Raw genomic sequence first — 144,179 nt, 5'->3', positions numbered from 1 at the left:
GAAAGGAAGGCCCAGAAGTCAAAATGTGACACTCGTGCACACAACCACCTGACAGAAGTCCACCAGCAGCACAAAACATAGGGCCCATTGACACAATCCATGACTGCCAAAAACCAGGAGGAATGTACACACAAACACCCCCCCCCCTCACACCTGGACCACACAACACCAGTGACAAACACACTGAAGGCTGGCAACACTTGCCAGTCCATACACCCACAAACAAACACACACCCTGGGAGTACCCACCAACATCACACACAGGTATGCCAGAATAAAATCTGCATAATAACTACAGACAAACACAGAACCAAACATAAACACACACAGAACCACAAAAGAAACACACATGCTCTGTGCAGCCAAACCGTGGCAAGGCAATGGGAGCACACACACAACAGGAGTACACTACCTAACCACTCAGGAACAATGCAAAAACAACATACCACAACACACACAAGAAGTGCACCATCACAGAACAACACAGCCACATCAAACAAACAACAGATGCACAGGCAAAAGAACAGAGCAAACACTGCAGGACATCAGGGGATACACACCAGGCAATGACAAGGCAACACACACAGAGCACTGCACGCACAACAATCAGTGTGTGCATACCAAGCATAACAGTCACACACAGACATCAGTGACACAACATCAACCCGCACTACACAAATCAGACCAGCAGGAACACAACAGCACACCCAGGAAGTGAAGCAATACCACAGCCAACACACAAACATCCAACACAACAACAACTGATGTACAAATCTGGGATACAAAGGCAGAATCATCTTGACCAGAGGACTTGGCAGCACACACAGCTGAACAGCAGATGAGCAACCATGCCTGCCAAACAGCACAGGGACATCACAAATAAACAATTGTGCAAATATCCTGAGTGGCACATAGCTCCTGGCCAAAGAACTGCATCACGAAGCACACTGCCACAAATGAAGTGATGAGAAGGCACACACACACATAAAAAGCAAGGGGACAGCTGACATCTAAGTGAAGGGTACTTCACGTCAGTGGTGAATGCACCATACACAAACAGAAGGAGTTCAGACCCACAATGGGTAGGCATTTTAAGCACAGATGGGGGGTGGCTTCGCACCACACACAACATGCCATACTGGAGGCAAAAAGGCCCCATGTGAAAGCAATGCATGAGAAAACACAACCACAATGGCAGTGTGGAGCAGCAGGCCTGCACAGTCTACACAAACAGAAACCAGACACATGGATGAACAATCAAACATCACACTGATGTGGCAGTCACACACTCTGCATACTAGTGGAGAAGTGTGGCTCAATGGTTAGAGCGGCAGACCCTGATGCAGAAGTCTGGCCCGGGACCAGGGTTCAATTCCTGCCTCGGCGGGTCTTGGGCTCAATTTCCTCTGACCTGTTAATTCTCGCCTGGGTGCCTATTCTAATCATGGGTCCTGCTCTGCAGCTCTGGGCAATAGCTTGCTTAATCTCCACAATGGCCCAAACAACGCTAAGATGCCTGGCTTCCTCTTGGGGGTGCCCAGGAGTGGGCACTTCACAGGGAAAGGCCAGGAATGGTTCCTCAGCGGTATTCGTACAAGCGCCAAGATGCCTCCGGGTAGTTGTGTGCTATACAAGTACCTCTACATTTACATTTACATTTACATACTCACAAGTGACAATAACAACAAGAAAAGAGCCAGACAGAACTGCATGGCCACACCAACAAACTGCACAGTGCACAACACACAACCCACACATGTGCATACAACTACATCCACAGGGCTGAACAATCCAAACAACAGGCACCCAAATCTTGGTGGACACATGTGTGTTGTTGACAATACAGAGGCACACACACATCAACACTCCCTACAAAGTCACACCCTTCACACTGCACACTTCTTGACTACTCAAGAGCATACATATAAGGCAATCCATGGGACCAAGATGACTGGCCATCACAATATGAACACACACATACACTGCTGGGCACAAATAAAGGTACAACACACATACATCATGACATTGCCAAGCCTGCCTGCAAATTTGTGGATAGAATCACACTCTGTGCTGGCAGTGTCCCCCAAACTGACATTTGAAGATAATATCCATAACACTGTAAATGCATGAAAATGACTACTGCAGCGCAGGACCAAATTGTCATTGTAAACATCCCAAGTATCAGTGTGAGGAAGAACTGAAGTCCCTGTCACCCCTATGAAAAAAAGAGTAGGCGATCAAAGACATTGGCAATGTTGAAGTGGCACATAGAGCATGGGGCATAGTCAACCATATGCACATACCAAAATTACTTTATTCAGTAAGGACACTGACAAAACAGACGACAAGAGTAACTGTCTTTTTTTTTTTTGACGCCTCATATCATTTTTATTATCCATTCTCATATCTTGTTCTTCATTTTTTGAATTTTGTAAGTTCACTATTATGACATTGTTTTAGCTCTAGCAGTTGGAGCACTGGATGCTTAAATTGCTTTTTTTTTAAAATTATTAATTGTTTTGCAAACAAATCAGATATTTTCATTATACATCATAGCTTGCAAGATGTTACATCACGTACTTTATCAGTTCGTTTTCCCTTGGATCCATTGTTGGATCGGTTCCCAAATTTTCTTCCCTAGTTGTTTTTTTTCCCGTCCTTTTGTTGCATAAATAGCAAGTTCAAAATTGAATTTGGCTAGTAGCCGAGCCCCCCACATGGAAAAAGAAGGTGGTTCAGGGGTAATCCATTCCTGGGTGATACATGCACGAAATTCAGACATCATAATAAAAATCAAAGACCGTTGTTCTTTCTCTAAGGAGTCTGATGATAGTCCAAATAAGATCAACTCAGGGCTGAGAATTACTGTTCTCCCTAATATAATCTGAATGAATTTCTGAATTTCAGATAGTATAACAGTTAGCTTATTACAAGAAAAAAAACATGTGTATTACATCTGCTCCAATCGGAGTGCAACGGTTACAACATATACCAGCAGTAGCCCCCCATTTCATAATTTTAGCTGGTGTGTAATAAAGATCAAACATAACCATATAATGTTGAGTTTGTGATCGCCCAGAAAATAAAATAGAATCAGCTAAATCAATTGATTCATTGAGCAGGGCGTCATTTACTCCTAATTTCGTGAACCATTTCTGTTGAGTCACAGATAAGTCATCTGGGAGGTAAGTCCTAAGTAAATTATAGAAATAACCTATTTTTCTTTTAGAGTAGAGACTGTCTATCGATACGATCTTTTGGAGGCCTTGGCGGTCATTAGAAGATAATGAATTTTAAAAACGAAAGAGTTGTAAATATTTAAAATAATCATGGCTTGTGAGTTTGAATTTAGATTGAAGTTCAGAGAAAGTGGTTATGCGATTATCTAACCATAGATCATCCAGATAGTTTATACCATTATTCCTCCATCTATTCATCACAGGATCTCTAAATATAGAGGGGAAACAATGTGGTGAATTTAGAGGAGTATACCACAACAGTTTCGGAATCCCAACCAGTTTGCTAATGATTTTCCACACTTTATATGCAGCAGTTATTATCTTAAATTTGTTTTTTTTGTAGTAACTCGGTTCTATTATTTTAAAAAAATATCCTCGAGGTTCAATGCCTAGTGCAAATTCATATATTGATGGAGTATGTGCTGGTGAAGTCGGGGCTTTATTGCCTACAATTAGAGGGGATATAAATTGTAATACTGCTGCTGGAAAATAAAATAAGAAATGTGGGATCGCCCATCCTCCTCTAGACTTTGATAAAATAATTTTCTTATAAGCTCTCCGATTAGCCTTGTATCCCCATAAGAATCTCCCTGACATTTTTTCTAGTTGTTTGAAGAAGTCTAGTGGAAATTCGAGTGGCACTAAATAAGTATAAAAATGTTGGTAGGATTAACATTTTTAAGACATTATTCCTCCCGTGTAATGATAAATGTAGGTGATCGATTCGTTCAAGAGTGGAGTTAGCTTTTTTCAAAATTGGAATATAGTTAAGTTTAGGAATTTCGGAAATTGGGGTAGTTAATTTGATTCCCAGATAGGTTGCTTTGGATACTACATTAATTCGGGAGTGGGGATTTTGGCCAACAAAAAGTATTTGTGTTTTGGATAAGCTTAGTTTGTAACCTGAAAATGACCCAAAGATTGCTGCCAGTTCTTCAATTTTATAGAGAGCTTTTTCAATTTCTTTGGGTACCACTACCACGTCGTCTGCATATGCCAGGACCCTATAACTTACACCTGCGACCTCTACTGGGATTATATCCTCTTCTTGATTTAATTGATTAAGAAAAATATCAATGTATATAGCAAAGAGAAGTGGAGAGGATGGGCACCCTTGACGCGTTCCTCGTTGGATAGGAAATGAAGCAGATTTATTAGCCCCCACTTTAACACAGGATGTCGGATTTTGATAGAGAGCCTTCAAAGCTGTTATTATACCTGAACCAAATCCCTTCATGTCAAATAAATCCCAAATATAAGGCCAGGCCACCCTATCGAATGCCTTTTCGGCATCCAATAGGGTGATCCCAATTGACGTATTAGTGCCTTCTGCCCAATCCATCAAGGCAATGATTCTCCGGATATGGTCAGCTGTATCTCTATTTGGAATAAACCCATGCTGCCATCGGGACACAATTGTAGATATGATTTTTGATAATCGAGAGGCGAGTATAAATCTCTAAATTCACACAACGGTTGCTATGCATCAAATTATACTGTTTACTGAAAAAACAAAAAAAGAGGAAAATAGTCAAAATAGTCGTGCTAGTACATTTTCTGATTTTGTTTGCACCCCTCCTTCCCAACCCAGCCCACCCCAAGCTCAGCCTGAGCCAACCCACCCCCCCCCCTTAACCCCACCCAAACAGGGCAAAGGGACTTTCCAGTCCCTAAGGATGATGACATGATAAGCACTGAGTGGCTCACGTCACATAGCTCTGTCCACACTACAGTTGCTTGTTATTTATCTAATTCCAGTACTCAATTAAAGAAGATGACAGTACCCATCAATCAAATAATAGTACTGGTATATAAAAAAAAAAAAAAAAGAGCTTGATAAAGAAACAAAAAACTTTTTCTAATTATACTAAGACATCTTTGCTCTTAAAAATAGGAACCATAGAACGATTGGACACCATCGAACCGCTACAAGAATCACCTGGAGAGTAATCAAATCAAAACGAGGCTAATAACTCCTTGGATGCCCCCTCAGTAGTTAGAAAATAGGTGCGCTCCTTATGAATTATTTTAAGCTTAGCAGGATTCAAAAGAAAAGCTTGAGCACCCTTAGCTCGGAATAAAGGTATAAACTGGCGAAGCTGCCAGCGCAACTGAACAGTGGCGGGGCAGTAATCTGGGCGTACAAAAAATTCCAAGCCTTTTCCCTTGCGCTTCCTATTAGGCCTTGCTAAATCATAGAGGGCCTCCCTAGCCAAGAAATTATTTAAGGAAATCAGGATCGCTCGCGGTTTAAGAGTTAAGTCTTGTCTTGCATTTTTTTTGGAATGGGAATCTATGGGCCCTCTGTACTTAAGTTTCCCATTTCCAGTGGTTTAGTTCTGGGAAGGCCTCTGTAAATAATTCCGTCACAAATTGTCGGATATTTGAACCCTCATTTCCTTCTGGAACACCTAAAATTCGGAGATTGTTCCGACGTGACCTATTTTCCAAATCCACGAGCTTCCAATTAATCTCTTCCTTTAATCCTTCCATTGCCAATATTTGAGTCTTTTGCTGAGCCATAGAGTCTTCAATTACTGAAATCCTACATAACTGTCTGTATTCACAGATTGCACAGATAGGCACCAACAGTAGAGAACAGCAAGGCACAAGATGCAGAGCATATCCATGAGAATCTGCACAGGCAAGCTCAATAAAGGAAGGCAGTGGCCAGTTCAGGGAGCACAGCATATCCATGCGAATCTGCACAGTGAAGAGTCCAACACAGCAAAGAGCAACAAGGCCAGTGTCCAGGGCAATGTGCATGGCGAGTACATGAGAGGCTGCACAGGGAAGAGTCCAAACCAGCAAAGATCAACAAGGCCAGTGTCCAGGGCAATGTGCATGGCGAGTACATGAGAGGCTGCACAGTGAAGAGTCCAAACCAGCAAAGAGCAACAAGGCCAGTGTCCAGGGCAATGTGCATGGCGAGTACATGAGAGGCTGCACAGTGAAGAGTCCAAACCAGCAAAGAGCAACAAGGCCAGTGTCCAGGGCAATGTGCATGGCGAGTACATGAGAGGCTGCACAGGCAAGCTCAATAAAGGAAGGCAGTGGCCAGTTCAGGGAGCACAGCATACCCATGAGAATCTGCACAGGCAATCTCAAAACAGGAAGGCCAGTAACTAGTTCAGGGTGCAGAGTGAGTACATGAGAGGCTGCACAGGGAAGAGTCCAACACAGCAGAGCAACAGGGCCAGTGTCCATGGCAAAGTGCAGAGCGAGTACATGAGAATCTGCACAGGCTAGGTAAATACAGGAAGGCCAGTGGGCAGTACAGGGTGCACAGCACATCCATGAGAGGCTGCACAGGGAAGAGTTCAACCCAGCAAAGAGCAACAAGGCCAGTGTTCAGGGCAAAGTGCATGGTGAGTACATGAGAATCTTCACAGGCAAGGGCAAAACGGGAAGCCCAGTGGACATGGCAAAGTGCAGAGCGAGTACATGAGAATCTGCACAGGGAGGGTGTGCGACTGTACCCTTCCATGGGCAGCAACACAGTCAGGGGGCTAACAATGGGCAGTACAGGCCCACCTGTGTGAGAGACAGGTGTGTGAGGGGGACTACCACTCAGACTTGGCTGTCAGGCGGACTGGGAGCTGGGTGTGTGTCGGGGACAGCAGGAGCACTTGACTGGGGAGAGAGCGGCCCAGGTGAGGTAGAGCTATCAGTGGCTTGGCAAGCCAGGGGGCTGCTTGGACCAGGTGGTGTAGTGGCACGTAGAGGTGGAGTCATGCAGACCTGAGACACAGTGTGGGTGGGAGATGTTTGAGAGGTGCCTTTCCACTTCTTGGGGATTCAAAATGGCTTCCCTGTACTGGGAATAATGGGAACTTGTGTGGACACAACAGGCACACACACAAACAAAGCTGCATCAGGTGCAGACACTGGCACTCCAGTGGAATGCTTTGTCTGGCTTCACCTCTGACCCACCTGCCCCTGTTTGCCAGGTATACACCCTACAGTGCCCTCCTTCCCCTGCTTCACTGGGCTTGGAATGGGAGTCAAAGTGGTGGCTGAATCTACCTTGGAGCCCTTCTTAGGTGTACCCTTGCCATGCACCACCTCCTCAGTGAGCACAGAAACTATATGCCTCGCTTTGCAAGATGCTTTAGGGACACGAGAGTCCTTAGCTGGGGATGCTGGGGATGCCTCTGAGGCATGTGAGCCTGAGGTCTGCTTCTTAGCTTTTTCGGGCCTTGGTTTTGCCTGACGGGCTTTTGTCTTTGCATTCTGGGGAGGCTTTGCTCTTCTGTGAGGATGGTTTCTGCGGGCGGGGATGCTTGGGTTGTTGCTACTGTGTGCTGCGTGTGCTGTATTGGGACGTTGAGGTCTGTGGACCATGGTCCCTTTCGTCAGACGTGGTCACAACCTGGGGGGTGGACAAAGGCTCCGGAGCTGGACTGGTAGTATGGGCCTGTTGAAAGGCAGACATCAATGTGGAGGACAAGGACTTGACAGTACGGTGATGCCCACCCATGACGGAATGTATGCCCTCCATGTAAGCAACCACCTGTGCTAATTTTTTGTCATGGTCAATGAAGGCATTGAGCAGAGCTGTCTGGCCCATGCAAAGCTGGAGCAAAAGCTGAACAGACTCAGCACTGAGGGCAGCAGGGGAGACAGGAGCAGCGGTGCCAGGTGTGAAGGAAACTCTGCCCCTTTTACTAACCCGGAAATGGGCAGCACCAGAGGTAGTGGCTGGGAGGGTGGGCACTGGCCGCTGTGTGGTTGATGAAGATGTAGAGTTTCCATTCCCTGTGCCCGGCAACATGGATGCATCACCGCTGGCATCAGATGATGTGGTACTTTGCGTCTCAAGCTGGGATTCCTCCTGCAGACTCCGGTCCCCCTCTGAGGCGCTAGTGACATCTGTGTTACTGGGCCCCTGTGCAGCTGTAGTGGTAGAATCACCCCCACTGGTGTCTGGCTCCTGTTCCTCCGTGACCACTGGTGAATCTGTATGAGAGAGAGATGCAGGGTCAGGTTGGTGGCAGCAACAGAACGAACCAATGCAATCAATGCAGTTCAAAAGAGTACCAAATCGACATGTTGCACACCACAACCTGCAATCACAATGCGGCATGTCACTACATAGACCCCAACAGTGCATGTAACTCTGATCATCTGTCATGACTGAGCCATGTTAATGCCGCACAGAACAACACCTTGCCTGTGGCTGTAGTCTACCAGACACACAACTAGCTCTGCACATACATAGGGACATGATGGGGGCACACCACTTGTTGCCACTGACAGACCTCGATGGAACAGAAGGGGACAACAGAGACACCGGTTACAACATGACAGTCCACAATGGCAAAGAGCCCATGCCAACTACCATGTTGTACTCTGGAGCCCAAAGACTGGTGCACATTGTTGTCAGATGTATAGGCCTCAAAATTCTGGCTGCATGCAATGGACTCATTGATGAAGTCACACTCAGATTGTGAACACTGCTGTTCCCTCCCAATGTGAAACCCCAGACTACCCCAATGCTGAAGAAACCTGAAGAGCACAACCCAGACTGCAATGGTAATGCACAGCATGGAGAATTACCTTTGTAGGAACAATTTTGGCAAATGCATGACACTGGCACTCAGCCCAGCAGCCACTTACATGACACTTCATCCCTACACCAACATCACATAGTCCAGCGCTGGCACAAGCCCTGTACACATGCAGCCACTCCCAGACAAAGTCACCCTCCCCAAATACTCACCCCTGCCTTGCTGCTGACGATCCTTCAGACGTACATGCAGCTCAGGGTGAGTCACCGCCAAGATGCGGCCCACCAGTGGTGTCATGCTGCACCGTACCAAACTCCCAGTGCGAGGAAGCAGCCCCAAGGTAATCTCTGCCACGTTCTTTGCCAGCCGGCTGATGTCGTCCCACCTCTTGTGGCAGTGGGTGCGCCGTCGGTTAGATACCCCCAGAGCTCGAACCTTTGCTGCAACGGCCCTCCACATGGCCTTACGCTGGTGTACCTTGAGCTGCAGGCATGGGAGACAAGAAGGGGACACAGTGTCATGTACCAACATCTATCAGTATAGTAGCAAGACACAAACTCGTCACAGATTCTACGATATATCCATCAGAGACTAGGGTACATATCACATGGGTACTCTGCATGGGATAAGCTGATGTGATTGCAGGCAGTTGTGAGGGGGAACCTAGTCCCTGCACATCTCACACACATATGCAGGATGCCAACACTGAAACCCCTTTGTGGCCTGCACACATCTCCAGTCTTCAGCATGGTTGAGCAACACATACATCACATATCAATCTGTGTCTGGGGGTAGACTCACTGTGTGCAAGACTGTGCAGCACTCAATGTCCCCACCATGTGATCCGATAGTATGTCATGTGTGTGACACTGAAGGACATGGCCTCACAAATAGCAATACCTCAACACAAGTCTGGTCGTGTGCAAACTAATGGGCTGAGATGGTGCATAGCTGGAGTGCAATGCAAATAAACTTAGGAATAACACAGTAAGTGAAGTGATGTGTCCCTGTCTTGGTGGGCGGGCACTGTGCAGACCATCTGGGCTCATGCTGAGGTGGACAACAGGGGCACACACAGCCATTTTGCCAAACAATAACTGTCCTGGCTCCTGCATGACCAACATACTGTTTCACTGTATAGCTGACATCGCAAATCATTACACTTATACCCACTACAGCAGGCAGGCCAACCTGTCACATTGGGACACTTACGTTTCACCTGGAGACTGTATTTTATGCAGTGCATGACACAACCCCAAACCCACAGGCATATACTGCATCAGTACAACTACATGTGTTTATGTTTATGTGTGTTTATGTGTTTATTTTTATATAGCGCATATGTCACCGTTCGGTCTCAGAGCGCTTGCTGAAACTAAAGATAGAGAGACAGGGGGCAATTAATGGATTTAAAAGAGCCAAGTTTTAAGATTCTTGCGGAAAGTTTTGTGGTTAGGGTCAGTTCTGATAAACAGTGGTAAGGTGTTCCAAGTGGTGGGGCCTATGTTGGAGAAACTTCTATCCCCATTTCTGACAGTCCTAACCTTTGGGACTTTTAGAAGGTGTTTATTTGATGAACGTAGAGTCCTTCCCGGAAAGTAGCCCTGGAGCTTTCTCTGAAGGTACTTTGGTCCCTGTCCATTTATGGACTTATGCACCAGGCAGCATATTTTAAATTTGATGCATTTTCTTATTGGAAGCCAGTGGAGAGTCCTGAGGCACGGAGCTGATGGGGTGCGGGGTGGGAGGTCGAGAATCAACCTCGCAGCAGAGTTTTGCAGGGTCTGAAGTTTAGTTAAAGAGCCTTCGTTCACATCAGCCAATAGTGCGTTTCTATAATCAAGGCGACTGATTATGAGGCCCTGAATGAGGGGTTTCCGAGATGCAAGTGGAATCCACTTAAAGATTTTTCTGAGGCTTCTCATTAGCCCAATGCTGGTGTGAACCACTTTATTTATGTGTTGGGACAAGGCCAGTTTGTCATCGATGATGTGTGCACACCCTGCCCTACAGCTCCGCTATTCATGACTTACCATGACATTTGGGGCACCATACAGCCTTGGGTACTGTGTGAGCACCTCGTCCACGAGCATCTCCAGCTCCTCGCTTGTGAGTGGACTGGCAAGGATCTTCTAAGTCCCTGCCATCACTGTGAGCATGGAACAACTGTGGTGGGATTGGGTGGTCTGGGGTCTCAGGCAGCAGTACCTGGAGGCAGCAGCAGATGAGGGGTCCCAGGCAGCAGTCCCTGGAGGCAGCAGCAGATGAGGGGTCTCAGGCAGCAGTCCCTGGAGGCAGAAGCAGATGAAGGGTCTCAGGCAGCAGCTCCTGGATACAGCATCAGATGAGGGGTCTCAGGCAGCAGTCCCTGAAGGCAGCAGCAGATGAGGGGTCTCAGGCAGCAGCCCCTGGAGGCAGCAGCAGATGAGGGGTCTCAGGCAGCAGTCCCTGGAGGCGGCAGCAGCAGCAGGTCAGAGGTCTTTGGCAGCAGGCTCTGTGAGATGTGGAAATGTGAGGCTCCCTGCCACACATATATAGCCCCCTAGGGTTGTTTCAAAGGTGCCAAGCTGCAGCAATTGGTGGTCCAGTCCTGCTTCATTCAAAAGCATCCAATGACCGCCTCCGCGATGGAGGAGCACGCCTACCGCAATTTTCAAAATTGAATTATGCCACCTCAATCGTCGTTCCCATTGGCTCTAGGGCATGCTCCATGGCGGTGGCACACAGCTGGGGCCTGGAGTACACTACCACAATGGTGCATCTTTCAAAAGCATCCAATGACCGTCTTCCCGGTAGCGGAGCACACCTACCACGATTTTCACAATTGCATCATGCTACCTCAATCGTCGTTCCCATTGGCTCTAGGGCATGCTCCATGGTGGTGACACACCGCCGGGGCCCGGACTGTGCTACCACAATGGTGCATCTTTCGAAAGCATCCACTGACTGCCTCAGCGCTGGCGGAGCACGCCAACCCCGATTTCCAAAATTGCATCATGCCACCCCAATCGTCGTTCCCATTGACTCTAGGGCATGCTCCATGGCGGTGACACACCGCCGGGGACAGGCGGTAGCTACAGCGTTTTGGGTGCCATACAATGAAATGAGGCACCACGATATGTGTGGCGGAGCATGACAACCACCATTTGGGCATGTCTCCATGCCAATGACTACCGCACCTGTGTGATTGGGGGGTGCTGGTAAGGCCTGGGCAGTAAATTCCGTTCCGTTCACGGAATTTGCGGAATTTGGGTAATTTTGGGTTCTGCGGAGAACGCAAAATTGGCCAAAATTCTGAGTTCCGCGCCTTCGCAATATTTTTTGCTTGTTCGCGTTCTCAAATGCGTGTTCGCAAGCTATTTCGCCCCGAGCACGCACACAGTGATTGCGCACAGTAAAAAAGCATCGCGAACAAGCAATTCCACGTGTTTGCTGAATTGCTTGCATGTTCGTGGAGATTTTTTACCGTTTTGCGGAGATTTGCGTAACGAGATTACGCAAATTCTGCCCACCCCTAGTGCCGGTGACACACCGCCGAGGAACAGGTGGTAGCTACCACGATTTGGGTGCCATACAATGACACGAGTCACCGTGATATGTTGTGCGGCGGAGCATGCCAACCGCCATTTGGGCATGTCTCCATGCCAATGAATACCGCACCTGTGTGATTGGGGGGTGCCAGTGACATAACGCCGGGGACAGGCGGTAGCTACCGCGATTTGGGGGCCAAACAATGACATGAGGCACCGCGATATGTGTGGCAGAGCATGCCAACCGCCATTTGGGCATGTCTCCATGCCAATGACTACCGCACCTGTGTGATTGCGGGGTGCCGGTGACACACCGCTGGGGACAGGCGGTAGCTACCGTGATTTAGGTGACATACAGTGACATGAGGCACCACGGTATGTGTGGCGGAGCATGCCAACCGCCATTTGGGCATGTCTCCATGCCAATGACTACCGCACCTGTGTGATTGGGGGTTGCCATTGACACACCACCGGGGACAGGTGGTAGCTGCCGCAATTTGGGGGCCATACAATGGCAATAGCCATCTGGCACACTTCTAGTAAACAGTAGCCACATGGTCAAGGGCACATCATTGTGCACACAATGCCAATGTCCCATTGACTCCACTGGTGGCTACACATGCCATGTTTGTGTATGTGTGTCATAGATTGGCCTGTACTCCCTCACATGTCACTTATGAATTAGATGGTCGAGGAGGCAGGACAGTGTTGTAGTGGACTCTACGATGTGTACACATCTCAATGTGTTGAGGTGCAGTGATTTCACGGCAATGCTCGTCTCACTGTATGATGTAATTACTAGCATGGCTTCGTCTGTCTGCTCATAGACACAATTGTCAGTTCAGTGCCAACTGTGGTCATTGTGTTGTGAATGTGTGCCAGGTTTAAATGATGCATTGAGGTGTGACGGGTACAGCAGCTAAGTTTGAGCCAGTGTTGTTTCGTTGTTACACATTGCCTGGATGCCATGCTCCCAGGCGTGTACATGTGAAATGTGGCCATATCACAATGTGCATTCACATTGACCTATGTGGTGTTTGAGGTACTTGTGTACTGTAATTAGAGAGGTGTGCTCTTTGTGTAGCTCAAACGTACACACATGTAAGGTGGTGTGTCACTCAAGTGTTGAGTTGCTCTTTATTTCCGCTGTGTCACCCTGACCCTGATATGCTGTGCACATCTCTTGATGCATTGCATTGACATGTGTCCACTTTCATCTCAACTAGGAGGAGGCCAAATCTGCTTCGTCATTTGACAGTGCTGGAGGACATGGAGGATCCTTCTTGATAGAGCCACCATGAAACCCTTTGTGATATGTTGGAGACCCACCTGCAGCCTCGCCCGACATATCCAACAGCTTTCACCCCAACTTTTAAAGGGATGGTAGCCCTGCATTTTTTCACCACAGGATTGTTCCAGGAGACAGTGGCCAGCGCTACTGGGATGTCTCAACCGATGTTCAGCATGGTGCTGCGTGATGTTCTGTCCGCCATGATGATATACAAGGACAGATATATCTATTTCGCCATGGGTTCTGAATTGCCAGCTGTGAAGGGAGTCTTGTATCCCCTAGGGCAAATCCCCAATGCTGTTGGTGTCATTGATTACACACATGTCTCTCGTGTGCCACCACAGGCAAGTGAGCACATATTCAGGAATCACAAACATTACCACTCCATTAATGGGCAAGTGGTGTGCCTGGCAGATATGATCATCTTGCATGTGTGTGCCAGATTCCCTGGCTCTGCACATGACTCCTAAAACCTGCAGAACAGCATTGTGCCCCGGCTGATGGCTAATCTGCTTCCCGAGCGTGTATGGATTGTGGGTGAGAATGGCTAGTCGTATGGCGTGCTGGGTGTGTAAGCTGCTGCCCTCTGCCTCTGCAACATTGCAATGTGTATTTGTCATTCCTAGGTGACTCTGCATATCTCACCCGTCCATGGCTGCTGAGCCCCCTGTGAAATCCCAGGACCCCGGCTGAAGTCCACTAGAATGAGGCCCATGGGAGGACCCATCATGTGGTGGAGCGTACTGTTGGTCTGCTGAAGTCACGTTTCCGCTGCGTGTACAAACCCGGAGATACACTGGCATACCCGCCCAGGAAGGTGTGTCAGATCGTAGCGGCATGCTGCATGCTCCACAACCTGGCCATTCGAAAGGAGATTCCCCTGCTCCTGGATGATGATGAGGACCCAAGGCCCCCGCCTGCACACCAACTAGAGTCCAGTGATGAGGACAGTGGAGAGGAGGAGGGTGGTGACATGCGTGAACAGCTCACCACCCGCTACTTCACTTGAAGGTGGGTGACAATGTACAACATACCCATTGTCTGGTGATATTGCTTTTATTGTGAAGGGGTACGTGCAAATTATAACAACAGTCAATTGTAAACTCAGCATGGGGTGGCTATGTTACTGGGACATGTCATTTGTGACCGTATACGGGACGTGTATGTTGACACTTTGTGACGTCTGCATGTTGGCTTATGTAGATGGTAGGTGTTATGTTATGTCACACTCAGACCAGTGACTGTTGTGTTTCCCTAGGTGCCTTAAACTTGTCCTTGCCTACATACAGTACATACTCCTGATACATTATGGACATGTTGGAGACTGTACGTCCTGCACTAAAGACAGAGCTGATACGAAAAAATGTGTGTGAGGTATTTTATTTACAAGCTTGACATGTGAGGAGAGTGCACATTTACATTGAGGTGGTGTTGGAGCAGTCACTTGACAGTCATGCTAATTAAGTTGAAAGAGTAGTTACCACATTGATATGGTGACCCAGCCCAACAGACAGATGCCATTCACAAGGCAGTGTTGTGAAGGACAGTCCAAACAGTCAATGCAGTGGTGAAGAGGGTTGCCATCAGTGTTGGCTCGTGACTGGTGTTTGGCAGGTGTTTTGACTCCAGATACTCCAAGACTCTTCATAGGATGGCCCCTTGGTCTCTTCGCAGGAGTGGGCCCTGCTGTGGTGCCAGTGGCATCTGAGGACTCACCCTTCTCTGTGGCCACAGGGGAGAATGGTGAACTGTCATCCTGCGGCCCACCAGAGGGAGGTAGAAGTGTTGGTTGTTGCGCAGGCCTGTCCCTCAGTAACGCCACTTGCTGGCCCATGAGGTCCACCATTTGTCCAATGCGGGTGTTGATGGACCTCATCAGCAGGATGAGCTCGCGTATGAGATCGTCCGACCGGCCACTTTGTTCCTGGGCCTGTCCGTATGCCCCAAGGACTCTGGTGATGTGTTCCAGGGATGGGGTCCCAGCCGCCTGGTGTCCTTCCACCTACCCTGCTGCCACAGACCTGTTGCCTCGCCACTGTGGGTCCCCGCACACTCTCTCTGCCATCCTCAGTTGGTGGTGTTGGGTGGTCATTCCCTGGGACAGGGAGGGTATTGCAGGTGGAAATGGTGGTGGTGATGGCGGTGGTGGTGATGGGTGCATAGGCTGTAACTGAGGGGGTCTGCTGTGCAATTGGTGTTGCAGCAGATGTGGTAGCGGGGAGGATGGGGTCCTGGGACCTGTTGCTCCCTGGCAGACCAGATGGGCTAGCCTCAAGCTCATCGTCCAGAGAATCCTGGGCTGGGAGTGTACATCCGAGAGTTTTTTGGGCCCACTGGCAATGCACTGATCAGTGAGTGCTGAGCATGATTGTGCCCAGTCTTTTTTGTACATGTGCATTGTTGTGTCACACTTTGGTAGTCATGACAGTTCCCTTTGCTTACCTGTGTGCACACTGTGCATGGCAAGTGGGGTCGGTGTGCATATTTGTGCAATGAGAGGGCTGTTGTTGCCATATAGCACAATTTCTTGTTTGACATATGTGTGGCTGCACGTACTGGCTACTTACCTGTTACATGCTCACATTTGGCTTTGTAACGTGGCACATCTGTGTGTGCCTGGAGGAGGATTACATTCTGCTCAGTGGTGTCATGAAGCAGAATGATATGTCTTCCTACCTAGTAATTTGCTTGAGATGGTCCATAATATGCAACATGCATCTGTGTGGTCTGGAGTGCTGCATCTTGCTGTACTTGCGGGACAAGTGTACATGGTGGGAGTAGTAGTGCCGGCCTCACTCCCACAGACACCCTACCCGGTAAGATTGTTAAAGATTGCAGGGATTTGTTAGCATGAGCTGAAAGCCATTTTGTATTTTGGCAGCCATTTTAGGTAGCCATGTGCTCGCCATGTGCTGTTTCCCTCTTCAGAGCCTTGCACTTGCTCAGAAGGGCCTAGCTAGTAGAATGCACCTGCTCCTCTTATACAACTGTCAGGCTATTTTTGCTGCTGTATGGAGAAGTAACTCTACTCCCACTTTAATGAGCAAGCAGATCTTGCATGCCCATTTTAGGCATTTTGCATGCTGACATGTGCCAGGACTGCCCCTTGGTCTTATGCTGACTATGTAACCCTAAGCATATATAAGGCCCCTGTTTTCTGTACTCCTTAGACTGCCTCATTCAGTTGCTAAGGCTTCTGTGTGACGTAGTCTCCCTCAATTGAGTTTATTAAAGATGTTACTTTTATATTACAGCTTCTGTGACAATTTCTTCTTTATTGGTTTAAAAGGACCAAGTATCAATGAGACCCCTGAGAAGGTTTCTATTTTCTTCAAATGGTGCTCCAACATTGGGCTCATCAGAGAAGTGGCTATTCAAGGGAGTGATCTTGACAGGAGACAGGAATCTACTGAGGAGGGCAAGACAGGATTCTACTAAGGAGGTACTCTGTGCATGGAGATTCTGGGGATTCTCTGTCTCTGCAACCCAGTATATTTCTGTTCTTCCTGATTTTGATCCTCCACATGATGTTTATTGCTCCTGACTGAGAACCTTTTTGGCGTGAGTATTCTAAAAAAACGATTGTTAGGTCATTCAGAACTTGGCAGTCAGAATTTGGACACCAAGTGATTGGTAAGGGTTGTTTTGATGCAACACTTGCTGTTGGTTTGATGCCTGGGATTGGTAAGGTAGTTTAGTAGTGCTTACTGTGGCTTTGGAATTTGGGAATTTGTGTTGGCCAACTTGGATTTGTATGGGATGAATATATGAATTGCAATTTGTGTAGGCAGGTAATGAGGAGACTTTTCACAGTTTTGAATTGATTTGAACGGCACACAGTACAAGAGAACCTTAAGTGCTACTTTGGTCATAATATTTGTATATGTTGCAATATTTTTGGCATGCCGGTTTCAAGCACACATCAAAGAATGTGTTGCTTTTTGGGGGTACCGTAGTGAGATGTGAAGTGAATTAGTCAGCTCCCCAGGAGGGAATACCTAAATAGGTTTAGGTATAAAAACATATTTCTTCCTTATTGAGTCTGTACTCCCATGGAATTCAAATATGAACATACAACAAACAAGGATCCTAATCTGCAAACTTTTAAAAATGGAGATATGCAGAGTGATGTTTTGGTGTTCTGCCAGCCAAAGCTAGTGAATTGAGTGTATTTTGGCTACTTTAAAATAGAACCGTCTGTTGGGCTGCTTTTTGCAGTCTTTTGGAATACTATTGAGAAGCTCTTCTTGCAAATATGACTTACAACTAGTATTTACCAATGGTTTGGTTTAAGTACAGTCTGTAGGTTGTCCTTTGTTTCTGTCCTAAGTGTTGATCTGTGGGTTAATCATGTGTTTAAATGTCTGTGTGGTTCGTGGTTTCACATTAGTGGTACTTCTGTGAGTAAATAGCGATTGTGCTCTTTGTGTAAGGATTGCTAGCCTTAAGTGCGCTGTATTATGTGTTCTGAGTGTATGACCCGTTCTGTATATGTCTGGAATGAGCCCAATTTGTTTGTTTGTGTTTACTTGCTGTCATCAGTCTGTTATGCAAAATATCATTTAATTAATATTAAATAAAAATTCAATAAAAATCCAGAAATGAACCATATGATATGCTAAATACCTACATGTTACTATTAAATTGATAAGAGTAAGCAACTATGCACATGTACAAACTGCCAATCCTTAAAAAATAAAATTAGAATTCACATTGAATAGGAATAACATAGGCCTCAAAAACGAAATTGTGTGTTTTGCAATAATTGCTGTTTTAAAAAGTTACAAAAATCAGGTTCATTATTTTGGATAACAGGAAAACATTTAAAGTAGGGATTTCCTTTCTTAATGCCTTTTTACGTAAGCACATTTGTGGTTTTGATGTTCAATAATGACTGTCTTTTTTTAAAAGTGTCGCAAAATTTTTCATGTTTCAAGTTAGGCTTCTGTTCTTAGGCTTATGAATGAATGCGTCTAAATATGATATGCAAGGAATGATCCCTGAGAAGGTTTCTATTTTCTTCAAGATGGCTACCTACCTGTTAGTTTGTTGAGGGTAGTGTAACAGCTGACACATGCTTTGAGTTAGGGTGGGGGCTCCATCCTGCTTGGCTGTGGGCCAGGGGGCATGGTGGGAGCAGATGTAAAGGCCTCACAACCCCAAACAGCCCTCCCAGGGAAGATGGCTACCTACCTGTTATGTCATTTGGTGTACTGCAATGGCTTCCAGCTGCTTCTGGGTGGGGTGGCGGAGTGCTCCATCCTGCTGGAGTGTGGGCCAGGTGGCATGGTGGGAGTAGTAGTGCAGGCCTCACTCCCACATACAGCCCTCCATGGCAAGATGGCTACCTACTGTTAGGTGAAGGTGAACAATGCAATGGCTTCCAAGTGCTTCTGGGATGGGTGGTGGAGGGCTTCATCCTGCTGATGCTGTGGGCCAGGGGGCATTGTGGGAGTAGTGGTACAGGCCTCCCAGCCCCAAACAGCCCTCCATGGAAGATGGCTACATACCTGTTATATCATTTGGGGTGCTGCAATGGCGTCCAAGTGCTTCTGGGTGGTGTGGGTGAGTGCTCCATCCTGCTGGAGTGTGGGCCAGGGTCCCTAGTGTGAGTTGTGGTACAGGCTTCCCAGACCCTAACAGACCTCCCAGGGAAGATGGCTACCTACCTGCTATGTCGTTTGGTGTACTGCAATGGCTTCCAGCTGATTCTGGGTGGGGTGGGGGAGTGTTCCATCCTGCTGGGGTGTGGGCGAGGGGCCATGGTGGGAGTAGTAGTGCAGGCCTCACTCCCACCTACAGCCCTCCATAGCACGATGGCTACCTACCTGTTAGGTGAAGGGGAACAATGCAAAGGCTTCTAAGTGCTTCTGGGTGGGTTGGGGGAGGGCTCCATCCTGCTAATGCTGTGGGTCAAAGGGCATGGTGGGAGTAGTGGTACCGGCCTCCCAGCCCCAAACAGCCCTCCCAGGAAAGATGGCTATCTACCTGTTATGTCGTTTGGTGTACTGCAATGGCTTGCAGCTGCTTCTGGGTGGGGTATTGCTCAAACCTGCAGGGGTGTGGGCCAGGGGGCATAGTGGGAGTAGTAGTGCAGGCCTCACTCCCACATACAGCCCTCCATGGCAAGATGGCTACCTACCTGTTAGGTGAAGGTGAACAATGCAATGGCTTCCAGGTGCTTCTGGGTGGGGTGGGGGAGGTCTCCATTCTGCTCATGCTGTGGGCCGGGGGCATGGTGGGAGTAGTAGTGCAGGCCTCCCACCCACAACCACTCTCCCGTGGAAGATGGCTACCTACCTGTTATTTTGTTGAGGGTAGTGTAATGGCTGACACATGCATCAAGGTGGGGTGGGGGAGTGCTCCATCCTTCTAGGCTGTGGGCCAGGGGGCATGGTAGGAGTAATAGTGCAGGCCTCCCACCCCCAAACAGCCCTCCCAGGGAAGATGACTACCTACCTGTAGATTTGTTTGGTGTACTGCAATAGCTTCCAAGTGCTTCTGGGTGGGGTGGGTGGGGTGCTCCATCCTGCTAGGCTGTGGGCCAGGAGGCATGGTAGGAGTAATAGTGCAGGCCTCCCACGCATGAACAGCCCTCCCAGGGCAGATGTCTACCACCTGTGAAATTGCTGTGGGTAATGTAATAGGCTGACACATGTTTCTGAGTGGGATGGGTGAGTGCTCCATCCTGGGCTGTGGGACAGGGTGCATGGTGGGAGTCATGGGACAGGCTTCCCACACACAGACACCCTCCCAGGTAAAATGGCTACCTACCTGTTAGTATGTTGAGGGTTGGGGTAGTGTAATGGCTGACACATGCTTCGAGATGGGGTTGGAGGATGGCTCCATCCTGCTAGGCTGCTAGGCTGCGGGCCCGGGGGCATGGTGGGAATAGAAGTACAGGCCTCCCACCCACAGACACCCTCCCAGGGAAGATGGCTACCTACCTGTTATGTCGTTTGGAGTACTACAATGGCTTCCAAGGGATTTTGAATGGGGTAGGTGGAGTGCTCCATCCTTCTAGCCTGTGGGACAAGGGAGCCTGGTGGGAGTTGTAGTGCTGGCTGCCTGTACACCTGCCAACATGGTGATGTTGGTGGCTAAGTTTGGGGTGAATGGGAGTGGGTGAATGTTGGATCTGTGAGACATGTTTTTGTGAGTGTGTGGTGCAGATGAATGTTATTTGTCCTAGGTGGTGTAGCTTTGTAGTTGTGCAAGACAGTACATATCAGTGGGGTGGTAGTCATTTGTTTGTACTTGATGCAATGTTTGGCCTTATTGTGGGGTTTTTTCATCGTCCGCCATGTTTTCCGCGGATCATCCGCAGCGGTGGCTATGTTGCAGATCTTCTGCTGGTTCTACCATTCAGTCCAGTGTGCGACCGCGGCGGTCGGAAACACCGGAATGTACGGAGGGACCATCGGGGATGTCCTAATATCCCGTGCGGTGTCTCCGCTATGCTTGCAGCGGGTTGTTGTTTTTCCGCTGCGTTTCTGAACACCGCGGTCTGATTTTGGACATCTTGGACCAGTTCTGCGGCGGTCGGTCTCTTTTGGCGGATGATTCTAATTTGACAGCCGTTTTTTTCATGGTCCCGGCGGGCGGGTGTTTTCTGCTTCCATGGGGGTCGGGGTGAGCCCCTTAGTGTTGAACTAAAGAAATATTGAAACTTAGTATGAAAAAACTGTAATTTGGGACAACGTTTTCATTTATAACTTCTTGTCACGATCGCCAATTTACAAAAGCAACACATCATTACATCTCTTACATTACTATGGTTGCGGGTATATATATAGGGTTTTTAGACTTTCCAAGAACTCGAGGTACACAGAGCCAATAACTGAGCTGAACCTTGCAATAGTTTTCCATTGTCCACAGTGTAAAGAGCAATTCATATGGTAAAATCTAAGAGTGAAAAATAGGTATCAAGAAAGCCTATATATTTCTGAAATTGGCAGAAGATATGGAGTTTGGGGGAAGTGGTTATTTGCACATCTCCGAATTTCTGGGTTCCCAATGCTATACTAGCATGTGAATTAATTGGAGGGCATTTCTCAAAATGTCTTCTTTCTTACACACTAGCTTACATTCGGAAGGCAGAAACACAGAGAAATAGAATAAGTAATACACCTGTTCTACTATTGTGTGTTTCCGGAAGTCTCTTGATAAAAATATTACCTCGCTTGTGGATAGAGCTAATACTTGCATCGAGAAAGGCACCAAAATGCAACATGGACATATCACATTTTGTCACTGAAAACTTTTTATTTTAATTATTTTTTTTAATTGAATTTTCCAAATTACATGAACAAAGAAAATAAAACATGAAAATCACAGTGTTACAGAGTTGCAATACAGAAAAAAACATATGACAACATTGTGCCTGACAGTGTGTCTGAATATCAACAAGTCTAAAAAACCCATACAACACCAGGTATAGAACTGCTCTCTACCATTTCCCACAGGGGAGCCAGTCATTTAAATACACTGAATTTGAGTAAAACACATACCATTTATACCTTTACTCAGTTGCAGGTCCAGTGGGGTCAGGTAGTTCCTGTGTGGGGGGGGGTCATCACTATCCTGCACTGCCAGTATGTATGTTTGAAATGTCTGCCAGATCTTCAGGCCAAGAAGCCGGTGGTTGTAGCTGCGCATATGTTTTGCTAGTAGTAGTGCAGTATGTCATACTATCGAGCCATACAGCGAGTGTGGGAGGCCGTGAGCAGGCACACTTGACAGCTATTTCACGCTTAGCGAGAAGAAGCGCTATGGCAACAAAACAGCGCTTGGATCTGGAGAGGTCAAGAACATATCCCAGCAGGGCTTGCAAAGGCGATGGTGTAACTTCAACCTCCACCATCCGAGATAGTTCACCAAAAATTGTCCTCCAATAGTCCTCTATTCTAACACAGGTACACATCATATGCGCAAAGTCAGCCTCTGGGGAGTGACACCGCGGGCAAGCGAGTGGACAGTAGAGGTCCATATGTTATGTTATGTTGTTTGGTATTTATAAAGGGTGCAGCTACTCCCAAGAGTGTCCAGGTGCTGGGGAAAGAGAACACATAACAGCATACAGAACGGCACCCCACAACAGAAATCGGACAGGTCCAAATGTTGGAAAAGTCATGTTTTCAGATTCCTCCTGAAGGTAAGGAGGTCCGGTACCTGTTTAAGAGAGAGAGGTAGGCCATTCCATAGCGGAGAGGCCACCACTTGAAAGTATCTTCCCCCTACACAGGAGAGCAGGACCTTCGGAGTCGAGATCAAGAGCTGAGCAGAGGACCTCAAGGTACGCTGCGGTATATAGGGTTGAAATCTTTCCCTAAGGTAGGGGGCTCCAAATTTATGAAAAGCTTTGAAAACCAGGACTTTAAAATTGATTATTTTCTGCACCGGAAGCCAATGTAGGGAAGACAGAAGATGGGTTGTGTGAGTCCTAGGACTTGTCAAAAAGATGGCGCTGGCTGCCACATTCTGGATCACCTGCAATCAGCCAAGTAAGTACTCCGGGAGGCCCAAATACAGGGAGTTAACATAGTCCAGTCTCTACACCACTAGGGCCTGGACAACTGTTTTCCTGTAAGAGAGTGGGAGCAGGGAGAGCAAGTTCTTCAACATTCTTACCACCCAAAACAGGCTCCCACCACCGTTTGAACTTGAGCCTTCATAGAAAGAGCAGCATCCAATTTGACCCAAATATTTTTTACGATGGTAACTGAAGGTGAGGGGGGGGGGCGTGTCCTGCGGCCACCAGGTGTGCCATGCTTCATACAGGTGTGAGCCAAAGAACATAGGGGCATATTACCAACAACTAGCAATAATTATCTCTATGTTGGTTTAGCGGCGATATTTTTATCGCCGAGCTGCAGCGATTTATATCGCGTAGGAACCTTGCTATTATCAAGGTTTATCTCCTAAGCGATAAAAATCGGCCGAAATGCATGAATATCGCTGAAAAGTCAGCAATATTCATGCATTACTGAGCTAATGCTCTTAGCCATGTTATCCACCTACCATTGGATAACATGGCTAAGAACTGCTCAGGGGCAGGTGTTAGCTTTTGGAGATATTCGCGCTTAGCTCCAAAAGTTGGTAATAGGAGATAGCAATGTTAGCGACTGTTTCCAGTCGCTAACATATTGGCACGCCCACTTTGCATGTCATTAGTGATAAATATCACTGACATGCAAAGCGGGGCCCAAGAAGGTCGCTATCTCCTACTAGCTGTCGCTAACTGGTGGTAGCGACAGCTAGGTAATAGGGAGATAATTTTATCTCCGCTTTCTTGGCTTTTAAAGCCAAAAAAGCGGAGATAAACCCCCTTGATAATATGCCCCTCAATCTCTAACTTTTCAGAGTTACACTTCAATTGGTTTTGTTAAGCCAAGAGAATACCTCAGCGAGGCAGGTGTTAATCATATTGCCATTGAAATCTGTCCCCTTCTCGCACGTGAACAACAGTTGAGTGTCATCCGCATACGACACTATTTTAGCGCCGTATTTCTTGGCGAGAAGGGCAAGGGGGGCCACACACAAGTTGAACATTGTTGGGCTCAAAATTAAGCCATGTGGAACCCCAATATCCATGGGAGAGATTTCCACGGCGAAAGGGGGCGACCAGATTGTTTGGGAATGGTTATTTAAGAAGGAAATAAACCATCTCATCACCGTGCCTCCGATACCGCCCTCCTTAAGTCATTGCAGTAGTCTATTGTGAGGCACAGTATCGAAGGCCACAGAGAGGTTCAGCAACACCAAGACCCCGGTTCCTCCTCTATCCAGCGTGGCTTTTATTGTTTCAGCAACTTCTAACAGGGCAGTTTCCGTGCTTAAATTGGCTCTGAAAGATGACTGGGTCTGGTGCAGAAGATGATTGTCCTCCACGTCATTTGTGGTGACCTAATTGACATATTTCTCCAAGACCTTGGAGAAGAAATGCAGGAGGGACATAGGCTTGCAGTTACTGGCAACCTCAGAGTCTGCCATAGGTTTCTTAAGAGCAGGAGAATTTTGGTGTGTTTCCAGGTTTGTGGCATGAGCCCCTCCCACATGGTGGTGTTGAGAATCAGGTTTACTACATGGTTAATCGCTTCTGCAATCGAAGACAGTACTTTTGTTGGACATGGATCTGATGGTGAGCCAACTTAAGAGTTTTCATGATTGCCAGGGATAGCTCCAAAGTAATCCCGGGAAACTTCATAAGGGAGAAATCGGTGTTACGACAGACGTCAAGGGGCAGACCGATAGCTGCCTCTAGCACTGGCAGCTGTTCTTCGGAAGAGTCCTGGATGTTTTTAATTTTATCGTGGAAAAAAAAGGCCATACGACTGGTCCAGTTCCTCATGGGAACAAACGGTAACTAATTGTTGTGAGAGAGGAGAAACGTGTTACAATATTAAAAAGTTCTCTCCTTTTATTGCCCGCCTGATCGATTTTTGTAAAGAAGAAGAATTTCTTTCCCTCGTGGACCTTCCTATAAGGATCTTTCAATGCCTGTTTATAGATGGATTTGTCAGTGGATCTGTAATGCCTCCGCCACACCCTTTCAAGGTGTTTACACGCACTTTTACTTTTCCTTAGTGCTTCCTTAAACCAAGGGGCATTAACTCGGATAAATTAAGCTGCCCTCGAGGTGGGGAGGGCAAGTTCAAGGGCTCGGAGTTGTAGCCAATGCTCTAGGGAATGCACATCCCTCTCAAGATTGCCACTGAGGCAAAAAGGGAGGGCGCACTGTATTGCCTCTGGCGAGATCAAATGGAAGGGCCTAAAACTGCTGCTGGCGTGGGTTTTACCCGGTAATTGGGGCCTGTTTGGCTCCCTACATACTTTAAAAACCTATCAAACAGTGGTCTGACTAGGTTATACTGAGGGGGGCATCTATTTCAATCCGGTTCGATGAGAAAATCTGGTCCAGTGTGTGGCCTTTTTCATGGGTGGGTGGACAAACATACAGGGTTAAGTTAAGAATGTGAAGGGATTCACTCAACCTCATGGATATTATATCACCGATGGATATTAAAATCACTGAGGACCAGACAATGGCTGTATTTGGCAGCTATGGGAGAAATAGCATAGCTAATAGACTCCAAAGATTTCCAAGCAGGTCCAGGAGGGCGGTAGATTACTACTCCCGTGATGGACTGATAGTCCGAAACATTCAGAAGGAAGCTCAACCTTTCGGCCCCCTCTATCTCCATGATCGGCACAGGGACACAGATGAGGTAGCTCCTAATGATTAAGGCTACACCACCACATCTCCCCGTGGGACGATCCTTCCTTAGGATCTGATAGCCGGAGGGAATTGTGCTAGCAATGGAGGGGTTGGATCGTAAAGCTGGAGATCATGTTTTTTTACAGAACGAATAGCTATTTTTAGATCAGATAATTGTGGGCTTTTAGATCAAATTTGTTTTAGGAGGTTTTATGTGTGTTAATGAAATGTTTTGCTTAACTTGTTGGACGATTTTTTTAGCGACATGTATTGTTTGTGGACCAACAGTCCGAATAAACGTGAAATAAACTTGAACTACAGAACGTGTATTGAATAGGAAAGCCTTCAGGTAGTAACCTGCACCACCCTGCTGAATTCTATGTGTACCGGTGTCCGGTTTTACATAACGCTCTCCAAGATTGGGGGAAGCTACCCAATTGCGGTATTTGCACACAGGAGTAGTATTACTCCACTGCATGTGGAGGTGCAGTCTGTAATTCATACTTCTACCCATGTCTAAAAGGCAATCTCTATCATACCTGATCATATTGGGCTGCTCTGGAGGTAAACCGGCAGCATTTCCGGCCCGACCGTCTCCGGGACACTGATGGGTGCAGATGGGCTTGCCTTAGCCACGCCTTCGGCAATTTACTAGGAGTCATGTATGCCCTCCACAGAAATTTGAAGTGTAGCAGTGTATGCCAGTGGTTGGAAGACACGTGATTTGTTTGAATGCATTTCTGGACCCCACTGCACATCTGTCAAAGGGTAACCAAGATCAAGCTCCCACGCCGCCAGCACACTTGCATCACGACACGGGAGCAGCGCCACTGCCGCCTTGTACATCAGGGCCACCAAATGGCTCCCATCCCCACCCTTGTTAGCCCCAGTTAAAACAGTGAAGTCAGGGGTCTCAAAAGGTAACTATCCATACACGCGCACAACGCCCTCTGCACTCTCAGTAGCACAAAATAATCCATTGTAGTCGCATTCCGAAGAAAGGGGTCTTCAGTGCAAAAAAACATATGCCCTGCTGGAAACAAATCGCCGAGCGTGGTCATCTGGAATTTGGCCAATGTATGTTTCACTAGGGTCTCCTGCAGGATAGGAACCCATTCATTTCCCTCAAGCGGCAGCGCAGAGGAGAATAACATTCGAGCCTCTGTCACACGCTGTAACTTATGCCTTGCCCAGATGGTTGAGGGAAACCCTGCGGCAGCAGGGAGTTGAGCATAGAAGGAAGCACCAAATCAGCGTTGAACTTATAGTACGGAATCCTGCCTGTGCCACCAGATAGTAGATCTGCAGATTTGGCACATCAAAAGCTCCCCTCTCATATGGGAGTATTAAATTGTCCCAGCCAATACAGGCCAATTTACCACCCCATACCAATTGCGATAAAAGTGTGTGTATGTTAGAAAAGAAGCTATTATTATAGAGTGGCATGGGAATGTTTAAAAAGAGATTCAAAAATTGTGGGAGCATCACCATCTTAATTATAGCTATCCTTCGGGTCATCGACAGGGGCAGTTGCAACCAGCGTTCAATGTTTTGTTCCAGTTTCTCAATACCGGGCCATAAGTCAGCTGTAGGATATGATCCTTGTCCCTATGGATGTGGACTCCCAGGTATTTCACGGAGTCATCACACCAGGTCAGTGGATTATCTACTGTTCTAGTGTAGAATGCCTCCATCAGTTGAAGCACCTCTGATTTATCCCAATTTATACGAAGACCCGACTTGGTGCCATATCATGTCACTTCCTGGAGCAACCCCGTTAGGTTATCATCCGTGTGCCGCACATAAAGATTAATATCATTGTCGTAGAGCGTGAGTAGGACGGGCCCGGTGTTAAACTGCAACCCTCTATGACTATGCTTTTCTAGCAACTGGCGCACCAGTGGGCCTAGCGCAATTACAAACAGTAAGGGGGATAGAGGGTAACCCTGTTGTGTTCCCCGTGTAAGCGGAAACGCATCAGTCAATGTACCATTTAAACTGATATGTGCCGTAGGCAATGTGTAAAATAGCTGAACCATCACCAAGAACCGCTCCGGCATCCACAGTCTCTCCATGGTAGCATATAAAGGGCTACTTGAGCGCATCAAATGCTTTCTCAGCGTTGAGAAGGGCGACGGCCACAGGTACTGTCGGCGAGATCCTATTTAGCGTGGCAAACAGTGTGCGATTGTTGAGGGCTGTGGATTTATGAGGCATAAACCCCGAATGTTCTGGTGAGATCAGCTTCTTCACAATCAAAGCAAGTCTAGTTGTAAGCATTTTGGCAAAGATTTTATTATCAAAGTTCTGGAGCGACAGAGGACGATATGGGCTACATTTTAATACGTCCTTCCTGGGTTTGGGTAACACAATTATAACAGCTTCTCTCAAAGTGGGGGAGCATACCAAGTTCGATGGCCTCCTGATACATATAAATAAGATGGGGCACAATTAGGCTCTTATAGTTTTTTATGAAAACAACACGTGAATCCATCCAGCCTGGGCGCTTTCGAGCCCTCCAACGTATTAGTGGCTTTTGTTAAGCCATCTAGGCAAGGAAGACCTCATTGAGGTATTCGCTATAGGCCAAAGGGAGGGCGGCAGTTATGGCGGTATATAAGGTTATATAATACTTAAGTACCTCTCTTGATACCCCTACATAACCTGTGATCCGCTCACCATCTAACCCACTCAATTCCACTATGTATGTAGGCCTACAGGTTTATTGCATCAGTCTGGCTAGCGTCCTACCAGGCCAATCACCCTCCCCATACCGCCGAGCGACTGCGTATTTACCTGGAAAATGTGTCTCCCATTCTGCAGATTTGCAGAATTCTGCCAAGAGAGCTGCATGACTTTTCAAGTCGGGGGATTGGCATTTACTGCACCACGATCCAGCTCCACAAGCTGTGCCTCTATCTGCGCCAGCGAGTGAGTGGTGCAGGTCCCTAAGTAATCTCAGCATATTTTGAGATACACACCCCCCTTGTATAGGCCTTGAAGGCCTCCCACAGGGTAGCCTTTGAGTTCACCGACCCCACATTAATCGTAAATTATTCAACTATCGCTTCCCCAGTTCCGTGGCTAAGACAATATCCCTCAAGGCCATATCCGGGAATCGCCCCGCTCTAGGAATATGCAAGTTTACCATCACAGGAGAGTGATCTGATAAAGTACGCTGGAAATGAGTAACCGCGTCAACCCATACTACCACCCCAGCAGACAAGCACCAATAGTCCAACAGCATCCATGTATTATGGGGTGTGGAGTAATGAGTATACCCCTCTCGGTCCGAGCAGTGCCATCACTTCCCGGGTCGAAGCCACAAGTTGAAATGCCCTCCCATATAAATACAATCTGCCCCCATGGATCTATATTACTGTGGATAGCCTAAAAAAACTCGGGGTCATCAAGATTTGGGGCATATGTTTTAATATGTAGCACAGAGTGTTCAAGCATGAAACCTTTAACCAATAAATAACTACCCCCCTGCATCCTGATAGGCCTCCTCCTTCTGAAATGGCACCCGTTTGTGTATCAACACAGCAACCCCTCTGGCATAATTTCACTGAAAACGTAGCCGTTTTTTTTCAAAGTGCCTAGCTGTGGATTTTGGGTCCTAGCTCAGCCGGCACGTAGGGAAACTTAGCAAACTTGTAGATATTTGAAAACTAGACACCAGGGCCAATCCAGTTAGGGGTGACTTCCGTGGTTTTCACCAGGTTGTTTTACCCATAACATATTTCTCTCAGATTTCTGTGATGGAAAGTTCTGGAATCTGCGGGTAGCCACAAACTACCTAAACACACAGCAGTGCCCTAAGTCTTCAGATAAAAATAGTACCTCACTTGCATTTTACTCATATTTCTGTAATGGAAGTTCTGGAATCTGTGGGGAGCCACAGACTACCTTCCACCCAGCAGACCCCTAAGTCTTCGGATGCAAATAGTACTTCACTAGTGTGGGGAGACCTAGAGCACACAACAGGAAATGTCCCAAAACGCAACATGGATACGGTTAATAAAACAAATGGTTCTGTCAGGTGAAAACCAAAAGTGATTTTTTGAATATTCTTGACTCTATTGAAGGAGCCCCCTCTTATGACAACACAATTCAAAACCTCACAATTAATGACTCGAGGTCTTATTCATTGCATTTCCATATTTATATGAATTAAAGTCATTCAGTTATTTCATGAGTACAAACAAAAAGACTGTCAAATTGAATTCATGTGCAAAAAAGTGACAATAGTGAATAGTAGTAGTAAATAGCTTTATTCGATAAAAACATATCATAAAAGCATTTCATACATCTTTAAAAACAATTTTATCAACAATCATCAACGTTAAAACATTTTATATACAAAGCAGCACATTGGGCAGGGGGGCTCATTCACTGTATTAGTAGTTTTTTTGCAGTTCTTAAGCGCCAGGCCCAGCCCAAGAATTTTGCCATGCAAGTGGAAAAGAGGGGTCTAGCATCTGTACGTAGAATACGTAGGGCTTCTAGATGAGAACGAGTTCCCAAGCACCTGCAAAGGGGCTTCAACCACCTACGTCTCGGGGCTGCATAGACACTGCACTCAAACAGCACGTGGGGCACGGACTCTACCCTTAGATCACAGAAGGGGCAGTAAGGTACGGTTTGAGCGGGCGGTTTCCAGGTGGAAGTGAACTCACACAATGGAAGCACCCCCACCCTAAACTTGATGTACAATGATCTATCCCATGAGCTCTGGATGATGTCTAAATAAGGTTCCCTATACGGAGTCTCTTTGACTAACAGAAACAGGGCTACGGATTTGCAATGATTTGTACTTCGAACCCTCTCATTGTCTACCCATGCCCAATAAGCCTTCTTTAGCTGTTGTTTTGGAGGTGCAGATTTGTTAGCTCAAGCCTCTCCTAGTCCTAATTTATGGAGCAGCTTTTTGACCTCTCTAAGCCAGATGATCTTATGTGATCCCGGTAGGGACACAATGTCGTTTAAGGCTTCTGCGTAACTGCTGAGTTCTTGCACATTCCAGATTCTGGACCATAGGAGAAGTGGGAGTAATTTCGCTTGATCGCATATTGCCCGGGTACCTGCGTCTAGCAGCAGTGGGATTGTTGGTGTGCAGTGGGGCAAACCCATAAGGTCTTTGTGAAAGTTGTTCTCAAGATGAGCCAGAGTATCAACTCTATGAGTGCCCCACAGTTCGGCACCGTATAGTGCAGCGCTCACAACCCTTGCCCTATAAATATCTAGAGGGGCCCCAATTGGTTTTAGTGATGAGGCTCGCTGTTCCTTGAGCACAGCACCTGCCACCCTTTTGTGAGTTAGAAACACTTTTTGGTGGTGTGCCTTCCAGCTCATGGTGTCACTGATACGTATACCCAGGTAGTAAAATTCTTTGACGCGATCAAGTGGGACAGAATCTAGGGCTGGTGGAAAAACAGACTTTTTGGGGGGATTAAGGACTAAAAACTTAGTTTTGCCTATGTTTATAGCCAAGCCCCTTTCATCACAGAAGGCCTTGAAGCTGGAGAGCAACGATTGGATGCCCATTGGTGATTTCGAGATTAAGAGGGTATCGTCCGCGAACAGGAGCGTTGGAATTTTCCTTCCAGCCAGGGTGGGTGCATCTGATGGTTGCTGTAGAAGATGCTCCACCACTCCGTTAATATAAAGAGAAAACAGAGTGGGGGCAAGCACACACCCTTGGTGGACGCCCCTGTCCACGGGATACGAGGTGTTTTCTCACCCTGTGCACCCCATCTAATTTGGGCAAAATTCCTGTCATGAAATTTTACTAGCAACGACAGCAAATAAGGAGGGAGGCCTAACCCATCGAGGACGTTCCATAGGAGTGCGCGTGGTACTAGGTCGAAGGCAGTCCGCAGGTCAATAAAGACTAGGTACAGACTGCCCCCTCCCAGCACCACCACTTTCCAATAGATCATTAGAAGGCGGAACGTCTGCTCGATTGTGCCTGTTCCTGTTCTGAAACCCGCTTGAAGATCTGACAGGATCCGATTTTCATCGGCCCACTGGATGATCCTGCCCAGTACCACCTTTCCTGCTACCTTTTGGGAAGAGTCCAATAAACTAATTGGTCGATAGTTCGCTGGGTCGTCCCTAGAGCCTTTTTTAAAAATAGGTACGACTTCAGCGCCCCTCCATGAGTCAGGAAAAACCCCACCCAACACTACCTCGTTCAAAAGCAATTAGTCTACTCCAAGAAGGCGGGTAATTCTTAATTAGGTCTCCTGGGATTCCGTCGGGACCTGCCGCTTTGTTCGAGACAATACATTGAATTGCTCTCTCTACTTCCAGGCTGGTGAATAAACCATCATAACACGGGTCGCCAGTTATAGAATTAGGCAATGAACCCAGAGATGGGCAAGCCAACTGAGACGCACCTGGAGGAGCGGAGTACAATTTCAAGAAGTGGTTAAACCATACGTCCCCAGGAATATTGCAAGTTAGCTGCTGGTCAGTGGGCTTTTCCCTAGCTCTTAGTAGGTCCCAGAACCTCTTAGCATCCTTCCTAATGCTTGCCTCTACTAGATCTCCCCAAAAATTAGAATCATAATCCTGCTTGGCTTCGGATATGGTTTTTTTATAAAATTTTCTTGCAGCCCTAATATCAACTGCGTCTTTAGACTTTAATGTGGCGACAAGTTCCCTCTTGACTGCACGACATTTAGCAGTATACCACTTATCAGTCTGTTTGGACAAAATTTTCGAGGGACCCCTACGAGTGGATTGGGGAACAATGAATAAGTCACTCAGTGCCGATATAGTCTCAGTGAATAGAGGTAAGATCTTATTACCAGTTGGACTTAAGGTGTCCATCCGAGGGTCCACTCTAGCCAAAATAGTCCCGGCTTGGGCCATCCTTGTTTCGTCTGCTGAGACTTTCGCCCACTTCAAGCGCCTGCTACAGTTTGTGGGGGCTAGTTCATGGGAAGATTTCCACTTATAATCGGGTGTGCCCTGGCTTCCAACCTGCCAAGGAGGGGTAATAGTTAGCGATAAAGGGTTGTGATCGCTGTCCCCCGACACTATAACCTCCATATCTTGGTGGTATGGCCAGAGGTTGTAGTTGAGCATGATAAAATCAATTCTTGAGGAATGGCCTGGTCTGTTATATGTGTGAGCACCCGTATAGTCAGATTTGGATCGACCATTTGTCGATCTCAAATTGTGCTCCATACAAAGTGCATTGATCTCTATTGCGTTTTGTGACCATTTGGAGATCGGGTCTAGGTTCAGGATCGGAATGCCTCTCCTGGTGTCCTCCTCAAAAGTGTCCAAAATATCTTCTCTAGCCAGTGGCTCAAAACAGCAATTGAAGTCGCCTGCAAGAATTACATGAGAGTCAGCACTGCAGGCAGCCAGATTGCGGTTTAGGCCTGTAGAAGGTAGATGGGATACACCGCCTTTAGCTCCCCTTAGGTAGATATTGAAGACTTCCATGTTTCTTCCCCCTTTGCGGATTATTGTTAGCCACTGGAGATCTGGTGACTGGGTAGTCCTTTCTTTTACACTGAAGCCTAGTGCAATACTGACCCATATAATAAGGCCGCCGGAAGGGCGACCTTTAGAACCTTGTTCCTGGGCGGCGGGGATAAAGAAGGTGGAGAACCCTACTCTGTGTCTTGGTTCTAGGCACCAGGTTTCCTGGAAAAGACAAATGTGATAGGGTTCCAGAAAGTCATTCCATTCGGGGATGTCAAAGTTACGCCCAAGACCAGCCACGTTCCAACATAGGATTTTTAGAGCAAAATCACCGGGTGGAGAAGCCTTGGAAGAGACAGTAAGCAGAGGAGAGACAATCATGTCCACAAATTTAGAAGACCTCGCAGGTGGCTCGGTTTGCTGGTAATTAGAGGTCACATAAGGGCCAGAGCATGTAGGACCTGATAATTCAGTAGAAGTAAGTGCAGGGGGGGTCATACAGGGTAATTGTTTCCAATCTTCCTTGCTGAGATTTTCTGCTGTGTCGGATATGGATGGTTCCCCATCAAGCAATGGGCTGTTTAGTCGTCCTACTCGGTTTGCTACAAGCTCAGGAGCAGGACCAGCATTAAGATGTTGCCCCTGCGATGTCAAGATTTCCATTCGGGGTTGTTTGGCCGATTGCACAGGGAGTCAATCCGCCTCCTCTAGGCTCCCAAATCTGTTGTAGGTAGAGAGACCATTCCAGTGTAGGAGGGTCTCCTTGTGGCCCCGGGACTTACTCTGCCATGGATGGTGTTGAACCAATGTCCAATTATCCCCCTGGTTTCGGCTTGGTCGAGGAGGATAAAAGAAGGACAGTGGTTTAGGTATAACTAAAGAGTCATCATTACTGGGCCAAGAGCAAATGTGGTGCGCCGTGTGTGGATCTTCGAAGGTCACCACTATGCAATCCCCGGGACTGGATTTCAGCGTTGGACCTACCCAGGGAGTTCTGCGAACCATCAATACGCAACTTCTTCTACCATTGGGGATTGGTCTGTTTACATTTAACCAATGCATTATTTTATTTTTCAACGACCAGTGATTTTCAAATTGGCCATTACCTATCGTAGGAACACCCGTCAGCACGACCACGTAATCATTGGCCTCTGGGGGGAGGTCAATGTAGCCACCTCTAAAATTGTCCTTAACTGAGGGGACCTGGGTTTCACTGGGAGTAGGTCTATTAGGCATTTCAGGTTTGGAGTGTGCCGGGTGTCGCGTGGAGCCCCGTGGGGGAGCCTTTGGTTTAACACGAGCTTGCTCCACCGTGACAGTCCTTGGTTTGGGGACGGGCTTTATTGTGGGAGATACTAGAGGGGGGGTTTGGTTAGTTTGGGGTACGGTAGGTTGTGGCGTTGGGTCAGCTACGGTAATACCCTGGTTTTCAAGACTTTTCAACCCAAGAGTGGCCAGAGCAATAATGCTCTTCTCCATTTCTAGCAAGTTATTTTCTATCCTTGATAGTCTTAGGTCTAGGGGTGACAAAAGTTTTTTAAGTGTCTCCCAAACCACCTCTATAAATTCTTTGTTATTTTTAGCTAGCCCGTCCACTTCATGGTCCTCACCTACTGGGATATTAATGGGGGGAATAGATGAACCCTTTCCCTGTCCCTCACTAGGTGGCTGTGTGTTAAGAGTAAGCTCTGCGCCAGCATTAGTTGCTGTGACATTAGTCATTGGCAGATCTTTGGGAACAGCAATTTTCACTTTTTTGCGGAAGTAGGCAGAGCGAGAATTGCGTTTCCTCTTTGGTTGCTTGCCGCTAGAATTAGTGTTAGACAAATTCATCGGAGGGGGTACAATGGGAACAAGATTATGCACATTAAGTGGTGTCGGTGGAATTACCTCATCTTTGCTTTCTAGGGCCAGTTGGAAAGTAGCAGGGGTCGGGGAGTGATGGACATCGACCTGAGTGACTATACAATGAGGGCGGGCTGGACGCTCAGGGGTGACAGAAGTGGCTATGTGGCCTAAAGAGGATTTTTTGGAAAGTGCAATAACTTGAGACACTCTTCTGGCGGCTTCTAATTCTAGCGAGACCCGGGTTTGGAGTTTAGATATCTCTTCGTCTATGGCTATGTTGGTGCGGGTAATAAAGTCATCCATGGGACCACTAATTTGTGACCCACCTTTAGAAGTCTTACTACGGGTTACCCTTGTATTCATAGCGCTAGGTGCACAGTGACGAAGGTGGGTCTTTTCCTCCCAGTTGGTGAAATGGATTCCAAAAATATCGAGCGAAAAGGGGTGGGCCAGTCCAGTCCTCTCTGTCCTCGAACGGCCTCAAACGGCCCGCTCTTTGCCCGGTCTTAGCCCCGGGCGCTCCCGTGCGCTCCCGCGCAGCGTCGCTCTCCGATATTTATGGGCCAGAGTCCAATGGGCCGTGATGTTGGAAGGTGGGGGCGGGGCGTTCAGGGAGAGCGGGGCCAGGTGACTCAGCCTCCGGGACCGGGACTCCTGGGAAGGTGAGTCCCGGTTCGCGCTCGCAGCCCTGAAGCCTCACACGCCCCCACAGGAACAGCCAAGCAGGTATGCCAGCAGCAGTCAGGCAGGCAGGTGGAAATCCGAAGCGGGACCCGCGGAGCGGGTTCCGCGAGGCGTAGGTACAAGCAGCCCTTGGACAGTTACAGCGCCGGTCAGGTTAAGCAAGCAGCGCCGGTCAGGTTGAGCAAACAGCGTCCCACAGAGGAGGGATCCAGGCGCCTTTTTCAGGTGTTGGAAGGTGGGGGCGGGGCATTCAGGGAGAGCGGGGCCAGGTGACTCAGCCTCCGGGACCGGGACTCCTGGGAAGGTGAGTCCCGGTTCGCGCTCGCAGCCCTGAAGCCTCACACGCCCCCACAGGAACAGCCAAGCAGGTATGCCAGCAGCAGTCAGGCAGGCAGGTGGAAATCCGAAGCGGGACCCGCGGAGCGGGTTCCGCGAGGCGTAGGTACAAGCAGCCCTTGGACAGTTGCAGCGCCGGTCAGGTTAAGCAAGCAGCGCCGGTCAGGTTGAGCAAACAGCGTCCCACAGAGGAGGGATCCAGGCGCCTTTTTCAGGTGTTGGAAGGTGGGGGCGGGGCGTTCAGGGAGAGCGGGCCAGATGACTCAGCCTCCGGGACCGGGACTCCTGGGAAGGTGAGTCCCGGTTCGCGCTCGCAGCCCTGAAGCCTCACACGCCCCCACAGGAACAGCCAAGCAGGTATGCCAGCAGCAGTCAGGCAGGCAGGTGGAAATCCGAAGCGGGACCCGCGGAGCGGGTTCCGCGAGGCGTAGGTACAAGCAGCCCTTGGACAGTTACAGCGCCGGTCAGGTTAAGCAAGCAGCGCCGGTCAGGTTGAGCAAACAGCGTCCCACAGAGGTCCCACAATAGTGAATAGTGCTCAAGTGGTAAGATACTTCCTATATGTGTACAGTAAAAGATACAAATCTATACAATCAATATATACATATATACACAGTTATTCTTTCCAAGGCCGTTCTTGACAAATCTTTAGAGATTTTCCAATGTTTCTTTAAGTATTTATAATCCTAAATGTCAAAGGCCTGTTGTAGGGTGTCGACGTTTCGACCCTTCTGCGCTTGTGTCTAAAGTCGCGGCGGGTCTTTCTCAAGACAGAGGTGTGTTGCACAGCAGTCCACTTGAGTAGCAGGTTGTGTTGAATCGCCTGTAGGACTGTGGCCCATTGGCCGTAAAATCCGTTTGCAATAAATGACAGAATAGATCACTGGCTCAGGGGTCCCGGGATCTGCTGCAGGATGTCATCACATTTTTCCACTCAAAACTGCCTCATTTTTTGCAAAGTATGTAGCTGTGGATTTTGGGTCCTAGTTCAGCCAGGACCTAGGGAAACCTAGCAAACCTGTACTTTGTTGAAAACTAGACATCCAGTAGAATCCAGGATGGGGTGACTTGTGTGGCTTGTTACTTTAGTTAACCTTGTTTATGTCTGTTGCTCAGGTCATTTTCAAAATGGTCCACTTCGATGTATATTTTTGGCTCAAGGAGTACATCAATTGGCCACTATGAAGAATGTTTTATATTTCTGAGTCATATGGACAGTTTTGATTGCATTACGGCATCTTTATAGGACTCTACTAACTTTGTGTGGTGCTCTATATTTTAATATCTGTTTCCTCCTCGTATAATGCTAAATATTTTTATATTTCTTATGCATCTTTGTCTATCTCATGATGTTCATCACTATCAAAGTCTATCTCCTTGCCGGTTGAAGCTCCTTGGGTAGAATCTGTTTTTTTTTCTTTCAAACACTACATCCACTGAAGATATCTTCTTTGCTTTCAGCGTCTCTTATCATCTCTGCTGGTAATACACAGATGTATTTGTGTCAGCACAGAGATGAAGAGAAGCTGATAACATTTCTAAATGAAGTTAACGTCTCACATACAAAATTTAGAAAGTAGCCTGAAGTAATTCTCATTTACCGCACCTCCGGGAGAGGAGGGGGCACCGCAGTGGATTTAGGGAGACTTGGACTTTTACACGCGAAACTGTGAGGGAGCTGGGGGAGGGGGAGGCTTTCGATTTCACCTTTGTCCTCTCGCCTCATTTTACGATGGGGGGGACGCTGGTGTATCGTCCTCCCAGACCTCCTGGGGCTTTCCTGAGGGCTCTAAGTGTGCTCTTCGCTTTCCTAAATTTCTCTTTCTGGGTGATTTTAATATTCATCTGGATATTCCTACAGGCCCTGATGCTGCGTGCCTGCTGGACCTACTTGAGCTGACTCAGCTGACTCAGTGGGTTACGGGACCATCACAAACAGGGGGGCATCTGATTGATCTGGTGTGCTCCAATTTTGATATCACGGTCACCGATCCACTTCCAGATACATGGACTGACCACTTTTTAATAAGGTTTTCATGGGACTCTGGAACCCCCCCTGCCTACCTCCCCCCTCGGCCATGGCCTTGGGTCCCCCTTCTCGTAAGATCAATGGTCCTGCGCTTTCTGAAGCGCTGTCACTTTCCCATCCTGGACAGGCGTCAGACCTTGGAGGGGCGGTGGATAGTTTTAATGCCTGGGTTAGTCGAGGGATTGACTCCTCCTCTCACCCGCAGGCCTGCAGATCTTTCCGGTCCTACCCCTCCTGCCCCTGGTTCTCTCCCAATCAAAAAGAGATGTAACTAGAGTGTAAAAAACTCGAACGGCAATGGCGGTTGGAGAATTGCCCTAATGCCAAATCTGCACTCCGCGCAGCTCAAAGAGACTATTATGCAGCAGTCAAGAGAGCCAAGAGTGCCTGGTATGCTGAACGGATCGCTAAAGCAAACAACAATAGTAAGGAGTCAACAGTTTCATGTCCCCTAGTGCGGAAAATAAGACTCTCCCAGTCTCCGCTCAGTGGTGTAAAGAGCTGTCGTCTTTTTTTATTAATAAAATACTGTCCATTCAAGACAGCCTAGGCTCTTCCTTGGCAGCCCAACCGCTCCCCTCTGCCAATAACCTCCTGCCTTCCATGCTTCTCAGGTCAAAGCTCACTCAGTTTTCACCCGCTGAGGGTTCGGATATTCTTGCCATCTTGAAATCTCTCAAATCTGGCTCCCCATCGGACCCGTGCTCTGCACGAATTTTAGCGGAAGTGGCGGAGAAGGTGTACTTGGAATTTGCTGCCATTATCAATCTCTCCCTTTTGTCGGCCAGGGTTCCGGCACAATGGAAACAGGCCAAACTTCTTCCTCTTCTTACAAAACCCACTGCGGACCCTCCCGTTCTCCCCAACTACCGTCTGATTTCCTTACTGCCAGCTCTAGCCAAAGTATGTGAAAAAGTGGTCTTCCGCCAGTTGGAGACTTTTGTAGAAACAACAGGGGTTCTTCACCCCGCTCAATCAGGGTTCAGGTCAGCATTTAGCACTGAAACCGCGCTAGTTGAAATGGCGGAGGCATTAGAGAGTGCCTGGATGGGGGCGGCAGAGCGGCCTAGATTTTGCTTGACCTCTCTGCCGCCTTCGATACGGTGCCTCACGAGCTTCTTCTTGCCCGTCTATCTTCCATTGGCATTAAGGGGTCAGTGTGGGCCTGGCTTAAATCCTATCTAGACGATCATTCCCAACAGGTGTGGATGCCCCCCTTTTCATCCACTGATAGGAAGCTAGCAACCGGAGTCCCACAGGGCTCGACCCTGAGCCCTCTGCTCTTTAATGTCTATTTGACCCCTCTGATCTTTCTGGCTGAGGAGTTGGGTGCAAAATCCATGGCATACGCGGATGATACCCAACTACTATTCACCTGGAATGGCCCTGATTTAGATGTAGGCATTGCACATAGGTGCCTGTCAGCTGTATTCACCTGGCTGGCTCAGGCCCAACTCAAGTGCAATGAGGAAAAATCCGAGGTATTGATGTACGGTCAGTTTCCCCCACTTTTTAGAGAAGCCCTATGGCCCCCTGACTATCAACAACCTTCCTATGAGGGTGGCCCAGCAAAGAACCTAGGTGTGCTGTTCGGACAAGATTTCTGGTTTTCTGAACACATTAATAAACGTACAGGTGTTTGCTTTGCTACCTTGAAATCCCTGAGAAAATTCTTCCCTTTGCTTCCTATGCCGGCCAAGGAAATGGTCGCGCGTGGCCTCATTCTTTCGAGGCTGGATTATGTCAACGCCCTCTTCATCGGCATCCCCGGCTATCTGCTGAAAAAACTTCAGCTGATTCAGATTCCGGCGGCCAGGCTCTTATTCAACATCTCTAAGAGATCTAGTGTGAGAGCGCATTTGCGGGGAAGTGGGGAAGTGTGGCTCAATGGTTAGAGCGGCAGACCTTGATGCAGAGCGCTGGCCAGGGACCAGGGTTCGATTCCCGCCTCGGCGGGATCGGGCTTAAATTTCTCTGACCGGATATTCTCGCCTCAGTGCCGAATCTAAGCATGGGCCCCACGCTGCAACTCTGGGCAATAGCTTGCTTAGTCTCCACAACGGCCCCCGATACACAAGGGATGCCTGGTTTCACCATGGGATGCCCAGGAGTGGACACCTCACAAGGAAAAGCCAGGAGGGGTTCCCTTGTGGTAGGAGTATAAGCGCCGGGATGCTTACGGGTTACTGTTCGCGCTATACAAATACAACACATTTACATTTACATTTGCGTGATCTGCACTGGCTCCCCGTAGCACAGAGGGTTCAGTTCAAGGTCCTCACCCTAGCTCATAAGGCACTGCACGACCAGGGACCCTCTTACATTCGGAAGTGTTTTGCTTTTTATATACCTAGCCGCACACTTCTCTCGGCCTCTCATCGTCGGATGGTCGTGCCACGCTTCCGTCGTATTAGGCTGGGGGGCCAGTCTCTTTCAGCCAAAGCCCCCATTCTCTGGAACAACCTTCCGGACAGCCTATGCCATACTCAGGACCTCCGCATCTTTAAGAAGCTGCTCAAAACTCATCTTTTTAACCAGCCTTCTTAAGCACCCTCATTTTTTCTTTTTTCTACAGCCTTAGCCTACCTACGCGCCAGGACACTCCTAAGTATCAACGCGCGCTACAAATCATCTATAACATAACATAACATAACATTTACTTAACTGTGAACACCAGGACTCCCTAATGCCCTTTGATATCAATATGTTGATGTGGATTTTTTTACTATTTTATCTAGTAAAGTTGATCCTATTTGTGTATTTAGTCTGTTTATTAGACAGACTAACTAGCAATTGATGCAGAGCAATTTTAGTGCCTTATTTATTTATTTTTTTATTTTTTGCATTTATAATGCGCGCAGATACCCACAAAGGGTTTCCCGGCGCCAGGACTAAGAGACCGACAACACAGAAAGCATCACGATCAAAGACCACAATTATTTATTGAAAAGCCAGGTTTTAACGCTTTTCTTAAAGCTGGCAAAGTTTTCCTCCTTTCGTAGAGCTGAAGGAAGGGAATTCCAAAGGACTGGTCCCAGATGGGAAAAGGATTTCCCTCCCACTCGGGCCAGTGTAAATCTAGGAACCACAAAATTTGCTCCATTTGAAGAACGGAGATTGCGAATAGGAGCATAGGGCCTAACTAGGTTTTGCAGATATTTTGGTGCGGTTCCTGCCTTGATCTTAAACATATAGGTCAAAGCTTTGAACCGAACCCGGTTCTCAACCCTGAGCCAGTGTAGGTCCTTGAGGTGCTTCGAAATCCTTGCTGTCCTGGGGATTTTGCACAGCAACCTGGCTGCGGAGTTCTGGACAAGTTGAAGCCGCCTGATCACGGCTAAGTTGGAACCCAGGTATAAGATGTTACCGTAGTCAAGCCTAGATGTAATAAGTGCATTGACTACGGTCTTCTGGGTATCCACAGGCAGCATCCAGATAATCTTCCGCAGCCACTTGAGGATAGTGAAGCAAGTGCCAGCCACTTTATTGACCTGCTGTTTCATCGATAGTGACTCATCGATGCACACCCCTAAATTTCTGACCTGGGTAGCCGGGATAGGAAAAGCGCCCAAGGATGGCGGCCAATGGATATCCTGCCACAGATCTCTGTTTTTACCTAGGAGAAGGATCTCCGTCTTCTCCCCGTTAAGCTTCAGCTGGTTCATTGACATCCAGCTGAAGATTTCATGAAGACCTAGTTTCAGCGCAGAAGGGGATGAGGGCTCTGAGTTGGTAAGAGAAAAAATAATCTGCGAATCATCCGCATAGGTCATAAGTTCTAGACCTACTCGCTCTGCTAGATCCGCGAGAGGGCGGAGATACAGATTAAAAAATAGCGGACTCAAAATTGAGCCCTGAGGCACGCCATGGGATGAGACAAAGGTGTCAGACTGAGCCTGAGAGGACGAGATCTGAAACGTCCGGTTGCTCAAATAGGACCTGATCCAGTCCAGCGCTGTCCCTCCGACACCATCCTCACTCAGCCTGGTAAGCAGTCTGTTGTGTGAGATGGTGTCGAAGGCCGCGCTTAGATCAAGCAGGACAAGCGCAACCGTTTGCCCATCGTCCAAGAGCCCCCTGATCTTCTCGGTGACTCCCAGGAGGGCAGACTCGGTGGAATAGCCTGCCCTGAAACCTGACTGGGAGAAATGGAGTAAGTTGTTATTCTCCGTGTATGTTGACACCTATAGAGACACTCCCAGGAAGATAGGATCCCTTATGCACTTGTGCGTTACATACACAATATGCGCTAATCGTATTAACCCATGTGCAGTGTATTCATTTGTCAACAGTAGGTGGCCTTCACTTATCTTAAGTAAGAGGCACGCATATATCTGAAATGTATCAATTTGTTTATTGATGCTAACTGAAATTCTTTGGAATCCATTTTGATGCAAGTTAGCTTAAAGTTCAAGCAGGCCTGATTAACATAAACTTCCTTTTATTAAATGTCTTGCCAGGGCCTTCTTTTCCCTCTCCTCTGCATGTGTCTTTCTTTGCAAGACCTCCCACCTCCCCAGTGCTCGACCTTTTTTTGGATTTTTTGATAGGTCACGCTTAGGCCACCATAAAAAAATTTCACATATGCTATCGATGCCAAAATTGCGCTCTTTTTTCCAACATCCAGAGGACTCTGAAGGTAATCAGTGTTTTTGGATTTCCCTGAAGAGAACTTAGAAATTTGCCAAAATATAGATTGTTTTTTTTCTGGTTAAAACAGTAAAATAAAAAAGCATAGCAGAAGAAAGTGTCTGTTTTTCTCCTGCAAATGGTGTCAACAAAAGTTGTGCTGTGCTAAAATCACAATCTTCCCTGATTTCAGGACCGTGTAGACTTTATTCAAAAAACAGTTTTGGCATTTTACTGGGAGATAGCAAATTTTTCCTATTTTTTGTGCCTTCAACCTCCTTCCAGTTTGAGCTGGAAACGGAAGTTAAACCCATAATGGATCCCAAAAGCTATACATTTCTGTAAACTAACCAAAATGACAAATTCAGTAAGGTGTCATTTGTATTCCTCCTTCAAGGATTTCCCAAAGAAACTAAGGGCCTCATTATGATGTCTGTTGGAAAGCATTCTGACCGACTCCTTGTCGGAATAGTTTCCGACCGACTCGGGTTCGGGGAGTCCAACTGATCGATTACGATGTTTCCGAACACCGTTCCGTCGGACTCCTATTGACTTCAATGGGAGCCTGTGTTTGACCGACAACAAACAAAGAAACCCGATATTTGTAAAGCACAAACAATTACCCCTAAGTATGTCAAGGCGCTAGGGGCCGTCGGGAAGATTAAGCAAGCTATTGCCCAGAGTCACAACACAGGCTCCCATTGAAAAAAGGGGTGGTTCCGGAAAAGCTTGCACCCTGTGTCAGGGACCTCACGTGCCTGCCACATTGTGCATGGTTGGAAAGAGGCAACCCATGGGTACACCCACGGGTCCCAACTGGAGACCTCTGGGTGAAGGGAGGCCTTCTTTGTGCCCCTGAAGCTGGTTTCCTGAGAGCCAATCCACGTTGGAATGACCGAGTCGGAACGGCTGACGGAATCCGAAAACGTAATCAGTTGATTGGAAACGTGGCCCGTAGAGCTCTACGAATCGCCTCTAGCCGACACGGACTCTATGAATGCCGGTCGGAACCGATTCTGAATGATCGACTAACTACCTTGTATCGTAATCGGGCGGTCGGAAATGTTTCCGACTCAGTCGGAAACTTGGCTTCCTACACAGGTTCGGTCAAACCGAATGTCATTCGGAGCCTTTCCGACCGACATTGTAATTTGGCCCTAAGTGTTGAAACAAAAAGATATTGAAAATTAGTAGGATAAAACAGTCACTTGTGACAACACTTTCATTTGTAACTCACGTGGACGATTTACAAAAGCAATATCCCATTACATCAGCTCGACCATTCTGGTTGTGGGGATATGTAGGGTTTGTGGGATTTCCAAGAACTCGAGGCACCCAGAGCCAACAACTGAGCTTCATCTTGCAAAAGTTTTGGGTACTTTGTATGAAGCAAATCATATGGTAAAATACAATAGGGAAAAATAGGTATCAAGTAAACCTTTGAATTACTAAAATGGGCACAAGATATGGAGTTTGATGGCAGTGGTTATTTTCACATCTCTGAATTTCTGGGTACCCGTACTTGCATGTGAATTGTAGGGCAGTTCTCAAAATGTCTTTTTCTTACACACTAGCTTACATTCAGAAGGCAGAAACACAGAGAAATATAATGGGTAATAACAAATGTTCTACTATTCCGTGTTTCTCTACGTCTCTTGTTAAATATGGCACCTCACTTGTTTGGATAGGGCTAGTACCCACGACAGATAAGGCACCAAAACGCAACGAGGACACATAACAGTTTTCCACGTAAAAAGCACTGTTTTTTGCAAAGTGCCTAGCTGTGGATTTTGGGTCCTAGCTCAGCCGACAACTACGGAAACCTAGAAAACCTGTACTTTTTAAAACATTGAACACTTGGGGGAATCCAGGAGGGAAGCCTGCATGGCTCTCACTAGTCTGTTTGACACATAATCCCTTGCAAATCTCAAACATTGACTAAAATTCTCATATCCCTCACATTTTTGTAATGGATGGAAAGTTGTGGAATCTGTGAGGAACCACAGTTTACCTTCCATCCAACAGTCCCCTAAGTCTTCAGATACAAATGGTACCTCACTTGTGTGAGTAGACCCATTGCCCGCAACGGGAAACATCCTTTACAACGCAACTTTTACAACGCACTACCATTACGACACAACTTTTACAATGCAAGTCATTACAACGCATTGCGCTGGAGGGCGCTCTAGGATAGGGAATAGTTTAATTACTATCCAACACCTTCCCTACTATCCAAGGGGACTGGAGTTGGAATAGTAAATTAAACTATTCACTATCCAGCGCCCCCCAACGCAAGTCGTTGTAACGACTTGCGTTGTAAAAGTTGCGTTGTTATGGAATGCGTTGTAAAAGCATGCTTTGTGATGTCATACATCCCCCGCAACAGGAAATGGCCCAAAATGCAACATGGATACATCACAATTCTCCACTCAAAACTGACCCATTTTTTGCAAAGTGTGTAGCTGTGTGTTTTGGGCCTTAGGTCAGCCGGCACCTAGGGAAACCTAGCAAATCTGTAAATGTTTTAAAACAAGATACATTGGGGAATCCAGTATGGGGGGACTTGTTACTTGAGGGAACCTTGTTTGTGTCTTTTTCTCAGGTCATTGTCAAAATGATCATCTTCGATGTATCTCATTCAGCTCCAGGAGTACTTCATTTGGCGTCTATGAAGAATTTTGTAGTCTATTTTTGAGTCACATTACTAGTTTTGATAGCATTATGGGCATCTATCTAGGGCCATTCTAACTTTGTAGGGTGCTCTATGTTTTATTATCTGTTATTCCTTATGCTTTTCCTCCTTGTCCGTACTATGCTAAATATTTTTATGTTTCTTATGTACCTTAGTCGATTCCATGATATTCTTCACTCTCAAAGTCTACCCCCTTGCTGGTTGAAGTTCCTAGGGTATAATTTTCTATTTATTTTCTTTCTACACTACATCCATTAGAGATATCGCCTCTGCTTCAGTGTCTCTTATCATCTCTGCTGACGATGCACAGATGTATTTGTGTATTGTCAGCACAGAGATGAAGAGAAGCCGATAACTTTTCTGAATGAAGTTAAAGTCTCACATACACAATTTAGCAATTAGCTTGAAGAAATCCTCATTAACTAAACTGTGAGCACCATGACTCCCTAATGCCCTCTGATATCAATACGTTGAAGCGAATGTTTACTAGTGAACTAGTAAAGTTGATGCAATTCATGTGTTTAGTATGTTATGTTATGTTAAAGGATTTTATAGAGCGCTTGTATACCATTCGGTGACTTGGCGCTGAGTACTATAGAGCATGATTAACAAAACCCTAATTATTAAACAGCCATGTCTTTAGCTCCTTCTTAAAAGTTAGTAGGGTGGGAAGGTCTCTGTTATGGGGAGAAAGACTGTTCCAGAGCTTGGTTGTTGCAGTGGTGAAGCTTCTTTCTCCCGAGTTCAACTTACGGAATCTGGGGACAACCAGTTTCTTGGCTTCAAGGAAGCACAGAGGTCTGCTGGGTTTAAACCACTCAAAGCTGTGCTTCAGGAACTCTTCGGCAGTGTTTTGAAGAACCTTGTGGGCGGTGCAAAGGGCCTTGGAAGCCAGTGTAACTTGATTTCTGTTCAATATCAAAGTGTCTAAAAGTCCCATTGAAAACTCCATTATTAGTGATTAATAAACCAAAACTTTTCCCAACTGTAGCCTATGGAAGTGAAGTTCAACTCAGGAAAGACACAGCGATCCTGGACAGCCTCCAAATGCGGGTGTACAAAACTGTATTTTCTTTACCACACAACTCCTCACCGGCACAGGTCCCGTTGGAATTTGGGCTGCAACAGCAAGATCTATACAGAAGATATGCAACAATAAAAACCTGGTATAAAGTCTGGAGCAACCAAGAAAATGAGGTTAATAAAGGCGCTCTGGAATGCATTACAAGGTGACCCTCTGTTTGCCTACGTCACAGGAGGGGGCGGGGCTTGAGGTGAACTCAGCCCAGTTAAAGTAACAGTGTTCATTTTCATCATCTGGTATGAAGCACGGAGTGTCAGCCCTGCTCCAGTTTCCGATTGCTAAATAAAGAGAGGGGAGAGAGGTCCATTCACATGGCTAGGGATGGTATTCATTGGAATCTCTAATCTCTAATCCCCGATCTGGTGGTTTGTGACACTGAATATTTTTCTGAAGGGAACCAAACCATGGCCTCTGATTTGCTTACGATAACTCCCCATAAATCACTAACAGAGCCTAGTCCCGTTATGGAGCATAACACCAGACAACTTCGGGAAAGGCGTCAAGGGGCTATCCCAAAAACTAAACAGCGTCAGGTCACTGCAATAGAACAAAAGAAGGAAAAAGTGACCAAACACAAGGGAAAAGCACCTATTGAAAAAGGGCAGGCCCCCCAGAACACTAAGGCAATTGTACACACACCCAGGGTAATTTTGAGCCCTGTTGGTGTGCCCTTGGAGGTTGAGGGGTCAGACAACAGGTTACATATTGGGCTGGATGTGGAGGACTCCCTCATAAACAAGATAGGAGATCTATTTAGACTTCTTCTCCACCCAGTTATAGAGAGGCTGACCAAGATCGAAGACAAACTAGATAAGATAGGAATTGTGACCCCTGATACGGTTGATCCATTGTGGATGGTGAATGCATCCAGGGCTGAAGCCCCCTCTATCAATCCTCCGGGAGTGGGAGCTGTAAATGATCATATAACCACGCCACCTAAGCCTTCAGATACACTGGTTGTAGCTGCTTCCTCATTTAAGGCGCAGGCAAAGGTCGCAGTTGCAAATCAGAGTAAAACGTCTCGAACGAAGTTCGAAGACGGGGTTTTGATGGAACCATCTACCAGTGAAGGAATTAATATTGATCTTCCTCCGGAAGTAAGCCCTTATTTGATAGTTCTGGCTGGAGTACCAGTTTTGAAAAAAGATGACCATGAATCATATGCATCCCTTTGGAATAAGGTTGTGGACTGGCTCAATAAATTTAGACCACTACCTATGCATATTTTGAGCAGAATATTGATGGTCAAAAGGGTTTCATGGGTGGGACACACAGACAAGGATATCAGGGGGGATTGTGTCTTAGTTAACTTTGATGATCCTAGGACAGTAGGACACATTTGTAATTGGAAAAGCCATGGTTTGGGAACTTCCATTCTATCCGTCCCATTGTCCTATTTCTATCCTTCTGGTTTTCCTCCACCAACAGATGATGGTTGGACCCTAATACAGCGGAGAGGGGGGAGACTCAATCAGGGGGGGAGTTTGATTCCTGGGGGCCCCCAGTTTGCCCCGTCTTATATTCCCTGTCAAAACCAGTTTAGCGGACTGGAAGCTGTTGATTGACTCCCGATATGTGTAGGGGTTTTTCCTGCTATGACTGTCCCACTGAGAACTATTGGTAGTAGTCCCCTTAGGTTATCACAGCATGATGGTATCGCCCACTCAACCCAGGTTATACCAAAACTTAGGGGTAAAAAGGATAATTTCCTAAGTTTTGATCACCTATTAGGTATGGCCACCCCCCTGGATATTACTGCCTCTGTAGAAAGCGACATTGCTGGGCTCATGGAGCCTACAGTGCCTGTACTGGCAAGTCCATTGATACCTACCCTGGGAGGTGTCAAAGGATCAGGCGAGGGGTTGGCTTCGCTATACGATGGTGTTGCCTCCATTAATGGCTGCAATAGTAACCTTAAAATTATTTCATGGAATGTAGCGGGCTTGCGTAAAAAGTTACCTCTCCCGGACTGGAATATTGTATAGATAAATATGACCTGTGTATTTTCCAGGAAACATGATGTCTTTAGCCAATGTATAAGTCTGGCTTTTCTTCTTTCCATGTGCCAGCTCCGTCGGGAGGATTGTTAATCTGGGCTAAAGTTGCACTCAATTGTAAAATCACCCACCATCATAGTGCATTAAAGGACTTGATGAGGCTAACAATTAGGGTTTCAAAGGCTAGTGTGACCCTGGAACTGTTCAATATTTATGCCAGAGGCCTGCAAGGGGGGGCTAAATCTCCGACTATTTCTGCATTGTCTGAATTACTTTTATGTTGCCCTACTGACTCCCTGGCCTTGATTTTAACTGCACCTTCGAACCGTTGGCTGTCGACGGTGCTGGTGGATTTTACAATCAGGACGCTAGATGGGGCATACCGCAACTGATGATCGCGCCAGTTAAGAAATGGTCGCCGATTGTCATACAAATTAATGCTTTAATAATGGAGCATGCACTAGTAGCAGTCAATGGGCGTACGCCATCCGACTACTTGGGAGCTCATACATATAACAGGGTCTCCTGTCCAAGTAGAATAGATTACATCTTGGTTGACAAGAGGCTGTGGAAATTTGTGGGTGACATGTCTGTCATTCCATCTATCCATAGCGATCATAACCCCCTGTCCCTTTGTATGCGGAATCTGTTTCCAAATGGGGAACCTCAGATTAGTAGTAGACCGAGGATGCTGACCAGGGAAATTACCCCTTCCAATTGCAGAAGGTTTATTAAATGGCAAAAATTCATCTTGGATGAACAAAAAAGTAGTGCCCTTGAAGAGATCGCAAGAGATCAGACTGCAAAGCTTTCAGCAATTTGTACTAATGAGCTGAGACCCTGTCGGGCGGATGTAATCTATGCTGAAACAATCGATATGATGGGTGCTCTCCTCCTGAATACTCGGGGTATAAATCATTCCAGGAGTAAGAAACCTGCAGCCAAGTGGTACAATTAGGAATGGAGGGGGGCAAAATCAAAATTAATATCTGCCATTAAATCCTGTAATGCTGCCGAGGTTGCTCCAGTACAGGCGAGCATTATCGGTGGCAAAAAGGGCATGGGAGGACCAGCATTGGGATGAGTTGAAGTCGGCAAGTCAGTCCAAGAATGGTGAGCTGTTTTGGGCTCTGGTCAGAAGGTCAAACGGTGGTGATACTGATCTAATACCCAACCATATTACTGGTAGGGAATGGTTTGACCACTTTAGGAGTTTGTATGAAGGGGCTGAGGTGACAGATAATAGAGGGTCTCCCGAATATGTTCCAGTGTCTGGGTCAACTATTCCGCCCTCCTTTGATCCTGTAGGGCAAAAAGAGGTTGAGGTTGCCAATAATAAAATCGTATCTGGGAAGGCACCGGGTCAGGATGGCATTCCAGGTGATTTATTCTGTGCCAACATTGAGCAATGGGCCAAATACTTTTCCCTCTTGATTAATGCCCTTCTCTGGGGCTCTCCGGTTCCAAGCTCTTGGAAAGGGGCTGAAGTGATCCCTATTTACAAGAAGGGCCCTAGGGGTGACCCTGCCAACTATTGCCCAATCAGCCTCATTGATGCTGGCCAGAAGGTGGTTGGCAGGGTACTTCTGGAGAGGAGTCTTTCGTGGGCGCAAGAGAACAATATTATCTCGCAATTCCAGGCAGGCTTCAGGGCTTCTACAGGTACTGTCGACCAGGCTTTCAGGCTGGTTTTGTTGCACTGGAAGATAGTAACCATTGGCATGGGTTGTCTTTATTTAGCATTTATCGATTTGAAGACTGCATTTGACTTGGTTCCTCGAGAGTGCTTGTGAACGGTCCTGCGGGAGATGGGGTTTCCCTTGCCTATCTTGAATTTGTTGGCCCGTATGCACGATGGAAATTATGCATGCATCTGGGTGGGTACCCAGTGACGTAAATATTTAATTTACTAACTTAATTTCTATGCAAGGTAAGTACTTAATCAATAATAACTCAGATCGGAAGAAAAAAGACAGAGTCCGTGGTGTTAGAGTTCTTAGGGGTTTTATTCCTTAAAAAGGAATGGTCTTGACCAGGATATCATGTTCTGACCACCACAGGGGTGTCAGAAGGGATAGAGCAATGAATATTTGACATTACATAGCTTATATACATATTTTACATCATTGGAAGTAATGCAGTAGGCGTAACAGCTGAGAGGAGACAAGATAACAGCATCCACGTGTTACTAGTGCGTAATCAGAAGGCGTGGACTAGGCGTAACTGGAGGTGTGTTCTAGAAACGTCACAAGTAAGTGACACATGTGGGTGGCACTAAACTGAAATGTTGCAATGTCAGCAGAAATCTGAGGCTTGGATGCGCGCGCAGCTGCATGACGTGTAACTGACGTGAAGCTGGAGGGTGCTTGGGGACTTGACATTTCAACTAACGGAAAGAGACAGAAGTCTGGCATGTCAGATCAACTTGTACTTCTATCATATCTGATATCTGATGTTTGGGAACTGGACTATCTGGACGGAAAGGTCTCTAGGGCAGAAGCTATTCTATACTGACTGTGAGTGCGTGTATAAGCGCCTGAGTGTCTGCATGAGAAGCGTGGGGGCATGGGCCTTCCAGGGTAGCATGGTAACAGGAGCTATGAATTACTTGCATAAAGACAGCGTGGCCGGCCCTTTGGCTCTGCAGCTGGGGAATGTTTACTTAAGCTAGTAGGCAGGAATGCATCTTCGAGGAGCAGATCAGATAATTCGAAGGTTGAAGTCAATCTTGGCAGGCAGCAGGCTGAGCTAAGCACGGAGGGCCGCGCTAGAAGTAAGTCAGAGTTCACGGGTACGGGGGGCAGCCTGGGCTGCTGCTTTCAGAGTCAGAGAACGGAAAGGCTCGATGGCAGGAATTCAGGGCCTACTTTGCCAGAGCTGAAAAACGTGTAAGGTATACCTCAAAAAGACGTTGGCAAGGCATACGTAGAAACAGACTATTCAACCCATTCATGGTGGGTCTGAAAGAAGACATGTTAACGTTAGACGCAAATGTATTTGCGTCTTCATAGCTTGTACAGGAGGGAAGTTACATGCACTTTAACCTCGTACATGGAGTCGGTGGGGTACGCGCTAGGGAACATAACTTGACCAAAAATCTATATTACCTCATTCCCTCCTTGTTCCCTACGGACCCTTCATGAAATCTCTATACTCATGAATCGATCAGTTTGTTCTTGCAACATCATTTGCTCATCTTTCTTTCTTTGACGGTTTGAGAGGAAACTGGAATGTTCAATACAGGATGTGGCGCACAGTCCACAAATCGCTGGCCCACACTGTAGGCACAGGCAGCAACTGAATACTATGACAAGGCCAATGCCTAGGAAGGATAGGATCTTCCATCCCCAAGCGGATAACGTTGTCCAGAACCAACCGGACCAAGTCCAGGTGCCTGGATCCTGATGTATCAAACTTGCAATTTTATGAAGACGTGTAATAGCTTTGTACACAGATGGTGCGTTTTGTGGAATGAAAACACAGCAACTTGACCCGATGACCTTACAGGCTCCGCCTCTATCTGCCAAGATGACGTCAATAACAAGTCGATTCTGAAGGACAACAATCCGTATAGCAGACTGTTCCTCTGTTAAGTTACCTAGAGCGGAGGCAGTTTCATGTACTACTGCTTCAAGTGTTCTGGTTAATCTACGTATTAATTTACTGTTTTGGACGGGGCCTATGAAGAAGAAGAATCCTTTATTGAAATCTGTGTATTGCTCCCCTGCCGTTTCAGTATAGTCGACAATCGGGAGATTTCTTCTGAGTCTACTCTTTACTAGATTTGTATTTCTGTGATAATCGGGAGGGGCTAGAAAAACAGGTGGCAGAAGGAATGCAATGTAACAGGTACCATCCCAGTCTGGAGGCAAACGTATGTATGCGGTATGACCACAAACAAAATAGGAATGTCTGGTAGCTTTAAAGGACGATTTACCATGATCACTGAATTCGACCACAGTAGTGCATTTACTATGACCTAAGTGTACTGAACCTTTCTTGCTAACACATAATTCACCAGTGACTGGTAATACTGACATAGCGGGCAGAACTGGGGCGGCTTCAGATTCAACAGTAAGAATCATAAGGCTAATTGTGTAATTACCTAATCCATATACTTCATTTTCTAGATCAGTTCCTATTCTGATGGGGAGTCCCTCCTTATCAGGGTAACAGACATTGAGCAGAACTAAGTTCAGGTTTCCCCAAACCCAGCTCCCATCGAAAACAGCAATATCAGGATCTAAGGAATTAGTTATTTTAAACCATGCACCACAGGAGCCGTTGTGAGTGAACGGGTACGGAAAGAGGGGCAGAGCTCCCTTGTAGTTCTGGTAGGGAGGAAGTCGGCCACATATCCAGCAGTTTGTAGCGTTGTTAGTCTGATGAGAATGATGTAGCATACTAATGAATGTGTTGTTGCGCAGCGCGAGTCTGTAAGAGAGTTCATGAGGAGGTAACTCACTAAAAGAATGTTCAGCAGATACATTGTAAGCAGTTTGTTCATGCTTGAAAATAGGCCAGTAGATAGGCAGCAGAATACTAGCAACAATAGTTAAGATACTCATAATAAACATGATTAATAGTGTCACTATACAGTGACTACGAAGTGATTTGCAATATGCATGCTTTTTGAACTGTCTCTCTCTCTCTCTATCTCGATCTAGGGGATACATGTCAGAAACTATTTAACCGATTCACATAGGGGAGGACTTAAACAATTAAACTGTCTGACTTGCTAGATCGGAGTTTCGACCTGTACTCCTCTTGGGGAGTTTTCTCTCGTTCGGATACTTTAAAGTCTTTTGGCTCAACACAGTCTTTGATGGGGGTGGACGAGTCTCGGTCTGGTTGCAGTTCATGGAATTTTTTCACATGACTCGTATGGACCCACCCCTTTCTCCCTTCAATCTTTACTGCGGTCCTCGTGGTGAGAAGGACGGTCTTCGGAGATTTCCAACGGGGCTCCAGCGGACTCTTCCTGTCGAAATTGCGCACCAAGACTAGATCCCCAGGACGGACATCATGCGGCTTTACATCGGTGTTGTCGGGGAAGGCTGCGGCAACCTGTGAACGACATGATTGGAGTGCAGACATCAAGGAGGCAAGGTAATCTGTCAACATATTACAATCAACATCAGTGATTTTCTTTGGAATGGGCGTCCCCCACATATTCGGTGGTCTGCCAAAGACCACTTCGTACGGAGATAGCCCTGATCTCGAATGGGCAACCATTCTCATATAGAACAGTGCCACGGGCAGGGCGACTATCCAGTCGACCCCTTTTTCCTGACATATTTTTGCAAGTCGTATTTTTAGTGTCTGGTTATGCCTTTCTACAAGGCCTGCGGCTTCGGGATGTCGGACACAATGGAACCTCCACTGATATCCTAGCAGAAGGGAAACCTGTTTCATCAACTCGGACGAGAATGGCTGTCCGTTATCTGAGTACACGACACGGGGCAAACCGTACCGTGGGAAGAATTCACGAACCAACTGTTTGGCAGTGGTCGGAGCAGTATAGTCTGAGACTGGGTATGCTTCTGTCCAACGGGAAAGTGCACAAACAACTACGAGGACATATTTGAATCCTCGACATCGGTCCATCTGGATATAATCCATCTGGAGGACTTCAAAAGGGTGATCGGGAGGATGAAATCCACCTTGCTCTACAGGGACGCTTTTACCTGGATTGAACTGACAACAGATCATGCAAGTACGCACTTTCTGTTTTGCGGCTGCTCGTAAGTGTTTATTACTCCAGATATTTTGTAAACTGTCTAACATCGCTTTTTCTCCTAGATGTGCTGGACTATGTGCTGTATTTATCATGACTTGAACCATAGAGTCAGGGAGAAACCATGTAGATTTTCCCTTCGTCATCCAACCTTGATCTGTCTGGATCCCTCCTAGTTCAGTCCACTTCTTTATCTCATCTACGGTAGCATGTGTCTGAATATCAATTACATCTAGAGCGGGATCCTTAACTGCCATACACTTTGTCAGTACTATTGTCTTTGTCACATCAGTTGTCTGGGTGTGAGTCAGTGCTGTATGTTTTGCTGTCTGGTCTGCCAGGTCGTTACCCTGGGAAACAGAATCTGTAACTTTAGTATGTGCTTTACACTTCATGACTGATATGCCCGAGGGCAAATGTATTGCTTCTAACAGTGCTTGAATGAGCGGACCGTGCTGGATTTTGGCACCATGGGAGGTCAAGAAACCTCGTTCTTGCCAGAGGACTCCGAAGTCGTGTACAACTCCGAATGCATAACGGGAATCTGTGTATATATTAACATTTCTGTTCTTAGCTAGAATACAAGCTCGGGTCAGAGCAATAAGCTCCGCCGCTTGAGCAGACAGTGTGTCAATACGATGTGTTTCTTTAACTTCGGTTTCAGTGGTCACGGCATACGCGGCCACTAATTCTCCTGTACTTGTTCTCATGCATGAACCGTCCACATAAAGTGTCAGGTCTGGATTTGTCAGTGGGACATCTGTTAAGTCTCGTCTAGGTTTTGTTACTGCGTTAATGATTTCTATACAATCATGTGAGGTTGGATCTGTCATAATTGTAGGTAACAATGTTGCGGGGTTCAGGATGCTACAACGTCTGATTTCTATGTGTGGCTGGAATAGTGTTAATTCATAACCTGTCAGTCGTGCTATAGTCAAGTGCTGAGTCTGGGTTCTGTTTAACAGAACCTCTACAGAATGTGGAACTTGAACTGTTAATTGATGGCCTAAAACAATTGAATCGCTCTGTCTGATGGCTAATGCTGTTGCTGCTACTGACTTCAAGCACGCAGGGAGTGCCTGAGCTACTGAATCCAATGTACTAGAAAAATAAGCGCAAGGCTTATGTGAACCTGCTTGATCTTGAGTGAGGACAGACAATGCTGTACCATCACGTTCTGTAACAAAAAGTGTAAACGGTTTGCTGTAACATGGTGTCGCTAAAACTGGTGCTTGACATAAAGCTTTCTTTAATTCTTCAAAAGCCTGTGTATGTTCTTGAGTCCAAGGGAGGACAGTCGAAATTGCTGCCTCCTGCGTTGTTAACTGAATGAGTGGCTTGGCTAGAAATGCATACTGGGGAATCCATTGTCTGCAGTATGAGGTGAGGCCTATAAAGGCTCGCACTTCCTTTTGTGTCTGGGGTTGCGGCATATTTATAATTAACTGAATGCGATCGGGAGTGAGCTGTCTCCCCACTTTGGACAGCAAGTGACCCAAGTACACAACTTGCTGAACACAGAATTGTAGCTTCGAAGGGGACACCTTGTGTCCTTTGTCGGCCAGAAAATGTAAAACTGTCAGTGATGCTTGTTCACATTCGGGCTCACTTCGTGCGGTGATCAGCAGATCATCGACGTATTGCAGTAAAGAGGTATTAACTGGCATGGTGATACAATCGAGTTGTCTTTTCAGTGCTTGACTGTAGATGCTGGGGCTTTCTGTGAATCCTTGAGGTGCGCGGGAAAATTTGAAACTTCGTCCATTTAAACTGAATCCGAATAGATATTGGCTTTCTGGGTCAATAGGCACACTAAAGAAGGCGTTCTTGAGGTCAATTACAGTAAAGAACGTCGCTTCAGAATCAATAGCAGTCAATAGGGAGGAGATATCGGGGACCACAGGATACTGTGGAATAATGCATTTATTCAGTTCTCTTAAATCAACCACCAGCCGATATACTGGCGGTGCATTGGGATCAGTACGTTTAAGAATCGGAATGATGGGTGAATTACAGACATTGGAGTCGGTTTCTACAACCACTCCTTGGGCTATGAGCTCTTCAATGATTTTCAGTAAAGCCACTACAGCATCGGGTGGTAACTTGTATTGTCTGATTCTGGGTAAAACTACACCTGCTTTGAGTGTAACACGGTATGGTGTAATGTGCATACAACCTACATCAGTTGGGCCTTTTGCCCACAAGTGATCCGGTACATTTTTCAATCTGACATCAAACTCACGTAACATATAATGACCCTTGAAATCCCGCAGAAAGAGTCTGACTCCCTCCGGGGAACAACAAATCACGGCTCCTAGCGCCTTTAACGTTTTTATTCCTAACAGATTTTCTGGACAAGACTTCGTGAGTAACAGGTCTGTAACACGTGATAATGGACCCACAGCCAGGGGAACGGGTTGCGTTACCTCATTTACAATAGGTTGTCCTGAAAAACCAAGGGAAACATTCTGTGAGCCTGAGAGGGGTGCCCCTGGGACTTCATCATGGCTGATTGTTGTGCGACTTGCCCCTGTGTCTATTAAAAACTTTCTATCTTTTCCCAATACGTGACTATGTACATAAGGACCTTCTTGATCTACAGGAATTTCAATAAGAGGCAAGCCACCTTCCCTCTCTAGGCTGTTTCATGTATATCGGGGGTAATCTGGGTATGCAGACTGGGCATACTGGTACATCTGTTGCGAAACTTGCTGAGTCGCGGCAATGGGCTGTGGCTGTGGTACCGCTACTGTCTGTGCTGTGTGTGATGGAGCATGCATGGGCTGTGTATTCTGCATGTGCTGTTCGCTCTGTGAGGTCTGTTGATGCCCATGGTCATGTCTAGGCGGATGCGGTCTTTCTTTAGTTTTACCTGTTGATATATTATGTTTCAGAACTGGGCATTCATGTACGTAGTGACCTGGCTGCTTGCAATAATTGCATGTCCCTTTAACGGGAGCTGTAGTGTGACTTGTCTGGGTCCCACCCTTTCTCTGACCGTCGGCTGGGACCGTCTGGGCTACTAACATTTTCATCTTGGTGTCTTTCATGCGTTTCTGTTCCTGATCTTGTTCTTCTCTAATTCTGTTCTGATGATATTGGAGCATCTGTAACATCTGGGATGGCGTATTTGCCTGCCATGTACTCTCGACCTTGTATACACGGTTTTTAACTGCTAGCAGGGAATTCTCGACCAGTTTTGATACAAAAAGGTGTGGATATGACTCGCTACTTGGTTTTAAGCCACTATTAATAATGAAACATTTCTCGAATCTTGAATAGAAATCACTAGTATCTTCATCATGTTTCTGTTTACAGGACGAGATGGCGTCCCAATCTTCCTTTCTAGTCGTCAATAATCTTGGCAGGACCTGTACTATCAAACTGGGTAATGCTTTAGTTTTCTCCCCAAGGCCTACCCCTGGGACACGTTTACTCTCTTCGTCTTCTATTTCTGCCCATGCAATCTTTTTGTCTCCCACCTCCCATTCCTTTTCCTTTAATTTCTCGTAGATGCCCGTGGGCAACAGTACTTTCAACATTTTCATGATATCCTCGTACGTGTAATCCCCCATTAGTAACATGTCTTTAAGCTCTCTGTGAAAACCTGCAGGGTCTTTATCATGACACGGGACTAGTTTCTTCATTTCTAACAGTTCTAACTTAGTCAGGGGCGTGTGAACATACACGCGTTTCAAGACATGATCTTCACCCATAACAGGGTGCACTTCTCGTAAGGGGTTCTGACTTTCAATGCCACTCAGGCGTTGCATGTGATACATCTTCCTTTCTGGGGGCGGGGCGGGAACGTATTCAGAGCTTACAAAAGTATTATATCTGTGTCGCTGTTCTAGAATTATTTGAATTAACTTGGTGCTTAAACCTCTCCATCTATCTGTAAGTAGTGCTTCTAATGTTTCGTGTAAGGGACCTGGATCAGAATGATGGTTTCTGTATTTAGTGAGGAGGTGCTGAATCATGTATACACCTGCTAGCTTTTGTTCGTCTGGAGAGAGGTTCAGGAATGTCTGTGCTACGGTATCATCATTGTATATATCAGGATTGTCAGTCCATAATATGGCTGACCGGGCTAGTTCTTGTTCATCCATAGAATTGAGTACATGGTACCCCATTCGTTCTTGAAGCCTTTTATCAGTCTCCTGGAACTGATGTTCAGCAGAATTCGGGTTTGTTAAGGCAGAGAAGAAAACTCTCTTGCTTTCTGGACGGATGCCCTTCCTAAGGTAAGTTCCCTTACCTACATATGCTATAGTATCTGTAGTCTTTTCTGGTTCTTCAGATTCTTCTTCCTCCTCGGAGGAAGCTTTGTCTTTCTCTTTTTCGTGTGCTTCTATCACTGCTTTTCTAATTTTCTTGTACATACTGGCTATGCAAGTCCCCTTGTCATGTTTTCCTTCGGATATATTCTGACCCCACCTGTTGAGTGCATCTAATTCGTCCTGATCTGTCTCAGGCCTGTCTCGTTCTCTTATTAAGCAATTTATAAAAAAACGTAATATATATGCTTGAGTGTCAACTTTCTGATGCTCCATGGCATCCTTAATACTTTCAGGATTTTTCCCGGTCTGTATGAACCGATATATTCTGTCTAGGTGCTCTTTCATTCCTGGAAACATCAGCAGGAAATCAGTAGCAGATCGTAACCGTAATGATGCCATCATCATTCTATCGTCTTTGCCGGGTACTGGATCATATCTGCAAACTGAAAGGTTTTCTTTGAGTATGTCAAGACGGGGTGACCTGAACGTGAGAGGACTCTGCATATCCCTGAGATTGAATCTGTGTGTTAGTGGCGGGGTCCGAAGACCTGCGGTCGCACCTCCTGAAGCGGAAACTTGGGCATCATCTCCGTGTGGAGCCTGTATTTGAATTTGTCTTTTAGTAGGATCTGGTAGACGTGGTTTCGGTAGGTCAATTTTAAGTGCGGGAAGTGGCGGGGCTGGCGGGACAGGGGAAGTCGGTCGTGGTACTGGCGGAATATGATCTGGGGGCGGGTTACCACCCCCGTCCCTGTCAGTAGGCAGGGCGCGGACAGGCAGATTGGTGTAAGCGGGAGCTACATCTTCTAGATAGGAATTCAGGAATATATCTTTAGTGGTCCTGTGCTTTACTTTAGTTGGCACCAGTGGTGGCGGCAGATTTTTCGGTATTTCTGAAATGGCGTCAGGTGAACCCTCGGCCATAAGGTACATGCCGTTTACTTGGCTATTTCGGATGCGATCTATTTGTTCTGTTTTTACTCGGATTCCTTCAATAACTAATTCGTTTTCTTGAGCTTTATCTGATTCTTTTAGTCTGTCTTCTCTACGGAGTGCTTTTTCAGTACGTTTGTGTGATTCCTTACGCCAAAATTCTATGGCGTCTTTCTGAGATTGTCTGGCTTTCTTTTTCCATAATGCTTCTTCTACCTTCATGATGCACTCGGCATCCCATGTTCCATTAACTGGCCATCTGTGTCTCTCGTCTAGATGTTTCGTATATTCGGCCCATAATTCTAGATATAAAATGGCATCTATGCCGTGCTTGTTATACATAAAGTTACCTGGAGTGTCCCTAGGGGGGATCGGAATTTCTTCCTCTAGCATCCCTTTCCTAGTTCCTATCTGCTTTAATTTGTTGAAAAACGGCATTTTGCTTTACTTAGTACTGAACGTTCACGTCTTACTGCTTAAATCTAGATACAACTAGTTACACAAGAACACAATAATACACACTAAAACAGTCACTCATACAACGACATTAATCACATGAAAACATTTGCGACATATATATGACTACCCCCTAGACTGTATGTACTGCTAAACAGCACAGATACACTGCTGAGAACAGTGCAAGAACTGGAATCATCGGATATACTGCTAAACAGTACAGATACACTGTCTAAAAACAGTGCAGACCGGACTTGTGTACCCAAACCCGTCTAGATACGTCCCAGCAATGGTACTCACCGGGAAGCACGGAAACAGAAGGCCTCGGAAAACTCGACTGGACTGGACTCGGCTCGACTCGACACGTGGATACTTCGGAAAACTTCGGAAAACTGGTGGGCCTCTTGACACCTCGGACCTTGCTTCTTTCGGCTAGGCTCTGGTCGGGATCCTCCGCACTCCTTACCGCCTCGTCTGGGTACTGATCGCAATCTTCGTCACCTCCGTGGGCCAGAGGGAGATACAGGAAATCCTGCCGGTACGCGTAGGTTCCTTCTAACTGATGGCAGGGGACGGAGTGTGCAACGCACCAACCGGCGCGTAAGGTGGGGGAGGGGTCCCTGTTCGGGCGCCAAAATGACGTAAATATTTAATTTACTAACTTAATTTCTATGCAAGGTAAGTACTTAATCAATAATAACTCAGATCGGAAGAAAAAAGACAGAGTCCGTGGTGTTAGAGTTCTTAGGGGTTTTATTCCTTAAAAAGGAATGGTCTTGACCAGGATATCATGTTCTGACCACCACAGGGGTGTCAGAAGGGATAGAGCAATGAATATTTGACATTACATAGCTTATATACATATTTTACATCATTGGAAGTAATGCAGTAGGCGTAACAGCTGAGAGGAGACAAGATAACAGCATCCACGTGTTACTAGTGCGTAATCAGAAGGCATGGACTAGGCGTAACTGGAGGTGTGTTCTAGAAACGTCACAAGTAAGTGACACATGTGGGTGGCACTAAACTGAAATGTTGCAATGTCAGCAGAAATCTGAGGCTTGGATGCGCGCGCAGCTGCATGACGTGTAACTGACGTGAAGCTGGAGGGTGCTTGGGGACTTGACATTTCAACTAACGGAAAGAGACAGAAGTCTGGCATGTCAGATCAACTTGTACTTCTATCATATCTGATATCTGATGTTTGGGAACTGGACTATCTGGACGGAAAGGTCTCTAGGGCAGAAGCTATTCTATACTGACTGTGAGTGCGTGTATAAGCGCCTGAGTGTCTGCATGAGAAGCGTGGGGGCATGGGCCTTCCAGGGTAGCATGGTAACAGGAGCTATGAATTACTTGCATAAAGACAGCGTGGCCGGCCCTTTGGCTCTGCAGCTGGGGAATGTTTACTTAAGCTAGTAGGCAGGAATGCATCTTCGAGGAGCAGATCAGATAATTCGAAGGTTGAAGTCAATCTTGGCAGGCAGCAGGCTGAGCTAAGCACGGAGGGCCGCGCTAGAAGTAAGTCAGAGTTCACGGGTACGGGGGGCAGCCTGGGCTGCTGCTTTCAGAGTCAGAGAACGGAAAGGCTCGATGGCAGGAATTCAGGGCCTACTTTGCCAGAGCTGAAAAACGTGTAAGGTATACCTCAAAAAGACGTTGGCAAGGCATACGTAGAAACAGACTATTCAACCCATTCATGGTGGGTCTGAAAGAAGACATGTTAACGTTAGACGCAAATGTATTTGCGTCTTCATAGCTTGTACAGGAGGGAAGTTACATGCACTTTAACCTCGTACATGGAGTCGGTGGGGTACGCGCTAGGGAACATAACTTGACCAAAAATCTATATTACCTCCGAGCAGAAAACGGACAAGATCCCGGTAAACAGAGGTGTCCGCCAGGGATGCGTCCTGACGCCGACCCTCTTTACGTTGTTTGTGAATGGGGTTGTCTCATTTTTGTCTGAAATCAACGCTGATGCCCCTACTCTGGCTGGTGTTAAAGTCCCCGTTTTGCTCTTTGCGGATGATACGTTATTGGTATCAGAAACACCAGCGGGCCTCCAGAAGCTTTTAGATCGTTTCTGCCTCTTCTGCAACTTAAGGGGCCTGGTAATCAACACAAACAAAACCAAGCTCCTTTATTTTAACCCTAGTAGGAATGCTAAATCCACGCTCACACTTGATGAGGTGCCCCTAGAGCGTGTTAAAGTCTTTGACTATCTAGGGATTAGACTATTAGACCATTGAAATGGCAGCCACACATTGAGAAAATGGCCTTAAGCCATAAGCGTGTTCTGGGAGTCATTGGAAGGGAACACAGAGCCTCAATATCCAGACCCATAGCCCCTGCACTGGAGATTTATGCTGCAAAAGCTGTAGGTTGTGCGTTGTATGGAGCTGAGCTCGGGGGTTTTAACAATGTTGATGTACTTGTTACGGCAGAAAACAAGTTCTTTAGAGAGCTCGTTTCGCTTCCTAGGGGTATTCCAACTAAGCCACTCCGGTGCAATTTGGGTCGCCGCTCAATCAAAGATCTAATCGTTTTGCGCCCGCTTCTCTATTGGGCCCGTTTGTGGCGTACACCCGAGCTATCCTGCTATGCAGACGGCTTAAGAGAAGTCATGAATTTGCAGGGTTCCCATAAAATTGTCTGGCTTGCTAGGGTAAAAAAGCTTTTATTGGCTATTGGTTTTAATATTGCATGGGAGTCAGGTGTCTTGGTGTCAAAAGTGGAAATTAAGAGAGCCTACTGGGCATGGGTAGATGCTCAAGATCTCAGAGATACTGACTTGGGGAGGTTGACAGATGAGTTCCGCTTGCACAAGACAGTACATCGTCTTGAACCCTATCTGGACTTCATTAGGAAACCCAGAGATAGGGCACTTTACATTCAGTTCAGAATGGGAACTCTTTCTGTTCGTGAATGTTCATGTAAGTGGAAACCACCCAATCAAACACCTGTTGACTGTCCATTCTGTACCGGTGTACCTGAAACTATCCCGCATTTTTTCTTTGTATGTCGTGCTTATAGCAAACCTAGGTCGAAATGGTTAAAACCTGTCTGCCGTCAGCTTGAGACCAAGAATCACTCTTCTGCCCTCAGAATTTTGCAGACAGATCCTAACACCACCCTCGCTGGTGGAGTGGCTAAATTCCTTAGTTGGGCGTGGGTGATCAGACCGAAAGACTTACGTTGACTCCATAAGGCGACTACTTTTTAACTTTGTCCAAAGCTGTAATTGGTTTAATACATTTTTATCATATTTGTATTTTTGTCAAAGAGCTTTTTAATGTATGTTTCAAATGAATTGTGATTTTAATTGTAGATGTGCTTTTTAAGATATTTTATATCTAAATAAAGCTTTGTACTACTACTATTCATGCTCACCTTGGTCCTGTCCTGACTCCCCCCGTCACATAGTAGGTGGCTTCATTTATATTAAGCAAGAGCCACACATAAATCTGAAATGTATGCCTTTATGCATTGATGCGAACTGTACTTCTTCGGGATTAATTTTGATGCAAGTTAGCTTAATGTTTAACCAGGCCTGAGTAACATGAATTTCCTTTTAATAAATGTCTTGCCAGTGCCTTGTTTTTTCTCTCCTCTGGCAGGTATTTTATCACATTCATTAACCCTTTCGCTGCTAGAAATCCCTCAGTGCTGAATTTGTGTGTGTTTTTTTGGGATGGTTAACGCTTAGGCTGATAGAGCGCGCAGGTCACCCGACTAACTTTATTACCAATTAGTGCACACTTGGGCCCATAAAAGATATTTTTCACTATACTTTAATCAGGTAACCTACACACTATTATCAGTAATTCAGTTTCACTTTTGTTTGTTTCAGTGTACCTGACTTACGAATCCTCGAAACAGGTACCTATGATCACAATGGATCAGGAGCTAGCTGTTGGAGTAAGTAGACCACACAATACCATATACCATTGAATGATGTTTATACTCTTTATAATGACCACAGACTCAAGAAGTTTTCAAAACCTTTATCTAATCATCATTGTCATCATATGCCATGAGCCACAGATTTACACAGATCAAAGTATCTATAACTAGAATTATGAATATCGTATAGCTATGAATGAGAGTAAGAATCATTTAGAGATTGAAACTAAAGGGAAAGGGAAAAATAAGGAACAACGCTATTTTAGATAACCAAACTTTCACAACTTCACTAAAGGCGGGTAAAGAAAGGGAACATACTAATCAAAGTAGACTTTCAAAATTTACTAATGGTTCAACGAAACGAAACTTATGCAATTTGATTTATCCAGATGTGTTTCGTTTCTAAAAGGAGGGTAAGAATGGAACAAACTATATATGCAAACTATTCAGCATTTGACTAAAGGTAGGTAGAAAAGGGGAACATGCTAACAGGCAATAATGCATGAAAAATCTCAATTATAAAGCAATAGGGAAGAGAAGAAAAGGACGTGTGCAATTATGCTTTATTTGAGACAAGAAGAGGGAAGTATAGAAAACGAACATCCACATATATTTATATTTACCTAGGATAGATCGAAGACTAACCCTGGCCACGGGTCAGTTTGGAAAGGCGGGAAAGGACCCTCAAGAACTTAGGTTGCCAGTAGGTGAGCAGGTCCAGCTCATGGACACTCAGGACAGGATAACCCCAGGATTTGGATCAGGACCGGGTTCACCAAAGGGTACGACCAACACCCGCAGCTTCGGTTGCAACGCCTGAGCTACTCCCTCTCTGCAAGGAATCTGCCAATAGCCCCGATTGGGTTCTCGAATCTCCCAGCAAAGTGCTTCGCCAGCACTTAAGGTTTCCCAAACTCCGACTGAGTCTGTGGAAAATACGGACAGAGTGCTCCGCAGCTCTCTGTATCAATCACCTATAGAGTTTGTTGGGTCAGTGACAGGTCAGCTATTCGGACAAGTCGGACAATTTCTCTAGCTAAACCTAGGCTAGTTATACTGTTGTCGGGTCAGTGTACCACCCACCAATGTTGCAAGTGAGAGGTTCCCCAAATTCTGATTGGTCAAAGGAGGAGGTTAAGTCATCACACCACCTACAATTTAGACTTTCTTAGGCTTAATATTCATTGTCGAACCCACCCCTTACATTCTATTTTCCCATGGCATATGTTTTACAGAGAACAATGGGGTACACAGCAGTTTAAATACAAATGTAGCAAGTTCAGGTACAAGTCAGCTTCGTCTTGCTGGGTAACAGGTCGATTCCCAGGAGCATCTTGGCTTCGGCTGCCAGCTGGCTGAGTTCCACTGCTGCATGACTTTCTTTTCTCCCATCACGTGACTGGGACCATACGAGCTTCCAATATGGAGTAGCAAGCGCCTCCCAGGCCCAAAGAATACGATACATGAAAAGCAAGCGAAAACAATTTAGAAACACAGAAAAAATGAATACACTGTATACCATGATTGGCTATACTACACCCCTTACTTTATAATATCTATTGCATTAGGGTAAGTGCAGAACAAACAGCTTTGCAAAAGCGGCGAAGCAAGCTCTGAGCATATGAGAAAACAAAGCGGCTATCTTAAGTGTATTGCGCATGAGCAACAAATTCCCACCAGAACTGCGAGTACGTCACATCACATGGGTATGACCGACGCATGCGCAGACTAAATTCTCGCAAAGCAGCGGCCATTTTAGAGGCAAGCGTAGTAGGATTAATAAACACATAAGCAAGCTTCACTGGGACGCCCTGTGTAGTGTAAAATGTGCAATATTAGTAGGACAGACAAATTGATTACAAAGTTAAGGTTATTTGAGGTTCTTGATACAAGCAAGTTGCATAACGTGCGAATGCTTGCTCCATCAATCCCCTCTTTGATGATATTTACTATCATCACTATTAATGGAACCAGATGCCAACTTTTCACATTTCATCCAATTCAATTTCAACAAACTTTTTGTTCAGCCTTTTTTCTGCATCCTTATTAGGATGGAAATTCTTTGCTCATTTGTAAATCTGATTATTCAGTTCCTCTAATTCAAGTTCATCAACATTCCGTTTAATTCCTCTCTTATTCACAGCATACGTCTATTTGTGTTTTCGACATTTACAGCAAATTATTACAATTAGCACAATCAAACTTATTCCTGCTATTGGCATCAGTATTTTACTCACAAGAATTTTACCTAGGTTAGAAAACCAACTACCTACAGAGGAGAGACCATCAGTTAGTCTCTTCCAGGCACTGTCAACCTCCAGTGGTTTGAGCTCTCTTTCCAAATTTGTTATGTTTCTCACATATTTCTTAATTTCAACACTTTTGTCAGGAATGTAAGTGCAAAAATGTTGCGCTTTCAACATTCTACAGACTCCGCCCTCCTTTGCCAATAAGGTGTCAAGAGCAAGTCTATTCTGTAAAACCATAGATTTGATCGCAACCATTTCGGTATTGACCATCAGGAAACCTGCAGCAGTGTCAGTTGATAACCGATCTACTACTGTAGACAATTTGCAAATTCTGTGCGTATTCAGAGTTACTCCCACTGCAGGTATCAGTGCACTAAATATATCACCTAATATTTCTCCTACACTTTCTCGTCTACTACGCACTAAGCCATTAGTGTTTTTATTGCTTCCAGCGACTTCATTCACATGGTATATCTTTGGGAAGACAATTCCAAAATAACAGCTTCCATACCAGTGATCCAGCAATTTGAAATAAGCCTTGTTTCCACATATATAATAAATTCTGAGAAACACAGGTTCTGACCCATTTTTGAAACCCCAACCTCCAATTACCTTGTAGTTGTGTTCGCACTCACTGGAACCAATGAATATGTTATTATAATAACTAGTCTTTTCTCTATGAAGACAAACTTTCCCCTTCTTTTCGAAATCCAGCAACAAAGCAGGATTAGCTCCACCATTTGAGGTGCTTCCCATGTTTTCTGCCCACTTAGGAGTTTTCTGTCTTTTATCATTCGCTTTTCTTTGGAAACTTTCTCTTCTTTTCTCTGCCATATTAAGAAACATTTTCTCTTGTTCATGTAATGAACATGTTAAGTTATCTCTATGTGCTTCACCTAAATCTATTGTACCTATGGTTAGAAAGTATTCTCCCATATAACGTGTTACATCACTTTTAGTATGTACAGGATTCAGATTTCCACGTATAGGAAGTTCAGAAAATATCACGTCTGAGTTAGAATAGTAGTACTGTAAAGGTCCTCTTTTGTAGAACAAACTAGCTAAAATACTACAGGAAATTCCATATGTTAGTGGTGGATGATGTTAAGTCACACCTTCAGCCACTGAAGTAGGTAACTTCATGCAGACATAACAGTCTTCTATTGCCATTGCTTCTATGTAGTGTACTAACAAGTTTGCAAATACATTTAAATGAGTTCTGTTCTTGATTCTGTGATAATGTAGTCCTTCCTCATCTGATGTATCTAAGTCCATGCCAGTCTGTCTAAGGCTAAGTGTGTTCTCAGGTCTGTCTATACTTTGTTTTGTCTCTTTCGTTTGCATCTCTTCTGTGTCTTTTGTCACTATCTTAGTAGGGCACAAATTAGTTTCTTTACTCATCATGTAAGGAATAATAGTTAGTCCTATCCATAATATCAGTACTAATGCTATACTACACAAACATACTTTGCAGCATGTTTTACAACAATTGCATCTAGGTCTTCCATTCACATTGGAATCAGACATTTTAGCTCAAAAGAAGTTTCTCAACGCCTCTTTGTAACTTTGCACAGGTTGCTTACACAGGGAAATGTTCAGGTTGGTTCTTCTTCTTTGGTAGTCTGGTCAGCAATCAATTCTTCATCACTCTCGTCACTTATATCAAGATTCTCAAATTCCTCCAACACCAGATAAGTCCTTTCAGGATTCTGATATTTATTGTTCTGTCTTTTTATTCGGGCACTTCTTCTCTTAGGCTTTGCTCCAGACTGCTCAGTGTCACTGGAGTCTTGATTTTCTTGCTCAAGTTTTTCCTTTACAGTCTTTAGTCTTAGTCTCAGTCTTTTGACAAATCTTGGTTCTCTATTCTTCTTCTTGAATCTTTTAACTGGCACTGTTATTTGTCTTTCTTCTAATGCTCTTTGGTTTTCATTCAGTTGTGGCACATCTGCTTCAATGTCTTCTTCTTCCCTTTCTGTCTGACTAGTCCCAGGTCTTATTTCAGTTTCTTCTGCCTGGTTACTAAACTGGCCTTGTTCAGGAGTATGCTTATTTTGACTTTCGGTTGTTTCAACTTCTATTTCCTGAACACATTCGTCTAGCTCTATCTGATCCTGTTCAAGCACTTCGAACTTTTGATTTTCTTCCGCTTGAACTTCCGCACTAATTTCTATCTGTCCCTTTTCAGGCTCAGGAGTTTTTGGAGGTGTGTCGATAACCTGTTCTGTCCCTATCTCACCTTCCTCATCATCAGATTTGACATGGATTTCGATAATCTGATTATCTTCTTCTATGCCTGTCTCGTCCTCACTATCCCACTCTCTATCTAAGTAGGTTTGTCTTCTGGTTCTTATTGGGTCGAGTGTCAGGTCGATTACTGGGACCCAATCATCTTGACTGGTGCTCGGTTGTTCTTCTTCAGCTACTTCAGGACCAACGTCTGGAGACCCCTCAGCTGTACAACCTTCAGCCTCAGTTTCTTCGTCTTCTGTCACCTTTTTCATATGACTTGCATGGATCCACCGTGGCACACCCGCACACGTCACCGCAGTTGTGGTAACAAGAATCACTTGTCTTTTCTTTCCCCACTTTGGTGGAAGGCAGCTTAAACTAGTGTGTTTCTTAATTACAACCCAATCACCAGGGTTCAAATCATGGGCTGGAGTTGCTGGCCTTCCCCAATCTGGTGAGAGATAGAACGCACTTGGTCACCCAGTTGCTTGCAGTATTCTAGCACCAAATCATCAGAAATGCTTATCAGTTTGTGTCCTGGTACCCATGCCTGTTGCATTACTCTTCCCATCAGGATTTCATGGGGGCTCAGGCCTGTCTTCCGATCTGGAATACTTCTGAGTCCCATCAAGACAAGGGGCAAAGCGTCTATCCAATTCATTCCAGTAGATTCACACATTTTTCCCAATCTTGATTTGATAGTGCCATTCAGTTGTTCTACCACTCCAGAAGCCTCTGGGCGATATGCACAGTGCAGTTTTTGGGTAATTTTGAATGCTTCACAGATTTGGCTTATTATTTCATTCTGGAAATGCCCACCTCTGTCTGATTTAATTGTGACTGGAAAACCGAACCTAGGTATTAGCTCCCTTAGTAACAATTTAGCTACAGTGATACTATTGTTCTTTCTTGCAGGATAAGCTTCTACCCACTGTGAAAATAGGCAGACAATGACAAGAACGTACTTCATACCTTTACAGGGTGGTAACTGAATAAAGTCAATTTGTAATCTGATAAAAGGACCTTCTGCCTTCCCAATTTTACCTGGTAAAACTACTGTTTTCTTTCCGGGATTGTATTGTTGACAGGTCAAGCACCTCTGGCAGAGTGCCTCTGCTATGTTTCTGAATTTTGAATTGAACCATGTCTGTCTAAAGACATGGACCATCGCATCTCTTCCTACATGTGCATCTCAATGTATTAACCTAGCCATAGGAGCAAGCAAGCTGTCTGGCAACACAGGCATATTATCACTGGAAACAATGACAACATCCTCATTCCTTTGCTGACAACCAAAATTTCTCCACCTTTTCTTTTCTTTTGGACCTGCTGCATTCTGCAAATCTCTCAGTTCTTCCCATGTCTGTACATCTCATGTGCACATGTGGAGAAGTGTGGCTCACTGGTTAGAGGAGGCAGACCCTGATGCAGAGGTCAGACCCGGGACCAGGGTTCAATTCCCGACGCGGAAGGGTCTTGAGCTAATAAATGTCCACGGACTCGATAATTCTCGCCTCGGTGCCCACTCGAATCATGGGTTCACACTCTGCAACTCTGGGCAATAGCTTGCTTAATCTCCACTACGGCCCACCGCGATGGGATGCCTGGTCTTCACCTTGGGAATGCCCAGTAGGGGTTATCTCGCAGGGAAAGCCAGGACGGGTCCCCAAAGCAAGCGCTAAGAGACCTGTTGGTGATTTGGCGCTATATAAATAGAAATTAACATAACATAACATCTTCAAACACCATAAGTTGGCAGCTGTTTCCGCCTCCCCCCAATTTTATATTGATCGACATTTTATGTTTTGCACAATGTTGGGCCAGTTGGTCAGCATATCGATTACCTGCTGTCACATTGTCATCGCAAGATTTGTGAGCAGCACACTTGACCACTGCCAATTCTTTAGGTAACTGGATTGCTTCCAGTAGTTCTTGTACAACTTTACCGTTTTGGATAGGAGTACCCGAAGAAGTCATACATTTTCTTTGCAGCCACAACTGGCCAAAGTCATGCACAACCCCATAACCATACTGGCTATCAGTGTATATGGTTATTCTCTTGCTTTTCCCAAATTTACAGGCTCTTGCCAATGCAACCAATTCGGCTACTTGTGCAGACTTTACTCCAAATAAATAGGATGCTTCTACTGGTCGTGCTATCGTACACACAGCATAGGCAGTGCTTAGGCCTCCATCCACATGTCTCAAACATGAGCCATCTACAAACAGCTCGAAATCTTCTATAGGCAGGCGCATTTCTTTGATGTCTGGCCGTGGTTTTGTACTAAACTCAGTCAGGTCAAGGCTATCATGCTCGACCTCTCCCTTCACTTCTGCAATAAGTGAATTTGGTAATAGGGTAGCTGGATTCAGTATGTTACATTGAGTAATGGTTAAATTTGCTGCACCCACTAGAATCCTTTCATACTTAGTCAGCCGACTAGGTGTGAGATACTGTGTCTTAGTTCTGGTCAGTAAGATTACAACTGCATGTGGAACATACACGGTTACAGTATGTCCCATAATGATGGATTCACTCTGTTCAAGACTCATGCAAGTTGCAGCAACTGCTTTCAGGCATCCAGGTAATCCAGCAGCCACTGGATCCAAAGTAGTGGAAAAATATGCCACTGGACGTCTAGTCAGACCATGCATTTGGGTTAGGACTGAAAGTGCACAATTGTCTCGCGTGTCACAAAACAGTGAAAACTCTTTCGAGTAGTCAGGCATTCCCAATGCGGGAGCTATGCACAGACATTCTCGTAACTTTGTAAGAGCTGACATGCTTTCATCATCCCACTCCACTGGGTCCTTTGCTCCTTTCTTTGTCATTTTTATCAATGGTTTTGCTAGGACTGCCAATCCCAGAATCCACTGCCTACAGTATCCAACAACTCCAAGGAACATTCTTATTTCTTTCTGAGTATTTGGTAGTTCCATGTTTCGAATTATTCTAATTCTTTCTGTTTTAACCTTCCTGATACCTCTCTCTATCTGGTGTCCCAGATATTTCACCGAGGAGGTGCAGAACTGTAATTTGTCTGGGGATACTTTATGCCCTCCTTCACCTAAATGGTTCAGTAAGGCAATGGTGTCAACAACACAGTCTTTCCTGCTTTTAGACGCCACCAAGAGGTCGTCTATGTATTGCACCAGGACTGATTCTCCAGGCAAGACCAAGGATTCAAGGCATTTTTTCAGAATCTGATTGAAAATCGAAGGACTCTCTGTGTACCCCTGAGGGACACGATTCCAGACGTACACATGACTGTCGAATTCAAATGAGAAAATAAATTTGCTGTCTGGATGTAATGGAATTGAAAGAATGCGTGACATAGGTAAATGACGGTAAACCATCCAGCATTCCATGGAATTTGGTACAGAATCACTGCAGGGTTTGGAACAATAGGACAGCAAGGAACGACGATTTTGTTAACCTTGCACAGGTCCTGCACTACCCTGTACTTACCACTCGGTTTCTTGATTCCAATTATGGGCGAATTACAAGGACTGCTCATTACCTCTTGTATGATGTTTGCTTCTAACAATCTTTTTATTTCAACGGCAACCCCTGCTTTCTCTTCTGCACTCATTTATACTGTTTAGTATTCGGGTAAACTGCATCTTCTTTTATGGAGATTTTAATTGGGTCAACATTTGCCATTAATCCTACATCTTTTCCACTAAAATCCCATACTTCTGGTTTCACTGTCTGCTGGAGTTCTTCAGGTAAGTCTTGTATCGTTAGTCTTTTAATTTCTGAGTCAGGCCTTATTCACATTAATTTGTAAATCCTGTCTTCATCTGGGGTCTGAATTTCGACTCCTTTTAGTGTGCAAAAGATAGTACAGTTCATTTTGTACAGCAAATCTCGTCCTAGTAAGTTCACAGGACTGGAATCACAGACAACAAATCTGTGCATTTCTTTGAAGTTGCCTATGGGGATCTCCATGGGCTCTGTAACTGGGGTACTAATTAATTGATTAGAAACACCCACTACTTGGATTGCTTCTCCCGAGAGGAGTAGGTTTGGAACGTCTGCTGTTCTCACAGTAGAACGGGTAGCACCAGTGTCCAACAGAAAGGTGACGTCATTTCCTTCAACCTTTCCTTCAATGTATGGCCCTGACTGGTCTACAGGCAAGGAGGCGCCAAGCACACACTCCTTGTCCTCCCCCCTCAGGCACCGTCAGTAAGGTTCATCACTGAGGAACGTATCATTCAACAAAAATTGCGAAGTTGCTGCATTTCTATCCTCCCTTCCTTCCCATACCTCTGCTTCCTCACCCTGTTGCGCTTTGCTCCTATAGTTTGGCCTAGGTGCACGAGGCAACTGATTCTGTTTTACCTGTTGCTGTGTCTTCCGTGGTCTATCATTCTGCACCTGCGGATTTAAATCATTATTTGGCACATTATCATTCTGCACAGCCTTACACTCGTCCCTCCAGTGCCCTATCTTCCCGCACCCATGACAGGGGAATTTCTTTCGTGCTTCTTTTCTGCTCATTTTTACTCTGGGCGTTGGGTTCTGATTCTGAGTATGGGTCATTTTGTTTAACAGCTGTTCTTGGTGCTCTGCCAGTTTTACCTGTGCCCACATAACTTTTTCTTTTAATTCTTTTCATTTATTTTCCAGCTCATCTTCACAATATTTAGCGTACTTCAGGACTTCATCAATAGGTTTAGCTTGCCAACAGATTTTATTGTCTTTTATCCACTGGGAAATCTCAGGTCTTAACCCTAACACGAATCGGTAAATGAAATGAGTCATATCCTTCATTTAAATGTTATCTAGCCCACTGTACATCGTGAACACTTGTAACAGTCGCTCATAGTATGAATGCACAGTTTCATCTCTATTCTGGGTAGTCCTATCTATTTGAGTCGAATCAGTTTCTTTAGCAGGCACCTTTTCTTTCAGGTACAATATCACCTGGTCATATTTCCTCATCACCTCCACTGAAGGAGCTCCTGTCTTTGAATCTCTGGCGTACTCTTCACTTGGCCAATCAACAGCAATTTTACATTCTGTCCACAAATCTACGGGAACTACAATGTCAAAGAACCCATCTAAATCTTTCAGGAGGCATTTTTGAACTTTAACAAATCTCTCGACCTGTCTGTACCATTCTACAGGTTTCTCTCATAATTTTGGGAAATCATTTGTAAATGACACAATATTCTGTCTGGACCATGGAACATGTACATATCCTCCACCTGGCACTTCTCTCATAGGATATAATTTTTCTGCCTTGTCATCTTCTTTTAGGGACATATTCAGAAGACACCTGTCTTGATCTACTATCTTCCTTTTTCTTTGCCCTCCTGGCTTTCCATTTTTCTAGGTCTCCCCATTTCTGTAACAGATTCAATATTTCTCTTATCTGAACCTTTTTCCCCAGACACATTCATGTTTTCTAAGTCTTTGTCAGAAAATTCTGCTCTGTCGGGCTTTTGCAACACTTTAGATCTGCTGACGTCTATTCCCATATTAGCTGCTGTGTCCATTAGTTTCTCATGGAACACTCTGGTGTTTCTGGTAATACTTTTGCAAATGAATAATAATTCTTCCTCACTAAGGGTGTTCAGCCTGTCTAGTCCAACGTTCCCAGCCATTAGTTCTTCCAATTCTATTCTTAATTTGTAAATATCTAATGGTTTTGGCTGAGGATTTACTTTTTCTAATTCTCGGGTCCATCGATCTATTTCTTCCGGCGTCACTACCGTGGCACTTCGAGTACCTGTAGATGACTCTATCAGGACTTCTCTTGCACTACTCTGAGTGTTCTTTCTCTGTGAACTGCCCTCTGGTTCCCTTATGGGCAAGTCCATTAGGGAAATTACAGACTCGCATTCACTTGCCTGATCATCAACTATTAAGGGCTCTTTTCGTGGCTGCACCACAGCTGGAGTAATAACTGGAGTCTTTAGACTCGCCTGTCCATCTCCGTAAAGAGGGACAACTGGGCCAATAGTTACTGGAATTGTCAGGGCTTCAGTACTTGAATTTAACTGGGATATTTTTTGAATAAGTTCCATTCTCTGTTTAACTAAAGCTTCTCTTTCTCGTTCCTGTAAAACCTTTTCCATGGAGGTTTCATGTATTACTTGTGGAATCAAAGGAGGTTAAAGATTCGGGGCAGTTGGAATTGTCATACTTGTTCCCTCACCACAGGATGGTCTATAATATGGAACAGTCGGATCAGGCATGCTCGACCCCTCATTACCACTAGGCCTATAACCTGGACCTGTCGGATCGGATGCACTTGCCCTTCTATTACTGGGAGGTCTAAAGAATGGATTTTTCGTACTCAGGGACCTTGACTCCTCATCATATGGCGGTGGATTTTTCATTAATAAATCCTCTAGGTATTCATCTTCTGAATCACCCGTAGTCATTAAGTGTCGGGTTTTCTCTGTCCTTTTTCCTCCTATGGGTTCGTCTACAGTACGTACTGGGAACAATCCTTCTATCATCATGTTCTGTCTCCACTGTTTCATTTTTTTCTCTTTTGCTTCTCCATGCATTTTCAGATACCATTTGCTTATTCCTTTGTCAATTCTAGGTCTATCTCTCTCAAAGGCCTCAATCTCCCATTCTTCTAAAGCCTCATATTGCGTCAATCTGGGTCTGGGATGCAAATCGTTCATTCGAGTCCACAAATTAAACAAAATTCTACCATTAAAGGTACCATCTAGAGGAAATGCTAAGACTCCGTCATCTTTGGTATATTCCACCCAATTTTCCAACCACACACAGGTATGATACCCTTTGTCAAATAACATAAATGATGCGGGAATATTAGGAGGTGGGATGATTATACCCTCTCTAGTTTTGATGGGTTTATCCTTCTTGAAGTCATTTTTAACTTTGTCTACGAGAGTCATTTTTCTTTTGCCTCCGTACATATTATAAGGTCTGCCTCTTAACATCTGATCCTTACCAAAACCTAAGTATTTCGGATCAGGTAAAAATTCTGGATACCACATATACTTCGTAAAACCTAGTTTGTGCGTAAATTACGTATTCTTGTTTACAATATTCTTCCAATGCTAGCACGTTTTTCAATTTTCAACAACCAATCAACACTGTGGTTGCAAATAGTTTCGACCAATGGGAGCGCGGCCTTTCCATGAGACGCGGTCTCACTCTCCGGCGCTCACCCCTCCTTTACAATACCAGCTCCGTTACACACCCGCTGTTTCGACCAATACCAGCGCGGCTCAAAGTGACGTCAGCGCAGCTCCGGGACTGACTCCCTCCTTCACAAAGTAACGGACACACTCTTTCTTTCTTAAAGTGCAAGTGCTATATTTAAATTACAACATATAACATTCGCCACTGTACTTGAGTGTCTAGAAAGGAAAGATTTGTATCACTGCAAGTAAACCTCTTCTCTCTACTTTTCATATTCTGCGGATAGACCCCTTCTGCCTACCCTTCACACAAGCATTAGAGAACCTGCTACTTCCTTGACTCATCCACTCTTTTCAGGATATATACTAAGTCTAAAGTTTCACAAGTGAACACTTTTGCTATCACTCAAGCTCCGACGAACCTACCACTCCTTCCGTGTGACCCTTACTAGGTTATATCACAATAAAAGTTTTGTTAGCGAACTAGTTGCTATCATTTATTCAACTATTCATACAGAAAACCCTAATTAGCACTTCCAGTTCTGCCTAACCATGCACTAATTTTCCTCAACGTAAGTGACCTCTCTGCAAAGTGGATTCTGCCCCCGGGGATTCCAGACAAACATATAACAATCACTAACGAGTTTGTTAATACATAATCAATATAGCAACATTTCATCAAAATTATTTCAAAACATTTCATAACAATTCAAAGCAATTTTACATTCGATCGATCGATGCTTTTAGCAGCAATAAAATTTTAGCAGCAATTATTATCTTACACAGTTTATCATCAAGTAACCTATCTACCTATCTAAACTAGTCCCTAACCATCAATCTGCTACCAGAAAATTACTGATAGAGCGCGCAGGTCACCCGACTAACTTTATTACCAAATAGTGCACACTTGGGCCCATAAACGATATTTTTCACTATACTTTAATCAGGTAACCTACACACTATTATCAGTAATTCAGTTTCACTTCTGTTTGTTTCCGTGTACCTGACTTACCAATCCTCGAAACAGGTACCTATGATCACAATGGATCAGGGAGCTAGCTGTGGGAGTAAGTAGACAACACAATACCATATACCATTGAATGATGTTTATACTCTTTATAATGACCACAGACTCAAGAAGTTTTCAAAACCTGTATCTAATAATCATTGTCATCATATGCCATGAGCCACAGATTTACACAGATCAAACTATCTATAACTAGAATTATGAATATCGTATAGCTATGAATGAGAGTAAGAATCATTTAGAGATTGAGGTAAATCAAATTTTATATGGTCAAGTATGTCCCCTATCGTGTACCCCAACGTTCCATGTACGTGCATAAAGTACATGTAAATTCCCTCCATGACCAAATATGAAGACGCATATGCATTTGCGTCCAACGTTAACATGTTATCTACCAGATCCTCCATGAAAGCAACGATTATATTGACATTAAGACTATGTTGCCAATGTCTTTACATAGTGCACGTTTAAAGATGCACCCGTTTTCTGTCTCAGTCGAGCTAGGCCCTAAATTCGGGCTCCGAGCCTCTTTTCAAGTCATTTCTGTCTCTGAAAGCTGCAGCATGGATCTGCATCCCTGACCTTTACCTTACTCCCTGCTCAGGCGAGCGGTGCCCGGCTCGGCCTGGCCTGCCTGCCAAGACAGTATTTTGCCTTCAAGTTATCTGTTCAGCTCCGCGAAAACACATTCCAGTCTAGTGAAATAGGTAAACATATTCCCGGCTGCAGAGTAAAGGGCCCGGCCTTCCTGTCTCCATGCAAGTAATTTACTGCTCCCGTTGCCATAGTAGGTCCATGGCCCCGCGCATTGCACGTAGACACATATGCACCAACTAGCATTCAGTGATGAATAGCCTCTGCCCGAGAGACCTTTTACTTTAGATAATACATCCTCCAAACACAAGATATCAGATATGATTTAGGTTTAGGTTGTTCTGACATGCCAGACTTCTGTCTCCTCTACTAGTGCTAAAGTCAAGCCTCCAGCTCCCTCCAGTTCCACGTCAATCGCACGTCATGCCAATTGCGCGCGCATCTATGTCAAAGTTCCTGCTGACCCTGCAGATTCGCTCCATGCATCCACCCCCCTATGACACTTTCTGTGACGTCTCTAGCACACACCTCCGTGTACGCCCCTGTACACGCCTTCTGTTACGCACATATGTTCTTATCTCTTTCTTTTCACCTGTTACGCCTACTGTATCCATCACCACTGTACAGTTTTACTATATATATTGTGCTCTGTTAATAAAACGTTGACTATCATTGACTATCACTGAATATCCCTTCCTGAACCTTAGTGGTGATGGAACATGATGTCCATTGGCTCGAGCCACTTAATTAAAGCCCGTATGACTCAGATACCACGGACTCTGCCTCTCATTTGATTGAGCTATTCTTATTGTCATTTAATTATATGGAAAAATGATATGGTAAAATTAATTTACCACATAATTTGGCGCCTGAACAGGGACTCCCCCCTTCCCCACTCGCCGGCGATGTATCGCAGGCCTTGACCCCTTCTGCAGCCGTGACGGAACACCGTGCACACCTGCGGGTTTTCCTGCTATCTTCCCTCAGGCCCACAGAGGAGACGGAGACTGCGGGTCAGCATCCAGACGAGGCGGTGAGGAATGCGGAGGATCCCGACCAGAGCCCAAGCCGAGAGAGCAAGGTCCGAGGTGTCCGGAGGCCCACCTGTTTCCGAAGTACCGAAGCGCATGCGTAGTACGTAGCAGTAACCAGACGTCGCAGTCCTCCAGTCCAGTCCAGTCCAGTGTCGAGTTTCCGAGGCCTTCAAGTTTTGCTTCCCGGTGAGTACCATTGCTGGGGACGCATCTAGACGGGTTCATTAATTTGTGCCCGGTCAAGACGGGTCTGGGTACACAGATCCGGTCCAGACGTGTTCACTTAGGTAAACACGGTATGACGTGTCTCTTTAAAGAGACCGGTCTGTACTGTTTAGCAGTGCATCTAGTAATCCAGTATTCTAGTATTGTTTTCGCGATTTTCAGAATTTTCAGAATTGTGTGTTTTCATGTATCAGGTAGCATCAGTTTGAAATGTTTTAATGTGTTTTAATGTCTTGGTATGAGTGACTGTTTGATTTTCATTACTGTGTTTATTGTGTTTACGTTCAAGTAAGTATCAATATGCCGTTGTTCTCGAAATTACGTCAGATAGGGACCAGGAAAGGGATACTCGAAGAAGCAGTTCCCGTCCCACCTAGGGACACTCCCGGTCATTTTATGTACCATAAACATGGCTTAGACGCCATACTGTACTCAGACTTATGGGTAGATTATACGAAAAAACCTGGAAGAGAAATATAGATGGCCTGTTACAGGGACATGGGATGCCGATTGTATCATGAGAGTAGAAGAAGCACTGTGGAAAAAGAAAGCCAGACAATCCCAGAAAGATGCCATAGAATTATGGCGTAAAGAAGCGCATAGAAGAACAGAGAAAGAACTTAAGAGAGCCGAAAAACATAGAGAAGATTCAAAAAAAGCCCGAGAAAAAGAATTAGTTGAAGAAGGTGAACGAGTTAGAGCAGAACAAATTGACCGACAACGTAATGCCCTTATGAACGGCATGTATCCTCTTCTGGCCGAGGGCCTACCTAAGGCCACCCCGGAAATACCAAGTAATTTACCGCCACCATTGGTTCCAATTAAGCTCCGTCATAATAAGACCGCAGCTGATATTTTTCTTTCTTCCTACTTAGATGACACTGTCCCAGAATATGCAAATACAAATCCTCCTCGAAATAATCCCCCCAATCCAGTTCATGTCACGATTCCTCCTACTGTCCCTCCTGCAACTGGTCCTGCAACTGGGCCCGGAAACCCTTTCGCTCAGTCAGCAACCCAGGGCCCACCTATAGTGCCTGCATCCACTTCTACTACACCTGCTCTTCCAGCTACATTACCCCCAGCAACAGCACAACCGGTAATGGTTGATGGTCATACTTCGGGAGGCGCGGTAGGAGGTGCTCCTATCACCCCGCCTCAAATTAAGCGGATCTCATTAAGAGAAGCAGCATTGCAACGCACGCCAAAATTGGCAACATACGCATCCCTTAGACAGTACCTCACTGATTGCAATTATGACCTAGTACCAGGCGACGACGATGTGATATTATATTCAATACGTTTAAGACGTGTTACAAATTATTTGATTCTAATGCCAGAAATGCGAGAACATTTGGACAACATATATCACTTCATCAGAACAGGTGAAAGACCAGACAGTATTCAAGAGGCCATGGCACATAGAAAGGTGGAGACTCAAAATATGATCTTACGGTTTTTGATAAATTGTTTAATAAGAGAACGAGACCAGCCTGGGTATGATAAAGCCCAGATGAAAGTCCTAATAAAATGGAGTGACAACATAGCCGATGGCAAGCATAGTAAACAAGGTTGTATAGAATCCATGTACAGGAAAATTCGTAAGGTAATTATAGAGATACACGAAAGGGAAAGAGTAGAGAAGGATGCCGATAGAGAAGATAACGCCTCAGGAGAAGAAGACGAGGATCCAGATACAGATGTAGATAGAATAGCATACGTAGGTAGGGGAAGACCGTTCGACAAACCAATACGCCCAGAAAGCAAGAGACTTTTTCTCTCTGCCATATCAAATCCAAGTTCTCCTGAACATCTATTTCAAGCCACTGATAAAGTACTTAAAGAACGAATAGGGTACCATATACTCAGTTCCATGGATGAACAAGAACTAGCCCGATCAGCAGTACAATGGGCTGATAATACTAACGCCTATAAAGATGACGCAATAGCGCAAGCATTTTTGAACCTTTCCCCAGATGAACAGCGATTAGCTGGTATGTACATGATTCAACATCTCATTACGTTGTACAAAAGTCAACATTCAGATCCAGGTCCCCTATACGATGTATTAGAAGAGCTACTCCTGAATAGATGGAGAGGCCTAGGTACCGATTTGATTAAAGTATTTTAGAACAACGACACAGATATAGTACTTTCCTGACTCCACATTTTGTTCCAGTTCCACCCCCAGTAAGGAAAACATTTTACATAGACAGACAGAATCCCTTACGTGAAGTTCATCCAGTCCGGAAGGCGGATGACTCTTTGGAACGAGTATTCGTATACACACCCCTAACAAAAATGGAATTATTGGAAATGAAAAAATTAATACCCTGTCACGATAAAGATCCAACAGGATTTCACCGTGAATTAAAAGACATGCTTAACATGGGAGAGTATACTCACCCCGATACCATTAAAATGTTGAAAGTTCAATTGCCAGCAGGTATTTACGAAAAACTTAAAGAAAAGGAATGGGAGGTGGGAGAAAAGAAGATAGAGTGGGCAGCATTAGAAAACGAAGAAAATACAAGAATTCCTGGTACTGGTCTCGGGGATAAAGCTAAAGCATTACCAGGATTATTAGTACAGGTTTTGCCAAGGTTATTAACAACTAAAAAGGAAGACTGGGATGCAATCTCAGCTTGCAAACAGAAGCATGATGAAGACACTAGTGATTTTTATTCCAGGTTCGAAAAATGTTTTATTATAAATAGCGGCCTGAAAACAAGTAGTGAATCGTATCCCCATCTATTTGTGACCAAACTAGTAGAAAATTCCTTGCCACAAGTTAAGAATAGAGTATTGAAAGTCGAGAGTACCTGGCAAGCTAATACACCTTCCCAAATGTTACAAATGTTACAGTACCACCAGAACCGAATTAGAGAAGAGCATGAACATGAACAGAGACGTATAAAGGACACGAAAATGAAAGTACTAGTGGCTCAGTCAGTTCCAGCTGACGGTCAGAGAAGGGGTACGACACAGTCCAATCATCCTGCAGCTCCTGTTAAAGGGAACTGCAACTATTGTAAACAGCCAGGCCACTATATAAGCGAATGCACTGTCCTGAAACACAATTTAGCTACTGGTAAAACGAAAGAAAGACCGCATCCACCTAGACAGGACCAGGTCCAGCAAAATATTCCACAGAACACGCAACATCCACAGAATCAGAATACACAACCAATAGTACAGACAGTAGCGGTACCACAACCTCAACCCATTGCTGCCACACAACATGTCACGCAACAAATGTACCAGTATGCTCAGTCAGATTACCCAGATTATCAACAGTACTCATGAAACAGCCTGGAGAGGGAGGTTGGCTTGCCTCTTATCGAGGTTCCTGTAGATCAAGAAGGTCCCTATGTACATAGTCAGGTATTAGGGAAAGACAGAAAGTTTTTAATTGACACAGGGGCGAGCAGAACTACCATTAGTCATGACGAGGTTCCAGGGGCACCCCTCTCAGGCTCACAGAATGTTTCCGTTGGATTTTCAGGAAAGCCTATTGGTAATGAAGTGTCAAAACCCGTTCCCCTAGCAGTTGGTCCATTATCCCGTACTACAGACTTGTTGCTTACAAAATCATGTCCTGAAAATTTGCTTGGTATTAAAACGTTGAAAGCTCTAGGAGCAGTTATTTGTTGTTCTCCGGAAGGAGTGAGATTGTTTTTACGTGATTTTAAAGGTCATTATGTGTTGAGAGATTTTGATCCAAGATTAAAGAATGTACCAGAGCATTTATGGGCACAAGGTCCAACTGATGTAGGTTGTATGCACATTACACCATACCGTGTTACACTCAAACAAGGAGTTGTACTACCTCGTATCCGACAATACAAGTTACCACCTGATGCTGTAGTGGCTTTACTGAAAATCGTTGACGAGCTCATTGCACAAGGAGTGGTTGTAGAAACTGACTCCAATATTTGTAACTCTCCTATCATTCCGATTCTTAATCGAACTGACCCTAATGCACCTCCAGTCTATCGATTGGTGATTGATCTTCGAGAATTTAACAAATGCATCATACCACAGTACCCAGTGGTCCCAGACATTTCGTCATTATTGACAGCTATTGATTCAGAAGCAGCGTTCTTTACTGTAATTGACCTCAAGAACGCCTTCTTTAGTGTTCCCATTCATCCGGAAAGCCAATACCTCTTCGGATTCTGTTTAAATGGCCGAAGCTTCAAATTTGCACGTGCTCCTCAAGGATTCACAGAAAGCCCTAGTATTTACAGCCAAGCACTGAAACAACAACTTGACAGTATTCACATGCCTACTGACACTGCCCTACTCCAATATGTTGATGATCTACTGATCACAGCACGGACAGAACGAGATTGTGAACGTGCATCACTGACAGTCCTATATTTTCTAGCGGATAAGGGACACAAGGTGTCCCCTTCGAAGCTGCAATTCTGTGCCCAGCAAGTGGTTTACCTTGGTCACTTGCTGTCCAAGTGGGGGAGGCAGCTGACACCTGATCGTATCCAGTTAATTGCACACCTTCCACAACCCAAGACACAAAAGGAGGTACGGGCCTTCATTGGCCTCACCTCCTACTGCAGACAATGGATTCCCCAGTATGCATATCTAGCTAAGCCACTCATACAGTTGACAACACAGGAGGCAGCGACTTCGACTGTCCTCCCTTGGACTCAGGAACATACCCAAGCTTTTGACGAATTAAAGAAAGCTTTATGTCAGGCACCTGTTTTAGCGACACCATGTTACAGCAAACCTTTTACACTTTTTGTTACTGAACGCGATGGTACAGCATTATCTGTCCTCACACAAGATCAAGCAGGATCACACAAGCCGTGTGCTTATTTTTCTAGTACATTAGATCCAGTAGCACAGGCTCTGCCTGCGTGCTTAAAATCAGTTGCAGCAACAGCTCTAGCAATCAGACAAAGTGATTCCATAGTATTAGGACATCCATTAACAGTACAGGTTCCACACTCTGTGGAAGTTCTCTTGAACCGGACACAGACTCAGCACTTGACCATAGCACGACTAACAGGATATGAATTGACACTGTTTCAGCCACACATAGAGATCAGACGCTGCAACACATTAAACCCAGCTACACTATTACCCTCGAGTACAACAGACCCTACAACACATGACTGTGTGGAAGTCATTAACACTATGACAAAGCCACGACAAGACTTGACAGACATTGCATTACCTGACCCCGACCTGACACTTTATGTAGATGGTTCATGCATGAGAACTAGTACAGTGACCACTGAAACTGAAGTCATAGAAACACATCGCATTGACACCTTGTCAGCTCAAGCAGCAGAGCTCATTGCTCTGACCCGGGCATGTATATGAGCCAAGAACCGGAAAGTAAACATATATACAGATTCACGTTATGCATTTGGAGTTGTTCACGACTTCGGAGTTCTCTGGCAAGAGAGAGGTTTCTTGACCTCTCATGGAGCCAAGATCCAGAATGGTCCCCTCATTCAAGCTCTGTTAGAAGCAATACATCTACCTACAGCGATAGCCGTCATGAAGTGCAAGGCACATACCAAAGCTACAGACACTATTTCACAGGGTAATGACCTGGCTGATCGGACAGCAAAACTTACAGCTCAGACTCAAACTGACATATCGACTGACATGACAAAGACTGAAGTAACTTCACTGACACATTGCATGACAGTTAGGGATCCCACACAAGATGTACTCGACATACAGACACATGCTACTTCAGACGAAATCAAGAAGTGGACTGAACAAGGAGGGGTCCAGACAGATCAAGGATGGGTGATGAAGGGAAAAGCCACATGGTTCCTCCCCGACTCTATGGTTCAAGTTATCATTAATACTGCACATAGTCCAGCACACTTAGGAGAGAAAGCCATGTTAGACAGTATACAGAACCTTTGGTTCAACAAACATTTACGAGCAGCAGCGAAACAGAAAGTGCGTACCTGCATGATCTGTTGTCAGTTCAATCCAGGAAAAGGCATTCCCGTGGAACAGGGTGGATTTCATCCTCCTGACCATCCTTTTGAAGTCCTCCAGATGGATTATATCCAGATGGATCGATGCCGAGGATTCAAGTATGTCCTCGTAGTCGTATGTGCACTATCCAGATAGACAGAAGCATATCCAGTCCCAGATTACACTGCTGTAACCACGGCCAAGCAGTTGGTCCGTGAATTCTTCCCACGGTACGGTTTGCCCCGTGTCGTATATTCAGATAATGGTCAGCCATTCTCGTCCGAACTCATGAAACAGGTTTCACTCCTGTTAGGTTACCAATGGAGATTCCACTGTGTACGACACCCCGAGGCAGCTGGCCTCGTTGAGAGACACAATCAAACTCTGAAAACCCGCCTAGCTAAAGTATGTGCAGAAAAAGGTGTAGATTGGATGGTAGCTTTGCCAGTTGCCCTCTTTTACATGCGAATGGTAGCACATTCTAGGACAGGGCTATCCCCGTATGAGGTGGTCTTCGGTAGGCCTCCGAATATGTGGGGGACGCCTATGCCCCGTAAAATCACAGATGTTGACAGTACTATGCTAACAGATTACCTGGCTTCCTTGATGTCTGCACTACAATCTTGTCGTTCACAGGTCGCGGCAGCCTTCCCGGACAACACCGAGGTGAAACCGCACGAGGTCGTTCCAGGTGACCTCGTTTACGTGCGAAATTTCGACCGATCAAGCCCTCTGGAGCCCAGGTGGAGGGAACCGAAGTTGGTGTTGTTAACAACGAGGACCGCGGTGAAGCTGGAAGGAAGGAAGGGGTGGCTCCACTCCAGCCACATAAAAAGATATCATGGACTGAATCCAAGAACTGTTTCCAAGGACTGCCCCATTCCCGTTTCAGACACTGACTCTAAACTCCCCCTGTTAGAGAAAACTCCGCAACAGGAGTATAAAGCAAAGCTGAGGTCTAGTAAGTCAGACAGTTTAATTGTTTAAGTCCCCTCCTGGGTGAAGCGGTTAGACAGGTTCCTGACATGTATAAGATAGACCTCCATAGTGAGAGAGATAGACAGGAAATTAAGAAACAGAAATACTGTAAAACTCTCCGAAGTCGATGTATTGTTACATTACTGTTTATGTTTTTTCTGAGTCTTACGATCATAGGTATTAGTTTGACATTACATGTATTCTTTCCTCCGTTTGGTTCACATGTACATTCTTCTTCTAATGACACTATTGAGCATACTTTCAGTGATCTTCCCCCTCACGAACTGTCTTATCGACTTGCGCTGCGCAACAACACATTCATCCGTATGTTACACCATTCTCACCAGACCAGCAATGCTACTAATTGCTGGATATGTGGTCGACTCCCTCCCTATCAGAAATACAAGGGAGTTCTGCCCCTCTTTCCCTATCCGTTTACACACAATGGTTCCTGCGGTGCATGGTTTAGTTTAATATCCTCTTTAGACAGTGAGTCCAAAGTTTCCCAAGGCAATTGGATATGGGGAAATCTGAACACGGTTATGAATAAAGCAAGTTTCCCAGACAATGAAGGTCTTCCACAAAGGACAGGGACTGATCTAGAAAATGAAGTGTATGGATTAGGTAATTTTACACTTAACCTCATGATTCTGAACGTTCAGTCCGAGACCAATCCAGACTTGCCGTCTATATCAGTTTTACCAGTGAAAGGTGAATTATGTGTCAGAAAGAATGGTTCAGTACACCTAGGTCATAGTGAATGTAATACTGTGATCGAATTCAGTGATAAAGGCAAGTCTACTTTCAAAGCTTCCCGCCATTCCTATTTCATTTGTGGTCAGACAGCCTATGTGCGTTTACCTCTAGATTGGGATGGAACTTGTTATATTGCATTCCTTCTGCCACCTGTTTTCCTAGCTCCATCTGATTATCATAGGAATTCCTATCTCACTCATGTAAGACACAAGAGAGATCTTCCTCCGGTTATTGATGATTCCGAGTCAGCATGGGATCAATATAAGGACTACATTAAAGGATATTTCTGGTTCATAGGTCCAGTACAGAACAGCAAAATAATACGCAGATTAACTAGAACCCTTGAAGCCGTAGTAAACGAGACTACTTCTGCCCTAGGTAACTTAACAGAAGAACAGTCTGCTATGAGACTTGTTGTGCTTCAGAACCGCCTTGTCCTTGACGTCATCCTGGCCGATAGGGGCGGAGCTTGTAGAGTGATCGGATCTAGTTGCTTTGTGTTTATTCCTAATAACGCACCGTCCGTATATAAAGCAATAACAAGATTACATCAGATAGCACGTGAGATGCATCAAAATCCAGGTACATGGACTTGGTCTGGTTGGCTCTGGAACGTAATAGCGGCATGGGGATGGAAAGTGCTGTCCTTTATAGGATTAGTGCTGCTTGTTATATTCAGTTGTTGTCTCTGATTACAATGTGGGCCAGCGATTTGCGGCTTGTGCGCCACAGCTTGCATTCCACGTCCAAGTTCTCGTTCCCGTATGAAAAAAGATGAACAGATGATGTTATATGAACAGATAGATGGTCTCATGAAAATAGATATATCCTGAAGGGAACGTAGGGGACAAGGAGGGAATGAGGTAAATTAAATGTTATATGGTCAAGTATGTCCCCTATCGTGTACCCCAACGTTCCATGTACTTGCATAAAGTACATGTAAATTCCCTCCATGACCAAATATGAAGACGCATATGCATTTGCGTCCAACGTTAACATGTTATCTACCAGATCCTCCATGAAAGCAACGATTATATTGACATTAAGACTATGTTGTCAACGTCTTTACATAGTGCACGTTTAAAGATGCACCCGTTTTCTGTCTCAGTCGAGCTAGGACCTGAATTCGGGCTCCGAGCCTCTTTTCAAGTCATTTCTGTCTCTGAAAGCTGCAGCATGGATCTGCATCCCTGACCTTTACCTTACTCCCTGCTCAGGCGAGCAGTGCCCGGCTCGGCCTGGCCTGCCTGCCAAGACAGTATTTTGCCTTCAAGTTATCTGTTCAGCTCCGCGAAAACACATTCCAGTCTAGTGAAATAGGTAAACATATTCCCGGCTGCAGAGTAAAGGGCCCGGCCTTCCTGTCTCCATGCAAGTAATTTACTGCTCCCGTTTCCATAGTAGGTCCATGGCCCGCGCATTGCACGTAGACACATATGCACCAACTAGCATTCAGTGATGAATAGCCTCTGCCCGAGAGACCTTTTACTTTAGATAATACATCCTCCAAATACAAGATATCAGATATGATTTAGGTTTAGGTTGTTCTGACATGCCAGACTTCTGTCTCCTCTACAAGTGCTAAAGTCAAGCCCCCAGCTCCCTCCAGTACCACGTCAATCGCACGTCATGCCAATTCGGCGCGCATATATGTCAAAGTTCCTGCTGACCCTGAAGATTCGCTCCATGCATCCACCCCCCTATGACACTTTCTGTGACGTCTCTAGCACACACCTCCGTGTACGCCCCTGTACATGCCTTCTGTTACACACATATGTTCTTATCTCTTTCTTTTCACCTGTTACGCCTACTGTATCCATCACCACTGTACAGTTTTACTATATATATTGTGCTCTGTTAATAAAACGTTGACTATCATTGACTATCACTGAATATCCCTTCCTGAACCTTAGTGGTGATGGAACATGATGTCCATTGGCTCGAGCCACTTAATTAAAGCCCATATGACTCAGATACCACGGACTCTGCCTCTCATTTGATTGAGCTATTCTTATTGTCATTTAATTATATGGAAAAATGATACGGTAAAATTAATTTACCACAAGATTGAAACTAAAGGGAAAGGGAAAAATAAGGAACAACGCTATTTTAGATAACCAAACTTTCACAACTTCACTAAAGGCGGGTAAAGAAAGGGAACATACTAATCAAAGTAGACTTTCGAAATTTACTAACGGTTCAACGAAACGAAACTTATGCAATTTGATTTATCCAGATGTGTTTAGTTTCTAAAAGGAGGGTAAGAATGGAACAAACTATATATGCAAACTATTCAGCATTTGACTAAAGGTAGGTAGAAAAGGGGAACATGCTAACAGGCAATAATGCATGAAAAATCTCAATTATAAAACAATAGGGAAGAGAAGAAAAGGACGTGTGCAATTATGCTTTATTTGAGACAAGAAGAGGGAAGTATAGAAAACGAACATCCACATATATTTATATTTACCTAGGATAGATTGAAGACTAACCCTGGCCACGGCTCAGTTTGGAAAGGCGGGAAACGACCCTCAAGAACTTAGGTTGCCAGTAGGCCAGCAGGTACAGGTCATGGACAGTCAGGACAGGATAACCCCAGGATTTGGATCAGGACCGGGTTCACCAAAGGGTACGACCAACACCCGCAGCTTCGGTTGCAATGCCTGCGCTACACCCTCTCTGCAAGGAATCTGCCAATAGCCCCGATTGGGCTCTCGAATCTCCCAGCAAAGTGCTTCGCCAGCACTTAAGGTTTCCCAAACTCCGACTGAGTCTGTGGAAAATACGGACAGAGTGCTCCGCAGCTCTCTGTATCAATCACCTATAGAGTTTGTTGGGTCAGTGACAGGTCAGCTATTCGGACAAGTCGGACAATTTCTCTAGCTAAACCTAGGCTAGTTATACTGTTGTCGGGTCAGTGTACCACCCACCAATGTTGCAAGTGAGAGGTTCCCCAAATTCTGATTGGTCAAAGGAGGAGGTTAAGTCATCACACCACCTACAATTTAGACTTTCTCATGCTTAATATTCATTTTCGAACCCACCCCTTACATTCTATTTTCCCATGGCATATGTTTTACAGAGAACAATGGGGTACACAGCAGTTTAAATACAAATGTAGCAAGTTCAGGTACAAGTCAGCTTCGTCTTGCTGGGTAACAGGTCGATTCCCAGGAGCATCTTGGCTTCGGCTGCCAGCTGGCTGAGTTCCACTGCTGCATGACTTTCTTTTCCCCCATCACGTGACTGGGACCATACGAGCTTCCAATATGGAGTAGCAAGCGCCTCCCAGGCCCAAAGAATACGATACATGAAAAGCAAGCGAAAACAATTTAGAAACACAGAAAAAATGAATACACTGTATACCATGATTGGCTATACTACACCCCTTACTTTATAATATCTATTGCATTAGGGTAAGTGCAGAACAAACAGCTTTGCAAAAGCGGCGAAGCAAGCTCTGAGCATATGAGAAAACAAAGCGGCTATCTTAAGTGTATTGCGCATGAGCAACAAATTCCCACCAGAACTGCGAGTACGTCACATCACATGGGTATGACCGACGCATGCGCAGACTAAATTCTCGCAAAGCAGCGGCCATTTTAGAGGCAAGCGTAGTAGGTTTAATAAACACATAAGCAAGCTTCACTGGGACGCCCTGTGTAGTGTAAAATGTGCTATATTAGTAGGACAGACAAATTGATTACAAAGTTAAGGTTATTTGAGGTTCTTGATACAAGCAAGTTGCATAACGTGCGAATGCTTGCTCCATCAATCCCCTCTTTGATGATATTTACTATCATCACTATTAATGGAACCAGATGCCAACTTTTCACATTTCATCCAATTCAATTTCAACAAACTTTTTGTTCAGCCTTTTTTCTGCATCCTTATTAGGATGGAAATTCTTTGCTCATTTGTAAATCTGATTATTCAGTTCCTCTAATTCAAGTTCATCAACATTCCGTTTAATTCCTCTCTTATTCACAGCATACGTCTATTTGTGTTTTCGACATTTACAGCAAATTATTACAATTAGCACAATCAAACTTATTCCTGCTATTGGCATCAGTATTTTACTCACAAGACTTTTACCTAGGTTAGAAAACCAACTACCTACAGAGGAGAGACCATCAGTTAGTCTCTTCCAGGCACTGTCAACCTCCAGTGGTTTGAGCTCTCTTTCCAAATTTCTTATGTTTCTCACATATTTCTTAATTTCAACACTTTTGTCAGGAATGTAAGTGCAAAAATGTTGCGCTTTCAACATTCTACAGACTCCGCCCTCCTTTGCCAATAAGGTGTCAAGAGCAAGTCTATTCTGTAAAACCATAGATTTGATCGCAACCATTTCGGTATTGACCATCAGGAAACCTGCAGCAGTGTCAGTTGATAACCGATCTACTACTGTAGACAATTTGCAAATTCTGTGCGTATTCAGAGTTACTCCCACTGCAGGTATCAGTGCACTAAATATATCACCTAATATTTCTCCTACACTTTCTCGTCTACTACGCACTAAGCCATTAGTGTTTTTATTGCTTCCAGCGACTTCATTCACATGGTATATCTTTGGGAAGACAATTCCAAAATAACAGCTTCCATACCAGTGATCCAGCAATTTGAAATAAGCCTTGTTTCCACATATATAATAAATTCTGAGAAACACAGGTTCTGACCCATTTTTGAAACCCCAACCTCCAATTACCTTGTAGTTGTGTTCGCACTCACTGGAACCAATGAATATGTTATTATAATAACTAGTCTTTTCTCTATGAAGACAAACTTTCCCCTTCTTTTCGAAATCCAGCAACAAAGCAGGATTAGCTCCACCATTTGAGGTGCTTCCCATGTTTTCTGCCCACTTAGGAGTTTTCTGTCTTTTATCATTCGCTTTTCTTTGGGAACTTTCTCTTCTTTTCTCTGCCATATTAAGAAACATTTTCTCTTGTTCATGTAATGAACATGTTAAGTTATCTCTATGTGCTTCACCTAAATCTATTGTACCTATGGTTAGAAAGTATTCTCCCATATAACGTGTTACATCACTTTTAGTATGTACAGGATTCAGATTTCCACGTATAGGAAGTTCAGAAAATATCACGTCTGAGTTAGAATAGTAGTACTGTAAAGGTCCTCTTTTGTAGAACAAACTAGCTAAAATACTACAGGAAATTCCATATGTTAGTGGTGGATGATGTTAAGTCACACCTTCAGCCACTGAAGTAGGTAACTTGCCATTGCTTCTATGTAGTGTACTAACAAGTTTGCAAATACATTTAAATGAGTTCTGTTCTTGATTCTGTGATAATGTAGTCCTTCCTCATCTGATGTATCTAAGTCCATGCCAGTCTGTCTAAGGCTAAGTGTGTTCTCAGGTCTGTCTATACTTTGTTTTGTCTCTTTCGTTTGCATCTCTTCTGTGTCTTTTGTCACTATCTTAGTAGGGCACAAATTAGTTTCTTTACTCATCATGTAAGGAATAATAGTTAGTCCTATCCATAATATCAGTACTAATGCTATACTACACAAACATACTTTGCAGCATGTTTTACAACAATTGCGTCTAGGTCTTCCATTCACATTGGAATCAGACATTTTAGCTCAAAAGAAGTTTCTCAACGCCTCTTTGTAACTTTGCACAGGTTGCTTACACAGGGAAATGTTCAGGTTGGTTCTTCTTCTTTGGTAGTCTGGTCAGCAATCAATTCTTCATCACTCTCGTCACTTATATCAAGATTCTCAAATTCCTCCAACACCAGATAAGTCCTTTCAGGATTCTGATATTTATTGTTCTGTCTTTTTATTCGGGCACTTCTTCTCTTAGGCTTTGCTCCAGACTGCTCAGTGTCACTGGAGTCTTGATTTTCTTGCTCAAGTTTTTCCTTTACAGTCTTTAGTCTTAGTCTCAGTCTTTTGACAAATCTTGGTTCTCTATTCTTCTTCTTGAATCTTTTAACTGGCACTGTTATTTGTCTTTCTTCTAATGCTCTTTGGTTTTCATTCAGTTGTGGCACATCTGCTTCAATGTCTTCTTCTTCCCTTTCTGTCTGACTAGTCCCAGGTCTTATTTCAGTTTCTTCTGCCTGGTTACTAAACTGGCCTTGTTCAGGAGTATGCTTATTTTGACTTTCGGTTGTTTCAACTTCTATTTCCTGAACACATTCGTCTAGCTCTATCTGATCCTGTTCAAGCACTTCGAACTTTTGATTTTCTTCCGCTTGAACTTCCGCACTAATTTCTATCTGTCCCTTTTCAGGCTCAGGAGTTTTTGGAGGTGTGTCGATAACCTGTTCTGTCCCTATCTCACCTTCCTCATCATCAGATTTGACATGGATTTCGATAATCTGATTATCTTCTTCTATGCCTGTCTCGTCCTCACTATCCCACTCTCTATCTAAGTAGGTTTGTCTTCTGGTTCTTATTGGGTCGAGTGTCAGGTCGATTACTGGGACCCAATCATCTTGACTGGTGCTCGGTTGTTCTTCTTCAGCTACTTCAGGACCAACGTCTGGAGACCCCTCAGCTGTACAACCTTCAGCCTCAGTTTCTTCGTCTTCTGTCACCTTTTTCATATGACTTGCATGGATCCACCGTGGCACACCCGCACACTTCACCGCAGTTGTGGTAACAAGAATCACTTGTCTTTTCTTTCCCCACTTTGGTGGAAGGCAGCTTAAACTAGTGTGTTTCTTAATTACAACCCAATCACCAGGGTTCAAATCATGGGCTGGAGTTGCTGGCCTTCCCCAATCTGGTGAGAGATAGAACGCACTTGGTCACCCAGTTGCTTGCAGTATTCTAGCACCAAATCATCAGAAATGCTTATCAGTTTGTGTCCTGGTACCCATGCCTGTTGCATTACTCTTCCCATCAGGATTTCATGGGGGCTCAGGCCTGTCTTCCGATCTGGAATACTTCTGAGTCCCATCAAGACAAGGGGCAAAGCGTCTATCCAATTCATTCCAGTAGATTCACACATTTTTCCCAATCTTGATTTGATAGTGCCATTCAGTTGTTCTACCACTCCAGAAGCCTCTGGGCGATATGCACAGTGCAGTTTTTGGGTAATTTTGAATGCTTCACAGATTTGGCTTATTATTTCATTCTGGAAATGCCCACCTCTGTCTGATTTAATTGTGACTGGAAAACCGAACCTAGGTATTAGCTCCCTTAGTAACAATTTAGCTACAGTGATACTATTGTTCTTTCTTGCAGGATAAGCTTCTACCCACTGTGAAAATAGGCAGACAATGACAAGAACGTACTTCATACCTTTACAGGGTGGTAACTGAATAAAGTCAATTTGTAATCTGATAAAAGGACCTTCTGCCTTCCCAATTTTACCTGGTAAAACTACTGTTTTCTTTCCGGGATTGTATTGTTGACAGGTCAAGCACCTCTGGCAGAGTGCCTCTGCTATGTTTCTGAATTTTGAATTGAACCATGTCTGTCTAAAGACATGGACCATCGCATCTCTTCCTACATGTGCATCTCAATGTATTAACCTAGCCATAGGAGCAAGCAAGCTGTCTGGCAACACAGGCATATTATCACTGGAAACAATGACAACATCCTCATTCCTTTGCTGACAACCAAAATTTCTCCACCTTTTCTTTTCTTTTGGACCTGCTGCATTCTGCAAATCTCTCAGTTCTTCCCATGTCTGTACATCTCATGTGCACATGTGGAGAAGTGTGGCTCACTGGTTAGAGGAGGCAGACCCTGATGCAGAGGTCAGACCCGGGACCAGGGTTCAATTCCCGACGCGGAAGGGTCTTGAGCTAATAAATGTCCACGGACTCGATAATTCTCGCCTCGGTGCCTACTCGAATCACGGGTTCACACTCTGCAACTCTGGGCAATAGCTTGCTTAATCTCCACTACGGCCCACCGCGATGGGATGCCTGGTCTTCACCTTGGGAATGCCCAGTAGGGGTTATCTCGCAGGGAAAGCCAGGACGGGTCCCCAAAGCAAGCGCTAAGAGACCTGTTGGTGATTTGGCGCTATATAAATAGAAATTAACATAACATAACATCTTCAAACACCATAAGTTGGCAGCTGTTTCCGCCTCCCCCCAATTTTATATTGATCGACATTTTATGTTTTGCACAATGTTGGGCCAGTTGGTCAGCATATCGATTACCTGCTGTCACATTGTCATCGCAAGATTTGTGAGCAGCACACTTGACCACTGCCAATTCTTTAGGTAACTGGATTGCTTCCAGTAGTTCTTGTACAACTTTACCGTTTTGGATAGGAGTACCCGAAGAAGTCATACATTTTCTTTGCAGCCACAACTGGCCAAAGTCATGCACAACCCCATAACCATACTGGCTATCAGTGTATATGGTTATTCTCTTGCTTTTCCCAAATTTACAGGCTCTTGCCAATGCAACCAATTCGGCTACTTGTGCAGACTTTACTCCAAATAAATAGGATGCTTCTACTGGTCGTGCTATCGTACACACAGCATAGGCAGTGCTTAGGCCTCCATCCTCATGTCTCAAACATGAGCCATCTACAAACAGCTCGAAATCTTCTATAGGCAGGCGCATTTCTTTGATGTCTGGCCGTGGTTTTGTACTAAACTCAGTCAGGTCAAGGCTATCATGCTCGACCTCTCCCTTCACTTCTGCAATAAGTGAATTTGGTAATAGGGTAGCTGGATTCAGTATGTTACATTGAGTAATGGTTAAATTTGCTGCACCCACTAGAATCCTTTCATACTTAGTCAGCCGACTAGGTGTGAGATACTGTGTCTTAGTTCTGGTCAGTAAGATTACAACTGCATGTGGAACATACACGGTTACAGTATGTCCCATAATGATGGATTCACTCTGTTCAAGACTCATGCAAGTTGCAGCAACTGCTTTCAGGCATCCAGGTAATCCAGCAGCCACTGGATCCAAAGTAGTGGAAAAATATGCCACTGGACGTCTAGTCAGACCATGCATTTGGGTTAGGACTGAAAGTGCACAATTGTCTCGCGTGTCACAAAACAGTGAAAACTCTTTCGAGTAGTCAGGCATTCCCAATGCGGGAGCTATGCACAGACATTCTCGTAACTTTGTAAGAGCTGACATGCTTTCATCATCCCACTCCACTGGGCCCTTTGCTCCTTTCTTTGTCATTTTTATCAATGGTTTTGCTAGGACTGCAAATCCCAGAATCCACTGCCTACAGTATCCAACAACTCCAAGGAACATTCTTATTTCTTTCTGAGTATTTGGTAGTTCCATGTTTCGAATTATTCTAATTCTTTCTGTTTTAACCTTCCTGATACCTCTCTCTATCTGGTGTCCCAGATATTTCACCGAGGAGGTGCAGAACTGTAATTTGTCTGGGGATACTTTATGCCCTCCTTCACCTAAATGGTTCAGTAAGGCAATGGTGTCAACAACACAGTCTTTCCTGCTTTTAGACGCCACCAAGAGGTCGTCTATGTATTGCACCAGGACTGATTCTCCAGGCAAGACCAAGGATTCAAGGCATTTTTTCAGAATCTGATTGAAAATCGAAGGACTCTCTGTGTACCCCTGAGGGACACGATTCCAGACGTACACATGACTGTCGAATTCAAATGAGAAAATAAATTTGCTGTCTGGATGTAATGGAATTGAAAGAATGCGTGACATAGGTAAATGACGGTAAACCATCCAGCATTCCATGGAATTTGGTACAGAATCACTGCAGGGTTTGGAACAATAGGACAGCAAGGAACGACGATTTTGTTAACCTTGCGCAGGTCCTGCACTACCCTGTACTTACCACTCGGTTTCTTGATTCCAATTATGGGCGAATTACAAGGACTGCTCATTACCTCTTGTATGATGTTTGCTTCTAACAATCTTTTTATTTCAACGGCAACCCCTGCTTTCTCTTCTGCACTCATTTTATACTGTTTAGTATTCGGGTAAACTGCATCTTCTTTTATGGAGATTTTAATTGGGTCAACATTTGCCATTAATCCTACATCTTTTCCACTAAAATCCCATACTTCTGGTTTCACTGTCTGCTGGAGTTCTTCAGGTAAGTCTTGTATCGTTAGTCTTTTAATTTCTGAGTCAGGCCTTATTCACATTAATTTGTAAATCCTGTCTTCATCTGGGGTCTGAATTTCGACTCCTTTTAGTGTGCAAAAGATAGTACAGTTCATTTTGTACAGCAAATCTCGTCCTAGTAAGTTCACAGGACTGGAATCACAGACAACAAATCTGTGCATTTCTTTGAAGTTGCCTATGGGGATCTCCATGGGCTCTGTAACTGGGGTACTAATTAATTGATTAGAAACACCCACTACTTGGATTGCTTCTCCCGAGAGGAGTAGGTTTGGAACGTCTGCTGTTCTCACAGTAGAACGGGTAGCACCAGTGTCCAACAGAAAGGTGACGTCATTTCCTTCAACCTTTCCTTCAATGTATGGCCCTGACTGGTCTACAGGCAAGGAGGCGCCAAGCACACACTCCTTGTCCTCCCCCCTCAGGCACCGTCAGTAAGGTTCATCACAGAGGAACGTATCATTCAACAAAAATTGCGAAGTTGCTGCATTTCTATCCTCCCTTCCTTCCCATACCTCTGCTTCCTCACCCTGTTGCGCTTTGCTCCTATAGTTTGGCCTAGGTGCACGAGGCAACTGATTCTGTTTTACCTGTTGCTGTGTCTTCCGTGGTCTATCATTCTGCACCTGCGGATTTAAATCATTATTTGGCACATTATCATTCTGCACAGCCTTACACTCGTCCCTCCAGTGCCCTATCTTCCCGCACCCATGACAGGGGAATTTCTTTTGTGCTTCTTTTCTGCTCATTTTTACTCTGGGCTTTGGGTTCTGATTCTGAGTATGGGTCATTTTGTTTAACAGCTGTTCTTGGTGCTCTGCCAGTTTTACCTGTGCCCACATAACTTTTTCTTTTAATTCTTTTCATTTATTTTCCAGCTCATCTTCACAATATTTAGCGTACTTCAGGACTTCATCAATAGGTTTAGCTTGCCAACAGATTTTATTGTCTTTTATCCACTGGGAAATCTCAGGTCTTAACCCTAACACGAATCGGTAAATGAAATGAGTCATATCCTTCATTTAAATGTTATCTAGCCCACTGTACATCGTGAACACTTGTAACAGTCGCTCATAGTATGAATGCACAGTTTCATCTCTATTCTGGGTAGTCCTATCTATTCGAGTCCAATCAGTTTCTTTAGCAGGCACCTTTTCTTTCAGGTACAATATCACCTGGTCATATTTCCTCATCACCTCCACTGAAGGAGCTCCTGTCTTTGAATCTCTGGCGTACTCTTCACTTGGCCAATCAACAGCAATTTTACATTCTGTCCACAAATCTACGGGAACTACAATGTCAAAGAACCCATCTAAATCTTTCAGGAGGCATTTTTGAACTTTAACAAATCTCTCGACCTGTCTGTACCATTCTACAGGTTTCTCTCATAATTTTGGGAAATCATTTGTAAATGACACAATATTCTGTCTGGACCATGGAACATGTACATATCCTCCACCTGGCACTTCTCTCATAGGATATAATTTTTCTGCCTTGTCATCTTCTTTTAGGGACATATTCAGAAGACACCTGTCTTGATCTACTATCTTCCTTTTTCTTTGCCCTCCTGGCTTTCCATTTTTCTAGGTCTCCCCATTTCTGTAACAGATTCAATATTTCTCTTATCTGAACCTTTTTCCCCAGACACATTCATGTTTTCTAAGTCTTTGTCAGAAAATTCTGCTCTGTAGGGCTTTTGCAACACTTTAGATCTGCTGACGTCTATTCCCATATTAGCTGCTGTGTCCATTAGTTTCTCATGGAACACTCTGGTGTTTCTGGTAATACTTTTGCAAATGAATAATAATTCTTCCTCACTAAGGGTGTTCAGCCTGTCTAGTCCAACGTTCCCAGCCATTAGTTCTTCCAATTCTATTCTTAATTTGTAAATATCTAATGGTTTTGGCTGAGGATTTACTTTCTCTAATTCTCGGGTCCATCGATCTATTTCTTCCGGCGTCACTACCGTGGCACTTCGAGTACCTGTAGATGACTCTATCAGGACTTCTCTTGCACTACTCTGAGTGTTCTTTCTCTGTGAACTGCCCTCTGGTTCCCTTATGGGCAAGTCCATTAGGGAAATTACAGACTCGCATTCACTTGCCTGATCATCAACTATTAAGGGCTCTTTTCGTGGCTGCACCACAGCTGGAGTAATAACTGGAGTCTTTGGACTCGCCTGTCCATCTCCGTAAAGAGGGACAACTGGGCCAATAGTTACTGGAATTGTCAGGGCTTCAGTACTTGAATTTAACTGGGATATTTTTTGAATAAGTTCCATTCTCTGTTTAACTAAAGCTTCTCTTTCTCGTTCCTGTAAAACCTTTTCCATGGAGGTTTCATGTATTACTTGTGGAATCAAAGGAGGTTAAAGATTCGGGGCAGTTGGAATTGTCATACTTGTTCCCTCACCACAGGATGGTCTATAATATGGAACAGTCGGATCAGGCATGCTCGACCCCTCATTACCACTAGGCCTATAACCTGGACCTGTCGGATCGGATGCACTTGCCCTTCTATTACTGGGAGGTCTAAAGAATGGATTTTTCGTACTCAGGGACCTTGACTCCTCATCATATGGCGGTGGATTTTTCATTAATAAATCCTCTAGGTATTCATCTTCTGAATCACCCGTAGTCATTAAGTGTCGGGTTTTCTCTGTCCTTTTTCCTCCTATGGGTTCGTCTACAGTACGTACTGGGAACAATCCTTCTATCATCATGTTCTGTCTCCACTGTTTCATTTTTTTCTCTTTTGCTTCTCCATGCATTTTCAGATACCATTTGCTTATTCCTTTGTCAATTCTAGGTCTATCTCTCTCAAAGGCCTCAATCTCCCATTCTTCTAAAGCCTCATATTGCGTCAATCTGGGTCTGGGATGCAAATCGTTCATTCGAGTCCACAAATTAAACAAAATTCTACCATTAAAGGTACCATCTAGAGGAAATGCTAAGACTCCGTCATCTTTGGTATATTCCACCCAATTTTCCAACCACACACAGGTATGATACCCTTTGTCAAATAACATAAATGATGCGGGAATATTAGGAGGTGGGATGATTATACCCTCTCTAGTTTTGATGGGTTTATCCTTCTTGAAGTCATTTTTAACTTTGTCTACGAGAGTCATTTTTCTTTTGCCTCCGTACATATTATAAGGTCTGCCTCTTAACATCTGATCCTTACCAAAACCTAAGTATTTCGGATCAGGTAAAAATTCTGGATACCACATATACTTCGTAAAACCTAGTTTGTGCGTAAATTACGTATTCTTGTTTACAATATTCTTCCAATGCTAGCACGTTTTTCAATTTTCAACAACCAATCAACACTGTGGTTGCAAATAGTTTCGACCAATGGGAGCGCGGCCTTTCCATGAGACGCGGTCTCACTCTCCGGCGCTCACCCCTCCTTTACAATACCAGCTCCGTTACACACCCGCTGTTTCGACCAATACCAGCGCGGCTCAAAGTGACGTCAGCGCAGCTCCGGGACTGACTCCCTCCTTCACAAAGTAACGGACACACTCTTTCTTTCTTAAAGTGCAAGTGCTATATTTAAATTACAACATATAACATTCGCCACTGTACTTGAGTGTCTAGAAAGGAAAGATTTGTATCACTGCAAGTAAACCTCTTCTCTCTACTTTTCATATTCTGCGGATAGACCCCTTCTGCCTACCCTTCACACAAGCATTAGAGAACCTGCTACTTCCTTGACTCATCCACTCTTTTCAGGATATATACTAAGTCTAAAGTTTCACAAGTGAACACTTTTGCTATCACTCAAGCTCCGACGAACCTACCACTCCTTCCGTGTGACCCTTACTAGGTTATATCACAATAAAAGTTTTGTTAGCGAACTAGTTGCTATCATTTATTCAACTATTCATACAGAAAACCCTAATTAGCACTTCCAGTTCTGCCTAACCATGCACTAATTTTCCTCAACGTAAGTGACCTCTCTGCAAAGTGGATTCTGCCCCCGGGGATTCCAGACAAACATATAACAATCACTAACGAGTTTGTTAATACATAATCAATATAGCAACATTTCATCAAAATTATTTCAAAACATTTCATAACAATTCAAAGCAATTTTACATTCGATCGATCGATGCTTTTAGCAGCAATAAAATTTTAGCAGCAATTATTATCTTACACAGTTTATCATCAAGTAACCTATCTACCTATCTAAACTAGTCCCTAACCATCAATCTGCTACCAGAAAATTACTGATAGAGCGCGCAGGTCACCCGACTAACTTTATTACCAAATAGTGCACACTTGGGCCCATAAACGATATTTTTCACTATACTTTAATCAGGTAACCTACACACTATTATCAGTAATTCAGTTTCACTTCTGTTTGTTTCCGTGTACCTGACTTACCAATCCTCGAAACAGGTACCTATGATCACAATGGATCAGGGAGCTAGCTGTGGGAGTAAGTAGACAACACAATACCATATACCATTGAATGATGTTTATACTCTTTATAATGACCACAGACTCAAGAAGTTTTCAAAACCTGTATCTAATAATCATTGTCATCATATGCCATGAGGCACAGATTCACACAGATCAAACTATCTATAACTAGAATTATGAATATCGTATAGCTATGAATGAGAGTAAGAATCATTTAGAGATTGAGGTAAATCAAATTTTATATGGTCAAGTATGTCCCCTATCGTGTACCCCAACGTTCCATGTACGTGCATAAAGTACATGTAAATTCCCTCCATGACCAAATATGAAGACGCATATGCATTTGCGTCCAACGTTAACATGTTATCTACCAGATCCTCCATGAAAGCAACGATTATATTGACATTAAGACTATGTTGCCAACGTCTTTACATAGTGCACGTTTAAAGATGCACCCGTTTTCTGTCTCAGTCGAGCTAGGCCCTGAATTCGGCTCCGAGCCTCTTTTCAAGTCATTTCTGTCTCTGAAAGCTGCAGCATGGATCTGCATCCCTGACCTTTACCTTACTCACTGCTCAGGCGAGCGGTGCCCGGCTCGGCCTGGCCTGCCTGCCAAGACAGTATTTTGCCTTCAAGTTATCTGTTCAGCTCCGCGAAAACACATTCCAGTCTAGTGAAATAGGTAAACATATTCCCGGCTGCAGAGTAAAGGGCCCGGCCTTCCTGTCTCCATGCAAGTAATTTACTGCTCCCGTTGCCATAGTAGGTCCATGGCCCCGCGCATTGCACGTAGACACATATGCACCAACTAGCATTCAGTGATGAATAGCCTCTGCCCGAGAGACCTTTTACTTTAGATAATACATCCTCCAAATACAAGATATCAGATATGATTTAGGTTTAGGTTGTTCTGACATGCCAGACTTCTGTCTCCTCTACAAGTGCTAAAGTCAAGCCCCCAGCTCCCTCCAGTACCACGTCAATCGCACGTCATGCCAATTCGACGCGCATATATGTCAAAGTTCCTGCTGACCCTGCAGATTCGCTCCATGCATCCACCCCCCTATGACACTTTCTGTGACGTCTCTAGCACACACCTCCGTGTACGCCCCTGTACACGCCTTCTGTTACGCACATATGTTCTTATCTCTTTCTTTTCACCTGTTACGCCTACTGTATCCATTACCACTGTACAGTTTTACTATATATATTGTGCTCTGTTAATAAAACGTTGACTATCATTGACTATCACTGAATATCCCTTCCTGAACCTTAGTGGTGATGGAACATGATGTCCATTGGCTCGAGCCACTTAATTAAAGCCCATATGACTCAGATACCACGGACTCTGCCTCTCATTTGATTGAGCTATTCTTATTGTCATTTAATTATATGGAAAAATGATACGGTAAAATTAATTTACCACAAGATTGAAACTAAAGGGAAAGGGAAAAATAAGGAACAACGCTATTTTAGATAACCAAACTTTCACAACTTCACTAAAGGCGGGTAAAGAAAGGGAACATACTAATCAAAGTAGACTTTCAAAATTTACTAACGGTTCAACGAAACGAAACTTATGCAATTTGATTTATCCAGATGTGTTTAGTTTCTAAAAGGAGGGTAAGAATGGAACAAACTATATATGCAAACTATTCAGCATTTGACTAAAGGTAGGTAGAAAAGGGGAACATGCTAACAGGCAATAATGCATGAAAAATCTCAATTATAAAACAATAGGGAAGAGAAGAAAAGGACGTGTGCAATTATGCTTTATTTGAGACAAGAAGAGGGAAGTATAGAAAACGAACATCCACATATATTTATATTTACCTAGGATAGATTGAAGACTAACCCTGGCCACGGCTCAGTATGGAAAGGCGGGAAACGACCCTCAAGAACTTAGGTTGCCAGTAGGTGAGCAGGTCCAGCTCATGGACACTCAGGACAGGATAACCCCAGGATTTGGATCAGGACCGGGTTCACCAAAGGGTACGACCAACACCCGCAGCTTCGGTTGCAATGCCTGCGCTACACCCTCTCTGCAAGGAATCTGCCAATAGCCCCGATTGGGCTCTCGAATCTCCCAGCAAAGTGCTTCGCCAGCACTTAAGGTTTCCCAAACTCCGACTGAGTCTGTGGAAAATACGGACAGAGTGCTCCGCAGCTCTCTGTATCAATCACCTATAGAGTTTGTTGGGTCAGTGACAGGTCAGCTATTCGGACAAGTCGGACAATTTCTCTAGCTAAACCTAGGCTAGTTATACTGTTGTCGGGTCAGTGTACCACCCACCAATGTTGCAAGTGAGAGGTTCCCCAAATTCTGATTGGTCAAAGGAGGAGGTTAAGTCATCACACCACCTACAATTTAGACTTTCTCAGGCTTAATATTCATTTTCGAACCCACCCCTTACATTCTATTTTCCCATGGCATATGTTTTACAGAGAACAATGGGGTACACAGCAGTTTAAATACAAATGTAGCAAGTTCAGGTACAAGTCAGCTTCGTCTTGCTGGGTAACAGGTCGATTCCCAGGAGCATCTTGGCTTCGGCTGCCAGCTGGCTGAGTTCCACTGCTGCATGACTTTCTTTTCCCCCATCACGTGACTGGGACCATACGAGCTTCCAATATGGAGTAACAAGCGCCTCCCAGGCCCAAAGAATACGATACATGAAAAGCAAGCGAAAACAGTTTAGAAACACAGAAAAAATGAATACACTGTATACCATGATTGGCTATACTACACCCCTTACTTTATAATATCTATTGCATTAGGGTAAGTGCAGAACAAACAGCTTTGCAAAAGCGGCGAAGCAAGCTCTGAGCATATGAGAAAACAAAGCGGCCATCTTAAGTGCATTGCGCATGAGCAACAAATTGCCACCAGAACTGCGAGTACGTCACATCACATGGGTATGACCGACGCATGCGCAGACTAAATTCCCGCAAAGCAGCGGCCATTTTAGAGGCAAGCGTATTAGGATTAATAAACACATAAGCAAGCTTCACTGGGACACCCCGTGTAGTGTAAAATGTGCAATATTAGTAAGACAGACAGATTGATTACAAAGTTAAGGTTATTTGAGGTTCTTGATACAAGCAAGTCGCATAATGTGCGAATACTTGCTCCATCACTTAGGCCTCCATAACAATGTTTCACATAGGCTATCCAGGCCATATTTGCATCCTTCATTTCCAACATGCTGGGTAATCTGAAGGTATGAAGGGTTTATGGATTCCATCTGTGGGGAAGGTTACATTTGCCAAAATATAGAAAAAAAAATTTCGGGATAAAATGGTGAAAAAGCGCAGCAGAAGAAAGTGTCTGTTTTTTCTCCTGCAAATGGCGTCAACAAATGTTGTGTTGTGTTAAAATCACCATCTTTCTAGCTTTCAAGAACAGGCAGACTGGTGTGGCATTTACAGGGCGATTGTCCATTTTTCCTAGGTTTTGTGCTTTCAACCTCCTTCCAATTTGTGTGGAAATGTAAGGTAAACCCATAATGGATCGGAAAAATGCTATACATTTCTGTAAACTAGAAAACATACCATATTCAGCAAGGGGTCATTTGTGTACATCCTTCAAGTTTTTTCCTAAGAAGCTAAGGGGCATATTTACAACAGAATGGGGAAGCGTGGCATTAAGCAAAAATTGCTAAGGCCACGCTTAGTCGTTCTGAAAATGCAGAGGTTTGCCGTATTCACACAAATGCGGAGCACCCATGCATTTCCCCTTGCGCTGGAGCTTCATTTAGCTGCCTAGCTCCAGCGCAGGCACCCTTGCACCCTACTGCAAGGGTGTCTGCGTTGGGGGAATTATAGTTTATCTGCAGGAAGGTTCCCCTTCCTGCACATAAACAATCCAGAATGGCAATTTGCAGCTCCTATGTCAGCTGCATTGTGCAGCACACATCGAAGTTGCAAATCCTCCATTTTTTAATGATCGTCTATGTGCACAAAGGGACACCTTCCTGCACATAAACAATCATTCATGGTGCTTTGCTGTTTCTATGTGTGCTGCACAAGGCAGCACGCAAGGAAACAGCAAAAACAAGGAGAAATTAACCATTTCTCCTCATGCTGCCGTGTTAAGTCCATGTTTTCCCTGGTCTTAATTTTGGCGCTGCCTTCTATTTATGCCACCTTTGTCAATAGGGGGGCAGTGTCAACGTTAAAGGGTGTTGTAACCGAACGCCCACAGCAACACCCATTGCTCACACCTTTTACGCTAAGTGTAGCATGAAAGGAGCCTTATTTACAAGGCAGCGTTAAGCCAGGTTAAGTGACTTAACGCTGCCTTATCAATAAGGCAAAGGGTTTATCATCACAGGAATGTCATAAAAAGTGACGTCCCTGTGGCGATAGGGGCTTGTAACTATGAGCCAAAGTGTTGAAATAAAAAAATATTGAAAATTAGTAGGCCAAAACAGTCATTTGTGACAACGGTTTCATTTATAACTTCTTGTTACAATAGCTAATTTAATAAAGCAAAATATCATTACATGTGTGAGACCATTCTTATTGCTGGATATACATGTAGGGCGAATGGGAATTCCAAGAACTTTAGGAATCCTGGGCCAATAACTGAAAAGCACCTTGCAATGGTTTTCATTGTGTACTGGGTATAGAGCAATTCATGTGGTAAAATATATAGGTGAAAAATAGCTATCAAGGCAACCCATATATTTCTGAAATGGGCACAAGATATGGAGTTTAGGGGCAGTGGTTATTTGCACATCTTGGAATTTCTGGGTTCCCATACTAGCAGGTGAATTGTAAGGTATTTCACAAACTGTTTTCTTTCTTACACTCTAGCTTACATTCGGAAGGCAGAAATACAGAAAAATAGAATAGGTAATAACACCTGTTCTACTACCCTGTGTTCCCCTACGTTTCTCCGTACAAATTGTACCTCATTTGTGGTGGTAGGGCTAGTACCCACGACAGGAAAGGCACCAAAATGCAACATCAACATATCACATTTTTTCACTGAAAAAGTATAATTTTTTTTCCAAAGTACCTAGCTGTGGATTTTGGGCCCTAGCTCAGCCAGCACCTATGGAGACCTAGCAACCCTGTATACTTTGGAAACTAGATACCTGTGGGAAACCAGGATGGGGTGACTTGCATGGCTCCCACCAAGTTGTTTCACCCAGCATCCCTTGCAAACCTCAAACCTTGACTAAGAAAACACATCTTATATTTCTGTGATGGAAAGTTCTGGAATCTGTGGGTAGCCACAAAGTACCTTCCACACAGCAGTGCCCTACATCTTCTGATACAAATGATACCTCACTTGTGTGGGTGAGACCTAGTGCCCACAACAGGAAATGGCCCAAAATGCATCATGGAAACATCATATTTTTCCACTCAAAACTGATCAATTTTTTGCAAAGTGTTTTAGCTGTAGATTTTGGGCCCTAGCTCAGCCAGTACCTAGGGAAACTTAGCAAACCTGTACATTGTTGAAAACTCAACACCACGGGAACTCGCCGATGCGGTGACTTGTGTGGCTTGTTACTTGAGTGAACCTGGCTTGTGTCTGTTTCTGAGGTCATTGCAAAATGATCAACTTCGATGTATCATAATCAGTACTTCAATTGACCAATATGAATAATTTTTTAATATATTTCTGAGTCATATGGCCAGTTTTCTTAGCTTTTTGGGCATCTTTCTAGGACTCTGCTAAGTGTTTATGGTGCTCTATATTTTTTTCTCTGTTATTCCTTGGGGGTTATATACACATTTCCTACAATCATATTATTCCTAAATTATTAACGGTAGCTGGCTTAATTTATCTTAAGTAAGAGCCACACATATATCTGAAATGTATCACTTTGTTTATTGATGCTAACTGTACTTGTTTGGAATCCGTTTTGATGCAAGTTAACCTAAAGTTTAACAAGGCAAGAGTAACATCAATTTCATTTTATTAAATGTCTTGCCAGTGCCTGCAGGTGTCTCATCATTGCATTCATTAACCCTTTCTCTACTAGGCCTTTTCCTCCTCTCCCCAGTGCTGAGCCTAAATTAGGCTTTTCAGGATTGTTCACTCTTAGGCCTTCCAAACTTGTTTTCACATAGGCTATCCATGCCGAATTGGTGTCCTTCTTTGTCAACATCCTGGGGATTCTAATGAATGGCCAAACTATAGCTACATTTTGGTAAAATGGTAAAAAGAAACACAGCAGAAAAAATTGTCTAGTTTTTCTCCTGCAAATGGCATCAACGAATATTTTGTGGTGTTAAAATCACGATCTTTCCAGCTTTCTGGAACAGGCAAACTTGTATATAACAAACAATTTTTACCAAAATGTTTTCTTTCTTACACACTAGCTTACTTTGGAAGGCAAAAACACAGAGAAAAGGAATAGATAATAACACCTTTTCTACTACTCTGTGTTACCCTAAGTCTCTCGATACAAATGGTACCTCATTTGTGTCAATAGGGCTAGTACCTGCGACAGGAAAGGCACCAAAATGCAACATATCACATTTTTTCACTGAAAAAGTATCATTTTTTTCCAAAGTATCAAGCTGTGGATTTTGGGCCCTAGCTCAGCCAGCACCTATGGAGACCTAGCAAACCTGTATACTTTGAAAACTCCACACCTGTGGGAATCCAGGATGGGGTGACTTGCATGGCTCTCACCAAGTTGTTTCACCCAGCATCCCTTGCAATCCTCAAACGTTGACTAAGAAAACACATCTTATATATCTGTGATGGAAAGTTCTGGAATCCGTGGGTAGCCACAAACTACCCTCCACACAGCAGTGCCCCTACGTCTTCTGATAAAAATTATATCTCACTTGTGTGGTTGAGACCTAGTGCCCACGACAGGAAATGGCCCAAATTGCATCATGGAAACATCCTATTTTTCCACTCAAAACTGATCAGTTTTTTGCAAAGTGTTTTAGCTGTAGATTTTGGGCCCTAGCTCAGCCTGTACCTAGGGAAACTTAGCAAACCTGTACATCGTTGAAAACTCAACACCACGGGAAATCGCGGATGGGGTGACTTGTGTGGCTTGTTACTAGAGTGAACCTGGCTTGTGTCTGTTTCTGAGGTCATTGTCAAAATGATCAACTTCGATGTATCATAATCAGTACTTCAATTGGCCACTATGAAGAATGTTTAGTATATTTCTGGGTCATATGGTTTTCATAGCTTTTTGGGCATCTTTCCAGGACTTTGCTATGGAGGTCTATATTTTATTATCTGTTATTTCTTACGTTTTTCCTCCTTCCTTGTATTATGCTAATTATTTTTATGTTTTTTATGTACCTTAGTGTGTCCTATGATATTCTTCACTCTCAAAGTCTACCCCTTGCCGGTTGAAGTTCTTCGGGTGGCGTTTCAGTTTTTTCTCTTTCAAAAACTACATCCATTGGAGTCATCTCCTTTGTTTTCAGCTTCTCTTATCATCTCTGATGACGATGCACATATGTATTTGTGTATTATCAGCACAGAGATAAAGAGAAGACGATAACTTTTCTAAATGAAGTTAAAGTCTCACATTAAAATTTTAGAAAATAGCCTGAACAAATATTAATTTACTTAACTGTGAACACCAGGACTCCCCAATGCCCTCTAATATCAATTGCTCCAGCGTCATTTTAGTGCCTTTGGCACTTCGGCGTTATATACACATTTCCTATAATCATATTAATCCTAACTTATCAATGGTAGGTGGCTTAATTTATCTTAAGTAAGAGCCATACATATATCTGAAATGTATCACTGTGTTTATTGATAGCCTAAAGTTTAACCAGGCCCAAGTAACATCAATTTCATTTTATTAAGTGTCTTGCCAGTGCCTTCTTTTTTCTCTGCTCTGCAGGTGTCTTATCATTGCATTCATTAACCATTTCGCTGCTAGGTCTTTTCCCTCTCCCCCCAGTGCTCAGCCTAAATTTGGCTTTTCAGGATCGTTCACGCTTAGGCCGCCAAAACTTGTTTTCACATAGGCTATCCATGCCGAACTGGTGTCCTTCTTTGTGAACATCATGGGGATTCTAATGGTATGCAAGATTTGTGGATTCCCCTTGAGAGGACCAAGAAAAAAGCCAAAATATAGCTACATTTTGGTAAAATGGCAAATGATCTAGCTGATCAGCCCTGTGTGAGAGTTCTCTCTGGAATCACCTGGACCTGTGGGACAAGCCGACTACAGCCCTATATCAGGGGGCACCTAATGCAGTGATCACAAGACTTCAGATTGTTCAGAACTTGGGGGCAAGACTGCTAACTGGAACCGGCTATTGCTGTTCCCGCAAAGCCCACACTGTGCTTCCTGCACTGGCTTCCAGTTTAGGAGAGAATGAATTTCAAGGCCCTCTGCGTGGCCCATAAGTATCTGGAAGGGAACAGACCACCCATCATTAAAGAACTGATCCTGTCCTTATAAAGCCCCCAGAAACCTTTGCTCTGATACGCTCCATCTGCCTGAAGTACCCAGAATCGGGGGCAGGCTTTTCTCATATAATGCCGCTAAACTGTGGAACACCCTGCTACTTCACCTCCGTAGGGAACCTAATCACCTTACATTCCGAAAGCATCTGAAGACCTGGCTCTTCCCATAAACTCAGGTCAATCACTCTGGCTCCGCTCAGTGCTGGGATGCTCCCAGGTAGCCATGCGCTTTACAAGATCCCATTTCATTTCATTAGTTTCATTTCAAAGTGCCCAGAGACATAAAACAGCCAACAACAGGTAAAAAAAAAAGAGGAGGAAGGCAAAAAGTTCAGGGCCAAGTCCAACAGCCTCCATAACATTTTTCACATAGGCGATAAGGAAACTGGGTTTTTGTAGCAGTAGTCCCCTCGCTTTTGTGCCTGGTTTTTGATGCAACTTTGACTGCAGTGCACTGGGTCCCTGCTAACCAGGTTTCCAGTGCCAGTGTTCTTTATCTAAATTCTGTACCTTTTATTTCCCATCTGGTACAACTTCAGTGCACCGTGTAAGTCCCTACTTGATGGTTACCCTGGGACCTAGGGCATTGGCATTGAAGAGGGACACCAAGGACTGCAGTATGAATTTTCTCACTGTAGGGTCCCCCCACCAAGGCCCTGCACTCTTCCATTGAAGATTGCGTGCCTTGTGTGCAGACAAAACCATAGCATTCATCCCTGTGTACCATGCCTACAGACGCTGCATGGGATATAGGTAAGACAACCGTCTAGCAGAGCACTATATCCTGTGAGGACATATCTGCATAAGCAGATATACCCCTGTAATATCAATGTCAATTCCTGGACATGAAGTCATACTGGGACATGAGATGAAGGGATGCTGGGACATGAGATGAAAGCATTTTGGGACATGAGATGGAGTCATGCTGGGACATGACATGAAGGCATGCTGGGACGTGAGATGAAGGCATGCTGGGACATGAGATGAAAGCATTTTGGGACATGAGATGGAGTCATGCTGGGACATGACATGAAGGCATGCTGGACGTGAGATGAAGGCATGCTGGGACATGAGATGAAGGCATGGCAGGACGTGAGATGAAGGCATGCTGGGACATGAGATGAAGGCATGGCAGGACGTGAGATGAAGGCATGCTGGGACGTGAGATGAAGGCATGCTGGGACATGAGATGAAGGCATGCTGGGACATGAGATGAAGGCAAGCTGGGACATGAGATGAAGGCATACTAGGACATGAAATGAAGGCATGCTGGGACATGAGATGAAAGCATGCTGGGACATGAGATAAAGGCATGCTGGGATATGAGAAGAAGGCATGCTGGGATATGAGATGAAAGCATGCTGGACGTGAGATGAAGGCATGCTGGGACATGAGATAAAGGCATGCTGGGACATGAGATGAAGGCATGCTGGGATATGAGATGAAGGCATGCTGGGATATGAGATGAAGGCATGCTGGGATATGAGATGAAGGCATGCTGGACGTGAGATGAAGGCATGCTGAGACATGAGATGAAGGCATGCTAGGACATGAGATGAAAGCATGCTGGGACATGAGATAGGCATGCTGGGACATGAGATGAAGGCATGCTGGGACATGAGATGAAGGCACGCTAGGACATGAGATGCAGGCATGCTGGGACATGAGATGAAGGCATGCTGGGATATGAGATGAAGGCATGCTGGGACATGAGATGAAGGCATGCTGGGACATGAGGTGAAGGCATGCTGGGACATGAGATGAAGGCATGCTGGGACATGAGATGAAGGCATGCTGGGACATGAGATAAAGGCATGCTGGGACATGAGATGAAGGCATGCTGGGACATGAGATAAAGGCATGCTGGGACGTGAGATGAAGGCATGCTGGGACATGAGGTGAAGGCATGCTGGGACATGAGATGAAGGCATGCTGGGACATGAGATGAAGGCATGCTGGGACGTGAGATGAAGGCATGCTGGGATATGAGATGAAGGCATGCTGGACATGGGATGAAGGCATGCTGGGACATGAGATGAAGGCATGCTGGGATATGAGATGAAGGCATGCTGGGACATGAGATGAAGGCATGCTGGGACATGAGGTGAAGGCATGCTGGGACATGAGATGAAGGCATGCTGGGACATGAGATGAAGGCATGCTGGGACATGAGATAAAGGCATGCTGGGACATGAGATGAAGGCATGCTGGGACGTGAGATAAAGGCATGCTGGGACATGAGGTGAAGGCATGCTGGGACATGAGATGAAGGCATGCTGGGACATGAGATGAAGGCATGCTGGGACATGAGATGAAGGCATGCTGGGACGTGAGATGAAGGCATGCTGGGACATGAGATGAAGGCATGCTGGGATATGAGATGAAGGCATGCTGGGACATGAGATGAAGGCATGCTGGGACATGAGATGAAGGCATGCTGGGACATGAGATGAAGGCATGCTGGGACATGAGATGAAGGCATGCTGGGTCATGAGATGAAGGCATGCTGGGACATGAGATGAAGGCATGCTGGATATGGGATGAAGGCATGCTGGGACATGAGATGAAGGCATGCTGGGACATGACAGAAATAAATATAAATCAAAATTGGAATCTATATTTTCTGTCCAGCCAGACAGGGTTTAATAACATATATCATAGTATGGTCAGTTGTCTGTACAATATCGAGTGGGACGCGGCCAGTGTCCTACTACCACATAAAGACAGGTGTGACATACAAAAAAGGTGTCAGGCAAGAGAAGGCAATCTGCACACAATCAAAGTTTCGCAGATTAATGATTAAAAAAATACACTATTGTGACTTTCCATATAATACAGTCAAAACATATAGTGTAAGGTGTCGAAGGCGTTTCGATCCCCATTCTAGCATAACAGGATCATCTTCGAAACATTGTGATTCATGCCTTATTCATATTACTAAAAGGATTCAAGCCCAAACATTTAGAGGGAAAACACATTACAATTTATGTAAAACAAGGGGAGAAAACGGGGTGGGTAATGCGAGGAAAGAGGGATATATACATGGGTTATAGTACATTCTACAATAAACATATAGTTCAAACATGTCTAACCAACGAGTTCTATCACAATGATCTGAGTGACTGTTGGTTGCTATAAAAACTCTTGGGTGGCAAAGTGTTGTACACATGCACACAAGAATTAAAACGGCAGAAGTTGCAATGTGATTGCCATGCTGTGCTGAGTTGGCGCAGCGAAATTTAGAAGTGACTACGGTCTGATGTAAAAATTACAAGGCATGGTGTAATACGTACATGAACATGAATTGGAAAGAAAAACTGGAGAAATTGCACTGGACAATCCTGCTGTGCAGGGTCGGCGCAGCGAATAAGGATTTGTGGTCTAAATGGGACTGAGAATAGATGAGTGATGTTGCGAAATTTATTGCGGGTGCTGATGCGTCGAGAGGCAAGACGTGCTTGTGGTGAATTAAGTAAAGGGAGGAGGAGTGTCGGTGCATGGTGCCGCGGTGGAGGTGGCAGTACGGTAATAGAGGCTTACCTCGAGAATAATATGAGGTATTAGGTCAAGATAAAAACGACCGAGATAGTAAGGTGCTTGGAAAAAACTGTGCACAAAGAAAGGAGATAGGTCCTTGGCGGGGCCGAGGGGGGGCTGGACCCTATATGATGCGAAACAACAGAATGTGCCCCCTCCCTCAATTACTTCAATGTTAGGGACCCAATGAACGAAAAAGTTAAATCAGGTCCGGTATGTTTATTTATACCTTTTTTCTTTGAATGAATGTTTCAAAAAACACTTTTCTATGACAGATAGATAATACAACATACACAATTATTGACAATAAACATTAACCTACATAAACACAATGATATTGACAAACTATGTGAAAAACTGTGGGCAAAAGAATTGAGTGAAAACAGGCTCTGTATAAATGGGCATGTGAAGTAAAAGGTATAAAAAAGGCAAGGACCTTACCACAGTGGAAATCTTGCCGCGATATGGGAGACAGGGAGATGAAGTGCCTATGAGAAGGGAGAAGTCAAGGGGGTTAAGCTTATGAAAGCATGCACAGTGCTAGAAGTGTGGGGTAGTGAGCCTGCTATAACAGGGCATGTATTTAAGGTTATATAATACTTAAGTACCTCTCTCGATACCCCTACATAACCCGTGATCCGCTCACCATCTTCCCCACTCAATTCCACTATGTAGGTAGGCCTACAGGTTTATTGCATCAGTCTGGCTAGCGTCCTACCAGGCCGTTCACCCTCCCCATACCGCCGAGCGACTGCGTATTTAACTAGAAAATGTGTCTCCCGTTCTGCAGATTTGCAGAATTCTGCCAAGAGAGCTGCATGACTTTTCAAGTTGGGGGGATTGGCATTTACTGCACCACGATCCAGCTCCACAAGCTGTGCCTCTATCTGCGCGAGCGAGTAAGTGGTGCAGGTCCCTAAGTAATCCCAGCATATTTTGAGATACACACCCCCCTTGCATAGGCCTTGAAGGCCTCCCAGAGGGTAGCCTTTGAGTTCACCGACCCCACATTAATCGTAAATTATTCAACTATCGCTTCCCCTGTTCCGTGGCTAAGACAATATCCCTCAAGGCCATATCCGGGAATCGCCCTGCTCTAGGAATATGCAAGTTTACCATCACAGGAGAGTGATCTGATAAAGTACACGGGAAATGAGTAACCGCGTCAACCCATACTGCCACCCCAGCAGACAAGCACCAATAGTCCAACAGCATCCATGTATTATGGGGTACGGAGTAATGAGTATACCCCACTTGGTCCGTGCAGTGATAGCTCCATGCATCCATCAACCCAAATTGTTCAATAGTGTCCAGCACCACGCGCCTCGCCCTCGGTTTTGTGGCTATTGTATGTGCTGTGCCATCACGTCCCGGGTCGAAGCCACAAGTTGAAATGCCCTCCCATGTAAATACAATCTGCCCCCATGCGAACTATATTACTGTGGGTAGCCTAAAAATACTCGGAGTCATCAAGATTTGGGACCTATATATTAACAAGTAGCACAGAGTGTTCATGCATGAAACCGTTATCCAATAAATAACTACCCCCCTGCATCCCGATAGACCTCCTCCTTCCAAAATGGCACCCGTTTGTGTATCAACACGGCAACCCCTCTGGCATAATTTAACTGAAAACTTACCCTTTTTTTGCAAAGTGCCTAGCTCAGCCGGCACGTAGGGAAACTTAGCAAACTTGTAGATATTTGAAAACTAGACATCAGGGTCAATCCAGGGTGACTTCCGTGGTTTTCACCAGGTTGTTTTACCCATAACATATTTGTCTCAGATTTTTGTGATGGAAAGTTCTGGAATCTGCGGGTAGCCACACACTACCTAAACACACAGCAGTGCCCTAAGTCTACAGATAAAAATAGTACCTCATTTGCATTTTACTCATATTTCTGTAATGGAAGTTGTTAGATTTGGGGGTCTCTGGTTGGTATAGGTATGCACTTGTGACAAGCAGGGACCCTCTCCTCTATTCAGGGTAAGGTACTCACTCCTCAGAATAACCCCTGCTCACCCTCTAGGTAGTGTGGCACGAGCAGACAAGGCTAAACTTCAGGGAGTCTTAGTCAGTTAAGCATTCATGATCACACACAGTAATAAAAATTACCCACCACAAATGGACACCAGTCTATAGTTATAAAAATACGTATGCTTTATGTAAAAATAGGTTTCTTATGCAGATTTAAATTACAAAACCATTATAACGTTTCTTTAAATGAGGCCACAGTACTTTGGAGCAAAAAGAGTTCTTGGATGATCTTTAAAAATGCTTGTTTGGGGGTCCTGTGCGCTTCGCACGAGTTGGGTGACCCCTTCTCTCTCAGTTCGTACCTTTAAAGAATGTTATTCCAACGTTGCGGACCCTGCGGTCCGAGTTGCACAGTACCTTTTCAATGCGGGAGTCCGTGGCGTACAGATGCGGCCCCAAGTGAAGGCGGGCCCGGGACGAGGTCAGCGGTTCTCCCAGGCAGTCCGGCTCGTAGGAGGCCTCCAGGTGCGAGGCGGCTGAGCGGGACTGAGGAGAGAGGGGCAGATGATCCGGAGCTTTCGGCGATCGGGGGGGGGGACGAGGCTTCTGTGCGCAGCGTACTTCTTCAGTACGCTTTGGAGATGGGGCCAAACCTTCAATGCAAGTGCGGGCGGGCCAGTGCGTTCTCTCAGGTACCGGGATGAGTGAGGCAATACGTCGGCTCAGTGCGAAGTTGGGGCATACTGCGGCGGCACCTAGCGGCGGGTACGGACTGTACCGGCGGCTCTCGTGGTGAGGTGCAGATGCTTTCTTGGTACAAACCTTACCTTCCGTCAGGGTTGCTGAAAAACAATACAGGTTATCTCTCACAAGGCTGGAGCGGGGCGGGAGGCGGCCGGTACGCTTCAAGCGTACGGGCGTTTCTTCGCCTCGCAAAGGGGGGTCCGGGCTATTTCAGCAGCGGGGGCGGCCAAGAGCAGTGCGGCTCAGGGGGGAAGAGGGGGGCAGGGTGCAGGGTGCAGGCGGCCCAGCGGAGGGGACACGGTTCAGGGGAGAGCGGCACGGCTCGAGGCGGGGGCGGCCAGGAACGGGCTGCAAAGGACTGAGCAAGGCACACTTCAGGTGGGGTCCCAGCGGCACAAAGAGATCAGGAAGGTCCCAGGAACTCGTCAGGGAAGGCAATGTAGAGTCCAATGATCCTGGGACTCTGTTCAGGGGCAAGCTCGTTCCCAAGCCGTTGGAGATTGTTTCAGGCACAAATTCTGCAAAGTCCTTTCTGGTCTTTTCCTCTCCTTTCCTCAGCAAGGCACCCACTGCAGGCCAGTCCCCCAGGTCAGGGACAGTCTTCTTCCTTCAGCTTCTCCAGGTCCTTCTAGTCAGGCAGAGGTTCTTCGTGGTCAAAACAGGATCTAGTTTCTTAGGAGCAGGGCTCCTACATTTATACTGAAAATCCTTTGTTCTTGCAGGCCAGGGCCTGAGCCTGGTTCAACCCAGTTTTGGAGCATTTTGTTTTGGAGACTCTCGCCGTTTCTTTCAGGGTGCAGGGCAGAGATATCAGACGCTCCACAGGAGATGGAGCCAGCATTGTGGTGGCAGAGCACAGCCCTATTCAGAGTCAAGGGGCACTCCTTCCACCCATCCTGGGGGTAATCCCTCTATTCACTACCTGGCAGCCCAGACTGTCTCCTGGAATTCCCCAGCCCTGTCACTTACAGAAACCAGACAGCAGATACACATCCTAGCAGAGGCGGGCTGAAAATGGTCATGCCAGCAAATGCTAACTTTCTAAAAGTAGCATTTGCAAACACAGGATATTAAAATAAACTTTACTAAAATAGGCATTTTATTATTCTGAGTTCAGGCATACTTAACTTGACTTTCTACCATGTTCCCTGAGCCTGCTGGGATTATAGAGTGTAATAATTCCAGCAGCCCATTCTGGCCTATGAAAACAGGTAGCCTTACAATAGTGAAAAACGAAAATGGCTGTAATTCACTTTTAGGACATGCCACACACATCAGGGCTTGTCCTACCTTATGCTTACAATGCACCCTGCCCTTGGGCCTACCTTAGGGGTGACTCACATGAAGTAAATGGAAGGTTTAGGGGCTGGCAAGTGGGTGCACTTGCCCAGCCAGCATGACAGTACCAGACTGCACGCAGGTTCTGCAATGGCAGACCTTAGACACATTTTACTAGGCAGCTTCTGTGGGTGGCACAACCAGTGCTGCAGGCCCACCACAGTATTTGTATTTACCAGCTCTGGCACTCCTGGTACACTTTACTGGGGACTGACAGTAAACCAAATAAGCCAATCAGGGAAACCAATCAATGTATACACTTTTCATAGGGGGCACTTGCACTGTGGCACTGATTGGCCGTGGCACAGTGCCCTGAGCAGCTAACACCAGCAAAACACATGAGGCACATCAGCAAAAAGTGGAAGGGAGACTCACGCCAAGGTTCCAGGTCTAACAGAAGTTCTGGAATCTCTGGGGAGCCACAGACTACCTTCCACCCAGCCGACCCCTAAGTCTTCTGATACAAACAGTACTTCACTAGTGTGGGGAGACCTAGAGCACACAACAGGAAATGGCCCAAAACGCAACATGTATACATCACATTTTTCCACTCAAAACTGCCTCATTTTTTGCAAAGTAAGTAGCTGTGGATTTTGGGCCCTAGTTCAGCCAGTACCTAGGGAACCTAGCAAACCTGTACTTTGTTGAAAACTAGGCATCCAGTGGAATCCAGGATGGGGTGACTTGTGTGGCTTGTTACTTTAGTTAACCATGTTTATGTCTGTTGCTCAGGTCATTGTCAAAATGGTCCTATTCAATGTATCATTTTGGCTCAAGGAGTACATCAATTGGCCACTATGAAGAATGCTTTATATTTCTGAGTCATATGGCCAGTTTTGATTGCATTACGGCATCTTTATAGGACTCTACTAACTTTGTGTGGTGCTCTATATTTTAATATCTGTTTCCTCCTCGTATAATGCTAAATAATTTTATATTTCTTATGCATCTTTGTCTATCTCATGATGTTCATTACTATCAAAGTCTACCCCCTTGCCGGTTGAAGCTTCTTTGGTAGAGTCTCTGTTTTATTTCTTCAAACACTACATCCATCAGAGATATCTCCTTTGCTTTCAGCGTCTCTTATCATCTCTGCTGATAATATACAGATGTATTTGTGTCAGCACAGAGATGAAGAGAAGCTGATAACATTTCTAAATGAAGTTAAAGTCTCACATACAAAATTTAGAAAGCAGCCTGAAGTAATTCTCATTTACTTAACTGTGAACACCAGGACTCCCTAATGCCCTCTGATATCAATATGTTGATGTGGATTTTTCTACTAGTTTATCTAGTAAGGTTGATGCTATTTGTGTATTTAGCTAACTAGCAATTGATCCAGAGCAATTTTAGTGCCTTATGCACTTGTGCGTTATATACACATTATACGCTAATCGTATTAATCCATGTGCAGTGTAGTAATTTGCCAACAGTAGGTGAGTTCACTTATCTTAAGTAAGAGGCACACATATATCTGAATGTATCAATTTGTTTATTGATGCTAACCGAAATGGTTTGGAATCCATTTTGATGCAAGTTAGCTTAACTCCATGGCTGCTAAGGCAATTCCCGTCCTGTGCTGGGAATTGCTATTTTACATTGTTTTATGACGAGCTGGGCTCGTCATCAGTGTACGAGGAGGCTACACCATGACGAGCCCAGCTCGTCATCAGCTTGGAAGGGGTTAAAGTTCAAGCAGGCCTGATTAACATGAACTTCCTTTTATTAAATGTCTTTCCAGTGCCTTCTTTTCCCTCTCCTCTGCATGTGTCTTTCTTTGCAAGGCCTTAAACCTCCCCAGTGCTCGATCTTTTTTTGGATTTTTTGATAGTTCACGCTTAGGCCGCCATAACATTTTTTCACATAGACTATCCATGACAAAATGGCGCTCTTTTTTCGAACATCCAGAAGACTCTGAAGGTAATCAGTGTTTTTGGATTCCCCTGAAGAGAACTGGGAAATTTGCAAAAATATAGATTGTTTTTTTCTTGACTAAAACAGTAAAATAAAACAGCATAGCAGAAGAAACTGTCTGGTTTTCTCCTGCAAATGGTGTCAACAAAAGTTGTGCTGTGCTAAAATCACAATCTTCCCTGATTTCAGGACCGGGTGGATTTGAATCAAAAAACTACTTTTTTAGAACAGTTTTGGCATTTTACTGGGAGATAGCAAATGTTTCCTATTTTTTGTGCCTTCAACCTCCTTCCAGTTTGAGGTGGAAACGGAAGTTAAACCCATAATGGATTCCAAAAGCTATACATTTCTGTAAACTAAGCAAAATGTCAAATTCAGTAAGGTGTCATTTGTGTTCCTCCTTCAAGGATTTCCCCAAAAAACTAAGGGCCTCATTATGATGTCCGTTGGAAAGCATTCCGCCCGACTCCTTGTCGGAATAGTTTCTGACTGACTCGGGTTCGGGGAGTCCGACTGATCGACTACGATGTTTCCGAACACCGTTCCGTCGGACTCCTATTGACTTCAATGGGAGCCTGTGTTTGACCGACAACAAACAAAGAAACCCGATATTTGTAAAGCACAAACAATTACCCCTAAGTATGTCAAGGCGCTGGGGGCCGTCAGGAAGATTAAGCAAGCTATTGCCCAGTTACAACACAGGCTCCCATTGAAAAAAGGGGTGGATACGGAAAAGCTTGCACCCTCTGTCAGGGACCTCATGGTGCCTGCACATTGTGCATGGTTGGAAAGAGGCAACCGATGGGTTCACCCACGGGTCCCAACTGGAACCCTCTGGGTGAAGGGGGGCCTTCTTTGTGCCCCTGAATCCAGTTTCCAACAGCCAATCCATGTTGGACTGACCCAGTCGGAACGGCTGACAGAATCCGAAAATGTAATCAGTTGGAAGGAAACGTGGCCCATAGAGCTCTACGATTCGGCTCTGGCCGACTCGGACTCTCTGAATGTCGGTCGAAACCAATTCAGAATGATCGACTGACTACCTTGTATCGTAATCGATCAGTCGAAATGTTTCCGACTCGGTCGGAAACTTGGCTTCCTACACAGGTTCGGTCAAACCGAATGCCATTCGGAGACTTTCCGACCGACATTGTAATTAGGCCCTAAGTGTTGAAACAAAAAGATATTGAAAATTAATAGGTTAAAATAGTCACTTGTGACAGCACTTTCATTTGTAACTCACGATGGACGATTTACAAAAGCAATATCCCATTACATCAGCTCAACCATTTTGGTTGTGGGGATGTGTAGGGTTTGTGGGATTTCCAAGAACTCAAGGCACCCAGAGCCAACAACTGAGTTGCACCTTGCAAAAGTTTTTTCTTGGGTACTTGGTATAGAGCAAATCATATGGTAAAATACAATAGGGAAAATAGGTTTCAAGTTAACCTTTGAATTTCTGAAATGGGCACAAGATATGGAGTTTGATGGCAGTGGTTATTTGCACATCTCGGCATTTCTGGGTACCCGTACTTGCATGTGAATTGTAGGGCAGTTCTCAAAATGTCTTTTTCTTACACACTAGCTTACATTCAGAAGGCAGAAACACAGAGAAATATAATGGGTAATAACAAATGTTCTAATATTTCTCTACGTCTCTTGATAAATATAGCACCTCACTTGTGTGGGTAGGGCTAGTACCCACGACAGGTAAGGCACTAAAACGCAACGAGGACCCATAACAAATTTTTCCACGTAAAAAGCACTGTTTTTTTGCAAAGTGCCTCGCTGTGGATTTTGGGCCCTAGCTCAGCTGACAACTAGGGAAACCTAGAAAACCTGTACTTTTGTATACATTGAACACATGGGGGAATCCAGGAGGCATGCCTGCATGACTCTCACTAGTCTGTTTGACCCATAATCCTTTGCAAATCTCAAACTTTGACTAAAATTCTCATATTCCTCACATTTTTGTAATAGAAAGTTCTGGAATCTGTGGGGAACTACAGTCTTCCTTCCACCCAGCAGTCCCCTAAGTCTTCTGATACAAATGGTACCTCACTTGTGTGAGTAGACCCATTGCCCGCAACAGGAAATGGACCAAAATGCAACATGGATACATCACATTTTGTCACTCAAAACTGACCCATTTTTTGCAAAGTGTGTAGCCGTGTGTTATGGGCCTTAGGTCAGCTGGCACATAGGGAAACCTAGCAAATCTGTTCATACTTTAAAACAAGATACTTTGGGGAATCCCTGTGTATTCATGACTCACAGATTAACTGTCATTCAGTAAAACCATTTCCTCAAACATGAGGAAATATCCTAAAATGGTTATGGGAGGAGTACAACGGCACCTTAGAGTCTACGTCTCACGTCCTCTTTTCTGTTATCCTATTCATTGCTCACCCATTTATATTCTATACTCCCTAACTGAATGTTTATGGTACAGCTGCAACAAGAACCTTTTAAAATGGATATTTTAATGTACATTTTAATGGTGTTATATATTGAGATTTACTGATATATTCTTATGGTTTTAATTAACTAAACAATAAATATTTTCTGATTCTGATTTTGACTCAGTGTAACTTTTAAATTTCCTGTTAAACAGATTGGGATTTAGGGATTCCTAGGAGAAGCCTGGCAGGTGCATTTTACCCCGTCTGAAGCTTATTAAGGTGCTTTTACTGCATATTTAGTCACAGACCGTTATAGTAGTCCAATTTCAATGTGACCAAGGTCACGATCACGTGTTTTTTTGGTGTTGGCTCGGATGCAGGTGCGAATTTTCTTAATCGGCCTAAGTAAGTAGAAGGAGGAGGAGACAATGGCGTTTACCTGGCTACCAAAGTTCACTTTTATTATCCATTTGGATTCCGAGGTTCTTTGCCTTAGACACAGGGATGGGCAGAGGGCCTAGTTCATCTGGCCACCAGGAAGGGGTCCAAGATGGAGAGAGGTTACCGAACATACCTCCTCAGTTTTACCTGAATTGAGCTTCAGGTAGGGTCGGCTCATCCATGAACCGATTGCGAGCATGCAATCATGGAAACGGGAGGAGACATTGTTGTCGTTGTTGAAAGTTGACACCACTGTCCGGGTGTTGTCTGCGTAAGATGTAAGGGCAAAGTCAAAGGTTTTAATCAGCGTGTCCAGTTCCGAGATTTCGACATTAAATAAGGTCCGACTAAGCGAAGAACCTGTGGGACCCTGCAAGGGATGGAGAAAGGGGAAGATTCATATTTTTTAAGGGCAACTGTTTGCATTCTTCATAACAGAAAGGAAGTGAATGAGGCCAAGGCCTTACTCTTGACTCCGAGCCATGTCCGTTGTACAACCAACAGCCCATGATCGACAGTATCAAAGGCCGCCGACAGATCAAGGAGAATAAGAAAATGTTTATTAGATAGATGACTACCAATGGTGCAGCGTAAGATTAGTGCCTTATGCACTTGTGCGTATACACACATTATACACTAATAATAATACCTCATGTGCGATGTACTAATTTATTAACCGTAGGTGGCTTCATTTATATTAAGCAAGAGCCACACATATATCTGAAATGTATCCCTTTGTGTATTGATGCTGACTGTACTTCTTTGGAATTCATTTTGATGCAAGTTAGCTTAATGTTTAACCAGGCCTGAGTAACATGAATTTCCTTTTATTAAATGTCTTGCCAGTGCCTTGTTTTTTCTCTCCTTTGCAGGTGTCTTATCACATTCATTAACCCTTTCGCTGCTAGACCTCCCTCAGTGCTGAGCCTTTTTTTGTTTTTTTGGGATGTTTAACGCTTAGGCCTCCATAACATTGTTTCACATAGGCCATACAGGACAAATTTACATCCTTTATTTCCAACATCCTGGGTAATCTGGAGGTATGAAGGGTTTATGGATTCCTTTGGAAGGGAATGATACATAATATAGGAAAAAAAATAATCTGGATGAAATGGTAAAAAAGCACAGCAGAAGAAAGTGTCTGTTTTTTCTCCCGCAAATGGCTTCAACTAAAGGTGTGCTGTGCTACAATCCCCATTTTTCCAGCTTTCAGGAACAGGCAGACTGTTGCAGCATTTCACTGGGAGATTGCCCATTTTACTATTTTTTGTGCTTTCAACCTCCTTCCAGTTTGTGGTGGAAACGGAAGTTAAACCCATAATGCATCGGAAAACGCTATACATTTCTGTAAACTAGAAAACATTCCATATTCAGCAAGGAGTCAAAGTTCAAAATGCTTTATTCGGATTGTCAAAGACAACCATAAAAGCAGAACAATAAAACAATACTTTTATCGGTATTGCAAGTTAAAATCATCAAGATTAAAAAACTAATCACAAATCGTGCGAAGAAGCATCATTAGATACCGGAACAAGGCCGTCTACGATACACAGTATGCAATACATCCCTCTTTAATACTATTCATATATTCCATACGGAACCCCTGCTAAGAACATTTTCTATGATATTTAGTTAATATGTTACGTGCATATTTCGCAATAAAGTGACGAATGCAAAGCATTTTGTGCAAATCTTGCTGGGTGCAAAAGACATCAATAAAGTGCAGTGTGCTTCCGTAGTCACATAATATGCAAGACGTCAAAGTATTTTAAACAATTCTCCTGCAACAAACTTTCCTACAAAATTTACAAGTAATATAAAAATAAAAATAAATTGTGTGCAAATTTCGCAATAAAGTGTTAAGTGCTGCGCAGTTTCTACACAAACTTGCTAAAGTGCAAGGCGCATAAAAAGTGTCTAATGCTTCCATAATTGCACGTGTACAGTCATGGCGAAATGAAATGTATCTATACAGTTTTATGTTTGGCCGTGCGTAGTTGCTCAAAGAATTATGGATTTCCTGGCAGCTATACATTTCAGTATATATGATGCAACATAAAAACAGATATCTGCACCTTCTAAAGATGATATTATTATTATTATTATTATTAAAACCATTTATTAAGTGCCTGGTTACCCAAAAACAGTGTGTCCTGTGCTGAATACTGCACAAAAAAGCTAAGGGGCGAGACAGAGGAAAAACATTTAAGGAACGGAAGTGGCACAGGGGTTAAACCTGGGGGAAAAGAAAGGTTTTGAGTTTTCTTCGGAACATACTCTCGGAGGGCTCCATCCGGAGATCGAGCGGAAGATCGTTTCAGCATTTAGCCGCTAAAAATCTGAACGAGCGTCCACCCATCCTGGCTCTGGTGATTTTAGGAAGTTTGAACATCATCCTGCCGGCTGATCTCAAATCTCTGGTGGGAGGGTGTATCGTCAGAAGGTTAAGGAGATAGGTTGGGCCTTTGCCCTGAGCAATACGATGAGCGAAACAGAGGGACTTAAATGTAATCCGCTCTCTTATGGGTAACCAGTGGAGTTTGGATAGAGCAGATTTACCCGATGTTCTGCGGGGAAGTTTAAGTACTAGGCGAGCTGCAGCGTTTTGAGCACATTGAAGTTGGTATAACCCTTTTTGGCTCAACCCTAGAAGCAGAGCATTTCCGAAGTCAAAGTGGGGGGTTACCAAGGCGTGGACAATTGTCTTTCTAGAGTCGATTGGCAAAAGATCCATGATCTTACGGAGGGCTTTCAGTATACTGAAGCATCTAGCTGTTACTTTGTTCACATGGGTTTTGTATGAAAGATCCGAGTCCAATATTATTCCCAAATTGCTCACTGACTCTACAGGACGAGGGGGACTGCCCAGTTCCTTAGGCCACCACCTATGCGACCATGCTGAAGCTGATTTCCCCACTACCAACAACTCGGTTTTATCGCCATTAAGGCGTAGACAGTTGTAGTTCATCCAAGCTGCTACCGATGATAAGCAGCTCGAGAAGTTGATGGCATCTTCTCTACACTCAGGCGTGAGCTTAAGCAGCAGTTGTGTGTCGTCGGCGTAGCTAACAGTGCCCACTCCAAAACTCTCAACTATGCAGGCCAGGGGGGCCATATAAATGTTAAATAAAGTAGGGCTCAGACTCGAGCCCTGCGGAACCCCATGGCCTACATTTCTGCGAGAGGATTTAAAGGGGGGGCAATGCATTTGGAAACTCCTGTTAGTCAAGAAAGACTCCAACCAAGCCAAAGCCTTTCCTTTCACTCCGATACCCGCCAGCCGAGACAGCAGCGTTGAGTGCAGCACGGTGTCAAACGCTGCACTAAAATCTAATAAAACCAACACTGCTGTCTCTCCTTCATCCACTATACTCCTCAAACCTTCAGTGGAAAAAAGAAGGGCTGATTCAATGGAGTGTCCTGCTCTAAAACCCGATTGAGTGGGGTGCAGGAGAGAATGTTCCTCCAGGTAGCTCATGAGCTGCTTATTCACCACCTTCTCAATAATTTTAGCGCAGAAAGGGAGGAGGGAGATGGGGCGGAGGTTCTGAAACTGAGTGATGTGAATATTGTTTTTTTTTTTAGGGGGATTACCTGAGCAGTTTTCCACGCGTCTAGTACCTGACAGTCTCTAAAGGAGAGCGATATGATGAGACTAATCTGATCAATTATTGTGGTTTCCAATACTCCTTTAAAGCAAGCCGGGGGGCAAACATCGCTGGGTGAGCCAGATTGAATGCTATTGGCAATGCTTACTAGATCTTGTTTCTCAGGAGTGACAAAACAAGAGAGGCATGGGGTCTCCGTATGGGTGTTTATAACTTCTGCAAGTTTAAACGGCTGGATGTCAACTTTCGTAAAAGTGGCGTGGATTTTATCAATCTTACCTATGAAAAAGTCTGCAATAGAATTGCACAGCTCTTCTGAATAGGTATCTTGGGCATCCAGCCTGGTAGGAACCGTAAGCTCTCTATAGATGGTAAAGAGTTCTTTAGTACGGTTCTTAGCAGAATCGATTCTGTTTTTGAGGTAGCAGCTTTTTTCTGCTCTCAGCATTTTCTTATAAGTATTGAGTTCTCTTTTGTAATGCAGTTTGTCCTCAGGGTTATAATGTAATCTCCACCTACGTTCATAGTTTTTGCATCTGGATCTGGCTAATTTGAATGGTTCCGAAAACCAGGGGGCGGTTTTCGATTACCTAGCAGGGGGTTTGGTTGTCCACGGAGCAATCTCATCGAGTGCGGTGGTCACCCATGTTTCGTATTTAATCCAGGCCTCCTCCAAAGAGTTACTTTGGGAAGGGGGATTTTTTTGGAGAGCACATCTAAAATCTTCTTGATTAAAATTCTTCCATTTTCTTCGTTTCAGGGGAGGGGGTTTGGAAGGAGTATCGTCTAAAAGGGTTTTATCTACTGTGAACTGGATAATGAAATGATCTGACCAGATTATTCTAACCGGAGTAGAGACATTAATACCATCCCAGTTCACGAAAATGGGATCCAGGAGATGACCATGTTGATGGGAGGGGGCCATAGATTTAAGGTTGAGGCCCAAAGATGTTAAAGCATCAGCCACATCCTGTGCTTCCCTGCAACCCATGTCATCAAAATGGAGATTGAGATCTCCTAGAATAATAAATTTTTTATAGGGAAGGGCGGCCTGAGTAATGCAATCTAAAAGCTGGTTGCCAAACTGTCCTGCCGCCCCCGGTGGCCTGTGCACCAACAGCCCATGAATGACATTTCTCGGCCCTAACTTAATAGAGAATAGGCCACTTTCGCTATTATGTAAGGTGGCCTTCTCTAGGGTGCATTCTAGCTCCGATTTGTAAATGAGGGCTAAACCCCCCTCTTTGTCTGTGTCTGTCTAAACAAAGTAGACAGTACCCGGGAGGAGTTGCCTCAAGTGCCTCGGGAGACGAGTCCTCGTCCATCCAAGTCTCGGTAAGGAAGAGCACATCAGGGTTCTCAGCAACTAATAGATCGTGTATTTCGAGCTTATGTTTTTTCAATGGCCTACAGTTTAGTAGTATCATATTCGCTTTAGGTACATCATGAACAGTCAGATGATATTAGCTTCAGTGCCATTTTAGTGGAACGAACATTGTATTTTAAAAAGATAGGTTTCAGATAAAATTTCCTAAAAGAATAATAAAATTTACAGAACATTAAAAAGTGGCAACAACTTTGTCTTGAAATGTTATCACATGGGCATGCGGAATTGGTGCTAGTTTTCACGTGCGGGAATGCCGCTAGATGATGGACAATTCCCAACCTAAGGTGTGTTAAAACGAATCGATGGGAGTTTCATGTCACTATGGTTAAATATGCCTGAAAGCCTTTATTTAGATTCAAATCCTGATAAAAAACAGAAGTAGGCAGCTTCCTAGACAACCTTTCTCTTGCCTCCTTCTTATGTGATTGAAACCTTGCTTTTAGCTCCTTCTTTGAAATTGATGCGGCAAACTCGGGTTCCAGAAGAATATTGCATTCAAATAGGAAGTTATAGCAATAGTGAATATATCTAAGCCACGGAATACGGGAAAAATGGTCGAGCCTCAAACAATCTCTAATGATCGTTTGTGTAAATAGTGTTTCAGTTTGCGACCAGATAGAGCGCCAGAGTGTCAAAGGGTGTAACGCAGCTAAATCCGAGATGTACTCAATTCCTACTTCCTCATGAACTAGTTCTGTTGACGCTGAGGGAGGAACACACAATAAATGCTTGAGGACCTTGTTTTCATCATGCTGGAGCGATTTTATGCAATGATGGCCCCAGACTCCCTCCCCATATAATGCAGATGAAACACACCTAGCGTTATAAGTGGCCATCATATCTTTTATTCTTCTGAACCCCAGTTTGGTTGAAAATCTGAATATACTATCAGAGTTCCTGCTCATTTTGAGGCTCACATTATCACGTTCGTTTGTCCATTTCCCATCCCCTGCAAATGTTATTCCAAAATAGCAAAACGTTTTAACTGATTACATCTTTGCGTTTTCTATATAAAAAGTACTGGCTGACTTAACTTTCTTCCCGCATGTCATCACAAAGGTATCAGTTTTATTAATTATAAGTTTCCTACTCTCTGTGAATATTGCGAAGTTATCAATGAGACGCTGCAGTCCGATCTGTGTGCGAGATAGTAAAACAGCGTCATCCGCATATAATAGAATTGGACCCGCTCTCCCATCTATAAGAGGGGCATCCGCTGTAATCTGACTTAGGGTTGAGTCGACTTGGTTAATAAATAATGAGAATAAAAGAGGTGCCAAAACACAACCCTGGCGGATGCCTCTTGTAACCTTAAAAAACGGGGTACATTCACCAGACGGTCCATAGCGTACTTTACATGATAACTTCTCATAGAGCCTTGCTAAGAAATGTACAATTTCCTTGGGTGCGCCTAGATTGAATAATATGTGCCATAAAATAGAGAGGTCTACGAGATCAAAGGCGCTACTCAGGTCCGCGAAACAAAGGAACAGGTTTCCCGCCTTAACAGTAGTGTATTTGTTAATAAGGAGGTCAAGATTAACACACTGTTCCAGAGTGCCCAGGCCTTTTCTAAAACCGTATTGTGCTTTTGATAAAATATCATTCTCTGTAGCCCATATTTCAAACCTTTTTAGCATGATCCTGCTCATTATTTTGATAGAAGAGTCTAGCAAGGAGATTGGGCGATAATTGCACGCCTCAGATTTAGATCCTTTTTTAAAAAGGGGGATAATTAAAGACTGGCCCCATGATATCGGGAGCCGTCCTTCCGCAGCCACATTAAAAAACCTAACTAAGATGTGGGCCCATAGGTTCATTTCAGTTTTATATAAGTCCACCTGGACCCCATCAGGACCGGGGAATTTACCTCCTTTGCTGGTAGTTAATCCCTCATATACCTCATCTAGATTAGCAGCGGTAGTGGCGACCATATGGAGTCATTACACATAGTTAAATCTAAGACTGACCTATCTGCGTTAAAAATATTTATAAAGTGTTCGGTCCATGCATTGCATTCTACATGCAAAGTTATTTCAGGCACACTATCATTCTTTAAAAAGTGGCTGTTTATAGTCTCCCAATAAAGTGTGCTATTGTTTGTGTCTGCTGCTATATTAAGATTGTTCCAGGCCTCTTCTTGGAGGGCTCTTTTCCTGTTAACAAGGGCTGTTTTGTAGTTATAACGTAAAGTTTTGTTGATTATATTGTTTCGGGGTTTAGTGCTCAAGGCTTGTTTTAACTCATGTAAAACCAGGGTACAACTTTTATCAAACCAACCTGAACTTGCTACCTTTTTCCCACTATTTCCTTTGGTAAAGAAACCTTCTATTATTTCATTTATCTTGACAAAGCTGGTGAACAAAGTGTTAGAATTAACTTCCTCACTGAGCCAGGAGTCTATCTCTGTGCTACATTTCCTTACCACCTCCTTATGCATTTTCTGAGGGTCAATGCCAGCCCATTTGATCCTCATGCCATTGGGTCTTGAAGCTGCAATGGTATTATTGCGATCATTATCATCAAAATGCTTATTTCCCCAACACAATAGCGATATAGATATACTATTGTGGTCGCTTAGTGCTTGCTCCGTGACCCAAAAAGTTGGAATAGTCAGTGTTACTAGAAATCAAGCTTTGGTCGATATTCGCGTTGGCGTTCCTACCTGTAAAAGTTGGGTAATTAATATTATCCTTATTCTTGGTACAGCTAAGCAATTCCAGATCTAACTTTACTATCAATTTATTTAAAGCTGTACCATAACCGCAGTGAGGGAAATGTAAATGGTCGACATCCTCGTCATTACCAGTCTCTTTCCTGAAGCCACACAAGTTACTCGTGGCAAATGGGCAGGTTTTGATGTTAAAGTCACCTACCCAAAGGATGATGGTCTGCTTACGTGATAATGCCAGAATCCTTTTAATTTCATTACCAAGTGGATGTAAAATTTCCCCTCTACTTTTGTTGAAAACATTATTATAATAGTTAACCATTATTAAATCTTTACCTTTAGTGAATTCTAGTCGCAACACCTGGCTATAAATATCCACTGGGGTACAACTTTTGATCTTACAAATGACTAATTTTTTTGATATTAATAGTAAAAGGCCACCCTTTGCTCTACCAGCTGCGGAATTAGCAGCGCTTAACCAATGTGAAGTATAGCCCTCTATGAAAATCGGCTCCTTGCACCAAGTTTCTTGGAAGTAGATAATATCTTCACCTGCAGTAATGAAATCCCTCCAGAAATGTGTATCCAGTTTTCTATTAAGGCCTGCTATATTCCAGGTAACTAGGCTGTATCCCACTTCTAAGCTTAAGTTAACAGCTGCTGGTTTATGTTGGGGCAATACTGGTGTTTCTTTTTGAGGGATCATAGGCAGCGTTTCTACGTTTGTTTGTATTGGTTTAACTGTCGGCCTTTTTAGTGCGCTGGCTATATGATCCTTATTAGTAATATATACAGTTGGTTTAGGTAATTCAGTCACTACTACAGACAATGCATAAGGTGGCTGAGGGCGATATGCCAATGTCTCATTGCCTACTTCAACTGGGACTTTCTGTGGGACCCCTGTAGGAGCATTTGCCTGAGTTATACCCGCAGGCAACTTAAGTCAATCGTTGTCCTCCAGGGAATCAAAAGTCTGGAATCTGTTATGGGTTGGGATTGAAAAACAGGGACGAGGCCTTGAAAGTGTTGTCAATTTGCTTGTGGCAAGATTGTGATTGTCATAATGTTTAGGATCCGGTAGGTGCCTGTAAAAATACCCTAAGGGAAGGAGGGTTGTATTAAACACCCATGCCGATGGAAGTGGAGCATTGGCAAGGGTATTCTGAGCCCAAAAGGGGATCTAAAATTTATAATTATACAGTCCCCCTCGAAGATTTTCCTAAGGGGACCCACCCATCCCACCCTTTGTGTTAATATAATCTGATTAGCCCCCTCCATTGGAAAATTACAATTATTAGACAGCCAATGAAGGGTTTTATTTTATTTTTAAGTGTGTTATGTTATCCCTTTGTTAAAGCGCAAACAGCTGCCCCAGCAACGGAGCGTCCCGGCGCTAACCTAACCAGTACCTGAGGAGTGGGTGATATAACCAACAAGACTAGATGACAGAAAAGAGGTGGGTTTTGAGTTCCCTCCGGAAGACGGTCAGATTGGTTAGGGTGCGGATGTGTAGAGGTAGGGAGTTCCAGAGTCTTGCACCTAAGACTTTGAATGAGTGGCCGCCCATTCTACAGAGCTTGGCTCGGGGGACCGTCACGAGGTGCTGACCTAGTGAGCGCAGGGTGCGCTGGGGGGTGTAGGGTACTAGGAGCGGGCGTAGAAGTTCGGGACAGTCATCAGAGTTAATAATTTTGAATGCCATTGTGAGGGTTTTGAAGTGAATTCGGGATTCAACAGGTAGCCAGTGAAGGTTACGAATGGTGGTTCTAGCAGAGCACCTGCGTGGGAGACCAACCACAGCTCTAGCAGCTGAGTTTTGAATGCGCTGCAGTCTTGCTAGTTCTGCTTTGTTTGCCCCCAAGAATAGGACATTGGCATAGTCCAGCCGGGCAAGGATCATGGATTGGATGATTAGCTGGCGGGTTCTGGAGTCAAAAAAGCCAAGTATCGGGCTAAGGCTCCTCATTAGCCCCACACACGTAGCTGCCACTTTCTTTGTGTGGGACTGAAAGTTAAGTGATGAGTCAATCCAAACACCTAGATTCTTGACCACATTTTTTGGGACGGGGGTGGGGCCAAGCAGAGAGGGCCACCAATGATCGCTCCAGTGGCTAGGGTTTTTGCCAAGGAGAAGCACCTCCGTTTTCCCGGCGTTTAGCTGCAGGCAGTTGCACGTCATCCACTGTGCAACTGCCGCTAGGCCGTCCCTGAATTTAGTAGCCGAGGGTGATGGGCCTTCAGAGAGTGTGATGACCAGCTGTGTGTCGTCGGCGTACGACACCAGCGTAAGGTCCCACTCTTTAGCCACTACTGCAAGAGGCTGGACGTACAGATTAAAAAGGGATGGGCTTAACGCCGATCCCTGGGGGACTCCCTGCTCGATGGAATGGGATTGGGAGATGTAGGGTGGGGCTGAGACTCGAAAGGACCTGTCCTTTAGAAAGGACCGGAACCATTCAAGGGCTAGTCCACTGATCCCTATGGCCTCGAGTCGTTTCAACAGGATATTGTGTGAGACCGTGTCGAAGGCCGCGCTGAGATCCAGCAGGATCAGCGCGGCACTTTGACCAGCGTCCAGGACGCCCCGAAGGTGTTCGGTGGTGGTTAGTAGGGCCGACTCAGTGCTGTGTCCTGGCCTGAAGCCGTTTTGGGAGGGGTCCAGGACTAGGTTTTGCAGCATGTGATGGGATAGCACTTTGTTTACGTGGGCTTCAGCTAGCTTAGACGTCCAGGGGAGCAGTGAAATGGGCCGGAAATTTTCTGGCTTAGTGGGATCTAGAGTGGGCTTTTTAATAATGGGTGAAACCCATGCAGACTTCCAACAGCTGGGGACCACAGCTGAGGAGAAAGAAAGGTTGAGTAGGCTGGCAAGCGGGGGAAGGAAGAAATCAAGTGAGTCCAGGAATTTAGTAGGTCTCATGGGGTCTGTGGGGGAACCAGACTTAACCTGTCTACACAGTTTAGCAAGGTCGTCGATAGAAATGTCGGGTATTCTTGACAGTTCCGACGTTTCTGCCGCTGCGTTGGACATGTTGATGGGTGCAGGGTCATCTTGCGGGAAGGAAGTATAGATCTTCCTTACTTTTTCAATGAAGAAGGTGGCGAGTTCTTCGCACTGTGTTGAGGAGGAAATGCAGGATCCTGGGTTGGAGGCTTTGTGGAGGCTTTGAACTAAATTGAAGATGGTTTTAGTAGGGTTGGAGCTTAGTTCAATTTCCTTTGCGTAAAAGGAGGCACGGGTGGTCCGAATTGCTTTATGATACAAGCGTAGTTTAGATAAGTAGAGAATTTTGTCACTATCTAAGTATTTTTTCCTCCATCCGCGTTCAGCTTTTTTACATTCCTTCCGCAAGGCTCTGAGCAATTCATTGTACCATGGGTTTGTAGGGGAACTGCGGGTTTTGGTCCATTTAGCCGGAATAAGGGCATCAAGTCCTGCAACGATCCAATCGTGAAAAGCGGCATAGGCTGTATTGATGTCCTTGTTCTCGTCAGGGGGGTGGAATTCTCCTAATTTTTTAATGAGGTCTTCGGAGGAAAGTTTGTGCCATGGTCGTTTGTGACTGGGGTTGGCCGCAGCTACGGTAGGCGGTTTTTTCACCGTGATGCTAAGTTTGACAAGAAAATGGTCGGTCCAACCCATGGGTTCAGGGGGATCAGCCGTAGCATCCAACATATTGGTAAAGATGGGGTCCAATATGTGGCCAGCGGTGTGGGTGGGGGAGTAGACCAAGGAGTTTAACTGCAGGGCCGTGAGGTCGGCCAGCAGGTTTTTAATGATGGGTTCTGTCACGGAGTCGAAGTGAAGATTAAGATCGCCCAGGATGGTGAAGTTGGGGGAGGATACTGCCAAGGTGTGAGATATTTCAAGTTGTTCGTCAATGAATCTGGCAGAGGGACCCGGAGGTCGGTAGATATACAGCCCAGAGAGGGCGAATTGAGGGCAAATGGAGATCTTAAATCGTGCACATTCGCAGCCCCAAATATCTTCTTTTATGAAAGAGCAGTTATATATAGTTCGATATATAACGGCTATTCCCCCGCCCCTAGAGTCTCTGTTTACCAGTTTCATGGAGAAACTGTTAGGCAGCGTAAGGTCATCATTTTCCACTTGTTGTTTCCTTAGTTTGGGGACGTTTACAAGCACCACGACATAGGCACCACATTCGGGCGGTAGGGTAATAAAAACTGGAGTTTGTCTAATAGTAGCTGTCATCGGATCTTTGTTACCTCTACTAATTTGTTCTGCAGGTGCTGATCTTTCATTTGCCTGAAGGCCCTGATCTAAGGGAATTGTTACGCTTCTTCTGGTAAATAGAAGGATATTCTTTATCTGGTCCCCACAATTTTGTTGATTATCATGTTGCTTATCTACGGGAACTTTACTCAGGCTTAGTGCCATAGAGGAACTATTGTTAATCGCGACTAAGGTCCGTTAATTTTATCGTTTTTGCCTTTGTTTCCATTGCTTGCCTCTGTACTTATTCTTCTTTCCTGGTAGGGCCCGTACTAATTTTATCCAGGTTCCCGCTTAATTTGTGAACCTCCCTAGCCAGGTTATCCACTTTATTGTGTAAGGGCTTAATCAACTCAATCAGTTTGTTAAAAACCGCTTCTATATTATAATTACCAAGGGGTGTGTCTAAATTGTGCTTAGCCCTTGTTCGTGTGATGACCATATTCCCTGCTGCATTAGTTCTTTTATCCTGTTTCACCTTCAAGTTACCCTGTCCTGATGTTTTCTTTTTTCAGCCTTTTAATTTGACCGGGAGGGATGGTGAAGGGTAGGGACTAATGTCCGTGGCAGAAAGTCTAGGTGTATTGGAAATACAGGAGTGATTAGTACCATTGTTATTTGTACCAATTAGTAAATCCATATCCACATCAGCTTCGCTAGTGGGGCTAGGTGCTCTACTTATATTGACCTGATCAGCCATCAGGACACTTGACCCCATGGAAAGGCGCCTTTCGGTACGGTCCGTTTCTTCGGTAAGAACCTAACGACTTTTACCAGGTATGTGTCAATGGTATTACACGCATTTTCGAGTAGCGGTTTAGCGCTACGCCTTGCCATAGCCAGTTAGTTTCCTGACCTTACCCCTACAACAAGTTACACAGTAACACTATTATAGTAAATTTACAGCGTTATAATAGAATGAGAAGCAGAAAAGACACACATACGCAAAAGTGGGTCAAAAAGGTTCAGTTCATGGATGTCACTCATACACTGTTCCAGACCTTGTTAGAGAGGGGACCCAGCCCAGCCTCCTCCGGCCTCTGACGGCCTAAGACGTAATTTGTGTACATCCTTCAAGGTTTTTCTAAACAAACTTAGGGGTATATTTACAACAGAATGGGGAAGCGTGGCGTTAAGCTAAAATTGCTAAGGCCATGCTTAGTCATTCTGAAAATGCAGAGGTTTGCCGTATTCACAAGCATGCGGAGCACCCCTGCATTTCCCCTAGCACTGGAGCTTCATTTAGCTGCCTATCTCCAACGCAGGCACCCTTGCCCCCTACTACAAGGGTGTCTGCGTTGGGGGAATTATTGCTTATGTGCACAAAGGTTTCCCTTCCAGAATGGAAATTTGTAACTCATCGAAGTTGCAAATGCTCAATTTTTTAATGTTTGGTAATGTGCAGGAAGGGGCACCTTCCTGCACATAAACAATCGTTCATGGCATTTTGCTGTTTCCCTGTGTGCTGCACAATGCACCATGTAAGGAAACAGCAAAAACAAGGAGAAATTAACAATTTCTCCTCATTTTGTCATGTTAAGACCATGTTTTCCCTGGTCTTAATTTTGGCGCTGCCTCCTATTAATGCCACCTTTGTAAATAGGGGGGCAGTGTCAACATCAATAGGTGTTGCGGCCGAACGCCCACAGCAACACCCATTGCTCACACCTCTCATGCTAAGGGTAGCGTGAAAGGAGCCTTGTTTAGAAGGCAGCGTTAAGCCAGGTTAAGTGACTTAACGCTGCCTTGTCAATAAGGCGAAGGGTTTATCATCACAGGAATGTCATAAAAAGTGACGTCCCTGTGGCGACAGGGGCTTGTAAATATGAGCCAAAGTGTTGAAATAAAAAACATTATTATTGAACATTAGTAGACAAGAACAGTCATCTGTAATGTTTTCATTTGTAACTTCTTGCCACAATGGCCGATTTAATAAAGCAATATATCGTTACATGTGTGAGACCATTCTTGTTGCCGGGATATACATATAGGGTTTGTGGGCTTTCAAAGAACTTTAAGTATCCAGAGGCAATAACAGAGCAGCCCCTTGCAATGGTTTTTCATTGTGTACTGGGAATAGAGCAATTCATGTGGTAAGATATATAAGTGAAAAATAGATTTCAAAGCAACCTATATATTTCTGAAATGGGCACAAGATATGGAGTCAGGGGCAGTGGTTATTTGCACATCTTGGAATTTCTGGGTTCCTGTACTAGCAAGTGAGTTGTAGGGTATTTCACAAAATGTCTTCTTTCTTACATACTAGCTTACATTCCGAAGGCAGAAACACAGTGAAATAGAATAGGTAATAACACCTGTTCTACTACTCTTTATTCCCCTGAGTCTCACAATACAAATGGTACCTCATTTGTGTCGGTAGGGCTAGTACCCGCGACAGGAAAGGCACCAAAATGCAACATCAACAAATCAAATTTTTTCACTGAAAAAGTATCCGTTATTTTTGTAAAGGACCTAGCTGTGGATTTTTGGCCCTAGCTCAGACGGCTCCTAGGGAGACCTAGCAAACCTGTACATTTGGAAACTAGACAAGTCAAGTCATGTCAAGTCAGATAATTTGTATAGCGCACTACATACCCAGAGGGTCTCAAGGCTCTTAGAAAGGGGAGGAGGATTACTTGTCGAATATCCACGTTTTAAGTTGCTTTCTGAATGCTAGGTGGTTCTGGGTAAGGTGTAGGTAAGCGGGGAGTGAGTTCCAAGTTTTAGCAGCCAGATATGAGAAGGATCTGCCTCCCATGGTGGTCTTGTTGATGCGGGGTACAGTGGCGAGGGCTTGGCTGGAAGAGCGTAGTTGGCGGGAGGGGGTGTAGAAGGACAGTCGTGAGTTGAGGCATTCGGGTCCGATGTCGTAGAGTGATTTGTGTGCATGGGTTAGTAGTCGGAAAGTGATTCTCTTATTGACGGGTAGCCAGTGGAGGTCTTTCAGGTGACCAGAGATGTGTTCGTTGCGCGGGATGTCTAATATGATCCTGGCTGAGGCGTTTTGGATTTGTTGGAGTTTCTTCTGGAGTTTAGCGGTAGTACCTGCATAGAGGGTGTTTCCGTAGTCCAGACGGCTCGTGACCAGAGCATGGGTGACTGTTTTCCTTGTTTCGGTGGGGATCCAGGATTGGGTGACTTGCATGGCTCTCACCAAGTTGTTTCACCCAGCAACCCTTGCAAACCTCAAACTTTAACTAAAGAAACACATCTTATATTTCTGTGATGGAAAGTTCTGGAATCTGTGGGTAGCCACAAACTACCCTCCACACAGCAGTGCCCTAACTCTTCTGATGAAAATGAAACCTCACTTGTGTGGGTAGGCCTAGTACCCACGACAGGAAATGGCCCAAAATGCATCATGGAAACACCATATGTTCCACTCAAAACTGATCCGTCTTTTGCAAAGCTTGCAGCTGTGGATTTTGGGTCCTAGCGCAGCCTGTACCTAGGGAAACTTAGCAAACCTGTAAATTGTTGAAAACTCGACACCTAGGGAAATCACGGATGGGGTAACTTGTGTGGCTTGTTACTTGAGTGAACCTGGCTTGTGTCTGTTTCTGAGGTAATTGTCAAAATGATGAACTTCGATGTATCATAATCAGTACTTCAATTGGCCACCATGAAGAATTTTCTATATATTTCTGAGTCATATGGGCAGTTTTCACAGCTTTTTAGGCATCTTTCTAGGTCTCTAATTACTTTTTATGGTGCTCTATATTTTTTATCTGTTATTCCTTACGCTTTTCCTCCTCCCCCAATTATGCTTATTATTTTTAGGTTTCTTAGGAACCATTGTCCATCTCATGATGTTCTTCACTAACAAAGTCTACCCCTTTTACTAGTTGAAGTTCCTCGGGTAGAGTTTCTGTTTTTTTCTCTTTCAAACAATACATTTATTGGAGATATCTCCTTTGCTTTCAGATTCTCTTATCTGCTGACGATGCACAGATGTATTTGTGTATCGTTAGTACAGAGATGAAGAGAAGCTGATAACTTTTCTAAATGAAGTTAGTCTCACATTTAAATTTTAGAAAATAACCAGAAGTAATATTAATTTACTTAACTATGAATACCATGGCTGCCCAATGCCCTCTAATATCAGTATGTTAATGAGGAGTTTCAACTAGTTTATCTAATATGCTTGATGCAATTTGTGCATTTAGTATGTTTATTAGACAGACTAACTACAGGAGTTGGAGTGGAGAGGAGTTGGCTAACGGCTAGGGCGGTCGACCTCGGATCTGGGGAACCGGGTTTGAGTCTCTGCAATGACGCTGAACATCCTGTGATTCTGGGCACATCACTTAATCTCCCTGTGCGTAACAAAAGTGAATGTGTCCTCATGTAATGCAACTGGTGCTATGTAAAGCGCTCTGATACCTGATTCGGGTCAAGTTCGCGCTCTACAAAACTCTGAAAGAAAAGAAAGAAAACTATCAATTGCTCCAGCATCATTTTAGTGCCTTATGCACTTGGGTGTTATTTACACATTTCCTATAATCATATTATACCTAATTTATTAACAGTAGATGGCTTCATTTATCTTAAGTAAGAGCCACACATATATCTGAAATCTATCACTTTGTTTATTGATGCTAACTGTACTTGTTTGGAATCCGTTTTGATGCAAGTTAGTCTAAAGTTTAACCAGGACTGAGTAACATCAATTTCATTTTATTAAGTGTCTTGCCAGTGCCTTCTTTTTTCTCTCCCCTGCAGGTGTCTTATCATTGCATTCATTAACCCGTTCGCTGCTGGGCCTTTTCCCCCTCCCCCCAGTGCTCAGCCTAAATTTGGCTTTTCAGGATAGTTCACGCTTAGGCCTCCAAAACTTGTTTTCACATAGGTTATCCATGCCGAATTGGTGTCCTTCTTTGTCAACATCCTGGGGATTCTAATGGTATGCAAGATTTGTGTATTCCCCTCGAGGGGACAGAGAAAATAGTCAAAATATGGCTGGATTTTGGTAAAATGGTTAAAAAAACGCAGCAGAAAAAAGTGTCTGGTTTTTCTCTTGCAAATGGCATCAGCGGATATTTTGTGGAGCTAAAATCACCATCTTTCCAGGTTTCAGGAACAGGCAGATTGAATATAAAAAACAACTTTTTTCCAAAATGTCTTCTTTCTTACACACTGGCTAACATTCGGAAAGCAGAAACACAGAGAAAAAGAATAGGGAATAACACCTGTTCTACTATTCTGTATTTCCCTAAGTCTCTCAATAAAAATGGTACTCAATTGAGTGGGCAGGGCCAGTACCCGTGACAGGAAAGGCACCAAAACGCAACATGGACACATCACCTTTATCCACTGAAAACATACTGGGTTTTTTTCAAAGTTCCTAGCTGTGAATTGTGGGCTCTAGCTCAGCTAACACCTAGGGAAACCTAGCAAAACTGTACATTTTTTTACATTTCTTAACATTAGACACTTGAGGCAATCCAGGATGTTGTGACTTGTGTAGCTCTCAGTGGTTGGTTTTATCCAGAATCCCTTGCAATCTTAAAACCTTTACTAAAAAACATATTTTCCTCACATTTTCGCAATGGAAAGTTGTGGAATCTGTGGGGATCCACAGACTACCTTCCACCCAGCAGTCCCCTATGTCTTCTTATACAAATGGTTCTGCCCGCAACATGAAAACAGCCCAAAACGCAACATGGATACATCGCATTTTTCCACTCAAAAATCATCTTCTCTTATCATCTGTGCTGACGATGTATAGATGTATTTGTGTATCGTCAGCACAGAGATCAAAAGAAGCTGATAACTTTTCTAAATGAAGTATCACATACACAATTTAGAAAGAAGCCTGAAGTAATTCTCATTTACTTAACTGTGAACACCATGACTCTTTAAGGCCCTCTAATATCAATATGATGATGTGGATTTTATACTTGTGTATCTAGTAAGGTTGATGTAATTCATGTATTTAGTGTGTTTATTAGACAGACTAACTAACAATTGGTCCAGTGTCATTTTACTGCCGAATGCACTTGTGCGTTATATACACATTATACGCTAATAATATTAATCCATGTGCAGTGTATTAATTTATCAACAGTAGGTAGCGTGACTTATCTTAAGTAAGAGCCACGCATATATCTGAAATATATCACTTTGTTTATTGATGCTAAGTGTACTTGTTTTGAATCCATTTTGAATCAAGTTAGCTGAACGTTAATCCAGGTCTGAGTAACATGAATTTCACTTCATTAAGTGTGTTCCCAGTGCCTCCTTTTTTCTCTCCTCTGCAGCTGTCTTATCATTGCATCCATTAACTGCTAGGCATCCCCCCAGTGGGAAGCCTTTTTTTCTCTTTTAGGATTATTTCAAGTGTAGGCCTCCATAACATTTTTCACATAGGCGATGTAGGAAACTGGGTTTTGGTAGCAGTAGTCCCCTCACTTTTGTGCCTGGTTTTTGATGCAACTTTGTCTGAAGTGCACTGGGTCCCTGCTAACCAGGTTCCCAGTGCTAGTGTTCTTTATATAAAATCTGTAACTTTTGTTTCCCATTTGACACAACTTAAGTGCACCTTGGAAGTCCCTACTTGATGGTACCCCTGGTACCTAGGGCATTGGCATTGAAGAGAGACAACAAGGGATGCAGTATGAAATTCTGAATTTTCTCACTGTAGAGTCCCCTCACCAAGGCCCTGCACTCTTACGTTGGAGACTACGTACCTTTGGTGCAGACAAAACCATAGAGTCGACACGGCATACATCCCTGTGTGCCATGCCCACAGACGCTGCATGGGATATAGGTAAGACAACCGTCTAGCAAGCCTTAGCCCTAAGGCAGAGAGCACTACATCCTGTGAGGACATATCTGCATAAGCAGATATACTCCTGTTATATCCATGTTAATTCCTGGATATTGTAAGTAAACAGGGAAGCCATAGTGGTGCATGGGCTGGACACTCATCAAGAGGAGTTCCCCAGCTCCATGATGGCTTCAATGAATTATGTGATGTTTGGTGCCAAACATCTTGTTGTAATAAACCTGCACTGATACCACAGTCAGATTTATTAAAATTTGCATGAACAGGACACCTTAGAAGGGACCCCTGAACTTACCAACCCACTAGTGTGCGCCTGACTAGACCCCACCAGCCTGCCATCTCTAGATATGTTGCTGGCCCCTTGAGGTGAGTCTTGTGCTCTTGTGGGTCAGAAACAAAGCCTGCTCTGGGCAAAGGTACTTCACACCTCCCCTCTGCAGGTACAGCATAGTAGGGCAGTGAACCCTCAAAGGCTTCCTGTCCTCTGTTATGCAAACACTGGAAACTCCAACTAGTGGAGTTGCCTGCCCCCTGTCAATGCCCCACTTTTTAGTGGCAAGAAAGACGGGAAAAATAGTGAGAACAAGAGGTGTGTCCACTCCCAGCCGGTGCCACCCCTGAGGAGCGCTGAACTGAAATGAACCCCCTATTTCACTTCCCTCCGTCTTGAATTGAGGCCAAATAGCCAATCAGGATCAGAGATATGCCCACCCTCCATGTGGGGGTGAACACTTAGAAAGTGTAGTCACCCTTAAGATAAGTAGCCCATTGGCTACTACCTGGCATTCTGTAGTAACTGAATCCAGACTTGTAGAGGATCTTTAGATGTTTAAATGAATAAAACCTATATACAGTCATATATACATTAGGCTAAAATACTCAACTGGTGCTTCTAACTACGCCTACCCCAGTGTACCTGACCTAAGCCTAATACGTGGAAGGGGAGTAAGTAAGTAGCTTTAGTTTAAGTTGGTTTTGCCAAGGTTTGCTTCAAGAATTCTCTTTAAGGGTTTAGTCAACACCATACCTCTGAATAGAATGATGGAGGTCTGGTATCTCCTTCAGGGAAACTCGGTATCCCAGTCACCCGCAAGGGTAGACCAGAAACGCTGGAGCTGGATTTCTCTGCAGGAGAAAGACAGCGTCTCTCTTCAGCGCATCGAGGAGGAGGAGGGGGGACAGCGTCCGCGGGCAGCTTGCATCTGCTGGGCTCTTGCAGGGGACGGCTGTTCAGCTCCTAAGTTCACCACACCATCGTTCGCTAGTTAGCAGCGATAGCAGTAGCGATAGCAGCTATGGTATCATCAGCATGACAGCTTCTTCAACAGCAGCGAGATAGCTGGCAGCATCAGCGATGGTATCAGCGAGACAGCGTTTGCTTAAGGCAACGTTGGTAATATTTATACCTGAAAGGTGCCTTGTTTGACGTAAGTTTGCTGGACATAAGACGTCAATAAAGATGTCACTAGGAAGTGCTCATTAGAGTTCTATTACTAATCAAAACACAGCAAGCGGGGATTTCCAGGTTTGCTGAGTTTTTATCTTGTTGAAGAACTCGGAGTGTTAATCTAGGAATCTCAGATAGTGACTTCTGCTATGTCATTGCACTAATTGGTTGCAAAGGAAGTGGCAGAGAAAACTATTCTGAAATGTGGCTCTGTTCGTGTGAGGCCAGAGATGAGTTTCTGAATATTGCACTTGAACGGTTATGCCAATATAGGGAATAAATGGATTTATAGCCGAATAGGGGCATAAGGTCACAGTATCGATCAGGATCCTAGATTAGAATGCAACACCCACTCCACGAATTCATGTCCATCAAATTACTAAAACTAGAGCAATAAGATGCATGTGTAACATTGCCCACCCCAAAATACATATATGCATTTAAAATAGGCGTACTTGTAATACGTGAAAATTGTAGGTACTGTACGTTTTTAAAGCATAGAAATCATTCAAAAATTATAGCATATGAAATCAATGAACGATTATGCAAAAGAATTACACATGAAATATCTCTGAAACAGAAGAAGGGCGAGATAAATCATCACATATAAATGCATTGCAATAAATGTGCTAGAGGCTGGTGTGAAGTTATTATGTCTCTAGATGCGTTTAGAAATAGAAGTTGAAGCTTCTGTTCTTTAAGAATAGTTTTTACTTTAAGCAAAGAATATTTCGTGCCAAAAAAGGGTGAATATTAAAAGGTGTTCAATTCAAAAGAATTATTGCTTGAACGGGAAAATAGAGTTCCAACGCTTTTAGCAGTTTTTGTTGTTCAAAACTGAAGGCCGAATTCAGATTTCATGGGAACGCTGTGTGTCGGAATGCTTCTCTAAAGTTATTGTTTCTGTTCGGGTGAGAACATCATATCAGACAGGCTCTCAAAGAATTGGTCTACAAAATCAGGTGACAGTTCAACCAAATTCGATAGCGCTGTAACTTGGCAGGTGTGAGAATGATTGCTGTCATCAAAGGCAGGATCAGCAATGCTCACGGATCGTTGTACCTGGATGATGTTGCTTTTGTCACTCGCTCCACTGTTACCACTTGGTCGTAGTACAGGAGTCTCCACGAATGCCGTCATCAGGATTGGTAACCGCTGGGAACAACACAATGCGTGAGCCTTTATCGGACTGAGCAAAGTATCGACATCCATTGGTACTGCTGATGGAAGTGCAAGACAGATGTCCAACACGCATTCATCACCGCATAGCATACATCGTAGCACAGGTAAGATGCAGGATTGCCATATAGGTCTGAACGAAAGGAACCAGGTCATGTTTAGATCTCTCAGCCTGGCCAATCCAAGGACGTTAGTTATTCAGTCCCGGTAGCGCATTGCTAGGATTGTCTCTTCCATTCCCATAGGAGTCATGTCTGAGCTGAGGCTTGCCATAGCGAAGCAGGAGGGTCAAAAATAAAATCCCTGCTACGAGTCCCAAAAATAAGGGTACGCCGCCAAAAACAGTGTGGACAAAATTTGGAACGATTCCCAGATTTACTTGAAATTGTGTTAGCAGTCCCGTAAAAATCGTCTTAAATATGCCTAGGATGCCTGTGGCACTAGACATGTTAAGGAGTTGGCTAAGCATTTCTACGAAATGCACGGGGCAATTTGTTGAAAAAAGGTCATGAACCTCCGTAGCTGTCCTTGCAACTAGGAGATCATATGTCTCTTTTGATGACGTTATGGGCACTGTTGTCTGCAAAAGCACAGACTTCATTTTGCTTAAAGTATCAATTCGTATAGAATAGAGATTCAGACGAGGCCAGATGGGAGTCTCTGTGTCTCCAGGCCCGCTCGGGAACAATGCTTGCATACAGCATTTGACCATGGATGTTACGCTTACTAGATAACTTTTCCCTGGAACAAGGCCACAACATCTGTGATCCGTTCTAAGAATGTAACTCCCATTCGCGAGTTGCATAAAGAAGGGCTCTATCTGAGTTGCAGGTGTGACAAGCTGGTGGCATGAAAGGCTGTTAGAATTTCCATCACAAGCTCCGTGTAAATTAATACCCTGGCACAAAAGTATACCGCTTAGTGACCGTTTACAGTTTTCACCACTAAGAAATACATTTTTGTCGCTGTCACTGTAGCATGAATGTGTGTATGGTAATTTCCATTCTGATTTTACATATCCTTTACCCAATCGTTCATACTGGCCAGTAGGTATGTACTCAAGGCACTTTTTAAATCGGAAAGTTGTTATCGGAATAGTGATAATTCTGTGTATTATCCATTCAATGACAAGACTTTCTGACATTGTCAATGGTAATCTCTCAAGTTTTTCGATGCTCAGGATTGTATAGTCTGCTCCTTTCTGTGCCAAGCTGATTTGTTTATCAGTAAGGTTAAAAATTGAAAACAATGACGTTGTGTTGATTAAACGCCAAGGCACATAGACTGAACAAAGATTTTGCAGCATTCAGCCTAATTGTACAATAGAACGTAATTGTGACTGGCCATGCTGTAACATTAGCAAGTCTCTGTCTATTATGTCAAAGGCAGAAGATACAATATTGTCCAACGAATATATTCTGGAGGACAGAGTCATTAACCCATTGTCCACTACAGAAAGTGATTTTTCCAAATTAATACTATCAATTTCTCGTATTTTTTTTGCTGTTTCAATTTGTGTGACTTTCCAAGCCTCGTTGTACGCAGCATAGATACTGGT

General features: G+C 44.6%; 1 protein-coding gene across 1 annotated transcript; it reads right to left on the bottom strand.

The window, feature by feature from the left end:
- Window positions 1-7,533: 7,533 nt before the first annotated feature.
- On the bottom strand, window positions 7,534-9,280 carry LOC147736645 (uncharacterized). The gene is made up of 2 exons (XM_086952649.1): window positions 8,962-9,280; window positions 7,534-8,198 (listed from the first exon to the last, which is right to left on the bottom strand). Exons 1-2 carry the CDS (start codon window positions 9,278-9,280, stop codon window positions 7,534-7,536), a joined length of 984 nt encoding a protein of 327 aa, XP_086808775.1.
- Between the last annotated feature and the right edge of the window lie 134,899 nt (window positions 9,281-144,179).

The sequence above is a fragment of the Lissotriton vulgaris genome, chromosome 1_2, assembly GCF_964263255.1.
Source record: "Lissotriton vulgaris chromosome 1_2, aLisVul1.2, whole genome shotgun sequence".
Classification (NCBI taxonomy): domain Eukaryota; kingdom Metazoa; phylum Chordata; class Amphibia; order Caudata; family Salamandridae; genus Lissotriton; species Lissotriton vulgaris.
This window is presented reverse-complemented; position numbering and strand designations above follow the sequence as displayed.

Excerpts from the sequence above, each read along its gene's own strand:
- LOC147736645 (XM_086952649.1), bottom strand. The coding sequence starts at position 9,280 with ATGTTGGTACATGACACTGTGTCCCCTTCTTGTCTCCCATGCCTGCAG. Across the intron at positions 8,199-8,961 it reads TCGTCAGCAGCAAGGCAGGG|ATTCACCAGTGGTCACGGAG; the intron begins GTGAGTATTTGG and ends TCTCTCATACAG.